The sequence below is a fragment of the Urocampus carinirostris genome, chromosome 8 (assembly GCF_059441175.1).
Source record: "Urocampus carinirostris isolate Australia breed hairy pipefish chromosome 8, RoL_Ucar_1.0, whole genome shotgun sequence".
Classification (NCBI taxonomy): Eukaryota; Metazoa; Chordata; class Actinopteri; order Syngnathiformes; family Syngnathidae; genus Urocampus; species Urocampus carinirostris.
In genome coordinates this window covers 31,667,488-31,811,666 of record NC_142356.1, presented here as the reverse complement: position 1 = coordinate 31,811,666, position 144,179 = coordinate 31,667,488, and the positions used below count along the sequence as shown (strand labels likewise).

Here is a 144,179-nt window from a genome sequence, read left to right as displayed (position 1 = left end):
AGAACAACACAGAGTTCCTCCGGCACGAACTCAACAGGACAAGGCATAACAGACTAAAACAGGACAAGGCATAACAGACTAAAACAGGACAAGGCATAACAGACCGGGATTGTGTATAAGAGTAATGAACCCGCAACGGCAGAGCCCACAATGCAGCCTTAAATACAGACCCACAATTAGTGGAACTGCTTTCAGCTGTTGCCCAGAGGGCGGGGCAGACTGGTCACCAAGGCGACCGTGACAGAGCCCCCCTCTTAAGGGACAGCTCCCGAGGTCCCAAAAAAGAAAAAATTACAACCTCACACCCCGGAATGTTGACGCTCGCGATTGGGGCAACCCCGCTCCCTCCTCCGAACACGCAGGAACGGGGAGAGGCAGGCGCCATCTGCGTCGGGCGGATCGGAATCGGCGCTCGGCAGGGAGGGGGTCTGGTGGGCAAACTGGCCAGGGGATAACAGACAGGCAGAACCGACGAGAACAGGACAGGCAAAATCAGGGCAGGTAAACAGGACAGGCAAAATCAGAACAGACAAGACATGAGAGAGTCAAAATCAGAACCGGCAAAACAGGAGCAGCTGAGTCGGACTGGCACGCAGGCAGCGGAGTCGGACTGGCACGCAGGCAGCGGAGTCGGACTGGCACGCAGGCAGCGGAGTCGGACTGGCACGCAGGCAGCGGAGTCGGACTGGCAGGCAGCGGAGTCGGACTGGCAGGCAGGGGAGTCGGACTGGCAGGCAGGGGAGTCGGACTGGCACGCAGGGGAGTCGGACTGGCACGCAGCGGAGTCGGACTGGCACGCAGGGGAGTCGGACTGGCACGCAGGGGAGCCGAAATAGCAGGCAATCGGCACGGGAGTCGGGCAGGCAGGCAGGCATCAGAGTCGGAGTCGGCCCGACGGGCAGCGGAGTCGGAGTCGGCCCGACGGGCAGCGGAGTCGGAGTCGGCCCGACGGGCAGCGGAGTCGGAGTCGGCCCGACGGGCAGCGGAGTCGGAGTCGGACTTGCACGCAGGGGAGAGGGATTAGCAGGCAATCGGCACGGGAGTCGGGCTGGCAGGCATGAGAGTCGAACAGGCAGGCGTCAATTCTTCCCGGGACCCCATTCGAGGCACAGCAAGGGCCACGACGGGCGGGGCCGTGGTTCGAACGGGCAGGGAAGGCCAACTCAGTAGGCGCCTGCCGAACTGCGCTCTCCAGCTCTCCCAAAGTCGCGCTGGGATCGTTCGCTGAGTTCTATTGTTGGCGGGTTCATTCAGGCATAACAGACTAAAACAGGACAAGGCATAACAGACCGGGATTGTGTATAAGAGTAATGAACCCGCAACGGCAGAGCCCACAATGCAGCCTTAAATACAGACCCACAATTAGTGGAACTGCTTTCAGCTGTTGCCCAGAGGGCGGGGCAGACTGGTCACCAAGGCGACCGTGACAATCTTATGTTATAAAACTATTGTAAAAGGGTTTGGCGCTGCTCATTGGTAAGTTTTAAGCCACTGGGAATGATTTCAGTATAATAAATCCCCTTTAGAAGGCAGGAATGGCTTTGATGAGATCTTTGACCGCACATCGAGGAAGCCCCCACATCCTATGTCTGTCGAATGAGTGTGTGTAGGCGGCCCAATTTAGCAAGTAGGCGTAGCGAAGCAGTATGGAGATATATAATGAGATATGGGCCAATATTAATAGGCAGTTGACTTCTAATACCTTATTCTTTCGGGGAAAAAAAATGAAAAAGTCCGGTCAACATCGTCTGGTCAGAGAGGGATGACCATTTGTGTACATCAGCAGGGATGTGATTGGCATGGTTGCTGAAATCCTGAAACATTGGGCGCTGAAGAGTTCTTGCAAAGGTCAATCATTGTTTATGAACAATTCCAGTGTTTTTGCAATAAAATGTTCCCAACAGAGTGCCGTTGTGTTTATCAAAAGCATTCTTGAGCACCGAAGTGAAAGTTCCCCTTAAGATGCATCCTTTAATAAAAAGCACGTTTTCTTAGAAACAAGTATTTTCAAGAAACTTAGCAATGTACAATTGTTTTTTTTCTGAAATATGGTAAAATATATTTACGGTGGGCCTTCAAAAATGAGTCAAAATGGCAAATATAGTCTGGCAGCGGCTGTCCTAATTTTAGAAAAACGTCTGGCATTGAAAGAGTGAATAAAGTATGTGAACCTTCGGTCAATTAGCTTCTTACTTTATTTTGAAATCAAGTGATTAAAAGTGCATTTGCTAATCCACCACTAACTGAATTTTCAAATTCATTTTTTAGGTATAGCGAAGAAACAAGTGGTTTAATCATTCTCCTCAGTTGTATTTGCATATTTCGTACGTGAGATGGTATAAGTCACCCAAAAATTACCCTTGGTCTCACCCCGTCTACTGAGCCCCAGCATTAAAAAAATCCTTCATTCCTCTTTGCCATGAGTTGCCCTTCATGAAAAAATATGTTAAACCCCTGTTCTCTCGTTTTCGCTTACTGGCTTTCAACCTGTACCTCCCCGAGAGTCCTTAGTCATGTTCTAGGCATACTTCCTCTCCTCAGTTCACTAACATCTCCTATTAAACATTTATTGCACTCTTGTGATCGCAAAGTTTGCAAAAGATTCCTCAGGCCACCTACAATAATACTGCTTTCACTTTTAGACCTGTATCTGAGGAGTGGGGAGTGTGCACAGAATAACAAGCAGAAAAAAAGACAAAACATAGCAGAACTTCCTATCACATCCTCTAAATGTAAACCACACATCAGCTTCACCAAAGAAAGCAATCTACCAGACATGAAACAGGCAGGGCCTAGTTTAGTATGATGCATATTGTGGAGCAGACCTACACTTCAACATGGCTGCCGGAGGATCAATAAAGCAATCTCAACAATGACATCAGTGCACTTACTTTGAATGAGTGAAGCTTGTGAATTATGATCGACATCAGCAATCAGCAAGGCTTGCATTTTTCAAAATTTGATTTGTGGAATAATGACATCATGGATTAAGCAATGTACACGGGATGATTTGTCACAAGTTGGTTACAGAGGAGATGTTTTAATATATTCATGAATAATTTACTTTGAAATCCTCTATACTTCCACAGCACAAAATCTGTGTGATTAATGTTGATTAAGAAAACGTATCAGGGGATACCACTGGTGGGGTATCAGGGTCTGCAAGGCCTTCTCTACAGGCCTAGAAAATATCAGATGCATGTGATATTCATCATATTGTGTCCATTGATTCTTATTAAGATATTCCAAATTGTCTTTCAGTTTCCTTTAATTGCTTTCCCCCTGGTTAAACTTCCTCCAGCAATCAACCAATCACATGTCAGCTACTACTTGATGCCAGGGTCACAAATCTACCTGGATTCCTTCAGAACTGTGCAGGCCCAGAGGCATTACATAAGCTGTTCGTTTTGCTAATCAGATTTTGAGTTGATCAGGGCCCATTCGGAAGCAAAACGAAACATCTTGAGTTTCACAAACTATGATTGGCTAAGGGGGCGGAAATTGAAGTATCACAACGAAAAAGTGAAGAAAATAATCCCTGTCAAAATCATTTTGATTAGTCAATCGATTGTTTGTTCAAATAATTTTTTGAACCACCCAAATTTGCTACATGTCTATTCACAGCTTCCAAATTATAAAAAGATGTTTTGATCTAAAATTGATTTGGCTGTCACTAAAAACATATCACAAGATTTAAAACTGGAAGCTTGTGATACTTGTGACACCTACTAGCAACCTTTTATCCCAACTCAGTTTGCAATGACACATGCACTTCATTTACCAACAGAAGAGTTGCATTATCAAAAACATTTCAAAGGTGTTGGTTTTGCTACCATTTTTTTAACTCTTGATTTAGTTATGGGAAGAGTGTCAATGTCATAATTTGATTTATTAGGATGTAAACATTTTGTCAAGCAGAAGGTTTTCAGTGTCGGGCAAAACCCTGGTGCATAGATAACATGATTAGCCCTGACTAGAATAACCTTAAATCTCCTTCTCAGCATAGTCAACTGACATCTTTGTCAAAAAAATACATGGGATTAACTTTGAAGGTGATGACATCCCACCAAAAAGGTCAGTCTACTTTGTGTGAGGGGACATTTTAGGTGGAGCTATAAACCAAATCCTTCGGGGAAAATGGGGGAAAAAATAGAACAGGTTGATTTACTGGAGGATAAATGACAGGTGAGTGATGAACAACAATCTGGGTAATCACATTACTGATGTTCACATTAAGTCAGAATACGCAAAGAGGTGCTTATCTCTCAATCGTCTTTTATCTGTCATCCATCCTCTTTGCTATTCTCTCAGTTTGCAGGATCAATGCTAGTTAATTCCACATGACCATTCTTCTCAGATCTCAGAAAAAGTGGTGCATCAATTATTCAGGCCAGGCTGGAGAGGAAAGCTCATGGAGTTGCCCGATAATTCGGTGACCTTCTGTTTCGGCAAAAGTCAGCAGTAAGTCAGCTAGTTGGTCTTGTGTACTTTCTGGGTAACAGGAGACCTACGTGTCTTAGCATCCCTAAGCCTAAATTGTAAGGAGATTTAAAGCATCCATACCACATGCAAAAGTGAAACCATGCAGGGTATTTATTGATGCCAGGGCACTAAGTGGTCATTGATGTCTCAGGGAATATTATCAAGGCAAATACATTCACAATTTAAATGTATATGAAAAGTCTCCTTTGTGTTATAATTGTGGAAGCGCATTGTTTATTTAGAGAGATCATGCATTTTCGTTTTATATGCAAGGGTGCACAAAAGTTGTTTGTGGGTGTGCTAAAAATCTTTAGTCGCACACCAGATTTGATTGTGTCACAGAAAATTTGCATAGCAAGCATATTGCAGCACGGTCAGCCCGAATGCAGATGAAAATTTTATATAGAGCCAGTCACCGCACAGATTGCTTCAAATTAAAGATTCTAATGTTTATGTGAAGTATCAGCATGGACGACCACTGAAGCTGGGACCCTCGATCAAATGCCACAACAGTTTGACTGTAAAAACCTGGATTCACAATTTCAGTCAGTGCAATTATATTTTTGTTAAGGTTTGGATGGACCAATCAGACAAAGGAGGTCATAAAGTGCCAGTATGCGATGTAGAATTGTAGCAAAAAAGAAATCTATACACAAATTAAATACATCTATTACTACACCTTTAACAACTATACCATATATTAGTGTCTGTCTTAGAAACAACTAATTTCCAGTATACTGTAACATGTTTGACATATCACAGCTTGACACCTTCTAAGTATATTATTCAACATACTAATTATTTAATATATACAAAAACAAACGAAAAATACAATAACGGGAGTAAAATATGTACTGTATTGTGCACTTCTTCATACCATTTACATTGAATACATTTATTATCATGAAAAAATATATGTTTTTATGATATATGATAAAATGATTATTTTTGGTATCTACAGTGTTTTTTCTGCTGTGTTGTCTCAGTGTGAGGAAAAAACAGACATTAGAGCGATAATAGCTAAAAGCTCAGAAGTAGAGAAATATAATTGGAGCCTCCTTGGCTTATCAAGTGTGAGAAGAGTGAGTATGTTTAGTGTGTTTTGTTCTAATGCCTTTGTGTTTTGATAGACATTTACAAATATAATCACATTTTAACATAGCACATTCCCTTGCAATCGTGATTACTTTTGTTATTCAAACATTCCACAATATGTCTTAATGATGTTTGTTAATGCTGTTGGTTGTGATCAATGTGATATCACTTATTAAGATCTATTCTTTAATGGAACATATGATGCAAGCCGGGGACGAACATTAAATAATTTTTAAGATGTAGTGGCTAAAAATGGATGTTTTCGAGATTAATGTTATTAAACCACAAACATCTACACATTTAGCTCCGTTGTAAGTTATATTGACATGCATAGAGTATTTAGCTAACGTTTGCAAGACAAAGTATTGTCTTTGTTATCATTATTTTAACATCCGAGAAACTAACATCTCCATGATAATGAATTAAACATGACACAGGGAGAAGCTACTGAGTGTGTACTTCTGCGGCATTGTTGTAGCATTTATGTAAGGTTTAAATGCAGTTGGCTAATTAATTAATTAATTCTCAGATATATTTCAAACAAATTCTCATCAGACCACAGCTCACTTTTACACTTTGCACTAAACTTTTCAAAAATTTGACTAGGGGCCTTAACCTATCCAATTTTTCCCATTTGCATTTACAAATGATTGCACATAGAGCAATCCAAATGTTAAAATTGTTTTTATATTTGTTTTTAAATAAATTTGTTTCATATTGGTTTTAAAATGCTCACAATTTAAAAAAAATAAACACCTTTATTCATATTTAGTTTTCAGTATTTCTGTAATATGTTTGTAATATTTATGTTGTATTACTCGAGTAGCTTGCATTTTTGTAGTATTTATGGAGGAAATTTTTTTGTATTATTTCTGAAGTAGTATTTTTGTAATATTACTGTAGCTGTATTTTTGTAATATCATACTATTGATAAGGTGAGAAGCTTGGTCATCCTGGAGGGACTCAGTGTAGAGCTGCTGCTCCTCCGCATTGGGAGGAGCCAGTTGAGGTGGCTCGGGCATCTGATAAGGATGCCTCCTGGATGCCATCCTTTGAATGTGTTCCCGGCAAGTATCACTGACTGGACTGGAGGCCCTGAGGACAACCCAGGACACGCTGGAGAGACTATGTTTCTAGGCTCTGGATCCCATCCGATGAGCTAGATGAAGTGGCTGGGGATAGGGAGGTCAGGGCTTCCCTGCTGAGGCTGCTACCCCTGTGACCTGACCCCGGAAAAGCGGAAAAACATGGATGGATGGGTGGATGGATCGACGGATGGATGACATTGTAGTTGTATTTTGTAGTATTTCTGTCGTAATATTTTGTGGTATCACTATAGTTATTTTCCTGTTGTAGTATTTCTATAGTGGTATGTCTGCAGTAGTATTTTAGTGTAATTTCTATAGTTTTATTTTCGTTTCACAATCATATGCAAAAAAAAAACATTAAGTCCCTGTTTTTATGCACAACTTTTGATCATTGGTTTTGTAGTAATTTTGTCGTTTTCTGTAGTACTAATGAGGCCAAGCTGTCCTAATAGTTGCTTTGTGTATCTTCCACAAAAATGCTACAGGAGATATATATACGTAGTCATATTTTTACCATTTTCATTCGGTGGGCTGGATTAAAAAGGCCCGACAGGCTGCATGTGGCCAGTGAGCCGTAGTTTCCTCACTCTTGAGCTAGAGTTTTCTTTTGCATTTGTAGACATGTGAAATGTTCCACATATATTTTTCTCAAATATGTCGGTATTTTAAGTGGTACCTCCTAAAGGTTAGATATGTAAGGGGCAGGCAGCGTGTGTTTATTGATGTTTCACTCATGTGCAGACATTTCTTTACATTTTTTCAAACCTTCTTAAAGTGATGGATTATTTTCACAATTGTTCATAATGTATTGAACTAAAAAGCCTCTCTAGATAGCACCTTTTAAAACCATTTATGACACTCACCTGTTTCCAGTTAACCTTTTCGTATGTGGAATGTTCAACACAAGTATTTATTTTACCATTTAGTGCATTCCTCAACCCTCCCAGTTTTTGAGTCCCGCTGCCCCAACAATGTTTCGACTGGGTGATCTGTTGAATCAAACTGAGAGAATACGATAACAATTACATTAAAAAAAAAATGAAATACTTGGAATATGTACTAATTGCAAAGTTACCCAAGCAGAATTTTGTATCTATATAAGTGTCTTTTCTAATTTTACTTAAAATACTTATTTTAATCATTATCATCAATTGAAATTATGCTTAATATTGAAAAATATATACCTGCCAGTGGAAAGAAAATAATTTCAATGTAACCCTCTTTAATCTATTCACCCAAAGTCTTGTCTCTGTAATCCAGCCAGTTAATTTAGCGTTTCACAACAAGTACTGTACTCCTTAATCGATGCTTCAGTTTAAAAAATATTAAGATTGATTGATTGATTGATTAATGGACGAATGGATGGATGGATGGATGGATGGATGGATGGATGGATGGATGGATGGATGGATGGATGGATGGACGGATGGATGGATGGATGGATGGATGGATGGACGGACGGACGGACGGACGGACGGATGGGCGGATGGATGGATGGATGGATTGTTTGATTAAATTTGAGTGAGACACTGTCTTATGTTAGTGGGAAAACAATTAAGCAAATGTATATCCATATCAGATACGTAGGTTCATTTTACGTATTGCTTTTTAATTGGATTTAATTGTTGTTTTTTTTCTTATTATTCTTATATTTTGTCTGATATGATAAGTAGTTGATAATTCTACTACTTTGAAACATTTTTTTATATTTTATTACTAGAAATAATTTTACAACAGAATAAAACCACAAAGAAATACTTGAATTGTGTGAACCAAGTCCAGTGATTTTGCATTGATGCTAATTTTTAAAATAAAAACCTTTTAGGTTAATTCTAAAATTCTTTGTGGTACAGACTATGTTATTTGCAGTTGAAAGTGAAGTTTTGTTTGTATGACCATTGACTAGAAATATTTCACTCACCTAATTTAATTTAGGATGAAATCAAGCTAATGCTGCATGACATCACAGAAACCAAGACCTGTGACTTGAATGACAGATAGATGTTTATGTTCATACCCCAGGAAAATGAAAAAGACAAAACCAGAATACTGTGCGTAATCACATTATCCCGCTCTCAGCAGAAGCACGGTCATTCTTCATTTGATCATATGATAGTTAGACTGTCAGCCCTTAACTCTAACTCAACAAAATGTGACACATACACAAACCTACAAGCTGCTGGTGACTTTGGGATGGCCGCACAGTTTGTTTGATTGCTGGGATTCCAGTTCTTTATCTTGACAATTATTCCTCACTGTTGTTTGTTATCTTGACTATTATGCACCGTTTACATCATTGTCACTAATGGCCAATAATGTTGCTGTTCTTTGATAACCACACCCTTTAGGGTGGATGTTTTTTGTAACCTAGAAGATTTAATCAAATTAAAGGGCTCAAGAGAGGGCTTCTAAAACTGATTTCATACAGTTCTCCTACCGAGTTGTTCATTCATTGATGTCTTCTTATTCTCTCCTTAAGGCCCGGTCACACAGCCTTTCACGGGCGTATTGCAGCTGAATCACGGCCAGAAGTTTCTGCCCGTGAAGCAGACGCGGTGGAAAATGTGCAGAATTGGCTAAAACCGCTGTTTACCCGTGGTATGCCCGCGAAACAGTTGCCGGCGACTGTTCCGCGTCCTTATCGCGGGTAACCGCGGCTGCATCGCGTTTGACCGTGCTTACACGCAGTACACACGCTAATGCACGTGATAACACCGCGATACAGGCGCAGAACAAACGTGCTATGACCGTGCTCCACCCGCGATTACCCGCTAAAATTTCGCGTCCTACCCGCGTGTAACCACGTCTTGGCCGTGGCCGTAGCACTTCCTAGCACGTTCGTACCGCGTCTTTACCTCGTGTGTATCACGTGTGCCGCCCGCGGTTACCCGTGGTCTAAAGTTTTGAGCAGCGCAAAACTTTTTCGCGCGGCCAACCGCGTGTGAATTTCTTACCGCGTGTAAAGCACTGCTGTATCTCGTCTGTATCGCGATCTCAAAGCGTCCAACAGCGTCTGCTTCACGGGCAGAAATTTCTGGCCGTGATTCAGCCTCGATACGCCCGTGAAAGGCTGTGTGACCGGGCCTTTATTCTGAATGTCTACTAAACAATAAACTCATTAATAAAAAAAGAATAGTTTATCCTCAGAATGGTTACATCAGTTCAAAATTTGATTAGATCATGACAAAAAACGATCAAAACCAAACTATTCATTTGGTAGGTACTGAAAAATGTAAATTCACAGTCAATCATAAATTTCATATTAAAAAATAAATAAAATACATCTCATTGAGTTGGATACAGGCTGCCACGTGGCTTCAGTTCCACTTGATTAAACAGTCAATTCTACAAGAGTCAACTTTTTGACGTTAAACTATTTTTTCATTTTAATCCAAAAATATGTCATCAAACAATATTTGCAGTCCTCTGATTTCAAAACTAGTTGCTCACTTCCTTCTTGCGCTTTTGAATTATAATATGCTGACCATACATTCATAGCATCCCTTCAAAAGAAGTGATAACAACTTTTGTTTGGGGAAATGTAGATATCTGAAAACATTTGTACCTGGCTACAACTATATGCTGGAGGATTTTTTTGGTGTTAGTTACAAAAGATATATTTAATTGGTAGAAATACTTTCCCATGAAATGGCGTTCACAAAAAGAAATATCATTTTTGCTTAAGGCAGTGCTCCTCAAACATTTTCTGTCTTGGCCTCTGTAGGAATAAGAACATTTCTATCGCCTGCCAAGTGATACTGCTACTGCTCCCTAGTGAAGGGAAGGTGCAGTTTCACTTTATTCTAGGACAGTTAAAAAATATATATATATTTTACAAAGGTCAAATAGTCCCCCTTGAAAGAGCCTCACGCCCGCCCAGGGGGGCCTACCCCACTATCTGAGAAGTACTGGCTTAATGGACACTCTGTAATATTCAGCCATTAGAAGTTGTGGTATTATGTAGTGCAACGGCAAATGAGAGCTACAAAGCATAGGGAAGATTACAAACTTTGGAGAATGAAAGTGTCCTGACCACACAATCATTCTCATTTTTAAACCCAGCCTTTTCCAATGTTTTTTGGGGGGGTGACGGTGGTAGCTTAGGATCAAGTTGGCGGACAATCATGTCAGCTCCCTCTAGGTGAGCCTCATGTTATGTTAAATAAATCCAAATTTATGTTTGTACCCCAAGAAAATGACAAAGATAAAACCAGCAAACTGTGCCTAATAACATCCCCCCCACCCCATTTTTCTGCAGAAGCACGTCGATTCCTCATCCTATCATATGATAGACTGTCATCCCTCAACTTCACCTCAACTAAACGTGACACGCACACAAACACGCTTGCTGCTGGTGACTTTGGGACGGACGGACAGTTTGTTTCCCTGAAGCCCAGTCATGCCCCCGCTAAATGACAGCTACGTCTAAACTTCCAGTTAATTACCTGGCCTCGCGAGCTAATTTCCTCTCAGCTCACTGAGCCATTCCCCGATGGCACTGTCGAAAAAGGACAAAGACCCTTCTCCACTCCACTGAGTTTGCGTGTCTACTGCATGACTGGGGTTACTGTGGAACAGTTGTCACATACCTCAGGGGGTTGTGCTACACTGATGCTAGTACACAGAAAGCCGGTCACTTGCTACTTCGCATAGTTTCTGTCTCACAATATTTGGATGCATCATTCCGTTCTTAATCAGTTCATGAATTATGAATGGATTGTTAATTTTCAATTTCATTCCTTGACCACAAGTGTCAGTGATATGCACAGATAGATCCCAGCGAGCGCTGAAGCACTTGCCCTTATTCCATTGTTTAGTTCTTTTAAATAGCTATTTTTGTAGTTTGTTTGAAACAGCAGTAGCACAAATAATACAAAATACCATTAGTATTATATTGTGTATGTAAAATTAAAAAAAAAAAACGGTAATGCCCTTTTTGCACAAGGTTAATGGTTTCACTGGTGAAAATTTAAATAAAATGTCAGATTTTGGGTTGGACTATGAAAAATATCCTTATGCAAGACGCTCTTATGAATTGTACATCACAGTTCAGAGGTGCCGGATTTAATTCAAGGTACTGGCCTCCTGTACGGAGTTTGCATGTTTTCCCCACGCCCATGTGGATTTTCTCTGGGCACTCCGGTTTTCCTCCCATATTTCAAGACCATGTGTGGAAGCTTGATTGATGATTCCAAATTGTTCCTAGGGATGACCAGTGTAAGAAGACAAACCCTCATAATCTGACACTGAAAACCTCCTGGACTTTAAGTAGCATGCAAGTTGGATATATGAAACTTGGAAGTTCAGACAGCGGTAGAAGTTTATAGTTTAGCAGACACTCAAAATAAGGAGATCATACATCAATTGATTTTACATAGGGAAAAGTAGAGGACTGTATCAAACCCTCAGATAAGAAACTAAAACCTGTTCTAAGAGGTCGTCCTACCGCTCCCTCCGTTTTCTGCACCGCTTATCCTCATTAGGGTTTGCAGGGGTGCTGGAGCCCTTCCCAGTCATCATCAGGCAGTCGGTAGGGGACACCCTGAACTGGTGGCCAACCAGTCACACACTCATTCATACTTAGGGACAATTTGGACCCACCAATCGACCTGCCATGTCTTTGCATATCTTTGGAATGTGGAACAAAACCGGAGTGCCCGGAGTAAAACTATGCAGGGACGCGGGAAACATGCAAACTTCACACAGGGAGGCTGGTAACTGGATTCGCACCTAGGACTTCTGAAGTGAGGGGCTTACGCGCTACTCACTCGGCTGCTGTGCCGCAATAAAAGACTATGTCCCACCAAAACTATTTTTTACAATGCACTGTGAGAATTGCTTACACAAAATCGCATTTGTTTTTTACCCGCGCAGTACTTAGTATGTAGCACACAGCAAAGAAGCACCGTAACGCAGACCAACGTGACAGGAAAGGACAATAAGGTGACAAAGATCTTGATCTAAAATGACAATGATCTGCATCTGAAGTAGTTAACCAAATGTCTAAAAATGTACTCCTTTGCAAACTGCTGCTTTAATGACTTACGGACAAGGTTGTTGAGGTTAATTCATCTCAGGTGTGATTATAAATTCAAATGCCACGATAGCAGTTAAAAGTAACATTTAAAAAGACAACCACCTTGACAAGCTGATTTCTCTTTTTTTATACATTTAGAGTAGTAGGCATTGAATTGAAACCTAAAAATGACTCTGGAGATGTTTTAAATGAAGGCCTATACTCTAAAATGCAACATCATGTGCCTGAAAAAGCCAATCTTGACAATGTCACACCATTGTTGGCATCATAAACAGAAAGGCGGACATAATGGCTGCCCTAATGAGGCTTTCTGCTAATAATACCATTCGAGTTTCAGCAACCAAATGCTTCACAAAATCCTTTCATGCGAACAGCTGCGACAAACATTTGGGTTTCTCCATGAGTCGCGGAGGATGTGACATGCCATGGTTTATCTGAGAGCGCTCGCCATCCAACAAGTGAAAAGGAAGTGGCCAGAGTCGAGTGGGACAGAAAAAGAAAACAAGTGAAAAAGGCAGAGAGATGCACGGGAAGGGTTGAAGGAGGAGGGAGCCAGTAATCCACTCAAATACATATTCAAACCTCTTTCCTTGGCTCAGCTTGCCAATCAGTGCAGCATCCTCCAGAAATAGCGTTTGTAATCATTTTTCCAACCTCAATCAAACAGCTGTTTTTTAAACTGCAAACCAATCACGGAGTAGAAGACAGAAAAAGAACTCTGAGGAGAAATGCTGAAAGCTCCTACCAAAACAAAACTTTATTTCACAATGTATTACTAATACTACAACTACCATCATCTTCCTGAGAGAATCTTTTCGGAAGCTCTCGAGACACATAAAAGTTCAGTCAGTATCTGGGGATATCATCACTTACGTCCATTTTGATGGTGATATTGCCGGTTTGGCAGGAAACGAGAAGCAACTCAGAGATCTGGTCAATCGCCAGGACAAAGCTTCAACTTAGTATAGGAAGTCAATCAGCGTAGAAAAAACAAAGGTAAGGACCAACAATCCCTAAAGTATCACCACAACATCTTGGAGGTGTCATATCACAAAAAGGGGTCAGAACAGCAAATCATAGCCAGGATAGCACAAGCCACCACCACACTTGCCAGACCTAAACCCATCTTGAGGGACAACAACATAGCAGTGAACTCAAAGAACAGAGCACTGATTACTTCCAATATTCTTCTACGGTTGCGAGACATGGAAGGATCAAAAGAAAACTGTTTATCAGGTAGGTACTGGAAATTTAAATTTACACTCAAACACGAATTTAATATTAAACCAGAAAACATATTTTACTCACCACACGATGTATTGTCGCTTGCCAGAGTAATGCAATCATTAAATACAATATATCTATTCTTTTAAGGGTATGATAAAACAAAATGAATGCAATTAAAGCAATAAAATTACATCACTGTATTTACAGTCTTCTGATTGCTAACCTTTGCGCCTGGTTAAAACAGATACAGCGGAGCAATTACAAAAAGGTATTGTTGTTGTCGCTAAAAACACTACATTTTCGTCACAGAAGAAATAAAGAAGCAAAGGCTATTTACTCCTTTTAACTCCCTCTTAAAAAATAAAACCTTTATCAAGTTCAATTTATCATTTTTACTACTTCCTTTTCTCTTCTTGAGCTTAATGACTGTGTGATTTATGTTGTGTTGTGTTGTGTTAGGCTATGCTATTTCATGTTGTTTAAAGGGACACTGTGTCGTATTTGACCATTAGATGCAACTGTATTGTGTTTTGCTACTGAAAACAAGAGCTGCAAAGCACAAGAAAGATTACAAACTATGAAAATCTTTGCCTAGCCTTACAGTTTTTTTTTCTAGTGTTAGGGTTAGTACCAAGATGGCAGACAATAATGTCAGCTCTCTCTGAACTTGTCTCATGTAATACAAAATTAATATATATTTCTTGAAGTACAATAATTACAAAAAATACATATTTATGAAAGTTAATTTGTTTTTGCTTATTATTTAAACAAATATTGTTGTTTTTAATGAATGAAGTTTAATTGGACCACAAACAGGCGCTAAATAACCAACAATGTCCCTTTAAAGCACATTGCGGTCTTTAGTTGTTTAAATTATTTCTGGATCTATACTTGTTTTCTGTTATAACATCCTTCTTTAGTAATTCTTAAATCCCCTAAAACCTTATTAATAGTCTCTTGTGTACAGAAAAGAAAGTAGGATTATCCCTAATGTTTACAGAGCAAAAGTAGTATTTTTATTGATTTAGAGGCAGTTCCCTTTTATTCGCTGGGAAGAAACTAAAAAGAAAATAAATAATATGTGTGATAATCCTCCCGGAAGATGCAGCAATAGAGCAGAGGTCAGCATGTTGTTTTTGTCAGGAATTTAAAAGGCTTAAACTTGTGCACTGCTGACTGCCGCATGAACATGAGACTTTGATTTGACAACAACAACACCGCTTTCGGTGGAAGCCATCTCATAAATGCCAGCACGCACACACAAGTTCATAAAAATTGAAATAATACTGTGCAAAGAGCTTATGGGATAATCCCAGAAAGTGGAATTTACTACAACGTCACAGGAATTAAATTCTTTCTTCATCCTCCCCTAAAAAAGAACATGCAAAGATGGGTCAGAGGATGACATATAAAGATATAGACATTAAAAAGATTGGCCCCTCTAAAGACCTTTCAAAAAAGTAACGTAATATTTCATGTAGAAGTATTCATTTTTCCTAGTATGTTTGCCTCACATTTCTCCAAAAGAAAAACAGCAATGGATCTCAAAGAGGACGGCGCTCTAAGGGGTATTTGAGATTTATAAAAATAATAAAGAAATAAATAAATGAAAATAATTTGCTCGATATAAGGATTATTTATATTAGTAACAGCTTTTAAGATTTATTTTCAAGTAAAATAGAATTATTGTCTTAAGTATTTATTTTCATTTTACGAGGAAAAAAAAATCGTAGATCAAAAAAATTGAATATCAGATTGTAGTTCCCTTATTTTACTAAGAAAAACAAGTTATATACAGTAAAAAAACTAAGTATCATTTTTCTTTTTTTTCAACGAAATAGGTAAAAACATACTATAATAACTATAATCGAGTATTATTTTACTTTTTTGTTTCTCGTGGTTATAGAAAAATGAGAAAAGATATATCGTATTTTAAGGCACACCTGAAACCCCCAAATCTGCCAGAAAATTGAAACTGTGCCTTATATATATATATATATATATATATATATATATATATATATATATATATATATATATATATATATATATATATATATATATATATATATATATATATTTTATTATTATTATTTTTTTTTTAATTTATTTTGCAGCAAATGTTTTAATGATTCTTTAACACTAAGAAATGCTAAATAATGCACAATAATAATAATAATGCAAAAATTTAAATCAACAATTTGGAGAAGATTTGGGGGCGCAAGATTTCTTTCTTAATTACTTTTTTTTGCAGTTACTACATCAAATATCCTCAGTGAATGCGTGGTTGGTGGGGTAAGGTACGTCGATGAGAGAACACTTTTCTGAGAGTACATCAAAAAAAAGTTGAAGAGCACAGCTCTCGTGTTATTCAGTCTTCATTGATTTTACGAGTTTTTTAGTCAGAGCTAAATGTGAAGATAAGATTAAAACCATTGTAGTGTTCTGCTGTGTTTTGTCAAGTGGTGACAGAGCTTTCCCAGAAGGCTAGTACCCTGTCTAGATAAGCCACGGCAGTGACTGACAAAAAGCCATAATACAATATGACTTTATCACAACTCATCCACTGTAATGACTAACTCATGCTAGCAGGCTTAATGAAGTCCATATGGACCTGGATAAACACTATTCGCAGCACATGTTCCTCCCACAATTACATTCACAAGTTTGCCGCTTGGCGAATCAGTGTGTGCAATCCAGTGAGTGCACTTAACAAGTAATATGGCAACGTCCTTTGTAAACATATTATTTGTAGAATGATATCCTGCATTATATGGCATTCAAGAGTGCGTTTCTGCCACAACCCAAAACAAAAAAAAACATAGCAATAAACCAAATGAAAAGTTGTTTTTCTTTACAATAATCCGCTGCAATCCAAAGAGATTGCAAAATGACAAGTGGAAAAATGTTTTCAACCCTATTGGACAATCATCTCTGAAGCAAAATGGATGCAAGATCATATGAATGTTTTCGTATTATTACATTAAGGGACTCAAGGTAAAAATATTCGTAAATATTAACGAATTAGAGCAGGCATTCGAAACATACCGGCTTGGGGCCAGTTGCAGCCTGTCGGACGATTTAAACATGATGATTTTTGAGTTTGTCAAAAGAAAGCGAGTCTTCAGGTCATTTCTTTTAAAAGTTATAATCTGTGTTACACAAGTACGGGCCTCTAGTGGGTAGTGTTGAGTTTGTATGGCGTGGTGAGTTAGTTCGGATGTAAAATTGCATTCTCTCAACTGTTAAAATAAAGCAGTTAACCCATTCAAATCCAAACATGAAAACATGTTTCCCCCAATGTTTGTGAATAAATGTGTTGTGTTAAGAAAAAAATACCTTGCGATTATAATATGTAGGGTAGGTTACTAATGTAGGCTGAATGATAAAGCATGTTTTCTAAAAACAAAGCTGAGAATTTGGAGTTGACATTCTTTTACTGATCCAGCCCGTCTGAGAACCGAAATCCTGGATCCGGCCCCAATGCCAGACTGACTTTGACATCCCTAAAATAGATGATTCAAAAGATAAATTTGAGGAAAAGGTAAGTTTGAAGCTATACTTCCTATCCGAGAAATCTACAGGACTCCAGTAGCGCAAACGGAAAAGAAGATAGGACTGGTGAAAGGAAACAGATTATCACAGATCAATTATGTCTATGTTCAGCATACACAGAGAAAAATTACATTGTATAATGCTTAGGGGGACAGTTTATTTATTTATCTGCTGTGCAAAGACAAACACACATTTCACCTTTAGACAACCTTTCGTGTCTGCCAGCTCTATGCCACTCAGCACCTTTCCCCCCCGGTCTTAAAATATGATTATCATCCACTGTGGGGTGCCGAAATGTTGGGCTATTTTTGATATTCAGACCACAGTTGGATACTTTGCGTGTTTGTGTTTTCTTTGCTTGTAACTTTAGGCCTCATTCACAAATAAGGAAGGGTCGTGCCTTGAGTCACGAAAAGTTTTAAGTGTCAAGGTGTGGCCATTTTGCTGCTTGTGTCCAATATTGCAGTAAACATATGCTGACAAAAAATCGGGGCTCTGCTGTTTTAGGGTTTGATTGTATACGTCAGGTGCCATTTTTTTATGTGGCAAAAATACTGCTACTTGAGCATGTCCAAAAACTGAGTTAGACTACATTTTAGGGTACAGAATTATTCAAGGGGTTAAATTCTCCCAGAAATTTAAAGGTGCTGTCCGGAATTTGGACATGTTCTACTTGCCGACTACATCTTCTGGTTCAAGTCATTCTTGCATTCTCTGTCAAGCTCCTTGTGTGCATTTCGGAGTATGTGCATTTGCTCGTATAAACTCTTTTTTCATCTTTTATAGTGTTGACTTTTGGATTGTATTTAAAACAGGCCTTTTCTTACTTTCAGCATTTTCATGCTACACCAATAAGAAAACGTGAGGACGAACACAAACTGACTCTCCACACTCCTCCCCCTTTCCTGCTACTAAATGTGTTGCGCGACCCAAAAATAGTTGCTAAAAGATAAAAGCAGATAAGCCCGGTGGAAAAGAAATATATAAATGCTCATTGAATTTAGTTGGGCGTTGTTAAGACATACTTAATTGAGAAAATGTTTACTACTTTTGACTTTATAAAGACCAGGTTCATACTCCTTTTTCATGGCCAAATTCAAGCACTTTTTAAGGTCTTTTAAAGCCCATTTACAGTTTCTACAGTACCATCAAAAGAAGATATCCGGTGTGAAAAACGTATTTTTGCAGCTCAACATATATCTCACAATTGTGATTTTTAATATTGCGTGTGCATATCAAAACAGAACAGAAATGACAGAACAGTAATATGTAGCTTACATTTTCAGTTAAGGGAAGTTCTTCCCGTTACAACGTACCACTGGGAAACGATACCTTAATTTTTTTTCGTGGCCCGTAATACATGTGCATAGTTGATAGGAAACTTTTGCACGCAAACACATTTCATAGTGCCTTTTTAGGTGTATCAACCCGCAGGGGGCGATGACGCTTCTTAGAACAATGCCATACAAACTAAATAAGCTGCTGCTAACCCCTTGCCACCCCCTGGTGGCGCCACTGTGCACGAAGCCTGAAGAACACCTCAAATAATAGTAATAATAATAATAATAATTTCCTTTGTATTGTCATTCTTTGTAACAAATGATGCACCCCAACCTCAAATTAAATTCCCAAAAAAGTCAGTATAGCATTAACCTAAATCATAGTTGTCCAACCATTACCCTTACAATAACTGACAAATTCAGAAACTAGAAGAAAACCACCTTTACTTTTTTATCCATTATTTAAATGTTTTTTTTCAATGTTGGTTTAGATATATTTTTTAAAGCTTTCCCCATAGGACTCCTAAATTGTCATATGTTGTACTAATCCAGACACCGCATTTTGTCTCTGTAGAATGTTTTAATCAATATCGATCATTTTTTCATCTTTGGGGGCGGACATAACAAAAGTTGGTGGCGAAGAACGATGACATCAATATTGCCCCGAGCTCAGCTAACAAACCAACAATAACTCTGCTTCAGAAAGCATGTGAGCTGTGATTGGTTGCTAGCCTATTCCTCAAGACATGTTTATACTAGGGGTGTATTACAAGGTATATCGATAGGAAATTGTTTCGCTAAACGTCACAAATGATTAGAACAACCTGGATGAATGCCTTTTAGCTTTTTTTTTATTTCAGAGACAGCCACAGGAGAGCACTCTAAACATACATTACAGTATTATGCTGACTGAGACTTTGCATTACCGTTCTGTGCATACTCTGAAGTCGTTTTTTGGTTTCAGGAATGAGGACCAGTAGCTCAGGAGGTAGAGCGATCGTTTTAGGATTAAGGGATCCCAGTTTGAATCCCGGCTTGTCCGTGTTACTTGCCGAAGTGTCCTTGGGTAAGACACTGAACCCCCAATACCCCCAATAAGCAGGTTAGCGCCTTACATGGCTGCACAGATCACGGCCGCTATTGGGAAATGTGAAGCACAATGTAAAGCGCTTTGGGAAGTCAATGACTTGAAAAGCGCTATATAAATGCAGATCATTTCAAGATCATTTCATTTCACTTTAATTTCAAAATTTTAAGTATCATATTTTTCCAAGTGACAATTGTTTTACTCTTACAGCACTGCAAACTTGTTCGTGACTTACTGTTTTTCTACTTTGAACAAATGATTAGAACAACCTGGATGAATGCCTTTTAGCTCTGTTTCAATTTCAGAGACAGCCACAGGAGAGCACTCTAAACATACATTACAGTATTATGCTGACTGAGACTTTGCATTGTCGTGCTGTGCATACTCTGAAGTCGTTTTTTGGTTTCAGGAATGAGGACCAAGCAAAAAAAAAGGGACTGTACAGACTGTAACCATTGTTGCCACATGTTAGTTCTTATATTTAATTCATGATCCGATAAAGAATGTGTCTTATTAGTGGTACATGAAAGGGATGATGTGGAACTTAAAAATGTTTTTGTCCTGTATTAGTATTTTGACTGAGTGCGGCTTAATTGTCCTGAAATGCGAAATTTCTGGGAAATACAGTCGTAAATGTGTATGAATAGATATTTTAAACAACTTTATTAGTTTATATAAAACTTTTAGGTGTAAATAAACACTGCGGCCCACTGAAATATGTTCGCTAGGCTACAAATGATGAATTGTCTTTATTTTCATTGAAAACACTTCATAGTAAATACATAAAAAGAGAAAATAAGATTAAAGACTGTCATGATAGTCAAAAATATTTACAACATAGTGATTAGAGTCTGTCTTGAGTTGTGATAATAGTGCAATGAAAAATTGTGCAATAAAATTCAGCAGCAAACCAATTTCTTTCAATGCAACTATCAAGATATATATATTTTTGTCAGGACCGAAACAGGTTTAGGACCCAAATGCGTGACGTTTTTCACAGAAGCCTTTTATTTCACGGGGAATGGCGAGTCATGGCTGTTGGGCAGCAGTCTGGCGTGGAATTAAAGGAACGCAGAGGCCGACGAGATCAATACCAATTGCCCGAGTAGATATCGCACAGATGGGGTCGATAAGGGACAGGACGGGACAGACAGGATTGATTATGAAACAGGATATAGAAATTAAACAGGACAAAATAGACGGGAATGAAAGCTGGAGAGAATAATAAACAGGACAAAAATAGACGGAAACAAAACCGATATAAAACAGGACAAAAATAAAGGGGAACAATACCGGACAGGAAATACCAACAGGAAACAGGACCGAGTCAAAACCCAGGTCTTGCGGGGCAGAGGTTCATTGACGGGCTGACAAAGGAAGAGTGAGAGCACTGAGCTTAAATAGACGGAAAGCCAATCTGTAAACGAGCTGCAGCTTGTGCCACACGGGTGGGGCCAATTGGGCACCATGGCAACTGTGACAATTTTTCACAGTTTATTCATTGTTTAAGGCAGTGATTGCTCTGGGGAAGAAGCTGTCATAAAGCCTTTGAGTCCTTGTTTTAAGGGACCTGTAGCGCCTACCAGGGGAAAACAGTTCAAAGAGGTGGTGCCCAAAGTGAGAAAAGTCACCTCAAATACCCCTCTAGACTTTAGGCTACGCAACCCCGGAGCTCAACTCTGATAAAATAATTGTCAGGTTTCAAAATAAACTGACAGAACTGTTTCTAATAAACTTTTTCGCAGGATAAAAAACACAATAGCATCATTTTTATAAGGAAGAATTTCAAGTTGTAGGTGTTTCCATTCAAGAATGATTCACTCTCGTCTTACAAAAAGAATAATAACGCAGGGTTTAGCAGCTGAGAAGAAGATAAAGATGAGAATGCACAATAGAAGATGGCCACTAATAGGAAGGCAGCCATGAAGAATATAGAAAAGCGAGAAAACACAACAGCAGACCTTGCGTACACAGTGAAAGATGACAACAGTTTTGGGTGAATTTTCAACTAAGCTTTTGAGAAGAGTTCTTTATCAACGCGTCTCAAAACCCAACTCATGAAAGCCTACGAGTTTTTTGCGATATTTAGTTCAAGAGATATGTCTGAATTCGGTTAGTTTCTACCAGTTTGTTTTTACGCAACTCGTATTTGGCATAAATATGAGGCTCATGGAAACGCACATGTAATTTTATAACAAAGATTCCTCTGCATGCATGTAAACTTACCATTCATCCCGTTGTAGATGCTACGATGATGCGGTGATAGCTCATCTCCACCTGACCTCCTCTGCGTGTCTCTAATCGGGCTGCCAAACTTGCCATGGTCAGGACTCAGACTGTACTGGTGTCTGTGAGTCTCCGGACTGCCTCCTTGGACTATACAACTTTTCTCCACATGCTCATTAGTACCTAGATGCACATGGCGGGCCTCAGGGCTCTCGCAGCCAGTACTGCTGATGCTGCTCCTGTGGTGCCTCTGATACAGGTCACCGCTGCCCCCCTGGCCTAGGTAGTGCTGCCTCTGGCCTAAAAGAAGGTCAGAGCCATAGTGCTTTGGATGCTGTTCTGGACTACTTCGCCCAACGTTCCTCCCATATTTCTCTGGGCTCAAGCCTCGCATTACCCGGCAGTGGTCAGGCACGGATATGGAACCGCAACGTGGTCGACAGTGTTGAGGGAGAGTGTACGGGTACTCCAGACTGGTGCTCCGGTTGCGCCCAGCAGGGTGGTCAGGGCTAGAGACCTCCCTGTCAGACATTCCTCCTATTGCACTAATGCTACTACATCTAGGTTTATGCGCCAGCTCAGGACTCGCTTTGTCCGCGGGAATTCCGTGACTGCCCACTCCCATGGCTGTGTGAAGTTGTTTCTGCTGATGGTGATCGGAGCTGTCAGCACTCCCCGCACTAGAGGTACTGCTCCCATCTCCGACATCTCTCATTAGGAGGCCCTGCCCAGGAACCAGCAGCAAACTGTTCTGGCTGTCTATGGAGCTTCGGGACCCTACACCCATTCCAACGCTCCCACCGTTTCCTCCACCTCCGCCTACTGTTCCTTTGTCGTCATCCAGGAGGACACAAAGCTCTTTCAGTTCCAAGTTCTCACGGATGACATCCTCCTGCCGAAGCTCCAACTCCTTGAGTTTTTGTAGATAAAGGGTCACTTCTTTGCGCATTATGCTGGAGCTGTAACGGCCCAGTCGCTGCCACTCCCTGGACACGCGTTTTCCTTTTTGACGGTCGTCATCCAGGAAGCAGCACAAGTCTCGCAGTTCACGGTTGTCCTCCTGCAGCTTCTGATTGATATCCTGGAAGAGAGAAATAGAAACATGAGCTGAAGGTAGCTTCATCGACGTGACCTTTCGGCCCAAGGACCGGCAGCATTGTTAATGCGAATCAGAGCCGAGAGACCTTTATTATGTTTTGATGCAATTTTTTTCCGCAATGTCCAAGTCGATCGCTACATTGCTTTTCGATTTAACTTCATAGTATTACTCTTCTATACACAGTGACAAAATACAATAATTTATGCAGTAAAAAACATTTTTGTTTTTCATCTTACTATGTTTGATAGTTACATGGCATTGAGGGTAATAACAAATTACAGTAACCTGCCTTATAACATTGCAGTTAAATACTGCAAAACTAACAGCAACAGACATGTCACGTACGTTGCAAGTAAATGCAGTAAAAACTGACATATTTTAAACATAAGAATTCCGAGAGAGGAAAAAGAAATGGTGAAACATGGGAAGCTAACTTAGCCTTAAGTTGATTAACATACTGCCTCATCTTAATGTCACATTTTGACCAACTAGTAGGCAAAATTAGAATGCAGTTATCCGCCCGCAATAGGAAATAGCATGTGATTTTAAATCAGAAATTGAGATCAGCATGACAATTGACGGCTTAATGTGACATCCTCACGTTCCGGAGTATTTCACTTGTGTTCTTCTGTTCCAGCTTTCCAATGTGAGTTTTGCATGTTGTGGATTTTCCATGAGTACTTTAAGTTTTAAAAAATGTGAACTTTAGGTTCAAAATGTCCCTACAGTCAATTTACACAGTTTTATCGTATAACCTAAATGATTTTATTTTATCAGGAGCAGTGCGTCATTATATTTATATTTTTGTCTGGGAATTTTCTGAAGTGTTCGATTTTTCAAAAGATGCAAATTTGGGGAGTTCATTAAAAAGTGACTCTTTGGGTTTTGTTTTTGTTTTTTTTTTCAAATAAAATGTCTCACTTTGGGGGTGGGTTACTTTGTAAAATAGGACCTCAATTTAGATACCTATTTTAAACAAACATCAGAATATTTTTTTTTTTTTTTAAAAAGCAAAATATTTTCTTGGATTGTGTTGTCTGAAATTACACATTCCCCTATTGGAGAACCATTGCTCTATTAAATCAAAGCTACTCATAAAAATATATTTTATTCATGCTATTAGATTATACACTGCATATTAACCACTGCATGCAACCATATTAACCCAAAACTCTCTTTTCTTTACATCTCCGCCTAACTATAAACCACAGGTGTCAAACTGGCGGCCCGCGGGCCAGATCAGGCCCGCTAAGGGATTGAATCCGGCCCGCGAGACAACACTCAAAGAAGCACAAGAGAAAAACGAGCTGCAGGTTGAAATATGTCAACTTGATGTTGCCAAAGCCAGGCGCCTTGAACAAAGACACTGTACTTGTTTTTCCTTTTCTCACTCTCTCTCTCTCTCTCTCTCTCTCTCTCTCTCTCTCTCTCTCTCTCTCTCTTTTCCACCCATTTTCTCCCACTCTCTGTCTCTGTCTCTTTCTCGCTCTGTGTCTCTCTTTTTCTATTCCTTTGTTGCTCTTTGTTTCCTGTCATTCTATTTTTCTCTCTCTCTTTCTTTCTCACTTTGTCTTTTTCTTTCTCTCTCTCTGTCTCTGTCTGTCTCTGTCTCTCTGACTCTCTCCTGTCTTTCTATTTCTCTTTGGATTGCTTTCTTCCTCTCCCTTTCTTTTCCCCCTCTCTCACGACTTTTTATCATTTGTTTCTTACGCTCTCTCCCTCTCTCTCTTTTTCTTTCTTTGTCCCGCCCTCACTCCCTTTCCCTCCCTCTTTCTCTTATTTCTTTCTCTCTCTTTTTCTTTCTCTTTAACCTACTAGTCCGGCCCCCGACAGAATATTTGTTCTATCGTGTGGCCCGCGAGTTAAAATGAGTTCGACACCCCTGCTATAAACAGTCACACCATAAAGAGTACATCATAATTCTTTATCGATGCCTAACCCCCTGGTAAACATATAAGATGGGGAAAACTATACCCTAAATATAACATCCTCACTTGTGCCAAAGATCTCCCCCTTCATTCCTCTTTGTGCAACAATTTCATTCGCCCCATCTGTCCTTTGCTGCCCTTTCGCTCTCTTGCATCCCTATAGCCTCCAGTACTTTCCATTGTAATTAGGTAGCTTGGGTGGGTGTGGAGGTGACAAAGTCTCCCAGAAAGGCAAACGATTCTCATGTGAAGCTTCACCAGGCTTTCGATGTGCTATAATTGTAAACAAGTGTGCTACTTGTTGTATAAGTAAGAGCCAAATACCAGAGTTTGTTGGTAAAAAGCAAAACTCGCTCTAGAAACCTTTTGTAGAACACTATATCTTTAATTACCACAATAAACATCAGTTTTCTATTTTATTTTTAACAGTCATGGGACAACTGGAATTACATTTTCTCCCTCTATTTACACACAAGGTCAATTAGCAGTGTTGAAAGAACCGCATGACTGTTTTGGAATGTAGAAGGATGTTACATTGGCAACACGAGAAAACATGAAAAGAAAATGAAAACTCCACTCAAAGAGATTTGTAACCCTGATCCTTGGACTGTGAGGCTGAATGAATAAACCACCGTGTTATTCTTGTTTAAATAGAAAACGTTGAAGCTATACTGTTACAGTTTAATGTACAATGACCAGTGTTGGGAGTAACGTGTTACAAAAGAACAACTTCCTGTAACTCAATTAATTTTCGCAGTAACCAATACTGTAAAGCGTTATTAAATACAATTTTGTAACTCCACAGTCGTTACAACATGTTACTCAGCAGGTTTTTGATGTATTCTATTTTTGGAAGGTTTGTACTTTCCTCATGAAGAAACTGACACTCTTGAATCCACCAGCAACACAATGCTACATATGAGACATGAGAAGGTGGAACCTGTTTATATTTACCTACAAAATACAGCTAAATAAAGTTACAGCGGCGCAGTCTCAAACACAGAGAACAAGAATGCATAATTTCTCCGAACTGATATTCCTCCTACCGCATATGCTCACATCTGAGCCTTACATACAACTGTAAAATAAAAGCTGAAATCAGGGGGTCGGTATATATGTGCATATTTAGTAGCGAATGGTAGGTAGTGTATTGGGGTGGGACATGGCTTATGCAGGAACAACAAAATCAATGGGGCAAACGTGAGTATAGAATTTAAGGTAAAAGAATGATGAATTCACATCTTTTTGTTTCCAAAATTATTTTTGCAATGCATCATGCCTGGAGAAATACAGGAAATGTCTTGGACGTTACCCAGATTTTGAGATGGAAATCTTGAGCGGTTTGACGTATGGGTAGGGGGATCAATTCTAATATTGATCTTATCGATACTGAGCTAGTACTGCTATTTAAGTCAAGTCAAATCATGTTTATTTGTATAGCCCTTAATCTAAAGAGTCTCAAAGGGCTGCACAGACCAGATTATTGCAAACCACAGACCATTATTACACCATCGCCTGATCTACAAACCTACATGAGGGCAAGGAAAAACTCATAAACCTCAACATTGATATTGCTTGCCCGTTACAACTTTCACTATGATAATGTTGTTGATGGGTCGTAGAGACTGTGTACATTGTAACGTTAAAATTTGATTTAATTGTGTTTACACTTTATTTGCACTTTTCGCTTCATTTTCAAAATTGTATATAATGGAAGGTATTATAGTTCTCATGTATATTTGTGTTTTCGTAATCTTGCTGCTTTATTTCTGTTTGACGCTCTTGCCTTTTGTTCTGAGACAGTTGTAATAGAAATATGTATATATTTTTATACTGGTAAAGTGTTCATTGATGATAGTTAAAAAACAGCAGAACATATTTACTGTCTAAAATCTTTGTGCTGTATCATAATTATTTACTAATTCCTGGTGGGGTCAGTTATGTAATGATCATGACATTTTTTAGCAGAATTCATTGGTATTGGATCTGTATCAACTTGGATAGGATCAATACTAAAAATTATCTTATCAACCACCCCTAGACAAAACAAAAAATGGACATGGAGTGTCTCGGCAAAGTGTTCGCTTGCAAACTCTCAAGATTACAAAAGAAATATGAAGGCTTCACCACTTTTCCATGCAGGTTGGTGTACACATTTTCTTCCTTTTTTTATGTGGCTATTTTAAGCTGTTTTGACTTCAACGCGAGAATATCCTGTAATTTCGAACTAGATAGTTACTTTCAGAGTAACACGCCACTTTTGGGTGTCAGGGGTGTAAAGGAGACACTTTTTAAATGAAGTAACTAGTGACTGTTACTACTATTTTTCAGTAACTCGTCCAAAACTGTTCACCCAAAAGCTGCATTTACAACTATTAATTATATAAATACGAAAATCAAACGGTCAGTTTATGTGTGTATATGTCGTTGTGTGTCTCCAGTAGCAAATGGTAGGCAGCGTGTGGGGAGGGACGTGGTTTATACAGGAACAACAAAATCAATGGAGCCAACGTAAGTACAAAATTTATAGTTAAAGTGTCCTGAATTTTGGTATTTTTATTTGTAAAATTATTTTTGCAATACAACATGCTCGGAAAGTAAAGAAAACGTCTAGGACAGTACTCAGCAGTGGAAGAGGCAACCTTCGAGTGGTTTGAAGCCCATAGACAAAATGGATTTGGAGTGTCTTGGCTACGGATTTACTTTTTAAATGAGGTAATTAGTAACTGTAACTTGTTACTTTTTTCAGTAGCGCGCCCAACACTGACTAATACAGCCAAAGATACGACTTTGCTGAATTAAATGCATGTATAGTGACCACCTGGACCACAAAAGGCCCAGCAATTTGAACTTCATGGTAACCTCGTGCCTGACAGCTCATCTAGCCCACTCCTGTGCGTGCACAACTCAGGTGCGCTCCAAAGCGTCATGATCTCATCCCCCCCTCATGAAGCGCTCGCCCCCTCACCTTCAGCCCCCTGATCTCGTTCAAATGCAACTGTAAGCTGCGATTGACCTCTCGGATGAGATTTCCGTGGTCCAGAATCACGCTCATCTTGTCGGCCTCGGAGCGTCTCAAACGTCTCACTAGGTCATCCTTGTTCCACTTGAGAAGGTCCTCATCGGACAAGCCCGAGACGTCGTCCGCCGGACTGTCGGTTTTTGCTATTGAAAGCTGAACCTGAGGCTGGGGCGGCGGAGTCGCTTTCTCCATTGGCGCGAGGGTGGAAAATACTCAAGGGGGTGTCTGGTCGTCTCCGATCGCATCCGTTCTTCTGACTGGATCGTGGGTAGAGGTTATCGTGGAAATATCCTTGGCATAGTTTTAAGCCGCCCCCTTTGCTCTCGTCTGAAGCTCAACGCGCTGTGCAGGCGCAACAGCTGAAGATGCCGGCTTGAGTGAAGGGAGGATGTCACTGCAACATCCCCGCGCGGTCGAGGGAAGCTCGTAATGCCGGAAACCGCTCTTCCGTTTTGCTTTGTTTCCCCCAACAGTTCGTGAAAACCTGAGAAATTGTCGGTGAGGTTTCAGTGTTACGTTTGGTTTGCTCACACAATGAGAGCTGATGGGGAGTGGGGAGTCCGTGGGCAAGGTCTCTCTCTCTCTCTCTCTCTCTCTCTCTCTCTCTCTCTCTCTCTCTCTCTCTCTCTCTCTCTCTCTCTCTCTATTCTTGGCTGCTTGGGTGACAATCATCAAATTTGAGGAGTAGTAGCAGCGCCATCTAGCGCCTTTTACCGGATTAGTGATAGATAGATAGATAGATAGATAGATAGATAGATAGATAGATAGATAGATAGATAGATAGATAGATAGATAGATAGATAGATAGATAGATAGATAGATAGATAGATAGATAGATAGATAGATAGATAGATAGATAGATAGATAGATAGATAGATAGATAGATAGATAGATAGATAGATAGATAGATAGATAGATAGATAGATAGATAGATAGATAGATAGATAGATAGATAACTTGAAAACTTCAAGATATAGTTAAACATAAATTGCGTTTATTAGTATAGTACTACATACAGTAATATTTATTGCAATAGTTGTTTTTCTTCAAAGCATACACGCATTGATATCAAAGTCAAGGATTGTGGGCCGGATATGGCTCGCGAGAAAGTTTTCTACAGCCCCTAAGATGATGTTGACTCATTGTTTTATCATACACCAGAAATCTTTTCTTTTTCTTTTCTTTTTCTTTTTTACTATATATAGAGAAAGCGTTGCGTTGGTAAAGTGATGTTTTCACTTGATTTTATTGTATTTTAATCAAATTGTATTTAGAAAAAACATTTCAGTTTATTCTATGATGTAAAATTGCTATTACTATTTTTTTAGTAATTTAAACCCACTTTTGCTAAAGTAGAAATTATAGACTACTGCAAAATAAATGCTTCTTTCACTTAATGTTTGTGTTATGGGGAATTTTGGGAGAATCTTCTTTTGTCCTCCCTTGAAAATGTCTAGATGACTGACAGAGCCATAAGAAAATGTTGCTCTATTCAAGTGATCATATTGAAATGTATTTGTAAGGTTTTCAATAGGTTCAATCAGGTTCACTAGAGTCTAAATGCGTCCTCTGGCTGTGTAGGCATTTTTTATATTTGTCCCTCTATTCATTTGACTTTCACGGATCCAAGGGGAATTTATGATTTCAAGGTCCAATATGCTCACTGAATATTTAAAAGCCATTGTGCCACCTGATAAAGGTATTCATTTATGTAATGATTTAGATGATGACCTTAAAATGTCCCTAATATATATTAATTTACATAATAATATACAGTACTAGTTTTATTTGCATGCTAAGGAAAATTAATCTCTCAAAGGTTTCTGTAAATGCGAGATGTTTTAGGTGTTGCTAGCGGTATAGTTACTGGCCTAAAATGTCTTTCTATTTTGTTTTCGTTGGGTGGAGTTTTGTTTTCTCATTTTAATTTGAATGTCTGACCTACAACTTAGAATACCTAGAAATGGGGTAGGCACTTAAAATGTTCTGCTACAGCCTACTCCCTTTGGGCGAGTGATTATGTGTTACATCATCGTGTTGTACAGGCGGTTAAGTTCAAACATTTTGTGGTTTCCTTTTGTTAATTATCGGTTGATGTTGTCTTTGTACTGTTGCCAAAAATACCACGAACTAACAATGACTATTGTAGATGACAGGGGACGTTTGATCTTGTTTATTTCAACTAACATTCATTGAAAATGTTTTCTCAATGTAACATGAGATTAAACTCAGATATCGCTGACAAATCAAACACTACAAATTCCGACTGAAAAGTAGAACTCGAAAGCACTGTCACGTCGACTTTACCCAACTTCCTGTTCACGCCTTTTCTGTGTGCGTCACTGTTATCACAGCCAATCAGAATCCCCAATCTTTGGAGTAACACGTCACTTAACTGCGAGGACAAGCCGGCTGGTGGAGCGAACACTGGTTGTCGCTGTTCTCTCCTGTTGCTTGTCCCACTGTCTTTTTTTTCTAAATGTATTTTTTGTTTTAACAGAATACACAAAATATTATTACGGACCCTGACATTGATATTTCAGGTAAGAATGTTTGTGTTTTCATTGAAGAGTCAACGTAAAGTGAATTCGAGCGATTGTCTAAAATGCTACTCTCTGGTTAGCTATAGCATTCACACCGTGCTGTGTACTAAATGATAGTTTCCGTGTTTTATTAGAAAAAAAAAAACAATTGCATACATTTTTTCCGATGCTGTTTTTGTATTCGTGTTACCAAGTTGTATTCAAAACGTACAATAAAGCTTTGGGTTTATGTAATGGCATCGGTCGTTAATAGTGAATGAACCTCGTATCGTGTAGACAGAACATTACTTCTCAATTGAACTACAACACTGTATTACTTTAAGATTAATGTAAGCAGGACTGGATTACAAACACTTTTTTTCCATCATTTTCTTGCCACACCGATACTGCGAAATATCAAAAACATTATGCAACACGCATAGACATTTAATTTGCACTGATTCTTACAATGTAATCATCCATCCATTATCTGCACCACTTATCCTCAGTAGGGTCACGGGGTTGCTGGAGCCTATCCCAGCTATCTTCAAGCAGTGGTCAGGGGACACCCTGAACTGGTTGCCAGGGCACACAGGGACATACAACTCATTCGCTCATTCACACCTTGTGACAATTCGGACCGGCCAATTAAACTGAAATGCATGTTTTTGGAATGTGGGAGGAAACCCACCCAAGCACGGGGAGAATATGCAAACTCCACACAGGAGGTTTGATCTCATGACCTCAGAATTGCGCCGCACACGCACTAACCACTGCGACGCCGTGCTGCCCTCAATGTAATCAACGTAATCAATTTTATTTCGCGTGGTTCAACACGGTGAAATAATCAGGATTAAAGATATTTTAGACGCATTTTTATATGAATCTAAATAATGTTATTTTATTCACCCACATGTAAAAGAAAATGAATAGATTTCATACATATTTTATTTTTTAGTTCACTGAGAACTTAATTCCTCCCCACACACTCACCACATTTCAACTACAAAACCACTGTGTTCGCGGAGATACTGTTACAACACAAGAAGAATAAACAATATTCGTTTGCTAAAGGTGTTTATTGCTTAATAATTCACCCACAGATTGTGGTGGAAAACATTACTTCAACGTTTCGCAGACGACATAACTTGCTGATCAGGTTTCTGTGTGGAGCCAACAAAAATTAAAATGTAATCCAAACACTCTTTTCTGGTTGATTTAGGAATATAGGAACTCAGAAGCACATTTTCTGTTAGTGTGACTAAGTCATATTGAAATCTGTTTTATCTCTTCCGAAGCTTGCTGATGGCTACCTACCAGGAATTCATCCAACAGAATGAGGATAGGGACGGGGTTAGATTCAGTTGGAATCTATGGCCCTCCAGCCGGCTAGAAGCAACCAGGCTGGTTGTGCCTGTCTCGTGCCTCTTCACACCACTCAAGGAGAGGCCTGACTTGCCCCCAGTCCAATATGAGCCCGTCCTGTGCAGTCGAACCAACTGCAAGGCAGTGCTCAACCCTCTGTGGTGAGTTACACTTGCAAAAAGTGGATGCTAATTGTTTCATGATTTCAAATACTGTACTACCTTACTAAAGTATTGTTTTTTTAACACTTTAAACATTATGACCCAAACCTAGATTCTGACCACACACTGCTTTGAATTTGATAATACTTAAATGAGCTGATTGCTAAATTGACATCATTTCTAATAGCTGGGGTTGATGTTTTCGAGTGTTCAGAAACACACATTTGACTCAACAAAAAAGTTTTCATAAGTATGTGCAATACAACTCCTTTTAAAATGACAACCCTATTCCGCTACCTGCAGCACTATACTCTTGCTTTGAGAAACCGCCAGTCTACTAGTGATCCCAAGAGCCAACTGCTTGATTCTGTCTGTGAAACTGATATTGACATGTTACACTGTTTTTCAACATGAAGACAGCAGTCTTTTTGCGCCTGTGTCTTTTCTGGCATGTCAGAGTAGTCTGTAGTCTCTAAAGGTCTTTGAGACCTGTTGTGATTAGGGCTATACAAACATGACTTGACTTTACTTGAGTGTACTGGTACTTTGAAACAAGACCTAGACCTGTCTCAGAGCTTGTGTCCATACTCTTTTATTTCTTCTTTTCATCTTTTTGTTAAATTTTGAATTGTTCAATTAATATTTACCTCAGTCAATTCCATTACACAGTAAAACTTAATGTACATTATTCATTTCAAACTCAACAATTCATACCTTTTGTAAAGAATTGCAATCGACATGCAGTTTGTGTAGCTCTTTATTTGGGCACAGCACAAAAACAACATAATCAACCACTAATGAACAAACAAAACAAAATAACATATTTGCCCAAAAACACTTTTCCAATAAAATGTTATAATACTTAAACAATGTGGCAAAGTGATGTGATTGTACATTGCAAACCTTTCTTGGTCATTGTGTTTTTGTGTGTATTTTGCCCCAGTGTGCTTTTTGAGGCACAGTAAATAAGACATTTAGTTTTCACTAATGGGTCACACAATTACTCGATGACCAAATTGCCCCAATACAGCATCGCTTATTGTTCCCTTTTATTTACTGTGAACGCAAACATATATTTTTTATCCCTCCCAGTCAAGTTGACTTCCGAGCTAAGATCTGGGCCTGCAACTTCTGCTTCCAGAGAAACCCAGTCAGTTCCGATTATCCGATAACGTTTCTAAACGTACTTTGGAGTAGTTCTGTTTATGTACTCCCTTGTTTGTTTGCAGTTCCCTCCTTCTTATGCAGGAATATCTGAAGCAAACCAACCAGCTGAACTCATGCCCCAGTTTTCCACCATTGAGTACATCGTACAGGTACATACAGTACGTTTGTACTCTGACCTACGGCTGGACCGAGGCATAGTTAAATGCGTCCTTTAGGAATAAAATTCTGTAAGTTATCATACATTACAGCACACTAAATGTACTGTAATTTTGTCTGGTTTGCAGCGTGGACCATCAGCCCCACTGATCTTCCTCTATGTAGTTGACACGTGCTTAGAGGAAGAGGACCTTCAGGCTTTGAAGGAGTCCTTACAAATGTCCCTCAGTCTTCTGCCTCCCAATGCTTTGGTGGGCCTCATCACTTTCGGACGCATGGTTCAAGTTCATGAGCTTAGTTGTGAGTTCATCTCCAAGAGTTATGTCTTCAGGGGCACCAAGGATCTCACTTCAAAACAGATACAGGTGGGTGAAGTAAGAAAGTAATGAATTTAAATGTTAATTTCAAGATCTCTGAGACGTTTCAATTATTGTATTTGGTGATTCTGCATTGTATTTGGTCTAATTGAACATCTTTTAACGGTTATGTAAGGTTAAGGTGTTACAAAGGTGTTATCATTTGTTAAATTATTCATAAATCCTTGCTCTGGATCAGCCTACCCTAGTTGTTATCAATTTGGCTTCAAGGCAAACCACTAAAGCATCTCCAGGTGTATTCATAATCACACTAATGAATCGCTACAATTTTGCTACATCTCTACTATGTTTTAGAAAAGCCCATGTTTGTGATTGAGGTCCGTCATGATTGTCATAGTTTTACCGATCATTGCCATGCAGGTATTGTTATATCAAGCAAACTGTAGTCTTGTATAATGATATGCTTCTACACACATTACTAAATCAGCGTTTTCTATTAAATGTCCCTGTTTGATATGAAAAAAGCAACCCCAAAAAACTAGAAATAAGATTTTATGAATATAGATAAATGATTTTGAGTGTTGAAATATACTTTTGAGTTTGAAAAGAAAGCTTACATAGGTGGAGGTTGCGATACAATATGGTGGATGTTTGGGTTGATACCCTTTGCAAACTAACTGAATAGCATTTAGAATAGTAGGGATTTCTATACTCCTTCGTCACAAAAGTGTAGTTTTCAAAGTAGGAACATTTCCTAATCAAGTGCTGGTGTTGGGCGCAGCCTCTAATTATCAGATAACCTTTTACAAAGGTGCGCCGCAAGTAATTGAAAGACAATTATCTGTTACGTCTTCTTCCAAATGCCGTTGGCATGGATATAAAAACAGATGACAATAAACTAAAAATGGTTTATTTTAACGACCGGTGACCCCTCCCCATCTAACAGAATTCCTGAAAGTCATTAGTAACATGCTCAGAAATAGAACTTTAAACCGACTGATGCAACTACAAAATGTATTTACCATTAATACTAAAATTTCAGACATTTCTTTCTTTTTCTGTATTTCTCCAGGAGATGTTGGGTTTAACCAAGCCCGCTGCAGCAGGACAGCCTGGACGCCCTCCCGCTCATCAAGACCTTGCAACATCTTGCAGGTAAGTAGAAACACTCCTTGTGCTGCATTTTGATGCTTTTTTCTTTAAGTTTAACTTAATTACAACTTATGTCTGTCTCTTTTAGGTTTCTTCAGCCTGTGCGTAAAGTTGATATGAACCTGACTGATTTACTGGGGGAGCTTCAGCGAGACCCTTGGCCCGTTCCTCAGGGTAAAAGGCCTCTTCGTTCCACTGGGGTGGCCCTCTCTGTAGCTGTTGGTCTTCTGGAGGTATAACATCTTAAATGTCAAATGCATTTTTTTGCGCAACGAAATAACATCTTTTCATACAAAGACAATTTTATTGAAAAAGAATACAAATTTTGCCAATGGGGTAAGATTTGATTTCTTCTGCGTGACAAGAAAAATGCAGTGCATGCAAAATGTATTAAAAAACAAACATTAGTCATAATCTTCCGAAAAATATTTTGCTATATAAATACATTATGGGAATATTGACACCTGGTGTCTGTTAAAGAATTAGCAAAAGAACAAACATTTACCAGGTTATAATGTGCCATTATTCTTACGGATAATAGTTATAATCAAATTGCAACATGGAAATTGCTTATTTAGGTGTTGCTTACTGTCTCATCTCATCTCATTAGCCGTACCGCTTATCCTCATTAGGGTCGCGGGGGGGCTGGAGCCCATCCCAGCCATCTCCGGGCAGTGGGCAGGGGACACCCTGAACCGGTTGCCAGCCAATTGCAGGGCACACGGGGACTGACAACTCACTCGCTCATTCACACCTAGGGACAATTTGGACCGGCCAATTCACCTAAAATGCTTGTTTTTGGAACGTGGGAGGAAACCGGAGTGCCCGGAGGAAACCCACGCAAGCACGGGGAGAACATACAAACTCCGCACAGGAAGTCTGGAGCTGGATTTGAACCCACGCAGGAGGTTCCCATGACATGAACTGTGCCGCACAAGCGCTAACCACTGTGCCGCCGTGCTGCACTGTTGCTTACTGTATTAGCAGTAATTTAAAAAAGATGGCCACGTACACTGAACTTTAGCCTGTAGTGATTCTTCCACATGTTGCTACTGCTTACAATCATTTACGTTCTGCAGAACCTTTATCTTGTGCATAAAGAGTACATGTAATACTCTAGTTCAAAGGCCAGTGCTGTTTGTCTTCTGTCTTTTCCCCTTAACCGTCATTCTCCCCTGATCTGCATCATTATGTAATATAAGTTTAACCAACCACTCTGCTTTTGCAGAGCTCAGAGGCCTGATAAGATTAAATCCGTTTTTGTCAGTGAATAGAGACTGTCCGGAGGAATCTTAGACTAGCACCTGGGAGGCAGCAAGACAAAAAAAGTGTTAGACCTTTTATTCACTTAGATGAACCCTGATTTAAGTATGCAAATGCATGTTTCCACATGTTTGTATTTTTGGGGCTGAATTGGCTTAAACCCCTTTCCTGAAGAACTTTTCTGTAAACATCCATTCTTTCACATCAACTAGACTATTTTCCTCCAACAGCACTCCTCCATTGGTTAATTTCAAAGCCTGTGGTAATTTATACTTGTGTTAAGAGCTGATGCTCACTGTTAAATATTATCTTATTTAAGTATATTGTCATGCTTGAGTCTTGCGTCTAATAATATAATCATATTTTAGGGCACATTCCCCAATACGGGTGCTCGCGTGATGCTTTTCATCGGTGGGCCCCCTACTCAAGGCCCTGGAATGGTGGTGGGAGATGAGTTGAAAACCCCCATCCGCTCTTGGCATGACATTCAGAAGGATAATGCTCGCTATTTGAAGAAGGCCACAAAGGTGAGCATATACAAGGAAAATAACGTTCTCGAGTGATGCCTCTTTTTGTATTAAAAACAGTATTTGATTCTTTCCTTTAAATGTTTTCACATGCAGTACTACGAAGCTTTAGCCAACCGATCAGCAGTAAACGGCCACAGTATTGACATCTATGCCTGTGCTTTGGATCAGACTGGGCTGCTGGAAATGAAGTGTTTATCTAATCTTACTGGGTACGTCAGCACAAGACACACTTGCGGGCGTGGGGTTGTTTGAGTGTGACGTTTGCAGTATCAAGCAAACTTACTGGAATTCTATATTTTATTATTTAATTCATTTGCAGCCTAAGCCACATTAGGTAGGTAGTTAAAACTTGTATTGTCTTCCTTGAAAAATTCACTTAAAACAAGGAAAAACAGTCTCGGAGACATTTTTTTCCAAGGGCCATCACCACCCTAAACAAGTGCGCAGAACTAAAACCGTGGAATGCCACGTCTAATTCTGTTGCACAAAATGTTTCACTGTTATCATTCAGAATAAAGACTATTCAATTTAGTTATATAGGGCTTTAAATTGGCGGTCATTATCTTTACAATTTGCACTCAATATAGCGAAAATTATTCGTTATGGTGAAATTTAAAACTTTTTTTCCCAATTCTTTAGGCAAGTGACTGTCCAGGAAGTCATTTCCTATTTTTCGGCAGTAATATAGATTTCCAACAGTTATTTATATAACACCTTTTTATACTTAAGATGAAATAGGAAAAAAATCCTTAAAAGCTCAACATGGATCTTGACACGAATTCCGTATACTTGATGAAATGAAAATGAAATGATCTGCATTTATATAGCGCTTTTCAAGTCAATGACTTCCCAAAGCGCTTTACATTGTGCTTCACATTTCCCAATAGCGGCCGTGATCTGTGCAGCCATGTAAGGCGCTAACCTGCTTATTGGGGGTATTGGGGGTTCAGTGTCTTACCCAAGGACACTTCGGCATGTAACACAGACAAGCCGGAATTCGAACTGGGATCCCTTAATCCTAAAACGATCGCTCTACCTCCTGAGCTACTGCCGCCCCAAATGTTTTGGTCTTAGGGCCCATTTTTGATGAGCCTTTTCATGTGTGATTTCTGATATGATTGTAGAATACAGCAATGATAAACAACTGTATACTGTATCTCCACAACATGTACTTTTTACTTAACATAAACAGGGATCAGAATTTTCCGCGGATCCGCGGATTTCCGCTGTTTTTGAACCCCAAAGGCATTCCGACTTTTTCACTTTTTCTCTTGCGTAGCAAACAAATTCAAAATCCGACTGTCTCACTCTTTCCTTTATTGCTCTGGCGCACCCTGGCGGCCGTTAGAAAAATTGGCCGCATTGTCGCACAAGCTGCAGGGACTGAACTGCATTTGAACTTATCTTGCAGTATTTAGTACTGGTTTATTCCTGGACGCTGGCTATTTCAGCTGAAAATGAAAATCTCCATTCTGATCCCTGCATAAACTAAACTATTGTCAGTTTTGCCATATTTTAGCAATCTTAGCAATACCGTAGGAAAATGGAAAAACGAAGAGAATATTAAACATGCATTTACGAATGAGCTGAAATATATATTTTAATAACAATGTAATTGCTTTCAAACATGAATTCCAAAACTAGAATCAAATACTTTGAAACGATCTGAAAATCTAGAAGCCAATTTTATTTTACAATTTCTCAAATGTCCTTGACATACAAAAAAAACAAATTCAATGTCTCACTTTCCCATGTGCAGAAAACAACTAACAACAGTAAAGGGCAAATGCACAGAACAGTCATGACTTAAAATAAAACAATAAAAGTGTCTTTTCAGCTTATACTGAAGTAAAAACAACTGACATACAAGACACGACAAACAATAAAATGTTCAAAGCAGCAGCAAACAGTGACGGTGATATAAATAACGGTAAAACTGTACTAGGTCAAACAAAATAGGTTAAAAAATAAATACAATCAGTGCAGAGGCTTCCTGTTGTAGTCCGTGCAACTGCCCCACACACAGCGTTGCAGCTGGAAAGGATGCTTTCGATGGTTTTTCGATAGAATTCGGTCAGGATGGGGGATGTAGCCCCCGCTTGCTTGAGTTTGTGTAGGTATTAGAGGTGCTGTTGTGCTTTCTTGGTTAATGATGTGGTGTTGGTGGTCCAGGATAGGTCTTCACTGATGTGCACCTCTAAAAATCTGGTGCTGCTCACCTTTTCTACTGCAGCGCCATCGATGGTTAGTGGCCAGCAGGTTTGGCCTTTCTGGAAAGAGAGTATAACTGCCATGGTCTTGCTGACAAATAACAAGAGGTTAATGTCTTTACACCACATGGTCAGAAGCCGACCTCTTTCTTTTAGTGTCTCATTGCCCATTGTGATGAGCCCCGCTAGTGTTGTATCGTCCGCAGACTTCACAAAGTGTTTGCAGCTGTAGGTTGGTGTGCAGTCATGTGTCAGCAGGGTGAGGCACAGAGAACTGAGGAGACAGCCCTGTGGTGCACCTGGGTTTGAGACCTTCTATTTGAATTTTGGGTCATAAATACTATATAATTTTTTTTCACAAATTGGCTTGCATTGCTGGTCCTATCATGATTAATCTACATGTGCAACAAGTGAAAATGGGATTTGTTTCTGCTCTTTTCTCAGGGGACACATAGTGATGGGAGACTCCTTCAATACTTCGTTGTTCAAGCAAACCTTCCAAAGAGTTTTCAACAAGGACTACAACGGTGACTTCCGTATGGCCTTTGGAGGCGTCATGGAAGTCAAGGTAAATCGTTGATCACACTCACAATGTTGAAGTGAATCATAATATTGATGTTTTGGTCTTAGGGTCCATTTTTAAGATTGTATATCACAAAGTTTATCCAAATGGGTCTTTGTGTTTGTGCAGACTTCACGGGAACTGAAGGTTTGTGGGGCCATAGGACCTTGCGTTTCGCTCAACTCAAAGGGCTCTTGTGTATCGGAGAATGTAAGGCATTGTTTTCTGGCCATGTAAATTGCCTGCTTGTTGTCATTCTGAACAGTTGGATGTTATGTGCAGGAGATGGGCATCGGTGGCACAAGCCAGTGGAAAGTGTGCAGTCTCAGTCCGTCCACCACATTGGGTGTTTATTTTGAAGTGGTCAATCAGGTACGACAAATGTGTCAGCCTCCGACTCAGAATGTTATTTCTTCTTTTTTTTCTGAATACGTGCAGTAAATCATTACATTCAGATTTGACTTGTGTGATTTATGTGCCCAGCACAATGCACCAGTCCCGCAGGGTGGCAGAGGAGCAGTCCAGTTTGTCACCCAGTACCAGCACTCCAATACTCAGAGAAGGATTCGTGTCACCACCATTGCCAGGAAGTAGGTCATCTTTTTTGGCTGAGCCATCGTGGTAATATTCTTCAATGTAGGTCGTTATGCTCTTTCCTTGTAAAAAAAAAAAAACGCCTAATTGCAATATGCTTTTGCGTCATGGCATCAGTAATTACCATTTAAAAAAAATCAAACCGATACCATAATAATTAGTCATAATGGTTTCTTGAAAAACATTAATTGGAAGGAATGTTAATTAGCCCAGCCTCACCTACACCATCTCTTTGTTCTGCGGCTCCTGCAATGTCTTATTGCAATTGGTGTCCTCCTCCCTAGCTGGGCTGACGCACAGTCCCAAATTCAGCACATCGAGTCCTTATTCGATCAAGAAGCAGCCGCGGTGCTCATGGCCCGGCTGGGTGTCTTCCGTGCAGAGTCTGAGGAGGGGCCTGATGTGTTGCGCTGGCTCGACAGGCAGCTCATTCGGCTGGTGAGCGACACACATTGCCATTGTGAAATCACGACACAATCTGAAACGTCCCTGAAACATGTGCTTCATATTTTCACATATATTGTCTTTACAGTGCCAAAAATTCGGTCAGTTTAATAAAGATGATCCCGCATCTTTCAAGCTGTCAGAATCGCTCTCACTTTACCCTCAGGTGGGTTACAATTTACACACGCTTGCAAAAACCTAATGTGATTCCTTAAAAATGTTATGATATTCATAAAAATGGCATACTTTTTGAGTCACAAACCGCATTTGGTTAAAATAATTGACAGAGAAGCCAGGCCAGGAAGAAAAAATTCTTAATCGATGCCTCACATTCGATTCATTAGGAATAAAGCTCATGTAGGCCTATCCTGTTTCCCTCGTATGCTTTTAATGATAAACATGAAGATATTTACAGTTCTATGTTAATTAATTTCATAAAATTGGTTTTGAAACACTCAGAATAAAAGAAAAGTAATATATAATACACTTCTTTGAAGTACTAAATTTGATAATATGCATTTAAAAAAACTAATTTTTTTCCACAACGTCTGATAAATATTTTGATGAAATACATCCTAAAAAAAAGAATGAGAGCTTCAACGGTCACTGGGAACAATATTGGGTCTAAAATAATTGTTTTTTTATTAGTATTTTTACCATTTTTGTTGGGCACTGGAAACTACAGGTTTACTGAGTACATGACAGTTCATGTGATCTTTATCTCAATTTGAAGTGTGAAGTTTTAATTTTGACTTCCTACTGGCACGTTTCACAAATTTATGACATCAAAGTTATGGGTTTTGATTTTTTTTATTCGTCACAGTAACTAAAAAAATAACACCTTGCCCATATACCTTGTCGTACTAACATACGCTTGCTTAAAAATATTGGGCCATGGTTTAAGTGTTCCTTTTGTAGCAATTTACATGGCCTTTTGTTAATTTGATAATTGGAAAATGATTGAGTCATAAACAATTACATGAAAAGTGATGTGAAATGTATTTTTGGCCAATAATATATCACGCAGCTTTAACAATGAGTCTTTTGTTTTGGTCTTTTGCAGTTTATGTTCCACCTGCGGCGTTCGCCCTTCCTGCAAGTATTTAACAACAGCCCAGATGAGTCATCTTATTACAGGCACCACTTTGTCAGGCAGGACCTGACGCAGTCGCTCATCATGATCCAGCCCATCCTTTACTCGTACTCCTTTTATGGCCCACCAGAGGTCAGCCTTTCACATTTTATACTCTCTAATTGTTGTGCTCTATGTACATTATATGTTATTCCTCAAAATAAATTAATGACAAAATATAACTGATGCTTGTTCTCCCCCCAGCCTGTACTGTTGGACAGCAGCAGTATCCTTCCAGATAGAATCTTGCTAATGGACACTTTCTTCCAGCTTGTTATCTACCATGGCGAGGTATTACATTTTGTCAGTTGTTTGTGGTAAGTGAAGACATCGTCTTCAATGACATGTTCTCCCCAGACCATAGCTCAGTGGCGAAAGGCAGGATACCAGGAAATGGCCGAATATGAAAACTTCAAGCAGCTACTACAGGCGCCTTTGGATGACGCGCAGGAGATCCTGCAGACACGCTTCCCTATGCCACGTTATGTCGATACAGAGCACGGAGGTTCACAGGCCCGCTTTTTGCTCTCAAAAGTCAACCCTTCACAGACTCACAACAACCTCTACGCCTGGGGACAGGTAACGTTTTTGTAAACATTTAATCCAGGGGTCTCAAACTCAATTTATTCAGGGGGTCTGCTGGAGTTGTTTTTTGCGCAAAGTGTGACCACATCGCAAACAACATTTTCACTATTCTCAAATAACTTTTTTTTGCACAAGATAATATCTAAGATAACTGTATGAAAAGTTAACAAGTAAATAATAATTGAAATGGTCAGAAGTTGCTCTCCCTCCTCGTGTCCCGTTTGGCTACTAATACCCTGGATCAGACGTGTCTAAACGTTTCAGAATGCTGGTCAGATTTGGTAAACCGAACGTGTGGGTGCCGATTATTCAGCCTGGCATTCTTTGAACAGTCTTTAATAAATTCACCTTCCATGATATGTATGCAGTGCTTGGCGATCAGCGTCGCAACCTCGTAGCCCGCCTTTGTAGCCTTTCATTTGACTCTCTTGGTCTTTTGAAAAAGTGCTGCTGTGTCGTTGAAACAGATTCCAGCTGCTTCCTTGTCAGTGTACGTTTCCAGTTAGCTTATTGTGGTCAGCATGATTCGTCCTGCAGTGCCTCTTGATATTAGTCTTTTAAAACAGCCACGGTCTCTTGGCAAATTAGGCAAACAAAGTTGTTTCGGATTTTGATAAGCAAAATTCTCAAATTTCCACTTGTCCTGGAAGCGGCGGCCCTCACAGTCAACTTTTTTTTTTTTTTTTTTTTTTTAAATTTACCCTCCGATACGGGGTAGGCGAAAGTTCTCACAGAAAGCCATGGGCAAAGTGGCCAAAGGGCTAGTGCTATCATCTGGTGAAATTTGTGAAAAAAAAATGTGTACATTTATTTTATACCGCGCTCAACATTACTGGCGGGCCACATATTATTAATGTTATGAGAGAGGACATGGCCATTTAAAGATTTGATCATGGACCATACTTCGCCCACGGACCAACCTTTTGACATCAGCTTTAGATGATAAAAAATAATCACAATGCAATTTTGCAAATCAAAGAATTCACGTGCCGATTGAGTGGGCTTAACAATTTCAAAAGGGCTTACAAAAACTAATCTGTGATATTTAGTTCATTAAAAAAAATCGGGGATTAAAGTCCTTAATGAGATTGGATATACTGAATGAGTGGTGAACGAAGGGTCATTTGACATCGTTTCATCATCATCTTTCTGTGTGCAATCACAGGAAACTGGAGCGCCGATCCTCACCGATGATGTCAGCCTGCAGGTCTTCATGGACCACTTGAAAAAACTGGCTGTGTCCAGTTCTGCGTAAACCTGACAAAAAGAAGAAAAAACAATTAACCGTCTCCACATTCCAGTTCAGATGTCCTCATCCATTAGGAGGGTATGCCTCCACATGTTCAAAATTTCATTTTTGGCACACTGTGACCTTTCCCAATCACTATTTCTCTATTATATTTGGTAGGAGCATAGACAAGCAAAGTGATTTAAATAGTATTGTCGGTCCTCACTATCTATCACTGTGTCTTTTCGGGCTCACAAAGTGCAACATAATCGAATACATGTGTCTTTGTTTGGTCTGGAACTAAAAATAATATCCAAGTAATTGTCCTAAATAAATTATAATGTATGTACATATTACCGTGCCTCATAGAAATGAGCAGACTGATTGCACTTAAGTATTTTAAGGGTGAAAAGTGCACAGCTTGAACGTTTTCCAAGAAAATTCCATCCAAACAGATTATTGTTGCAAGGAATTGAAGTTCATCACTGTGGTTTGGATTTATTTGGAACTTTGTCTTCCTGAGCCCATTCAGCCCATCCTGCTTACCATCTGGTATTTTTTAGCCAATTGGTGCACAGACATCTTTGTAATCAAACTCCCATTTAGTTAAGATCAGACTGTTAGATTTTGGATGTGTCTGCTTCCTTAATTTGATCCGTATAAAGCTGTTTGCTTTTGAGCTGCGTGTCCTCAATGAACTGTACATGAACTGTAAAGGAAATGTTATGTATAGACAGAGAATTGTAATAGGTGGTGGCGGGTTGTTCACGACACTTTCGCATACGATTTAATATAGCTGATGTATCTAATCATGTCTAGTAAGTTATTGCGCATGTTTGATTGTCATTGCCAGGAAACTTCTCCGATTCTGCATTTGTAAGCATATTTTTATTCAGAACACAAAGATGTAAACCTCTCATGAAGCACAATAAAACCTTTAGTCAGAACCTTATTGAGCTCTTGAATGGAGAATAGCAGTTCTTGGGTTTGTTTGTTTGTTTACCGTAGCTAATACTCCTTGCACGATTAAGTCTGTTTAAATAAGTTGGAATATTGTGAGGAGGTTCTTGATTTTATATAATTCATTTTATTTTAAAATGTCATTCTATATTTGATGCAAATCAACTAAAATAGTGCAAGTTCTTTATTGTTTTGAAAGGGTATTGTGTGTTATTTAACGCTTTATAGCGGTAAAAACAAAATTAAAAAAAAAAACAATATTCATTTAAATTATGGAAAATAAATTAACTATCATTGAAACTCTGAGTTCAAACCCTCCTATAAAACTGAAACACTGTCTTCAAGACGAGGAACAGGGAGAAATCCTTTTACAGCATGGCCAAGTCGGCCCTCAATAGAGGTATCGGGTATGCCAAGTTGGCCTACAAGGGAAATATGTCGAACATTTTACTGAAATTGACTCAGGGAAAATGTGGCAAGTAATAAACTGCATCACAAACTCCAGCAGCATAAACCAGGTGGCTGCCAGGACTGAAGCCTCGCTGGCAGAGGAACTTAACCTCTTCTTTGTCAGTTTGGAGGCAGGCCGAGCCCCTGCTGTAGCACCAACTCCACTACCATTACACTTCAGGAGGATAGGATGAGACATGTCCTAACCACAGTAAACCCTCGGCAGGCCCCAATAGAATGCATGCTAAGTTACTCTTGACTGGAGTATTCTCAAAAATCTTTAACCCGACCATAGCACAAGGCAACATTCCTACATGCTTCAAAACCTCCGCAAATTACAATCATCCCCATTTACAAAAAGCAGCGGACAGGCTCAGTGATTACAGGTGCTTCGGGAGACTAGTCTCCCAACACAATGCCTGCCTGCCACCTAATCTAGACTACCGCTAGTTTGGCTACACCTCAAATAAGTCAGCAGAGGACGCCATCATCACCATAGCCCTCCAGTCCACACTGAGCCACGCGGAGCACCGAGGAAGCTACGTGCGGCTGCTCTTCTTGGAATCGGGTTTGGCTTTATCAACATCATCCCAGGTATCCTTGTGAAAAAGCTGCTGTGCTTTTCTACATCCATGTGTCACTGGATAAAGGACTTCCTAACAAATCGTCCAAAATCCTTTAAGCTAGGAAATCACTGTTTCTCTACCATCACACTCAGCACCATTCCTTTGTATAGCATCATTGCCCTTTTTAGGGTCCCGTCAGCAACATGTCAATCCAGACCAACACACTGTCATTTCCTTTTCCAACCTACTTGCGAGGGGACTTATCTACCTTAAATGGACGCATACATCCCCTCCAACACACAACAAACTGATAAGTAAAATATTGCAAGACCCTTAAGCTTGAGAAAATGAGAAGCTCAAATTATCTTAGGAATTCCCCACAGACCTTCCAAAAAACCTGGCAACCCTTTCTATCACACATAGATACCTTGCAGTTTGAGATAGATGATCAATAGTTCTGAGGTGCTCCTCTACCCCTTTGGTTGTTTTTCTTATTTTATAATTGATATACATGTATGTGCAGTGTGTGCATGTTTGGATGTTTATGTATACATACACTATACATAGTGCTTCATTTATTGTTTTGTTTTATTTTTTAATTTAAGGTCCTCTTTTTCATGGACGATGTGAATGTGTGTTGTGCAGGAGGGAAAATGTCATACTTGCATATCGTTTTTTCAATCAAGACCCCTACGTTTACTTTCTCCTTCAATTTTCTGTACCACCAGTACAGAGAAAATGTAAATAAAAATATTTGAATGGCATCAAGTTCGCTGGTGACACAACCGGGGTCGGACTCATCTCAGGGGAAGATAAGTCGGACTACAATGGTGAGGTCAAAAAACTAACAGTGTGGTGTTCAGTGAACACCCTCGGAGTGAACACCTCAAAAATGAAGGAGATAATACTGGACTTGAGGAAGGGAAGGGCAGAGCAGAACCAGCCCCACTTCACGTCAGCAGGGACAGCGATTCCTGGGTGTGCAGATCTCCGAGAACCTCTGATGGTTCGGCCAACACCACGGTGATGATGAACAGCGGCCAGCAGTGACTCCACTTCCTGAAGGAGAATGCTGCCGGTGAAATTCTACAGCGCCATCATTAGACAACATCCTAGCGTACTCCATCACAGTGTGTCGCGCAAGATGCTCTACAGCAAGCAGGAAAGTGAAGGATTTTAAAAACGTTCTAAAAGATCAGTTGCCCTCTTCTCAGTCTGGAGGACATTGCCAACCCTCGAACCTCTGCAGAGCTAAATGCATACTGAAGGACTCCGCACAGCCCAGCAACCTTTTCGAACGATGATTATTGGGCCGAAGGCCCGAACAAACAGACTGAGGGATAGCTTCTTCCCCAGAGCTATCAACAGGTTAAACCGGTTTTGGAACACAGTATCCCAGTTGTGCATATTTTTTTATTTTAGATGTGAATACGTTTATATCAGAGGTGAATACTTTTATATTTTTCTATTTATTATATTTTATACTTTGCCAACTGGAGTGCAACCCTATTTTCGTTGTAGCAACACAATGATAATAAAGTTGATTCTTACATGACCCTAACCTAGAGGAAGCGGTCTGATTGTACCCCATCTTGATGCTGAGGTAACCCATAAAACGAAAAACCATGTGAAAAGCTGGGGGGAAAACAGAAGAAAAATTGTGCTCATTGGTCACTTTAAGTTTCCGCTGTTGGGATTCCTCCTTGTGCGTGTAGCACTCGTTTTCGGTTGCACGACAATCCAGCAATATCGTAGTTTTCCTCCACGTAATTATTAAAAACTTATTAATAGTAAAATGTCACTCAAATTGTTTTATAAAAACATTTGTAAAAGAAGTAAGACACTTGAATCCACCTCACCATCAGATCATCCCCCTATTTACAGTGATCAATGGCTGAGAACCTTGCGGTTGATGTTGTAAAACCAGGTCAGACATAAAAGACTAACTCAAAACTTTTAACAACTCATAAATAAATAAAAAAAATCGGAATCCATCATGAGACACATGGGAATGCAGTGACTGCAATAGCTGCAGGCTTGCTATGTTCTTTTTGGGAAGTCCTGAGAGCAAGTATTTACAATAATGTAAACAAGAGGAAATACAATGCATTAACATCTCTGTGTTTGCCTGAGAGAGAAAAGGAGTGTAGCTCTATTCTTTAAAGGCTAAAAAACGAAATTAGTTATGTTTCTGATATATAGAATAAAACTGAGCTCAGAGTCAGAAATTCATCCATACCAGTGACGTCACGTGTGAGGCACAGTCAGTTACAAATATATGAACCTATATCTTATTAATCATTCGATTGGCGGAGCAGGAAAGCAATGTATAAACTCCATTACAGGAAAAAAAAGTTTTTTGTTTTTTTTTGGGTCTCACCTGTCACGTATATCTAAAGTCTATGCACTGCTCCATTTGCATAGAACTATTAACAGGTATCAATAGGTAAATTCTCCATTATGAAAAAAAACGTTTATTGAATAAGGCAAACATTACTGAATGGCTTGACTTGTTGTTGTTAGACTTGTTGCTATTACTATCAATTGTTGTATTGTTTGGGGCTGAGATGTGCGCCAGAATCCTATGTCTCACTATCGCTCTCTGCCCTGAGGCAAGAGAATTGCGTGCCTCACTGTGCATCTGCAGACACACAGCATAGAAATAGGTTACATAGTAATTGTGTTCATATTTATAAAGAGTAAATGCAAAACGTGTGAAGTTAAATGAAAACTTTACCACTTAATAAAATTGACCATTTAATGTTTTAATTCTATATTTCCATGATGACAGGTGAAGCAGTGGCTCACATGCCTCCCCTGACTGCACATCACTAGACCAACCCAAAAGATGGGTGTCCCCTCAAAAAAATTACAGAATTATCCTGGTTTCAATTATTTGATTATATTGCTTTGTTTTTAGATAGTATTTTACTGTTTAATTGTTTTGTTTTTTAAGATGTTGAAAAAATACTGGTAGTAAATCTGATTCTTAGGACATATGACTTTGGAAGGAGGTCTGATTCATAGTTTTCACTTTTGACCGCTAAATTTATTTTTGGGTGTGTTTTTCGTGTAACAGACAGACACAGACCGATAAATAGACCGATACTGTGTAAAATCAGAATCCCTAGTCTCACTATCGCCCCCTGCCATGAGGCAGCAGAGTTGTGTGCCTCACTCTGCGACCTATACGTTTTCCCTGTATTTTATGTTTTTGATCATTTTAAATTTTGTATCCCGTTCAGCAATTTTTGTAGGGGAACATTTTTTTCTACAGATACATTTTAATAAGTCTGTTTCTGTTGGACTGATTTTGGCTTGACCATTTCGGCTCTAATCTTGATGGTCTCGATCACTGGTAGATGAAATCGTCATCAAAATTGTGGCGGATGATGGAGGTTCTCTATGTGAGTCAGATCAGGTGGCTTCTCCCTCTATAGGTAACCATGGAAACCAGTAGTATTTGTTTCATGTGGGGGAAAAACCCCTTCCCCAGAAACCAGCCTGGAGAGGGATCAGCGCCACCAGGGTGTACTTGCCCAAGACACACCACAGGAAGTGGTGCCCTGATGTTAAGGGGCACTTGTAAATGTTATAATTAATGAAGCATTTATTTGGTAAATACAATAAACATGTTTACCCAAATTATCTTTGTCTTTGTTCTACATGGTGAGTCTTGCTGTGGGAAAGTCGGTGCTGCATTGTGTTCGTTAGGTTTATTCGTACTTAATAAGGGAAATTGCAATTGTTTATCAGGGGAGCTGTTAGCTAAGGTGACAGGTATGTACTTGCATTGATAATATTTTCAATATAATGTGAAGATTCTGCCATTTTGAAAAATAAAATACCTAAATTGTCTGGTTCAATAAGAAAGGACTTTTACACTATATAAATATAATCATTTCATATCTTTTAAATTTTTCATTACTGTGATGAACGGTGAGGCAATGCCACACGTGCCTCCCCTGACAGCATGTAACTAATCTGTACTTACCAATCGATGTGGAAGAGAGAAATACAATCAGTTAAAAGGTATAAAACTCTTGTCAGGACCTTACTTTCATGTTCATACTCTTTCTCTATCTTCCTCTCTTCCTCTCCTTCCCCCCTCTCTCTCTCTTTTAAACTAAACTCTCTCGACCTTACCTTATTTGGCCACTTACTTCCGGGTTATATTTTTCTCCTCACAGCTGTGGTCACTTATATAGATATTTCCACGTTTTACCCCCTTCAGAACTTGTCTTCTTCCCTTTATTTGCACCCTGTCCCTTTGGTTACTCACTACTTTGATGTCTTCCTCGTAGCGTCCCATAATGACAGCTGCCGCTGGTGTTCTACATGCGGTTGCCTCATTCCCTGACTTCCTGTGCACCGAACCCTGCTCGGATAAAAGACCAGTTTACTGTGCTAATCTGTGTTTCGGAACGGTGGTTCCACACCTCCCAGAGTAAGTTCCTGACGAATATAGATCACCAGAATTTTGGGACAGATCAGCCAATCAGAAATATGACAATCATGAAGCATAGGTAAAGCTGAAATGATTATCTGAACCTCAGAAGTATGTTTCAAAAAGCTTTCCGCAGCGACACGTCCCGTAAAATGCTTGTCTTGCTCTCATTTGTTGCGTCGTGTCCGTCCGCATGCCACTGTAATCATAAAAGCACTAACACATCATCTACTGTCACTGTAAGCTGATTTGCGAGCAGCCAGACAGTATGATTTCGAGGATCAGTGAAACGGCAGATTATCAAGACTAATCCTCAACGGCTATCTGTTTAGCGGAAAATTCTACTCTTAGCAGCTTTGAGGTTGGGTTGCCACTGAAATACAAAATGAAGTGAAGTCTGTGAAAAGCTTAGATTTTGTTGTAATATAGAAACGTGTCACTCCATGGTTGAATTTTTTTTTTTTTTAATTCATAATATTTTTATTATTTTAGGGATTTATACATTGCCTAGAGAAAGTATTGCTCCAGTCCCCAACATTTCACATCACAAAGTCTCAACATCAAAATGGAGTGCGCATAAGTTAAGACTTGTCAATCCTTCTAAACTTTCAGTCCAAACAAGGAGAAAACTTATCACAGAAGCAACCAAGAAGCCCCTAATCACATTGGATGACCTGCAGCCATTCACAGCTTGGGTGGGACGATCTGTGCATAAAACAACTGTTAATCGTCCTCTGCATAACTCTGCCCTTAATGGAAGAGTGGCAACAAGAAATCTCTTTCTCAAAGAATATTATAAAAAGGCCTGTTTGGTGTCTGCAAGAATCTACATGGGAGACACAAATAACATGTGCAGATGAGACAAAAATCAAATGTTTTGGGCTGAATGCAATGCGTTATGTTTGGCGTAATAATAACATTGCCTATCACCCTGAAAACACCATCTCCACTGTCAATCATGGTGGTGGCAGCATCATGCTCTGGAAATGTTTCAGATTACATTTTTCAACATGTAACTAATATCTGTGACGGATTACATTTTTGAAACAACCCTCCTAATCCAGGCAATATGTCAAAAAATCTTGGGGGGGGCAATATTTTTGCAAGGCACAGTATTTTTTGTAACTTAATTAGACGTAAATAATAGGGGTGGGCGATACCGGGAAATCTTGTATCGATCCGATCCGGATAAATACATGCTTGTATTGATTGATACCGATCCAATATTCATACTTTTTACTTGATCATTGAATCATTGATCTTCCTCCCCTGAGTTAATTTACTATTAGGATAACCACAGCACAACATATTTTCCAACTTTAACGGCATAAGAAAATGTGGTCTTTGCACTTTTGAATCATACAGTTCTGTACTTCATGTGTGCTGAGAATATTCTTGAAAAAAAACCTCGATGGGACTGCACAGCAAATGTTTTACCTGTCATGACCCGCCCTCCTAATATAAAAGGAATTGTCAGCCATTTTGGTCTTTGCACTTACAAACAAACACGTGGAAAGAGAAAAAGCGTTTCATTTTCCTTCTCAAATGTCTAAATCCATGTATACTCGCAGTGTTGGGAAAAACGGCGTTCTAAATAAAACTGTGTGTTTTTTTTTCGCTAACGGGTCAATCAAACGAAGACTTTTTTCCACCGTTACCGTTACTGATGGTCAAAAGTGTCTGGATACGTTGTTCTGATGTGTCTCTCTGGCAGGGAATGATTGAGTTAATTTGCTTCAGTCAAACTCTCAAAGCTTCCAAAAAGGGGAAATGTCCCTCAAATGTTGTGGCTTCTGAAAATGGTAGCTTTTGCGCGCCGTACGTCATATTGAGAACGAGGGAAATTAAAGTGAAGTTTGATCAGATTAGACATTTACAGTATTTGCAGTTGCACAAACTATAAACAATTATTGACACACTATAAAATGATATATTACGCGCACACATACACACTCATCCATCCATTATCTGCACCGCTTATCCTCAGTAGGGTCACGGGGTTGCTGGAGCCCATCCCAGGTATCTTCGGGTATTGGGCAGGGGACACCCTGAACTGGTTGCCAGCCAGTCACAGGGCACACAGGGACAGACATTTCACTCGCTCATTCCCACCTAGGGACAACTAGGACCGGGCAATTAACCTGACATGCATGTTTTTGGAATGTGGGAGGAAACCGGCGTGCCCGGAGGAAACCCCCGCAAGCACGGAGAGAACATGCAAACTCCACGCAGGAGGTGCGATCTCATGACCTCAGAACTGTGCCGCACACGCGCTAACCACTGCGCCACCGTGCTGCCCTCATACACACATTTATTTTATTTATTTATTATATTTTCATTTTTGTATTGGTTCATTTTTTCTGTCTGTCTGTCTGTTTTTCTGTCCGTTTGTGAGTTTTGATATTGATCCTCCTGCCAATTTGTGTATTTCTTTAAAGGGACAGTGTGTAATATTTGACCCTAGATTTGTCACTGTATTGTGTAGTGCAAGCAGAAACGAGTAAGAAGATTACAAATTTTGCAGACTACAGGTAAGATCTTTGGCCCTGACCCAAACCCGGTTGAAATTTCAGCCGGGTTTGTGCATAAATTGTTAATCACTAAGTCGGGCCCAACCGTGTTTTTCTCTTACTGTTTTATTTTATTTGTTTTTTGTAGATTGTTTCTACAGCATACACTTACTTTTACTCAACTAATTATTTGAATGACTACTTTTTACTTCTACTTGAGTGATATTATTCTGAAGTAACAGTACTTTTACTTGAGTGACACACTTCGACACCTCTGCGCCACGCGTACTTCGGCGCCAAAGTGCACACTTGATTTGAGGGACCAAGGCCTGAAGTAAACCCGAAGCAGCACCTTGGCGCTACATTTTGGTGCCGTGCGTACTTCAGCAAAAGGAGGCACTTTGGCGTTTAAATAGAGCTTCGGGCCCGGTCTCTCAATTTAAGTTAATTGGTCTGGTTCGGGCTAGTTCTGTTTTTATTGTCGCAGGCCAGGCCGGGTCGGCCTGGATTTTTGCGCCCGATCCAACTCAAAGTGACCACACAGCAGTATCTTTTGCCCAGCTTTTTGCACGGAAGTGAAAAAAGAAAGGAAAAAAAAAGGGCAAGAAAAATAAAAGAGGAAAAAATGAACAAAAGCAACAACAACAAAAGAAAAAAGAAAAGAAAACAAACAAAAGAAAAAGGTAAAAATAAATGAATCAATGAACAAGGAAAAAAATAAGAAAAGCAGAAAAAAATGGGCTGAAAAAACGGGGTAAAAAGTCAGGTTGGGGTCCCTTGGCAGCAAAATGTCCGACAAACATGTCAGCTCCCTAGGTAATCCCTATCTTATGTCAAGTCAATGCAAATTTCTCAATCTATGAGAATCAGAAAAGTGCAGTTTTATATGATAGTTGATGTATTTTTGCTTATTATCACATTCAGTAATTCTTTATACCACGGAAAGGCACTGAATAATACACACTGTTCCTTTTAAAATGTTCAAACACTCAGAAAGCATATGGGCGGCACGGCGGATGGGTGGTTAGCGCACAGCCCCACGGAGAAGAGGTTCAGGGTTAAAGTCCAGCTACTGCAGCCACGTGTCTCCCCGTGTCTGTGTGGGTTTCCTCCGGGTACTCCGGTTTCCTCCCACATAATTGTCTGGTTCAAATTGTCACTATGTGTGGATGAGCAAGTGAGTTGTCTGTCTTGGTGGAGTTAAAGAGCCTGCAACTGGCTGGCAGTTCAGCAGTGCAGATAATGGATGAATGGATGGATGGATAGCATATGTCAGCCACCTCTGTCCCATGTGAAAGAATATTCTCATAAGCTGAAGAGGTCATCGTAAAACCAGATGCTGCTGATATGATTTTGTTTTTCAATAAAAATGTGTAAAACACCCCCCCAACATTGGGATTTTGACAGGTTGAGAAAGTTAGATTTAAATTATTAAAATACCTTTATATTGTTTACTGCTGATTGTTCTTTTATTATTGAATAATATGTGCAATAAATATTACAAGGTTCTACAACACAAGTACCTCTCTGTTCTTCGCAATTTTACTGTGCTCAGTCAAGTCAAGTCATGTTTATTTGTATAGCCCTTAATCACAACGAGTCTCAAAGGGCTGCAGATCACAGATTATTGCAAACTGCGGACTATTATTACACCATCCCCTGATCTCAAACTTACATGAGGGCAAGGAAAAACTCAAAAACCTCAACATGAGGTCAATAAAGAAACCTTGAGAAGGGACCGCAGGATGACCAGGCTGCAAAGAATGTTGCAATAACAAATAAAACAAGGATTTTCTAGCCAATTTTCCAATTTCTCCAGTAAAATTAAAATAATAAAACCAGTGTAAAGCTTGTATTTTCATTGGACAATGCCATACAAACTTATGCCAGCTGCCATTAGTCACAAGGAAATTGAATGGCAAAACAAAGCCACCAGAAAGCTGTGCCAGCATCATTTTTAGGCAGACTTGTTGAGAAACGTGGCAACAATTTCAAACACTACAATTTAAAATTCAAGCACTTTCCACTGACCAAAGTCTTCAAGCACCCACAAAAACCATATTCTGTTCAGTGAGGGCGGTAAGCAGACTTAATATACTGCCTGAAATTAAAATGATGCATTAAATTGGAGTAATTCTAAAATTACAATACTAGTAAAAATGTCAAAATCTTTTGACATACAACAAATTATTTTTAAAGTAACGGAAATAATTATTTTTCCCTGTTAACTAAATAATTTTACCATAGAGTAAATTAGTTTGTCATGATTACTCATTTCACTCACCTGTGCCCGCTCGTTTGGCGCCAGCTGCTGCTGGTTACCTGATTGGTTCCCCATCCTACTTAAGCTCAGTCATTTCACTCACCTGTTGTCAGTCCATCAGCGAACCTCTGTTTACACAAGGCAAGCATTTTGACTCTGACTCCTGTCGGTCCCATTTTGTCACCCGTTTTCCACTCGTGTGTTACTAATTTCCCCATTCGTCTCCGGCTACGACCCGTTTTTTGACCCCAACCACGTTCTGATCTCCCGTCCTGGCTAACGACCTGTTTTTTGACCCCGACCAAGTTCTGATCTCCCTTCCCGGCCAACGAGCTGTTTTTCCGTCTAACTACGCTACGATCTCCTGCTCCGGAAGGTCCATTTCCGCATTCAGAACACGTTCTGATCCCGTGAGCGGTTTGTTTCCCGCGTCCAGCGAGCACCGGATCGCTGGCGATGCGTTTCCTCTATATTCCAATAAATTTGTGAGTAACGGTACGCATCTGGATCCTACTTCTGTTCTGGTCTTGACACAGTTACTTTTTGGAAGAAGAAGTGAGTAACTATAACTAATGTATGTTCGTAAGGTATTCAATGCACCCCAAAAACTAGCAATGCTAAATCTTTTTACAACATGGATCCTTGTAAAAAAACAGTAAAAGCTCTGTTTTCCTAGCCAGAGCAATGCAGCACCATATGGAATTTGGGACCCTTTTTTACATGAACATGAGATGATCCCTACCAGGGGCAATAATCACATTTCTCTCTTTTTCTGTGTTCTTAATCTGTTTGTTCCTGCTGGGACACGGATGCATGCAAAGACAGCAGCTGTGCTGACAGTAAGTGTAGCAAAAGAGCATTACAATGTCTTTCTGACCACTTTTTTTTTCCTTTAGTGATCATTCATGATGCTCAAGTCCATGTGACCCGCGGGCTTAGGCAAAGCTGTCAGGGAATGTGTGTGGTTGACTGTTTACTGTCAAATCTTAACGGATAAGTTCTCCTACGTCCGCTTGATGAATTACATAAGAATTCTATATGGAGCGTGTCCCAGCATATGGATTACCAATGGCGTGCTGTCGTTTCAGGAAATTAAATATGGTTATCAATAGATTCAGAGGCAGGATGATAAGCGTTTTATAGTGGTACTGTCCAAATCGGTATGGTTGTATTGTATATACTAGTCCATGGCAGGGGAACTCAAAGTCTCTCTAGTGACGTACCTTTGTGAAATGTATTCTCTAGTTAAGTAACCAACACAAAGCATTTTGGCAGGTTTTGGGATGTTAGAAACGAAATAAATAAAAACGTGAACTAATATATTAAAAAGACATGACTTAAATGTTATGTTCACATTTAATCAAGTTTTCAAGACCAAAACAGGAGGAGGACCCAGATGCATAACGTTACTCACAAGTTTATTGAGGTATAGAGGAAAAAAACAGCGCCAGCGTTCAGGTGCTCGCTGGACGAGGGAAGAAAGCCGCTCACGGGTTTTGGAGCGTGTTCGGAATGCGGAAGTGGATCTTCTGGAGTGGGAGATCGTAGCGTGGTCAAATGGGAAAAATGGGTCGTTAGCTGGAACGGGAGATCAGAATGTGGTCGGGGACAAAAAATGCGTCGTTAGTCGGGACGGGAAATCAGAAGGTGGTCGGGGTCAAAAAACGAATCGTAGCCGGGTAGAAACGGGGAAATCAGGAATAGACGAGTGGGATACGGGTGAGAAAACGGGACTGACGGGAGTCAGAGTCAAAATGCTTGCCTTATACAAACAGAGGTTCGCTTACGGACTGACAGAGGCCGAGTGACAGCACTGAGCTTAAATAGGACGGGGAACCAATCAGGTAACCGGTAGCAGCTGGCGCCAAACGAGCGGGCACAGGTGAGTGTAATGAGTAATCATGACACAAATTTTGTTGCTTGACACTGAAAGGGTGATTCGTGGATTTATTTTTATTTTTAATTATTATTTTAATTAAAAATTGAGTTACGAATAGCAAAGGTTTCTAGGTTGACTGATAATTATTTTACTTTACTTTTATTTTCTCATGTTTGTAAAAATTATCATAATTATTATTGGTTAATGCACCTTTATGGTGCAAGCCGGACACTTCGTCAGTGACTCCTTTTTTGGAGCTTAGTCAGACACCCTCGCCCAGGCGACCCAGCCAAGAGTGACCAATCCCCCTACTTGTGTCCAGGAAGCGGACTACGCCACGCCTTTCAGCTGCTGCCATGATGTTCTTGATGGCTCTTCGCCTATGCAGTCTACAAACACAAAGAAGGCCGAGGACACGGTATAAGAACCTGCTTGAAAAGCCCCTGTAGCCCACTTCAATAGGCTCGTAGCAGGCCTTCCACCCATTCCTCTGGCATTCAGCCACAAGATCAACTTCTTCTTCTGCGCTTCATCCATCCAGTCCTCCCAGGGGACTCAGTTCATTTTCCATATTATTGTAATAAAATAATGCTCAGATAAGAATAATTATTGACCATATGAGATAAAGTCAGTCTTTTTAAGGTACTATTTCTCTCATTAATAATACACTAGAATAAAAAATTGAAATAAAAAAAAGTCACATCATTTTGGGAGTGAATGGGTGTTTTACTGATTTTATTGTTATTGATTAAATTATTATTTTTAGAAAAGAATAGAAGTCTGGAATGACTGATAATTCTTTCATTTTACGGATTATTTGTATTGTGCTGGTAAAGAGTATATGTTGTTTTCCAGAGGTTTTTTTTTTTTTACAAAAGATCGCTCATATTAAAATAACCATCAAAAATTTCTGATTTTGTTGGTCATTTTGGCAGTACTTCTCTTATTTAAAAAAAGATTTAATCGTATCTTGATATTTTATATAAATATATGTACCTACATACATATGTACCTACATACAAACATACAACTAGATCTCTCTGTCTCTCTGTGTCAAATTAATACATAAATCAACTTCAGAAAAAACCAGCCCAACCATGCCCCACTTTTCATCAACAACAAGGCTGTGGAGGTTGTCAGCAGCATCAAGTTCCTAGGGGTGCACATCACAAACAAACTCACCTGGTCCGTGAACACTGCATCACTGGTTAAGAGGGCACAGCAGCGCCTGTACTTACTGCGGAGGATGAGGAGAGCCCACCTGCCCCCACCCTCCCTCATCACATTCTACAGGGGCACCATAGAGAGTATCCTGACCAGCTGTATCTCTGTGTGGTGTGGAGGCTGCAGCGCTACCGACTGGGGTAGTGTGAGGAGGGTGACGAGGACAGCAGAGAAAATCATCGGGACTTCTCTTCCCTCCATTCAGGACATTGGCCAGAAGCGCTGCCTATCCCAAGCTAAGAACATTATCAGGGACCCCTCTCACCCGCATCATGGACTGTTCACTCTGCTAGCCTCTGGGAAGAGGTACTGCAGTGTGCGGTGCAGGACCACCAGGTTCCACAATAGTCTTGTCCCCCTGGCCATTAGACTGTTAAATGGTCACTCAAACACATAGTAAATCTAAACTGCTGCTAATCTGTACATCTGTGGGTTTTGTTTGACTTTTTGCACTACTGGCAGTTCTTTATAGCTAGCCACTCCTTGCACGTCTGTTTCTCTGCACTATTGTACTTACAGCGTTATTGTTACAGTGTTATTGTTCTGTTTACCTGACTTGTTTACCTGACTGCCCATTTTGCACATCTGGTTAGCTACTCCTCTTGCCCTATTTGCGCTACTGTAAAATACCATACATAGCCATAATTATTTAGTATATTATTAGCACTCAATACTACAACTCAATACAACATTGTATTTATATCTGTACATTTAAGGAAACTGTGCGGGTCAAGGAAACTGTGCGGGTCAGATGTATCGACATTTCGTTCTGTATACATGTGTACTAAAATGACAATAAAGTAGATCTGAATCTGAATTTGCCAAAATATGGTCATTCTCCTTGGTACCCAATAAGCAACATATATGTAACCCTTTTCTTGAACTGGTGGATATTTTGACTTTGTTCCAGGTCCTCATTGATATTGTTCTATAGTTTTACACCAATTATAGATATACAGAGACTTCCTGTGCGAAGTTTGTATGTTCTCCCCGTGCTTGCGTGGGTTTCCTCCGGGCACTCCGGTTTCCTCCCACATTCCAAAAACATGCATTTCAGGTGAATTGGCCAGTCCAAATTGTCCCTAGGTGTGAATGAGCGAGTGAGTTGTCTGTCCCCGTGTGCCCTGCGATTGGCTGGCAACCAGTTCAGGGTGTCCCCTGCCCACTGCACGATGATTGCTGGGATGGGCTCCAGCACCCCCGCGACCCTACTGAGGATAAGCGGTACAGCTAATGAGATGAGATGAGAAACTTTTCAATGTTACATCTTACATTTAAGATTTTGAACGGTGTGTTTTTTTCCTTGATAGAAGCACAATTTGGGTCCACATGACTATTTTCACTAATCATGTTTCTTATATACTCCCTGCACATATTTCGATGGTGTTTGGGAAAACGATAGATCAGAAAGACAACACCATTAGCACTTGTAAACTTGCACATTGCACAAAACAACACAACGCAACTTGTGAATCGGTCCTTTTTGATATTTTGGCATATGTCAGCTAATCGTAGCAGAAGCGTAATTTGTTCTAAATTGAGGGTGTGTTTGTTTTTTTGTCGGTCTTTTTCACGTTTGTGTGTGCCCGGTAAAAGCCTTAATGGGTGAAAACAGCCCATTTTTGTGCAAAAGCACACCCAAATTCAACCGAAGCACCCCCAGAATTTTTAAAAGCATTTGTAAAACTCACTTTTTTCTTTAATAAAGGACCAGATAGGCTTAAATATGATAAAAAAAATGCTAGACAATTAAAATCAAAAAGTAAAAATGTGAACAACGCATTTGATAACATTTCTGAAATAAGAATAATGCCATAGCCTGAGTCCTAAATCAACAAATAACTTGTCTTCCTTTTGCAATTACCTAATATCGTTGAGGCTAATTTTGACCTTTCTATGTAAGTAATGCAAGGTGTAAGCAGAGTTATTTTGTAAAAATGTCACAAAATCCTGCAAACAAGGATACTGATGGCGTTGGGCAGGCAGAAATGTGCTGTGTGCATAGCTCCGCCCACACCTACCGCTCACCCAATACAATTCCTCTGTGTGCCTGGGTGGGGTCTGTTGACAATTTTTCTGTGGGTTTTTATCATTATGTGTCTCAATAGTGAAGTAAATTGTTTAAAGACTTTTCAAATAAAGAGCTATTTAGAGATTCACAACCAAAACGGGATTTGTTGGTGTTACACCTTGACTGTAACCTGTAGTGTTTAATATGCGGTATATATCCTTGACTGGACCTTAGCTCTCTATTAACAATGCGCACACTACACCTGATTCCATATTACATGGTTGTGTCATGCCAAGGATGAAACCTACAAAGGCATAATTTTATCTCTGAGCCATATGCATCATGAAAAGAGCCATACAGTGGCACCTCTACTTAAATAATTCTGGAAGTCTCTTCATAACCTGAAAACTTGATACGTAAAGACGTATTCTGAATGTTAATGCGGTAATCCGTTCCAAGCCCCGCAAAAGTACAGTATGATATTTTTTAATAAATTATAAAAGGGCATCAGAACATGAAACAAGTACATGTTAAATGTGATCACTGCACCACAAACCTAAAACGAGAGGCACTTGATGTAAAAAAGAAAAGAATAAAGGAATAATAAGAAATATTAGTTTACCATTTCCCTCGCATTTCTCAAATAACTGATCCAATGATGTCTGCTTTTGCTGGCTTTTTTCCAGGTGATTAATTTCCACACATTTCAAGATGTAATTAAATTTTGCTAAAATTTGCTAAAATGTCTTGTCTCTAATTTGGGCCGATCGACTGATAGCTGTGTCCTTCTCCCCGCCATCTCACGGTAACAACTCCTCCTCCTCATCTCCGAACTCTGAAATGTGACGGTGACACTAAGAGCATGCTGGGATACACGCCCGTTTGTTAACATTCGGCAAACTCTGGGAGCGGCTAACAGCAGCACGTCTGGTACTGTATTTTTGATGTCATAACTAGAGTCAATCTTTGTATAGCTTACAGGCAACACGCTAACAGTTAGCTGAAGCTTTGGCGAGGGTTGTGTCCCAAAAAGCCTTCCGATGGTCAAAACCTGCCAAAAAGCAACATTTATCCATTTCCCTGCCCTCATGTAGGTTTTAGATCAGGGGATGGTCTAATGATAGCCTGTGGCCTGTACAGCCCTTTGAGACTTCTTGTGATTAGGGGTTTTCAAATTAACATGACTTGACATCAATTGACTTAATAAGATATTTTGCCGCAAGTAATATGGACTCGATAGCAACAAACATAATCCTTTAATTTATCTTACCTGATATGAGGGAGTGCTGCAAACCCAAGCATTTTTGATGAGTGCCTTGGTCTAATCGTTTTGCTTTAATGGATTAAACCACAACTCTCTTTTTTTTTTCTTTTTTCAGGAGTGTCCGATGGGATCCTGTAAAACTTTACGATCATGAACGTTTTTTCCTTCGATTCTTGCACACAAACACATGATATGACGAAATCTTAACACCAAACTAGCAGGAACGAAAGCTTGTTATTATTTTGCCTCCAGCTTCGATTGTGAAATCACACCATTGAAAGATTTTATACATCTTACTATAAAGGATTTTATACAAGTTGCATTTATTGAATGCAATGAATATTTTTCACAGAGAATGCTGAAGTTCAATGACAAGTCACGCCGTTCCGAATGCAGATGTTTTGTTTAGTTCTGTTGATAACAGGACTCTGGCGGAGAAAGCCAGACGCAGGAGGCCAGGCACTGATTTAATAATCGCTCGGGGTCCAGACATCGAGGTGGAGTCCACGTGGGGAGTCTCTGGCCAGTCCATGGAAGGAGCCGGCACGCCAGCTTGGGAGAGACGTGGGTCAAGAGAAGAACTTCAGGAGATCGGAGAAGATCGGGGAACGAGAGGGAGAACGAGAGAAAAGGCTCGACAATAATTCGGCTAATTCCATGGAATTCACTTAGTTAAATACTTTAAGAAAATAAATCTGCCCCTGTGTGGAAATGCCGGTCTCTTGTCCGTCCATTCACAAAAAGAAACGAGCATGCATTGTTAGGTGGTGTTTGGTAAATGGAGTCAGATAACTAATTAGAAACAATTTGGTAAAGGGGACATTTATTTTATTTAATTCCTAACACCATGAAAGAGTTTATAGAACTTATAATTTCCTGAGATAATGACAATACATACAAATGTTTCCATATGATTTTAATACAAATGCTTGTTTTTAGGCACAATTCATTTTTGTTGACTTCCCTTCGAAAAGAACACAACCAAAGAAATGAACATTTGGGACACTGGGGCGTTTTGTGACGTCATATCGAGGAGGGAGGGCAAACCCCCTCATGACGCAGGCTGGCGCGCGCGCCATAAGAAAATCCCCCCCTGGAATCAAGCAGGATCCAAATCCTTTGACAACGTGACTTCCGAGCAACACTAACTGGTGTCAAATCCTGGGGACAGAAATATTCTGGCAGAAGAAGTGACTCCTTGGCGACTCTGCTGCGCGTCCTTCGCACCTTAATGGCTACTTTGGGAAATAGCGCAACTCTGAATGCGTCTGGGCTGGAATATATCCACTTTTGCATCTCTTGCTCATGATCTGAAGATGAAGATGAAGACAACTCGCAGATGCAGGACTCTTCTGTCGCTGAGCTTGAACTTCTTTGCCTTGTTCTTCTCCATCACGGCTTTCATTACCACCTACTGGTGCGTGGGAACGCAGAGGGTCCCCAAGCCCAAGTGCAGCAAATTGCGGACCCACCAATGCATCGACTACGGTGTCAACGAGACCGACCCTAACAAAGTGGTCTACAGCTGGGAAACCGGAGACGACCGCTTCCTTTTCCGACAGTTCCACACCGGGATCTGGTTCTCCTGTGAGGAGAACATCCACGATGAAAGTAAGATCTTCAGGTGTGTGCGTGGGGTTCAAAATTATTTCGATTGTCAATCACAAGAGACAAATCGCTTTAACTGCAGTCTGCAGTAGATTGATATGATCAAAAGACAAAGACTGCGCTTTTATAGGCGAGATGCTTTAGTTTGTTTGAAAGTTTTGTTTTTCAAAGTTCCATTTTGGATAAAGAACCTATGTCAAAATCAATGTTTTTGCATGGCCCCTTAGATGATCCTAACTCATTATTGTGTTGTACACAAGGAATTGTGTATTAGTTTACTGTATTATTCACTCTTTTTAATTGCATTTCAATACAATTATATTTAGAATAATTTTGTTGAGTAAACATCCATAAATGAAAAACATAGTCAAACAAATTACAGACGTGTTGCAATCTGTGGTCTCTTGATTGGTATCAGGGAAAGGCAGGTAACGAAACCAGGTACAGTATTGGTGTCAGTGTTGATACCAGCCAGCTAAGATCTGCTGTCATGCCATCAGTGTGGCTGAGTCTCTTTCATGTTCCTTTCCTCACATAGTTAGTCTGTGCCTTGCCATAATTCTATTCATGTTATTTTAACCATGTAGTGTGTCTGTGTTGTTGAGTGGTTGTATTCCTCTTTAGCACTTTGAGTTGAAAATCATTGTCTGAAAAGTTCTATACAAATTGATTATTTGATATGAATGATACAAATCGCTATTACAATATTTTTTTTAATTCTTTGAAGCAGATTCAAACCGCCTTTGCTAAAATGCACGACTGACGATGACTGAATAATACCAAGTTTTTCATTTAATATTCATGTTATGAGGCTTTTTTTTAAAGGAAATTCATCTTTTGTGCTTTAAGATTACTGACAGAGCCAAAAGAAAACACTGCTGTATTCATTTGATCATGTTGGAATATACTTGAAAGGTTTTCAGTTGGTCCAATTAGGTTCACTAAACCAGGAGTCTCGAATGAGGTGCCCTAAGACCACTTGAGTAGCGCGCAGTCTGGTTCTGAAAATATGTCAATGTTTATTGTGATTTTCTAGGATTATTGATTTCTAACTGGCATGATGTTTAGTTGTTAACTGAGCCTTTTTTAACCTCTAGTAATTACAATCTGGTAATAACATGCTAATAACATAGTAAAAACATAGTAATAGCACCGTACTTTCAGAATGCATACAGGACTAGTAACCCTTCACCATAATGAGTAATAAAAGAGTGGCTATGAGCTTTAAAATGGTTGACAACCCCTGCACCAAACTATATGCACCATTTTGAAACAAATATCAAAATCCAATCAGTCCAGCCCCGAGCCTGTAGCCCAAATTTATTTTTCGGTCCATTTGACTTTGAAACACCTGGAATAGAGTCTCATAAATTTGGTGCTTGGAAAAAAATCAAATGAACAAGTAAAAGATCAGAATCTTTCTTATCAATTCATCATTCACGTAAATCCAGCCAAAGGGGTCAGCAACTTGTGACTATAGAGCCGCATGTGGCTCTTGTGCGCTGCGCTGGTAGCTCCCTGGGTTTTTTTTTTCTGAAAAGGTTTAAAAATGAAAAAAGATGGGAGAGTGAAATTGATATTTCGTAATGCTTTTTTCCTGTAGGGAGACAAACATTACACAAACGTTCTCAACCTTTTTCACATCTTCAAAACTATTTTTGAGTAAATATCAAATGGCGAATCGTATATTTTGAACCCCCTTTTTATTTTTAAATTGGATAACATAAGGCTTTTAATTTTTGGCTGCTTCAGATATACTGGTTTTTGGGTCTGTTATGCTCTTTCAGAGTTTTGGGTTAGGTCCTAACCTTATAAGACCAAAACAATTATGTCAAATTATTATGTTAATTAATGATGTATTAATTGGAATATAGTATCACATTTGTACCAGTGTGGTAATCACTATTTTGGGGTAATTATTTAGGTCCCGGAAATTACCAACACAACAAAAGAAATTAGCTAACGGTAACAACTGATAGCTAATAGACTGACACAAGACAATGAATTCACCATGAATACATTGAGAGGATAGATTTCCACCTCGAACAGGTATTGGGAATATGTTTAAACGTTGAAATAAATGTTTGTGTGGTGAAGTTCATTTTTTTATTGTAATTTAAATTTTGATTAATTTTAGTTTTGGTCCAGATCGCCCAGCCCTACCTACCTACCTACAATCAATCAATCAATCAATTAATCAATCAGTCCCTCCTGCCTGTCTGTTCATCAATCCATCCAACTTGGTTATTTTTTTGACAGGTATTTGGACAAACTATTTTTTTGGTCTTGATTTAAAAAAAAAAAAGAGCAAGAACAATTATATGACTGCTACCACTACTTTTACCACTATTAATTAATTAATTAATTAATTAATTCATTCATTCATTTATTCACAATAATAATAACAATGCATCATAATCATAAAACACTTTTTTGGACAATATTTGTTCTCGTGTCCATTTTCTCACAAATTGAATTAATTTGTACAAAGGAAGCGGCGCATCTGAGTGGTTAGCGCGTCCACGGCACAGTTCTGAGGTCATGGGATCGAATACAGTTACCAATAATTCCTTTGTAGAGTTTGCATGTTCTCACCATGCTTGCATGGTTTCCTCCGGGCACTCCGGTTTCCTCCCACATTCCAAAAACATGCATGTCAGGTTAATTGGCCAGTCCAAATTGTCCCTATGTGTGAATGAATGAGTAGGTTGTCTGTCTCTGTGTGCCCTGCAAACGGCTGTCAACCAGCTCAGGATGTATCCTGCCCTCTGCCCGAAGACAGCTGGGATGGGCTCCAGCACCCTCCGCGACCCTACTGAGGATAAGCGGTGCAGATAATGGATGGTTGGATGATTGTATAAAGTAAATGCAATTTCAGTAAATCAATAAACAATCATTTAGGCCCAATCTTAATATTCGCACTAGTTTCCCAATCTTTCATTCCTATCAGTGCTTTTAATTTCAATGAGTACTGCTCTTGATAGTCTTCTTTGTCTTCACAATGACCACGGCTCCTTCCTCTGTGCTTCTCCCTGTTTTGCAGCGCCCTCTGTAGGAATTACCGTTCCATAACACAACACATTTAATTGGTTCATTCCCACCCACAACTGTGTCCAACTGGTAGGTAATGCCGAGGGGGCATGACTAGGAAGAAACTAGGGCGCTTCCGACTTGATTTTGTTAACCGGGGCTTGTGCACCTCACCCATTCACCTCACTTTATGCTTTTCTGTGAGTTGGAACTTGTTACCCTCACCATGAACAGGCTTTGCTAAGGTAAGGAGTAAAATTGAGGGGAATGGGTGAGTACTTGGATTTTGTCCGTCTTGTGGCTTGTGTGGGAACACCTCTGGATCCCCATTGCCATCGCAACCTCACCCCGAATAATTCAAAGAAAATGGATGGTTGGATGTTTTGCTGCGTTAAAGCACCATAATTCCTAAAGGAGGCGTTTTGAGACAGGGAAAAGTTTAGAGGCTGGAGTGAGCGGTGGTTGCAGCGAAGATGAGGAAGAATACATAACAGTGAAGTACTTCTCTTGTGGCATGCTCAATTCTTTTGCAACACTACACCTTGTTGTTGTCTCAGTTCCAAACTTACTGATTCAATTTGAATGAAATCAGAAAAATAAAAAAAGTTACGTCAGAATTAGTATGGCTTAAAATTGTGTTTTGGTTAGCAGCAAGTACGTTGCCATTCTGTGGAGGAATCAATCCTTTTCCCTCACCAAAGAAGTGGAAAGGGGGGTACGGAAAATAAATGAAATGAAATGATCTGCATTTATATAGCGCTTTTCAAGTCAAGACTTCCCAAAGCGCTTTACATTGTGCTTCACATTTCCCAATAGCGGCCGTGCAGCCATGTAAGGCGCTAACCTGCTTATTGGGGGTATTAGGGGCTCAGTGTCTTACCCAAGGACACTTCGACATATAACACGGAGGAGCCGGGATTCGAACTGCGATCTCTTGATCCCAAGACGAGCGCTCTACTAAGACACAGAGGGTAGGTAAAAGGGGAAGTAATAAGATTGGGCCTTCTAGTGGATCGAGTGACAATAGTTCTATGTTGACTGGTTGCAAATTTTTCCATCCAATGAAAGATTTGTTACAGCCAAAAATATAGAAGAATACACATCATATCTCATAAATGTATTCTGGTCGAACTAAAAAAAAATAAAGGAAAAAGCGCGATATCACTGATAAATGGATTTTGAAACCCAATATATTGCTCACTCAAATAAAGTTGTTACAAAAACACTTTTACCAAAGCTAGTAGTTACAGAAGAAGGCACAGATGAGTATAAAGCAAATGTGTGTATTTCGAGGTCATGACAAGCAAGGACAAATCCGCCCTCTGGCCAGATTACTCCTCTACAGCATCTCAATATGGAATAGCAGACTGAGCCCGGTTTGCGTTTTTTGCTCATGGCACATGTGACATGAGTCGACACCATCTCATCAAGTGGCCGTACGAGGGGTCATGGGGGACAGCTTGCGTTAATAAGGATTATGTAATGGCAGCCTTGATGAGTTTTTCCTCAAAACAGCTGTTGCCAGCCTCCGTCTACCTGATTAAAGTATTTCTTTCCGATTACCCTGACAACAAATTTAACTTAAATTATATGAGGCTGTTATTTAGTTGGACTGTGTGCCATTGGAATGCATATTTCAATTTATATACTAATATTTCAAAGATATTTTCCCTGTGATGTAATTTTGAAAGAACCTATTATTGGTTAATAGGTAATGGAATGTTTCTGTGTGGCTCTAGGTGAGAGATGCCGCAGCTTCATTGATTTGGCTCCTGCGTCAGAGAAAGGTGAGTATTTCATGACTAAATGAAATTATTACAGGCAAAACTATTATACTCTGAAGAGGACGATCCATCCCTAAAATGAGAGTAATGCAATTTTGCGTTCGTCTACGAGCTGCGGTTGGGGCTTCGGTTGGTCCCCCAAAAAATGACGTGTATAAAGCGTGGACCAGTTCCGTAAATAGCTCACAAGTAATGGGTCTTAAGGATTTTCTACGACATTTACAAATGTAAATCGCACAAAACCTAAAAATGTTTTGTATTGGTAGTTTCTGTTTTCTTAAGCCTTTCAATTATGAAGGATGATAAAGAGCAAAAACTTGGGATTTTTATTGAAAAAAATATTATGACCATTGTGAGGGACAGAACAAGGATGTATGGTTTCACAAAAGTACAGTCAAAATGGCTGACTATATTTTATACTAGAAAGGTGGGTCATGGAACCAAATTTTATGGGTAGTGTAAAACACTTACTTACTTACTTCACACCATCCCTTTGATTTTAGTCCCTGCCTTCTCCAATTCTTGTTATCGATTGACAAGGAAAAAAAAAAATATTGTAAATATATACTTATTCTGATCAGGTTGCTTTTGGATGCTAGCTCCAGATGCTGCCTTCTAAAAAAGTAGTAGCGGAATCTGAAATAGGCTTCTTGCATATAAGCGCCAAAAAAGCAGATCTGGGATTAAAACACATAAATCTGATGCTGTTATTCAAAGACGATATTGGGCCGATTGCTGATGGGGAAATTTCTATCTACAAGTGATGAAAGTTAGATTAATTTACCGTCTCTTCCTTGAAGAGGACGTCAACTAAAATAAGCTACTAGTTTAAACATGATATCGTATTTGTCAAGAACCCATCGGGTTGGTGCGGGAGCAAAGTGCAGAAACACTGATTAGTACACCAAACGGTAGTCGTTTATTTGGGCAGGGTTCGGTACAAAGCAAGTCAGGTAGCGAGGTCCAAGATGCTGGGTTTCAGTAAACCCAAACAGCGAAGGCGACCGTCCAAGAGTTCGTCAAGTGGTACTTATGATCCGGAAGGGCAGGCAAGGGTTAGGTACACTGGAATTACAAAAACTTAGATAAGAGTGCCTGGAATGTGACATAGAAGACAACAAACTAGCACAGACCCATGGAAGCAGTGCTTAAATAGTGACAAGGGAGAGTTCTGGAAGGAGGGAAATCATGACAAGTTACCTCTGCTGTAAGGAGAAAATTGAACCAGGAAGTGAGTTACCGAATAAGGTAAGGTCAAAAGAGAGAGTAAGAGATGGAGAGAATGATAGTGAGGGAACCTACACAGAAACTATAAGCTGAGTGCAGTAATCAATAGTGTTTGTGTTATATCAATTAATCCGCGGTTTTGCACAATTCCCCAATGCTTAATATTTATAAAAAATCATTTTGTGTTTGTCAGGGATGCTGTGGCTCTCGCTGGTCTCCGAGATGTTGTACATAGTGCTTCTAGTAGTGGGCTTCAGCCTCATGTGCATGGAGCTCGTCCACTCCAGCAACGTCATAGACGGACTCAAGCTCAATGCGTTTGCTGCCGTCTTTACTGTACTTTCAGGTGGGCACTTTTTCGTCGCCACTAACTCAACTTGGATCTATATATCTTAAGTTGTGACTCGTGTAGTTGGAACTTTCGTTTGCCTAATGGTTTTGACCAAATTCGTACAAATTGTTTGAAACCTCCTCCATTTGTTTGCAGGCCTCCTGGGCATGGTGGCTCATGTGATGTACACGCAGGTCTTCCAAGTCACCGTCAGTCTCGGACCTCCCGATTGGAGGCCTTATAACTGGGACTATGGCTGGTCCTTCTGGTATGACTCCGCATCCTCAAGTATTATTTAGCGCCTCCTAGTGCTTAAAAAAAAAACTTCACGCATAAAAAAAAAACCCAATATTGATTTCATTGATAAGATAAATACATAAACTATTATGTCTGTGTGTCTACGTCTGCATCCCTTAACCACTATGAGTTTTAGGGGCACCATTTCCTGTGGTGTGTGTTGGGCAATTACAGAATAACATAACCTTACATAAAGGAAGCTGATATTACTTGCCTCTACCAATACTTCCAAAAAACAAAAACTTGCAAAAACCAGTACAAAGAAAAAGAGAAGAAAAATAGTGCAGTTTGGTTACTATGAGTTTTCTTAGTTGATATCCTTCTTTGTGACTTTTAGTACTCGTTTTCAGTTTCACTACCAATACAACATCGAGTTGTCAAATAATTATCACTGTCCATTTACAAATAGCTTGAAAACTATGCAGAACGTAAAATGCTCAAAAGGCCTTTACAATTTGAACTGTCGAAAGATAACATACAGTGTTACGTGTACATACGAGAACGTGCTTGTATCTACAATTTTTTGATATCTCGAACAAATTTTCCCAATGAGAAATAACTAAAAACCAATTAATTCATTCCCTTCCTCCAATAACCATCCAAGTTAACCCTAAATAGCTATAAAACACATCTTCCTGTTTAAACAAAACATTTAAATAGAAATTGAAAATAAAAATGAAGTAAAAGGATAAATAAGATGATAATAAAATGACTTTAAAGCCCCGCGCCGAAGGAGCGTCGGTGTCATCAGCTGGGTTTAGGTTCTGAGGGTGACGCAGATCGTTCAATCTAATACCATGCTCTTATTAAAATAAAATGTTTTGGGGTATTTCTTGTTCATATCTGCAGCATTAGATAATTAGATATAAGAGCAGTACCTTCTTTATTGATGAATTCATAATGAATGATTTGGATTCATATCTATATTTATTTTTGTTATTTTTTTCATATAGGTTTTACATTTATCTGGCTATTAATTTATGTGTATATATTATTTATGTTTTTTTATTTCTATTTATACACATTGTATTATTTTTTAATTGTATTTTTTTTATTTGTATTTTTTATTATGTGTTTGTATTTTATATCTTTGTTTTTTTTCTTATTTAAGCTTTGTATGTTACAAAACTGAAGTAAACAAAACTACCAATAAAGGAGTATATTTATACGTTTCTCATTTTGCACCTGTGGTCGGTCCCCAACTTGCAGCCTATGGGCCGAGTGCAGCCCACGGGATGATAGTTTGAGGCCCCCTGACTCAATATGTAAGTTGAATACACATGTAAAATGCAAAATATGGATTGATTTATTACCATTTGATTAATGTTTCTTTTCAAATTTTATTGCTTATTTTGAGTAGAACATTTTCAAAATGTATTTGATAACTAGAATGTTTTATCAAAGCTTTTTGGGAGAGAAAAGAACAACAAAAAACAACGGCAGCCCCCAACTAAACTGAGACCCCTGTTTAATTTTTTGTAACGTATTTCACTCCATTCTTTTTTTCAAAGTTGCAGAAAAATGATCTGCTGAAAAAAACAAGCTTTTTAAAAAAATTGGGAATATGCAGTGATTTAGAACACAATCATAAAATATCATACAGCCACTTCAAATAGTCTTTTAGCTTAAGTCTCACCTCTCCCCAGCATCGCTGTCACTAATGAAAAAAAGAAGAAAAAAACCCAAAGCTCTCATGTTATGCAGGATTAGGCTTTGGTGCCAAAGCCCTGATCTAGGCGCGATCGGGATTGCATAAGCGGATGATATTTCACGCCTACAATATGGGCCGTGTGTGAAAAATTCATCCGGTAGCCTGAACAATTCTTGACCTTTTAGGCACGTCGGAGCAACTTGAGCGATCAGGACATGAGACTATGATTTGATTTTATGACCTGGCACACGAGGCGCTTTAAATGGGGGATTGAAAGAGATTGCCACTAATCCAGGCAAACACACTGTGAATATATTGGGAGGGGAATGAATATCAAAATGTGATTTGGATAAAGCCCTTGCCACTTTTTCCACAGTAAGTGAAATGTAGCTAACTTTAGATCTGTGTGTGTCCTAACATACTAGCATGGCCTGGGCGTCCTTCACCTGCTGCATGGGAGCATCGGTCACCACGCTCAATTCCTACACGAAGACTGTCATTGAGTTCAGGCACAAGCGAAAGACATTTGAGCAGAGCATTCGTGAGGAACACGCCAGGGAGGCTTTTGAATATTTCCGAGAACCGTCCGTGCACTCCATTTCCAAGTCCGTGCAGGTTTACTCCAGCCAGAGCCTGAAAAGTGGCAGGAAAACACCCATCCCTGCAGACTCTTTGGACCTGACGGACATTCAAGGCTCGCTGGGGGAGGAGCAGTGCTGAGAAGGACAGGACGGCTTCATTTAAAGCTTTGGCGAGCACATATGAAAGCTGCCTTAATTAAATCCAGTCCATGGAGGTGGGAGATGGTGATGATCCAAACCAGCAGAGAGGAAAAACACCAACAATATATTCCAATAATTCCAGTGAAGGTCACAGATGCTTCTAGCCTTACTGAACATTCAATAATCATCAAGTTTAATCACTGTCCAACCATAAAGATATTTTCAATTTCAAAGCCAACACTTGCTTGCAGCTCAGCTTGTGCCTACAGACAAAAAATTGTGCTGTTTGAAGTCATGTGGATTGGAAGTGTGTGTTCATTCTTTTATACAGCGGTGTCAAAGACAAACGAATCAAAGGGCCAAATAAAAACATTAAGCTACACACCGAGAGCTGAACTTATTGAATGTTGAAAAAAAATTAAATGACGCATATAGTCTTGTGAGCCTGATTGAACTTAATGAAAAGCTAACATATTTATTCCAATGTGATCAGACGAATAAAGCATTATTTTCTTATGGCTGTGTCAGTTATCATTTCCAAGAGGCACAAAAGACAAATGTCCTTAATATAAAAATCCCCTTTTAAAGTACATTAAGTGAAAGAAGCCAGTATTATTCGGGCATCATCGGTTGCTGATATTTTATCAAAAGTGGGCAACAATCACTTCAAAGAAAATAACATACACAACGATCCCTGCTGTATGATTCCATGATGAATCAAGATCATCTCAAAGGGCAAAGAAAACTTTTTCGAGGGACAGATGTTGCCTGTGAGCCCCGACTTTGACATATGTGAATTAGATATTTGACAATTTTCATATTAATCGGTAAAAAAAGCATGTTATGTCATAGACCTGATGAAAATTTCATAGTTGGTTTTACCATTTCTGGTAAATGTCTTCTGATAGTTGAAAAAATATCTTATTTCAAAGATACAGTGGATTGCAAAACTATTTGGCCCCCTTGAAATTTGTGCTTTTGCCACATTTCACACTTCTAACATAAAGATATAAAACTAATTTCTTGTGAAGCATCAACAATAAGTGGAACACAATCATGAATTGGAACACACTTTATTGGATATTTGGAACTTTTTTAACAAGTAACTAAAAAGTCGGTGTGCAAAATTATTCAGCCCCTTCACTTTCAGTGCAGCAACACACCAGGCAGGTCCGAGATACTGTTGTGGAGATGTTTAAGGCTGGATTTGATACAAAAAGATTTCCCAAGCTTTAAACATCCCAAAGAGCACGGTGCAAGCAATAATATTGAAATGGAAGGAGTATCAGACCACTGCAAATCTACCAAGATCGGGCCGTCCCCCTAAACTTTCAGCTCATACATGGAGAAAACTGATCAGAGATGCAGCCAAAGAGGTCCATGATCACTCTGGATGAACTGCAGAGGTCTACAGCTGAGGTGGGAGAAAAACTATCCAATAAAGTGTGCCACTTTATGATTGTGTCCCACTTATCTATTAGTCACAAGAAATTAGTTTCATATCTTTATGTTTTAAGTCTGAAATGTGGCCAAAGGTCACAAAGTTCAAGGGGGGCAAATAGTTTTGCAAGCCACTGTATGTCTCAACTAATACTCAACAAATATTTACAAGATTTGAACATATCAAATAAACTAGTCAGTTAAAGTCTCAATTTTATGGATCATCAAATAGAAGAGTAAATATAAGACAAAGCTAACCTACAGTATGTTTACTTAATATACCGTATTTTCCGCACTATAAGGCGCACCGGGATATAGGGCGCACCCCGAAAAAATAGTTTTTGGTCCTATTTTTGACATACATAAGATGCACCGGATTATAAAGCGCTACAATGGGAACGTGGACAAAACAGTCAGATAGTTCAGTCCAACTTATTACCCCCTTAACATTCCGAAAGCTTGCAAAGACGCAAATACGTGTCGAGAAGACGTGCGGATGCGGTGTCCGTAAGATGTCACTCAAATGCATCGTTCCATCATTCGGAAGGTTAAAGTCTTGGGATTCAAGAAATGATAACCATTCCTTAGTATCTATTTTCTTTTTCGCTCGCAACTTTACTGTGCATATGACAATAAACACTTGGAATTAAGTTTAATTTAACAATAGTCACTCCATTCCATCCATTATCTGCACCGCTTATCACAGAAACATCGAGTTCAGTCTGAAACAAGATACAGGGACAATATAAAACCCGGAATAGCTCACCGAAGTCATTGTGTTCATAATAATGTGCAGGCAATGTCCTCTTATATCCGTGAGGGTAGTAAATCCAGGAGAATACAATATTTAACACAATAACACTCAATACTACAACTCAATACAACATTTTATTTATATCTGTACATTCAAGGAAACTGCGGGTCAGATGTATCGACATTTCGTTCTGTATACACGTGTACTAGAATGACAATAAAGTAGATCTGAATCTGAAAATCTGAATCTGAAATATTTACTAATACAGAATAGAAAAAAATGCTTTCTCTATGCCGTCAGCCAAATGCCGTCAGCCACATGCTATACGCATTCATCTTTTTCGGCCAATTGCAGGCTTTGTTTCGCCGTTTAAGCCAAAGGCAGCCTGTAAATGATAAAAAGGATCCGCCCCTTGACCTCCGAATAACTTTAGCCAATAGTGATCGATTCAACTGATGAATGACACATCTTTTTCGGCCAATTGCAGGCTTTGTTTTCCGTTTAAGCCAATGGCAGCCTGTAAATGATAAAAAGGATCCACCTCTTGACCTCCGAATAACTTTAGCTAATAGTGATCGATTCAAATGATGATTGACACATTGGTCAGCCAATGAAACGCCGGTAAATAAATCCCAGCATCCACCGCGTACTACTTGGCGTTCGGGGGAAAATCTAGTCGGCGGCTGCAAGTTAGTTGGAAAACTTTGCAACTTTAAAATTGATCCATAAATAAGGCGCACTGTATTATAAGGCGCATGGTCAGCTTTTGAAAAAAAATAAAGGCTTTTAGGTGCGCCTTATAGTGCGGAAAATACGGTAGCTGTTTTTTATCATTTAATTTAATAGGGAAAACATTAAAAACCAACAGAGCCTATTTCTTTGTTAAATCTTGACTTGACTGTTGCTAAAAATCTAATTCACACACAGTTAAGCGTGATCGGCTCAAGATTTGTTCAGTCAACAATTCAGATTTAAAGATAATACTGTCAAAATGAAGTAATCCAAAAATTGCTAAACAGAGAAGAAACAAATGCAACTTAAAAGTACAGTGTGGTGGGAAGACAAGAAATATGTTTTGCAAACATACAATAAACAAAGAGTTGATGGGCTACATGATTGTATTTATACACTGTGTTGCTTAAAATTAAAATAATGTGAATGCCCCATTCTGAAATAAATTCCATACTGAAAGCAACAATCTAATAGTTCCTTTTCAATTCATTTGGAACATTCAACAGTTCAGTTTTAATAACCGTCATCAAACTCATTCTGGGCTTGTTGCCGGGCTAACATTGCCTGTATGAGTGCACTGGAGCCGGCAGGAGGTCGACTGTGAAGGTCCCGATGAAGATCCTCATCTCTTACTGCTCTTTGCCTTGCTTGCATGACTTGCATCATCACATTTGAAATTGAAGATGGAAAACCACCAGTTTCTGCTGCTGTTTCATCTGCTTGATTTCGTTTTGCTTGCCTTGACTGAAAAGCTATGGATCTTTCATGTGGGTTTTCAGGATATTCCATTGGACTGAAGTAGTATGCTTCTTTTTGGTTATTGTCGGCCACTTGGGACAATGACGACTGGTGAGTTGGGTAATATTCTTCATTATAGTCAGGTCTTTGATGATTAATCGTAAATGCAGCCTCAGGATCGGCAATATCTAAGGGAAGCGGCTTTCCAGTGGGAAAGCGCCACTCCTCTTGTTCAAGTTGTGTAGTCTGAAAAGTAGTGGTCAAGTGTGGTTGACTAACCATTGAACTGTCATCCAAACAGCGTTTGGATTGCTAGAGCGAAAAAAACCCAGACACAATAGTTTATGTAACCGCACAATCAGTTAAAAAAAATAAATAAATAAATAAAAAATAATAAAATAAAATAAAACAAAAATCGCACCAGTACCTTCGTTTGATTTTTCTGTTTGTGCTTCTTCTTTAAATGAGCTTTCTGGAGGTTTTGTAGTTTCTCCAATAAGAAGGATTTGTCTTTCCCCTCCTGGTGAGAAAGACAAAATAGTTTAAGTACTAAATAAAAATTTGGTGAGATCGATTTTGAGACCTGTTTGTTTTGAAAAAAAATCTGGTATAATGTTTTGGTCATTGCGTTTTTTTCTCATGAAGTCATAATTTCCCAGGGTTATTTGTTCAGCTTGCATTTATGGTGCATTCCAGGAAAGAGTAAAATCTAACTTTACGACAAGATTCCAGGAAGTGAGAATGAGAATACCCGTTTAAATTATAATATTCAAGAGGAAGTAGGGGCAAAAACTCTAACTATACCGACTGCCTTTTATCTCTTGAAAACGGTGACCCCTATAAAGAGATATACAAAATTGATGTAATTTTAAACAGCTATTTATTTATTTTTTCCTTTTCTTACTTTAATGGGGTTTATTCAAACTGTTAAGTGAATAAGCCATTTGTGTTGTTTTCATTTCCCTCTAACGTTTGAGGTCAGAATGTAACAACCGAAGTGTGATGATTCTATTCCACCATCCTTAAAGCCCAGTGTGTAATATTTGACCACTACATGGCACTGTGTTGTCAGGTTTCACGACAAATATTTTTTTTATCTAAAGATTTTAAATTGGTACGATAGTTCATGTATTTTTATCTGGTATTCATCTCAATGTTTTTATTTTTACTGAATGAACGTTTTTGTATCACTAGGAGGCACTAAATATTCCACACTGATCCCTTTAAATGCACTGTGATTCTCTGCTTTCTTTCAGTACTCATGTTGTTTTGGGTGCTTTTAACCTTTTGTCTATTTAGTATTCTTAATGATTATTTCGCGCGAGGAATAAAAAATATGTTTTTGACTGGCTTCTTGTGTCCCTGCATCTGGGTCCTAAACTACAGTGGTCCTTAAATAGGGGTATGTGGAGTTTAGTGAAGGCACTACTTAATGTGATTTAAAGTAATATGACAACAAAGGGTCATTTAGTACAAGGCAAACAAAATAAAACCTTAACTTGTGCTAAGTGTAATTACAAAACTTAAAATGTTTTTAATTTGATCTGAAACAATGTTTATGTGAAAAAAAACAACACTTAATGTTAGATCACATTAGTCCAAGGAGTGACGGACGGACGGCCAGACAGATCAATGTAGAAGAGAAGTAAGTAGAATCATAGGTAAGGGGGTAGGTAGGGAGGTAGATAGATACATTTCAAGCACAGCTCAAATCTAGAAAGGCAAACATATTTTGAGATAACATTTAATTTGCGCTGTTGTGGGTGTGACCACAGTAAACTTGATTCATATTCTGTAAAAATGACTTTCTCATTTCCTTTACGATAAACACGAGGGAGGAAAAAAGTCCTTGACATGGCGGAAAGCAGATCTTGATTTGCTAGAGTCCACCCAGAAGGTCGGCCACGTAAAGTCAGTTTACGAGGAACCTTGAGCAGACCATGTAAAGCAACGTGAGACGTGATAAGCGCCCTGACATCAACAAAAATAAATAATAAATTAATTAATTAAAATACAAACAGATTCATATAGAATATCCCTTAGCCCAAAAGACTGGCCAAATATTTGGCAGGGAGTAAATACACATGAAAAGAAAGCAAAAGAAAAACATTGGTAATCCCACTCACATTAACAATTTGCTGTCTCAGTCGACGAATAAGGTGTTTGCGGCCCTGAGAGACTTGCCAAAACAGATAGATGATGATTCTGAGGAGGAAAAAAATAACTCTGATAAAACTATTCATATTTGTTACCAGGACTCATAGAATCAATCTATTTTGATGATTCGAGCTGAAATTTAAGCTTTAAAATCTATGAACCAAGAAATATGAAATAGAGATAAGTTGTTTGTGTTAAAATGACAATATGATGTTTCCAATTCATGATTTGGGGTTTTAAAACCAACAGCATTATAGAACAAGTAAAATACACATGATGCAAGTGCTAAACACTTACATGACTATCAGAGTGCCGAGGAAGTATACAACTTCGCTTCTGATTACATTTTCATAAATCCAGATGGCCCCTTGGGATCCAGGGATGTCTTCTATCCCATCAATCCAGATTGCGACAACACTGAAGGTGTTGTTTAGACCTTGGAAAGGGCCACACTGCTGAGAGGGAGTTAGCCTACAGGCAATACAAACAACAATTGATTTAAGTATTACGGTCTGTAATTAGGTATTCAGCAAGACTCTAATGTTTCCTTAAAAGTATTTTCACAGTCATTGTTTTTTTTTTCAATTAGGCACACAACGTGAAGTGATCCTCTCCGTAATTATACAAATATATTGCCAAATATTCCAAGCGCTGGGGGACCTGATAAAAAATGATCTCAAAATTGACAGATTTGGGTCACATCCTCTCGAGGTGTGACGTCAGGGGAAGAAAACAAGACCCTCAACAATGGCAACATATGATCAAACTCCAAAACAGACAGTGATTGTCGCGAAGAGGGATTGTATACCGCTAATTTTTGCTTGAAGCAATTGGAACTTTTCTGTGTCTGTCACTGGGGGCTTTGAGACTGTTGTCTGAGTTGCGTTCTTCGACCCCGAAAATCCGCATGAAGTAAGTTTACCTGCTGCTGTAACGGCGTGCGTTCCTTGTATGCCTTCACCTCCTTTTAGGCAGGTGATTGTGGCTTTTTGTTTGTGTTTTTCACCGCGTGTGATGCGATTGCTAAAATTTTCCCCAGCTAGCTCCCCGTTAGCGACGGGGCTGCCGAAGGCTTCCCTGTTTAGTTTGCTCCTGGTTTAGCCAGTTAGTCAGTTAGTGCCGTTTTCCCTTAGTTATTACCGGCTGGCTTTGCGTTAATTACCGTAGCTGTTTCCACTTTTCGTTGTTGGTTGGCGGTTAGCCTGGCTGCTCACTGCATGTTTTTTGGCTGGCAAGTCCCACATTTTCCCCACACAGGGCTCCGACTCCCTTTTGTTGATCGGTCCCAGTTGACCCCCATTGGCGGCTGTCTGTGCGTCATTTTTGCCAGTTTGCCCCTTTCTGGCTGCTCGCCCGTTCTTGTACCATCAGTGCATCCACCTGAGACAACTCCTAGGCATTCTCTACATAATTTACCGAAATCTTTGCTTAAAACACTCGTAACTTCTCTGATAAATTAGCAAGTAAAACGATGTGGCGATCTGCTTGCTAGAGTGCTGGTGTTCCTCCGTTGGCGTCACAGCTCAGAATGACAAAGACAAGACATGCCGTCTTCAAAATGCATTATCTCTGAAAATAATTGGAATATACCTATGAAATACATATATATGTTATGCAAAAACATGTACTATTTCCTTGCGTTTTGCATTTGGGGATACCTTTAAAGCCCCTGTGTCTAATATTTGAACACTAGATGGAATTTTAGCACACCATTGCAGCAAGATACCAGACAATCATGGCTGTGACTTATAGGTAGGGTTTCCACTATGTAAAAAAATGCAAATTTCCAGATGTGCTGTATGATTTTTTTATCAAAATTACCATTGGTATGAAAGTTCGTGTACATTTGCCAAATACTCGAATCGATGTTTTTTTCCTGAATTAAAGTTTGTTATATCACTAGAAGAAACTTAATATTACTCACTGTCCCTTTAAGTATGTTGAAAGGCTAAAATGTAAATGGGTCGTACCTCCATGCAGTGTATGCAACCATTGACAGGGCTCCCACAAAGAAAGGGAAAAAGAGAAGTGCCGTGAAGATAGTCTGCATCTGAGCTGCTCTGCCTGTGCGCCGTGGAGGCTGACAGTTGTGAGTCAGGCTGACCTGAGAAAAAATGTGTACTGCATATTGTGCATTCTATAATGATGCCAACACTCTAATTTCATTTTCCCCAACACGATATTCAATATGTTGAATAGCGTTTCAAAGGGCATTGACATTATGCGCATAAAAGATTCAGAAATGTTGCAAGCAAGCCGGGTCCAATTACTGATCCTCCTGGGTTTATTTATTAAGTGCCATTAGTTGACTTGGGAAAGCAATGGAAACTACGTAAAGCAAAAAGTGTAGGATTTAAAGGACCACATTTGGCCTTGTTTCTGTAACATTGGAGCGCATATTTACCTTTTTTATGAAAAACAGCACGAAAAACTTGACAATCTGAATAGCAGGCAGCAACGGTGAGAAGTAGATCCCGATCCTACACGAGCAAGGGAAAAAAAATAGCTTTTTATAAAATCCTAAAGTCAAATTGTCAAATTGATTTGAAATCAATTACTAAACAGGTAAACTGGTTCACCAAACTAGAGTCTGAGCATAGATGATTTCAAGAACATTTCTGGCCACATCAAACTCTGGCACGCCGAGACGTGGCAGGAATTTGGTTCCGATCAGACTGTAGGAAATCACAGTAATAGATCAATGTCCCATCCTAAGTGAATTGTCTGCATATCTAACACCAAATAACTTACTTGCTAAGAAATTCTCCAAAGAAGGATCCCAACAAAAGAAAGAAAAAGTCAAAAACGACCAAACGGTACAAAGCCTGCCCAACCAAGGACTCCCAACACTGTGGCGAAACCATCATAGAAGTAAAGAAAGGTGTTATGCCTTAAAGGGTTTTTTGCTCGACATACCGAAAACTTCTGAGCCACCACATTCATCCAGTAGTAGCATAAGACTCCCAGAATAAACATCTTGAGTAAAACATTCCTGGAAATAGGAGACAAATATTTGAAATACAACCAATACAGCTACAGTACACGACCCAATATTTCTTGATCCCAGATTTACAAAGGAGACCCATGAAAGTTTACTACCATGTTCTCAATCTTTGATTTGTTTCACTGTTTCTGTCTTTAACATTTCAAATATACTTCTAAATCAGTTTCTGTATTTGATTTAATTGGTGTACCTCAAAGGCAGGTAAAAAAATGCATATATCAAATATGCCCATTTTTGGTTAGATATTTGACATTGTACATGGCAAACCTGTTTAAACACGTCAGGTTACATTAATGTGTGCTCTGTGATATTTTGTAAAATCAAGTATAAGGGCCAGGATACAAGAGAGTTGACTTGGTAAAAATGTTTCGGCGGTAAAAGGTATTTTAATAAATTTATTATTGATTTTACTTTCTTTGTTACCATTTATAGTGTTCTTTCGTTATTTAAAACTCATTTTCCCTCACGAAAAGAAAACAAATTTTAGGTATTATTTTACTACTAGTATATTTTCATTTTTTGTAGTAAAATTGGAAAATAACTTTAAATGATTCGTTTTTTTTATCAGAAACAAGTGTAAAAATGAATCATATACGTTGATATATTACATCATTTCATTCAAGGGTTACACTTATATCTCTTATTGATCTAGTAAAATAAGGAATACATGTCACGAGGTGGAACCGGACCAGAACGGAGGCAGGAGGTAGGAAGGGAGAACTCAATTGCGTTGGCAATCATAACTTTTATTTAACATAATAAAAGTCGTCCAAAACTCCAGGACAAAACAGAACAAAAACATTCTGTCACTCAGAATGGGCAAGTACAGGTTTCCTCCGACTCAAACTAAACAGGACAGGGCATAACAGAACGGAAAAGGTGTAATGAGCCAACACCCGCAATACCCACAACCCAACCTTAAGTAGCACACATGCAAATTAGCTGATCTACTGCAGCCGTGCCCAGGGAGCGGAGCCAGCCGACCATGCTGGCCATGACAATACATAAAGACTATCTGACATTTAAGCAAATGTGTAAAAGCTTTGCTTGGGTTTCTTCCTCTTTTGGTTTCTGGACAAGTTCCAAAAATATATATGCAGGTGTATACAGTAAGGCCTCTAAATTGCATATGCATAAATGTGAGACATTGGTTGTACAAGTGCTGTGATTGAGAGGAAATCAATCCATTCTCTGGCCTAAAATTGGCCTTAAACGGCATAAGCTCACTCACCATCACCCTGTAAGAAAAAAAATGCATCGTCATGTTTAGGAACTGAAATCCATACCTGAGCAACAGAGTGTATATCTGTCTGCGTTGACTGGAGTATTGCTCAAACTTGTTGAAAAGAGAGTAGAAGAGCGGGACCACGAGGTTCATCAGAGAGACCACAAAAGGGACAAGGAGAGTCTGAGCTTCTTGATACAGTGACCATTTTGAGACATCAGTTGTGCTCTGCAAAGACGGAGGGTACGCAAGTTTTTGTACAGTATAGTTCTCATTTTTGTTTGGTTTGAGGCATGCTGATATGGTTTTACAGTACTACGTAGAAATGCAACTGCTGGTGTGCTATAAACTGACAAGAAAAGTACTTAAATAAGTAGCATCCCCTAACATTGGCATAACCATCATATAGTTTGTGCTACGGGCTTGCTAGTCTTTAAATCATTTGCCTTGGGTACCTGCTGTTCATGCTGGCAAAGATAATAGATGCTGGCAGCACAACCAACAGCCAAACTGGTAGATAGAATCCAGCAGCACAGATGAATCGCAAATTGCTTGAGCTTTACAGTGAAAGTGATATGATCTCTTTGGGCCTTCTCTGACATGGACTCCTGGAAAGTAAAAGAATATGTGTGTTGTGTTTTATTTCTCGTAGGTCTAACATTTTTTTCGGTTCTGTGAGAAACTTGCAGGGTTGGGTAGGGTTACTTTAATTTGATTACTTTCAATTACTTTTTGATTACTCCAATACCAAATTTGCTAATAAAAGACAATAGAAAATATGAATACAATTACTAAATTTTGTGCAGGCTTGGGGAGTAACGGAATACATGGAACGCCAAAAATGATGTTGGCAAGCTGTTTGGATTTTCATTTTGTTTCTGTCGCATTTTATGTTAGTTTTGCCGGAGATCAAAGAGATCAAAGCCAGGAGAGAAAGCTTACCACATGTTGTGAGTCATAATTGTATTCATATTTAGTTTCTTTTGTCTTTTATTGGCATATTTGGTATTGGAGTAATCCAAAAGTAATTGAAAGTAATCAAGTTAAAGTAACCCTACCCAACCCTGGAAACATGGCAGATTAACATCACATATTTCACTCTAAAACACCAACATTTTAAATGAGTCTAAGAGGAAACAATGCTCTGTCAATATTGGTGCGTGGGCCACAGATTTTTAAAGGACAGCAAAAATACCACAAATATGATCGCATCATCATCACCATCATCATAAACAACATACTAGATATTAGCATCACCAGCTACAACAAGATGGAATTAAACATTTAAATGAAATAACTTCAAACATCTGCCACACAGCTTTAATCCTTACTTTCATATCAACATAGTTTGGTCTCAGGTTTGTATTTAAGACTAACACAGAATTGTTCATCGGTATAGCTTTGGACATTGTTGGGCGGAAAAATAAGTTGGAAGTGTTTTTAACTTTGTTTAAAAGACAGTTTTAACAGTTAAAGCTTTAAAGCACAAGTCATCCAAAAAGATTCCCTAAGAACATTATATCATATGGGAAACCACTCGTCTAAGAATGTCATTTCGTATTTGTGGACATTGGGTACATGTACATGCAGGCAATATCCCAATTAGGATTAGAATAGGTTATGTACATGCACACAGTATGTCGTTAACGGTCTAAATCCTGCAAATAGTCCGATTGAAGGTGTTTAGTTTATTGAAGGACCATAAAACTTTGGGATGTATTGGGTTGGGTTATCATTTGGGTTGATCTTCACTTAAAGCTTTAAAGGAGAAATAGCTTTAGGTTTTAAGCTTCATCTTAATAGAGCATAGGTATTAAGTACGTAAATGTTAATGGTCTGCATTTATATAGTGCATTTCAAGTCAATGAAGACCTCCCAAAGCGCTTTACAATGTGTTTCACACTTTTCCCTTTTACACACTATCTAACCGATAGCAGTTATAGCCATGCAAGGCAACTACCTGCTATTGGGGGCATTAGGGATTCAGTGTCTTGACCAAGGAATTGAACCTTCAACGTTTTGATCCCAAGACGAGCGCTCTCCCTCCTGAGCTAATGCCGCCCCGAGCTTGTAGTACCTGGTATTTCCAGGCGCTCTCCCATCCGAGTACCCACCAGACCCGACACTGATTAGCTTCCGAGATCAGGCAAGTTCAGGGTAGTATGGCCGTAAGCAATAACATCTTACCTTTGACATTATGGAATGCCTTTTCTTATGAAAATAAAACAAATATTTTGGTGGAAATTGTTGAAAATGTTCATACTGTGAGACATGTCTCCTTTAACCTTTGACAGCTGGAGTATTAGAATGTCCTTATACTGTGAGGTTTTTTCGAGTTGTCACCTTTAGTTGTACTCTGAGGTTGTTTTTCCGTTGTCTCACAGCTCTTTCGCTGACGATGCTAAAATCCCAGCTGCACAAAAGCTGCCATGCACTGTTAGAAACTTGATCGGCGAGCATGTAGTTGGTCTTGAAGGAGCTTGCCATACTGTATAGGAACAGGGTCACAATATTTATATAGAAGTATGAGTTGTAAACTTTCACATGTGACTCGACTAACCTTGCAATTAATGCAATGCCGCACAACACGATATAAATGGCAATTGTGAAAAAGTAGGCAAGCTGCATATTGTATTCCACAAGGGTTTCCTTGCTGTAACTGCCGTAGTACATGACAGTGTAGTTGAAGTAACCCTGGTGAAGTTGGAAAATGTGAATACTCCATAGATCACAAGACTATTATTACATGAATGTAAAAGTTCAATGACAACTCAACCATTGATAGCTATAAATACCAAACACATTTAAAATAAGCTAGCATTTAATCATCAATGAAGTGGGTTTGAAATAAAATCCAATAAAAGTGTCTTTTTATGAATTTACACTTACAGCTCCAGTAAGTATTTCTAGTCCTCTGAAGCTGACATTTGAAGGTATATTGGGGGAGAGATCATAAACCAGCAGTGGGATTGTGATGAAGCCAAAGTTAACCAGGAAGGAAAAGACGTTGAACATGAGCAACCACTTGAGGAACTGAAAGTAGGTGAGCACGCTGGTGCCAAACTTGCCACCAATCTCTTTCATGATTCCTTGCCACAGTTCCAAGGACTGCCGAGCAGAACGGATACTGTAGCCACACCTGCGCAATACCTAGAAAAACAGATTATGCAATGCACATAATTAAAAACTGAGTTTTCAGTGAGAAGAGATTCATTATGTTACCATTTTATGCAGAAACTCACCAGAAATATTCTTTCTGAACAGTCTGCAAAACAAGTGAACCGATGAGACCGAGACTCGAATGCAAGAACCTCACTCCTGTAAATTGTATTGACAACATTATTTGGGGTGACTTTTAATCTACTTTGACAAACTTATAACTACAGGCATACACATGCATACATTTTAAAACATTCTTTATTCTGACCAGATCAAAAGTCAGATAAAGATGTTTGGCAAAAGAAAAGTAATGTAAACATGGCACCAAGTTGAGAACCACAACAATTGACTAACACACACTGATAATCATTGGTAACTTGCTTCACGATCTATGGATATTCCATGCCATACTTCTTCCAAATGATATGAATACAGACACTTAACACCTATGCCCATATCAGGTACTAATACTGCTAGTACATAAAATTCCCTTACCTCTATAATAAAACAAAGCTATTTTTTAAGTAAAACTTTTAAATCCATACATGTTGTTTTGCCTTACATTACATTTACCGGTATTTAACGGTTAATCACTATGTCTCTAATTAGCAGTCATTGAATAAACTTAAGGGGTCAATTTATACTAGTATTGAACTGATACAGTTAGAGGTATGAGTAGTCAAGCCAAGTCAAGTTTCATTTATTTGTATAGCCATTAAACTTGCCAATACCTAACATAAACTCCATGTGTCATGGTCTGCCTGTATACGTATATATCATTTATGGTTCTCCACCCGCTTGAATGATTAACAAAGTTACAAGAACGCCAATGCTGACATGATTAATGGTACATACAGCACGCAGTATATCCATGCGAAGATGATCCACACTTGGTTTGGTTATTGCATGGAAAACAGTTTTTAAAAAGTTAGAGTGCCTCTCATTAAAATCTCATTCACAAGGGGCTGGAAAGAGAAACAAATACGCTTGAGTCTTTGCAGAATGTCCGTGTGTGCGTGCGCGCTTATAAGAAAATGAAAGCACACCCTCTTTGATGGACCAGAATAAATTCCACAATTGATCCTCAGTTTCTTTGAGGGATTGCCTTGTCGGGAGGTTAGTAAAAGAACTTCATATTGGTGGACACGCTAGGCAATTAAGATTATGTGTTGTGATTGCACTTTTGCAATGCCAAGAGTCAGATTAACATCCCAAAGACAAAATCCCTTCAGAACAAACTGTCCGCTGTTGGGAAAAAAACAGGCTTTTCATGAGTATGAGCCTTTTAGTTACCTTATATATTTTTTCTCTGCAAAGCTCATCGCTAGATCCCGTATGGCCTTAATTCTGTCTCTGGTTGACATGGCAACAAGTTCTTTGACCAGACTCTTCTCCTCTGTCACACATGAATGGACATTTTTGTTTTGTTTTACTGTTTCTTGTTTAAAATTCCAAAAATAGGAGTGATTGACCACTTTTATAACTGTACCTGGGTCTTACCGTTTTCCATTTCATTTTTGATAGCTTCTTCTGTGAATGTTAAATGATCAAAATCATTGCCAGGCAGCATGTTCTTCCTTAATCCGACTCCCCTCCATCTCATTGTCATTGTGCCTGAAATTTTGAAAAATGTAGTAAAAGTCTTTTGAAATAAAGTTAAATAATCAAATGATACGCTGTTTAAAATGTTTGAGTTTAGATGGCGGTACCGTTAATGGAGATAAGATGCCACATTTTCAAAAAAATTATTTGACAACTACCTGCCGATGTAGAAGGAAGTCTGATTGGTGGCAAATGAGGGTACTGAGAGTCACTTTCCATTTGTTTAGGTCTGTGATCTGCATTAAAATAAGTCAGATGGCATAAACCACTGTAGATACAATAGACAAAATCTAAACCCACTCACTGAAGCCATGTTGGAATACAGAGATATCAGGGTGTCTTGATCGGAGTTCCATTGGAATATTCTCAGTTCTCCTAAAGTTGTCCTCTTGCCAGACCCCCGATGGAACTCTAATTGCATTATCACTACTGGTTGTTTGACCAAATTTTGAGTTATACGGGTCATTTCTATCTTTCCACCAATCCTGTTTTTCCAAGACATAGGGGTTTGTGTGATGTGTTTTTTTAGAAGACCTTAAACGACAGAAAATAAACAAAGGATACTATGAAACGTTTTCACTCAGAAGGTTGTGCTATACGATTCTTTTTTTTTTTTTGGCGTACGTATTACATCACAAATAAATGGCAATCCAAAAGGAAAGAATATTAAGATAAAGAAAGGTTGACCAACTCGTTCCTTAAGAGCCACATGTCCTGCATGTTTTGGGAGTTTGTCTTCCCCAACTCAGGTGATGGAAATTTAAAGCTTGTTAGCAAGCGGTGTGGGAGCTTGATAATGACCCAGGTGATTGGACTCACCTGTAATTGAGCAGAGAAACTCCAAAAACATGCAGGTCATGCGGCTCTTGAGGACCGGGTTGCCCACCCTGAAAGGAATGATTTGTGTTTTACATTAGAAAACAGAGAGCACCTATCAATTTCCAGAGTCTCGCTGTCATGGTAGGCAGGGTTGAGAAGACCTCCATTGATGTGATTGGACATGAGTATCTTCAAACTGGCGATCTTTTACACTCAATCAGAGCTTCAATCCTTTTAAAATAAACCAATGAATTCTGATTAAAAACTTTGGTTAGTGGGTAGTTGCTTATGAGGATGCATGCAAACAAATCATAAGTTTAATGTGACAGTCACAGAATGAAAGAGGATGTCATTTCATCTGCTCATCATTAATTTATAGGTTACGGTTCCCAAACAAGACAGTTTCCCTGAGAGATCAGCAGTGTAGTCATCATGTATACTAGTTGGTAATGTAGTAAAAAATAAGGGCAACGTACATTTGTTAAACTTCAAAACTCTATATAAAGAATCTAAGATATAAAAATAAAATACGACAGTTTGGTTGAATTTCATACGTACTGAATCATATGGCAATAAATAGGCTACCTTTAAAGATCTGCTTACCTGGTGATTGTCTGCAAATACAACAAATCCAGTAAAATTAAAACCTGGTTTGAAAAAACAAAACAAAACAAAGGAAAAACAAAGGATCAAGCAGCTTACGCTAATCAGACCAAAACTTGAGACCTGTGTGTCCAATAACAACCATCACAAAATGTGAGCAACCAGGAAGTGTATCATGAATTCACAAAGGTAAAAGTCCACCGCCTATGAATAGAGCAGGTGGCTCTCGGGTGGATAGTGTCTATTAGGAACATTCCAAGGCATCATTTGTTTAACATCCTTATTATGGCTGTCAGGCGCAATTTGGATGCAGACATGCACAATGTTGCTCTTTACACACCTACTCTTCTTGTCGACTGAAAAATAGTCTGTGTAACATAGTATACTAATCTGTGAAGCCCTTAGAGACTTATTGTGATTAAGGGCTATACAAATAAAAATGACTTGACTTGACTTGACTTGACATGTATAATTTTTTTTTTAAAAGAACGAAAATAAAAATCTTGTTTAAATTTAAAATGTGCACTCATTCCAGACTCCTTTGGTTTTAGCCACAAAAATATTTTACAGGGTCAAAAAAAAACCTATTACATATTCTTTTGAGGGTTTTTTATAATTAGGAAAATATAACAAGGATAAACGTTATCAACTGTGTTCTAAAATGATATGTGTCACACAAAGCGATGTTTCTAGTGATAAGAGAAATTAGATTTGTAAAGCTTAAAGGAACAGTGGGCATCATTTAGAGCCTCCTACTGTTAAAATAAACTTCAATTCATTTATATATATATATCTATAGGGTCGAGGGGGTGCTGGAGCCCATCCCAGCAATCATCGGGCTGTGGGCAGGGGACACCCTGAACTGGTTGCCAGCCAATCGCAGGGCACACAGGGACAGACAACTCGCTCGCTCATTCACACCTAGGGACAATTTGGACCGGCCAATCCACCTGAAATGCATGTCTTTGGAACGAGGGAGGAAACCGGAGTGCCCGGAGGAAACCCACGCAAGCACGGGGAGAACATACAAACTCCGCACAGTAAGTCCGGTAGCTGGATTTGAACCCACACAGGAGGTTCCCAAGACCTTAGAACTGTGCCGCACATGCGCTAACCACTGTGCCGCCGTGCTGCAATATATATCTCATCTCATCTCATTAGCCGTACCGCTTATCCTCATTAGGGTCGCGGGGGGGCTGGAGCCCATCCCAGCCATCTCCGGGCAGTGGGCAGGGGACACCCTGAACTGGTTGCCAGCCAATCGCAGGGCACACAGGGACAGACAACTCATTCGCTCATTCACACCTAGGGACAATTTGGACCGGCCAATTCACCTGAAATGCATGTTTTTGGAACGTGGGAGGAAACCGGAGTGCCCGGAGGAAACCCACGCAGGCACGGGGAGAACATACAAACTCCGCACAGGAAGTCTGGAGCTGGATTTGAACCCACGACAGGTTCCCATGACATGAACTGTGCCGCACAAGCGCTAACCACTGCGCCGCCGTGCTGCCCTGCAATATATATATATATATATATATATATATATATATATATATATATATATATATTCCAAAAATAGGAGTGATTGACCACTTTTATAACTGTTCCTGGGTCTTTATATATATATATATATATATATATATATATATATATATATATATATACATATATACCCCGCAACCCTACTGAGGATAAGCGGTGTAGCTAATGAGATGAGATGTACGTGTCCCACCAAAGATCCACATTCACGCTGGACTGGATGATGAGGTTTTTATTATTACAGTTTCTGCAAATGGATGAGTCACAACATTAGCTTTTTCTGCTGGCTTTGATCTCTTTGATCTCTACAAGGGGAATTCATAATTTAGTAAAACAGAAACAAAACGAAAATAAACCTAAACAGCTTGACAATATCAATCACATTACTATGCATGGTGAGAGATTTGTCAGCTGGGGTTATAATGTTTAAAATGAACTTCTTTTGTGGAGCACCAAAAGATATGTCTTACCTTTGTAGTTCTCTCTGGTAAGACTATCAACAAACCCCGCCTCCTGGTCACATGTTAGAAGCCAAAACCAAACCCCACCCCATACCAGCAGATGGCACTGTTGGACTCATCATTGCAGGACATTTACCAAAAACTATACACATATTTCAGCAGGAATTTCAATAAAACAAAAGTTATTATTACACCCGTTACATATATATATGTGTGTGTATATATATATGATTTACATAAAAAGCAAAAATACATGAACTATCTTATATACAGTGAAGAAATCAAGTATTTGAACACCCTGCTATTTTGCTATTTTTCCTACTTAAAAATCATGGAGGGGTCTGAAATTTCATGGTAGGTGCATGTTTACTGTGAGAGAGATAAACTAAGAAGAAAAATCCAAAAATCACATTGCATAATATTTTTAACGATTTATTTGTGTGATACAGCTTCAAAAAAGTGCTTGAACACCTGAGAAAATGAATGTTAATATTTCGTACAGTAGCTTTTGTTTGCCATTACAGAGGTCAAACGTTTCTTTTAGTCTTTCACCAGGTTTGCACACACTGCAGGAGGGATTTTGGCCCACTCCTCCACACAAATATACTCTAGATCAGTCAGGTTTCTGGGCTGTCGCTTAGAAATAGAATAGAAAAGAATACACCTTTATTGTCATTGTTACAACATGGGATATATTGTGACAACGAAATTGGACGTGGCACTCCAGGTCCACATTTTACAGTGAGGATAAGGAAAACAAAGAGGTAAAGGAACAAAGAAGATGTTTGTACTGTCCTTGTTGCATAGGCTTTGTATTCCTCTGGAGGGGGGGGGGGGTGTATGAGGGGGTGAAGTACAGACAGAGATGGCCGGAACCAACTAGATGTTTGATCTTACTGTACACACAGTGTCGGAACTCCCTCCAAAGATTTTCGACTGGGTTCAGGTCTGGAGACTGGCTGGGCCATGCTAGAACCTTAATGTGCTGCTTACGGAGCAACTCCTTAGTTTTCCTGGCTGTGTGCTTCAGGTCGTTGTCGTGTTGGAAGACCCAGCCACATCGCATCTTTAATGCTTTGACTGAGTGAAGGAGTTTTTTTCCCTTACAATACACGGCCCCCAGTCTTCTCTTTAATGCAGTGCACTCGTTCTATCCCATGTGTAGAAAAACACCCCCATGCTTCACAGTAGGGATGGTGTTCTTCAGATTGTACTCTTCATTCTTCTTCCTCCAAACACGCTTAGTGGAATTATTACCAAAACGTTCTATTTTTGTCTCATCCGACCGCAAAACTTTCTCCCATGACTGCTCTGTATCATCCAAATGGTCATATGCAAACTTAAGACAGGCCTTGACATGTGCTGGTTTAAGCAGGGGGACCTTCCGTGCTATGCATGATTTCAAATCATGACGCTTAACCTTGGAAACGGTGGTCCTAGCTCTTTTCAGGTCATTGACCAAATCCTGTCGTGTAGTTACGGCTGATTCCTCACCTTTCTTAGAAACATTGAGACCCCACGAGTCGATATTTTACATGGGGCTCCACTCCAATTGAGATTGACCGTCATTAGCTCAGGACGTTGAGCGCTAGTATTAGGAGGTCGCAGGTTCGACTCCCGGCAAGACACTGAATCCCTTAAGCCCCTGATAGCAAGTAATTGCCTTGCATGGCTGACGCTGCTATTGGTTAGTTAGTGTGTAAAAGGGAAAAGTGTGAAGCACATAGTAAAGCGCTTTGGGAGGTCTTCATTGACCATTTACATTTATCAAGTCCATGCCCCAGAGACTGCAAGCTGTCATAAAAGCCAAAGGTGGTGCAACTTAGTACTAATATTATGTTTTAATTGTTATTTCTATGTCCGCTTTTCATGATTCTATTTTTTTTCCCTCAGAATTGAGTGATTCCGTATTTTTTCCCCTGTGCTTGATCTATAAAAGTAGCATACACTGACCACCACAAGGTTTTTTTTAATCATTTTAGTGTTTCTGGATGCCAAAGAGTACACTTTTAAAAAACTTTATTATCTTTGTCATGCTTTTTATTAGAGTTTGTTCCCCAAAATAAAATGTACTGAGTGAGTACTTGTCCAAGACCGATGATTCCTTACTTTTTGCTAGAGGTTGTAATAAGCAACACTAGATGTACTGAAAGTGGGGAGAGAACTAAATATCACAGCCAAAATTGTTTTTGTTTGGTAAATAAAATAAAATTGGTTACACAAATTATCATTGTTTTTATACGATGGTCTGTCTTGCTATGAGTACATACCTGTCAACCTGTACGGTTTTGCCGTACAAAGTACGTTTATTATGCACTTTAAGACGTGTACGACGTATGAGAAAATCTGTACGGGAAAATGCAAATTTGTCAATTATGGGTACCATCACAAAACGGCAAATCAATCAAGTCAAACGTGTTCGCCGCGGAAGCCTCTATCTCGGTATCGTTTTTTTCGTTGCAAACGAAGCGAGCGGTTTGATGTAGTGAAAGGAAAGGAAGTCCGTCTCTTTTTAGAGAACCGGCTTTTTCGGCTCAACTCATTAAAGAGAGCCGGCTCTCAAACGGCTCACTTGCTTTGATGCATTATATTACTAATTATTATGTTGTATAAAGAATTAAAGAAAAAAAGGAAGTATAAAATGAGAAAATGAAAAAAGACAGGTTTGTGGTTATCCCTTTAATCAGTACATTACCAACAATAATTTAATGCAGAAAATGAATTCATAATTTGAATAAGAAAATGTATTATTCTACTTAATTATATTTGCATGTATTTTTTCATTCTACAGTGAACGTTCAAGCTACTTCATTTTTGAACTTTTTAAAATAATAAACCTCATTCATGTCGAGCAACTCAGTATTTCACAACAAAATGTTAATGAACAATATATATGATATAACTAAACACATGTACAATGTAACATGTTAAACTACATAAATAAACACGTTTGAAAAAAAATATAGTGTAAGATGATTTTGTATTTTGTAAGGGAAAATACGACAGTTTGTAAGGGCATGGAGCCGTGGAGGTTGACAGGTATGTGAGTAAATAGCTACCGCGTTTATAGATTTACTCGATTACCACTGAATAAGAAAATCTCGTTCAGAATTGTGGGGAATGTAGTTCACAATGTTTTGACTGCCTGATTGATAGTACGTTTTATGCAGTTGCTTCCGTGTGTTCTAAAAATATATTTGTTATATGTTCTGAATCAACTGAGTAAAGTCGTATAAATAAAGGAAGTGCACATTGAAATGAAACAAACCGCTGAAAAGACAAACCGCTGAAAAATACAAAGTGGGAGTGGTCGAAAGCTCAGGAAGTTGTCGCCGCTCCTGGAAGTTTCCAACCTAACAACAGAAGAGTCAACAACTTGACCCCATTTGTGGCTATCGGCGTTTTTGTAATGTGTTTAAAAAAAAACTATTGAATACATACTTATCTAACAGCATTGGACAAAGTACGTGATGGATACAGATTCGGGTATGCACTTTTTCTATCTGCCTTACCTGTCGCCCTCGTCACGCCAGTTTAGTAAACTCTTCTGCTAACCAGCTAATGCTATATCGACTTGAGATGAGAGAACTGTAATTTAATTAAAACGCTATTAATGGTCTCTGGATAGCTTTGTTAACATTCTAACTTGGATGCAGTTTTGTTTGTATTCGCGTAGGGTAAATGTTACCCGTTTGTGTCTGTTTATACTAAACTGTAGTTACTTGAATTTGATTATTATTGGCCAAAACGGTGACTCTCAAACTATTTCAACTATATTTTTAGCCCGTAAAATATTTTGTTTTAGCTAACTATTTCTAATCATTGCTCGATTTTTATTAAAACGTTATTAAATGTGTTATTCCCAAGCCATTACCACCCTTAACTCCCATCTACAGCACAACTGCTACTTTGAATATTCATAGATTTATTATCATAATTACATTGTTTTTTTTTAATGTTTTTATCCTTTTGAACATTTTTACGATTATAATCTGTTTTCATTCATTCCTACTTGCGCTGATATTGCACTCACATTCACACTTTTAAAGTTTTTTTGTGCAAATTATCGACATGGGGAGGTTAAAACGAATAACGTTTAAGTCAAGTCAAGTCAAGTCATTTTTATTTGTATAGCCCTAAATCACGAAGAGTCTCAAAGGGCTTCACAGATTGTTACACTATATTACACAAACTATTTTCAACTGACAAGAGGAGTAGGTTATTCGTATGCAATGGAGTAGAAGTGAGTTTTAAGTTTAGATTTAAACATTTCCACTGAGGTTGCAGATCGAATCTCAGGGGGAAGAGCATTCCACAGCACCGGTGCCCGGATGGAGAACGCTCTCGAACCAGCTGAAGACTTCTTTGCTCTCGGGATCACCAGAAGACCAGCACTCTCAGATCGTAGGCTTCGGACCGGGACATAGGGGCAAATCAGATCTGAAAGATAAGAGGGAGCAAGTCCATGTATGATTTTGTACAATACTAAGAGAACTTTGAAGTCACATCTTTGGCTAACTGGGAGCCAATGCAGGTTAGCCAAAATCGGTGTTATGTGATCGTACTTTTTTGTCCTAGTTAAAAGCCTCGCTGCGGCATTTTGTACTAGCTGAAGAGACTTGATTCTGGACTTCGGGAGACCGGAGAGTAGTGCATTGCAGTAATCGAGACGGGAGGTAACAAATGCATGAATTATTGTTTCCGCAACCAGTGCGGGCAGACTCCAAAATTCAGCGACAAAATGTCACAAAGTACTGTTAAAATATCGATTTAAGTCCGATAAATGTTCAAAGGTTTTGTGGTCTTCACGGGAAGCTGACTCAAGACCTCATCTTTTCTGTTAAGCTATGGACTCATCATCATCAGGCAGATCCATGCAGCCGGACCCCCCACCTCAGAGATTATCCCCTACACTCACCATGCCGTCCCCAGCGACGTCCTCCCAGCCTACCCTTCGCCCTTTTACCCGCTCCTCTTCGCTCCCTGCTAGGAGTCCTTCACAGCTGGGAAGAGCTCAGCTGAATGCTACCTCCTCGCCCACAGCTGGAACGTCAGCCACGTCTCCTATCACCAATGAAGCCGAGGAGCCAGAGGAGGAGCTCACCTTGGAGGAAGTGGCTGAGAAAGCAAAGTCAGGTGACGCTAGAGCGCAGACCAAGATGGGTCGGTTCTTCTTGGCTCTGGCCCGAGAACGAGACGAGGAATTGAACCACTGCACGGCGGTCACCTGGCTGGTCCAGGCCGCCAAACAGGGACGGAAGGATGCCGTTAAGCTGCTGCAGCAATGCTTGGCCTTCAGACAAGGCATCACTCTGGAGAACTACGAGGAAGTGAAGAAGCTGTGCACAGAGACCCGTTTCGAGAGGGGAGTCCGGAAAGCCGCTCTGCTCATGTACTGGAAGTTAAACCCAGAGAGGAAGAGGTCGGTGGCTGTTTCGGAGATGTTGGAAAACGTGGAGCACGTCCATGCAGATCGAGATAAGACGGTCTCTCACGGCCCAGTAAACAGCTCTGCTAAGAAGCAAAGAAGAGTTCTGCAGACGATGGTGACCAGCGAGGCGATATCCCATGTGGGGATGGACGAATTCGTGGAGATGACCAAGAAGTACGCTCAGGGTATCGCCCCGCCCCCCGTCATGGCGGCCGCGTCGGGCAGCGACGAAGACGACGATGACGACGGAGTGAAGAACCCGGACGAGCTTCCCCTTCACCAGAAGCTGCTGAAGTTCCCGCTCCACGCTCTCCTGGAGATCAAGGAGCACCTCATCGAGTGGGCCTCAAAAGCGGGCATGCAGTGGCTTAGCGCCTTAATTCCCACGCATCACGTCAACGCGCTGGTCTTCTTCTTCATCATCTCCAACCTCACCATCGACTTCTTTATCTTCCTCATCCCGTTGCTGGTGTTCTACCTCTCCTTCTTCGCCATGATCATTTGCACGCTGCGCGTCTTCCAGAATTCCAAAGCTTGGGAGAACTTCCGGGCCTTAACGGACCTGTTGGCCCACTTCGAGCCAGGTCTGGATCTGGAGCAAGCGGAGACCAATTTTGGATGGACACATTTGGAGCCCTATTTATACTTCTTGCTGTCGGTGATCCTGGTGGTCTTCTCCTTCCCGGTGGCCGACAAGTCTTGGATCCCGTGTTCGGAGCTGGCGGCGGTGGCCCTCTTCTTCACCGTCACCGCCTTCCTCAGCCTGCACGCATCCGCCCGAATCTTTGCACGCCAGGCGCTGCTGACGGAGCTTCTGTCGGGGGCCTGCTCCCTCGCCCACCTCCTCCCCGATTGGCTGTGGCCCCTGCAACTCCTCGGAAGGACGTTTTTGAGGGTGCCACTGGGTGACGCGGTGGCGCTGAACGTGGGGATCCCCTGTGCCCTTTACGCCCACCTGGTCTACCTTCTGTTCCGCATGGCCCAAATGAGAGGTTTCAAAGGGACGTATATGTGCCTGGTGCCGTATTTGGTGTGCTTCACCTGGTGCGAGCTCTCCCTGGTGTTCCTCCACAACGCCTCGGCTATCGGGCTCATCCGAACCATTGAACGGATATTGTTTGTTTGTTCATTGTTTAAAGCGTTTCAATACAATTACCCAATTTTAGGCTTTAATAATATGACCTGATTTATTTGTGTTTGTTTAAATTAAACATCGAAATTCTTTAAGCTTGAGACAAATGACCCAATTCTTTTTCCTTGATTTAAAAAAATGGTTTAAAACAAATCGACCATTCTTTATTTAAAAAAAACCCAACATGATTTTGTTTTAGTGTGTGTGCAAATGTGTGTACGATAAAATAGTGCTTTTGTTTTCAATTGTTTACAACATTTTCCGATCAGAAATACTAAGACAGAACATAAATTAAATTGGCACCTCTGGACCAGGGGTCTCCAACGTGTTGCTCGCGAGCATCAAGTAGCTCCCGAAGGACAAGTGAGTAGCCAATGGACCGGTTATGAAAAATAGCTCACTAGTGCTTGGTCATTGTGATTTTCTAGAAAAATAATTTATTTTTAGTGGTTCACTGAGTCATTTTAATTCCACTTTCAATGATTAATATGGAAATAACATTGTAACAACATAGTTAAGTGAAACAGCCATACTTGTTTACTGCCATAACACCCAGAAAACGCCCGGTTTCGGGAAGCTAAGCAGAGTTAGCCAGGTTAGTACTCCTATAGGAGACTGCCTGGGAATACCAGTTGCTGTAAATAACTCTTTTGGCGCATGCTCTGCTGCGACAGCTCTGACTGTACCTCTTGGTACAGTCGGTGAAGACCCATTTCTCGAAGGAGACCAAATAATTTGAATTGAATTAACATACCTTTTAAGTATGCACATTAAACCGGTAGCCATTTTTGCTGATTAGTGCTAAAAGGTAGCTCTCCGCTTAAAAAGGATTGGAGACCCCAGCTCTAGACGCTAATCGGATTCCTTCTGGAACACAGTACAGTATTTTAAGTAGCGTTTATCCAAGCAGGACCATTCCATTCCTGGATCATAACTGTAAAATGACATATTTGGTGCATATTAAATGTCCCGAGAAGTAAGTGCAGTAGTGTGTTTCATTGCCATTGTTGTACAGTCTATTGTTTTAGCAACCACTTTTTTGTTATTACCAATTAATCAGCACATTTGCTATTGAATGTGATTTTTTTTTTTAGAACATCAATCACTAAGCTTGTTTTATTTTTCAACCTTTTGCAGTGTTCTACACCGATCGAAGTGGAAAGGTCACCAGTAACCCCCTACTTGACCAGCTCCCCAGCTATCAGTCCTTGCTCTATCGCAGGAAGCCATCCAATACAACCACCAAGAGAAGGAGCAGTTCTCGAGCTCCTATTGGCTCCTCCAGCAGCGGAAAGTGGACTCTGAGTAGGCATGATGAGAAACAGAAGAGCCCTGCGGAGCAGAGATCGATTCGGGAGCTTCCCCAGACCATGGCTGAGAAACGCAGAGACAAGTGAGGACCATTAACCTGCACCTCTCTAGCTGTTATTATGTGCTGATGCAGGCTTAGTAACCCTGATGTGTTTGGCCTCGCTTGATGTTAGAGCGCTACGCCTGCAAGAGGATGCCGAACTCAGCAGTTGGAGACAGTGGAGGGAAAGCACAACTAGGTATCTCCGCAGGTTGCAAGATGGTGCGCATGAGTGGCTGACTGCCCTGCAGCTATGGAGGGGTGACATCCACCTCATAGAAGGTAAGGTAGGTCATCGATTTATTCCTCCAGATATCTCCAAACATTGTTCTTCCTCTTCTTTTCCGTAGGCATGTTTGGCACCGGGATCCTTTCTTACTTTTCCTTTCTCCGCTTCCTCGTTACGCTCAACCTGATCATTTTCACCCTCATGTTCAGCTTTGTCCTGTTGCCCATCATCATCGCCCCCCATGCATGGGGGAACATCACCTACAACCAGGATGATGGTCAGAATTGTTATTATGGTTATGTCTGCTTAAGGATTTTATACATCTCATCTTGTTTGATAACAGGTAGTGATTGCAGCGTTTATCCAAGCAGCACTCGCCGAGGTCTTGTCGTTTTTCATGAGCACATCACAGATTTATTGTCTGGGGGAGTAAGTACTTTTACTATTCTTTAGTAAAAAAAATATAAAGAACAATGAATTAAATAAGAAAACATGAACAAATACATGAGAAATGTAATATAAAAAAAACAAATATACGTCTAATTTTAAATGTATAAATAAGTGCAAATTTACAGGCTGTCCCAAAAATGTATACTGGCACACATTTTAGCAGCTGATTACACGACCATTTATTCTTTTTTTACAGACTGAATCTATTGAACTGAGTGATGGCAACCAGACTAGACAAAAGGAAAGAAAATTTATTTTAAAATGCTACTGGAAGTATGAAAACGCAAATAATCCCTGAAAAATTAACATGGTGGTTGACTGAAACATGTGGATTCTCAGGTCCTTAGTAGGTGCAATTGTGTCTGTTAATCGAACCATTTATTTTGAATGTGGCTTCATCACTCCACACAATCTTTGCTGGAAACGGTGCATCTTTGTTAGATTAATTTAAGTACCAATCACAATACAGTACTCTTTGGTCTGGAGCATGGAATAACTGCTCAAATTGTATTTTTTGGGGGGATCTCGTGTAAACGAATAGTACTTTAAGTAGCATCATATATAAAATTGTAATAAATATCAATCCATCATTTAAAACATGTTGCTCTCACATTCTACTTTTAATGCACCAGTTGGCATGAAATGTTTTTAAAACAAGGGTACAGTCATAAGAATGTCTTGGGTTGGACTATTGGCAAATGGCTGGTAAACAGTCAGTTAACTCATTCAGTGCCATAACGTATAAATATGTTTTAGAAGCATTTTTCCCGAGTGCCAAAACGTAAAAATATGTTTTTTTTAATTAATTTGAAAAAACTGAAAAGGGATTCGGCACTGCTGATCACTAAGTATCAAGCCTCTGGGAATTATTATTTATGATGACTTATATTTGATACAAATTGTATTTGCCTCGATTGTTAAAAAAAACTTTTTTCTTTGTTGTTGTATTTTTACATTCATTTTTTTTAAAATGGTTCTTTTATTTCCTTGCATATTCTCATATTTGTTTTTAATATCTGACTTTTATTTTGAAGTTATTATTTTCGGTTTTATTTCATAATGTGTTTTTTTTTTTTTTACTTATGCCTGTTTTGGTCCTCTATACAAAATACGCTTTATTACTTATAATCAATGTTCCCTCTAATTTTCCACGCGTCTGAGCGTTCACACAAAGTCGGTGAGCAACGCTTGAAACAACAGTGAGCAACCATAATCCCAAGTGTGGCAAGATAATTAATTATCAAACATGTCCAAAACTTGACATCAAGTTACATTTTACTGAGTTTCCGGCAATGCAAAATTATTTTTCTCTTTTGAATGAATTGACTCATGTACTATTGCAAAGGTTGTACAGCCTACAAACGTCGTTTGTTCTTACAATTCTTTCACAAGATATCAATTTCTTTTTATTTCCTGATATATTTTGTCGCATAATATTAACATTTTTGGGGGCTTATTTAGTCGGTTGTAAGTAAGAACTGTACTTAATCACATTTTTTAGTAGAAGTACAATGTTGGCAACAAGATTCACTTGATATAATTGGAAATTATTTGAATGCAACACAAACGTTTTCTTTTTTTTCCGTGTTTTTTTCTACTTTTTTGTTACTTTTTTCTTTTTGTTCTCTATTTACTTTTTTCCTACATTTCTTTATTTTCTTTTTTTCTGGCTTTTTTTCTATTTTTTTCCTTTTTTTCTCTTCCTTTTGTTTCTTTTTTTCTCAGCTTTTCACTACTTTTTCATTTTCTTTTTTTTCTTTTTTGTTCTATTCCCCCCTTCCTTTAAGTCATGTTGTGCATAATTCTACATAATATTTGGTCATGTTGGGATTAAAGAAGCAAAAACAACCTGAAGAGCCGTTTAGGACCCGAAAGAGCCGGTTCCTTTTAGTAAGCCGAGCCAAAGAAGCCAGTTCTCTACTAACTTTACTCAACTTCTTTCTACTTCGACTCGACTTCAAAATACCGCATTTAGGACACAACGTCGGGGGAAACCGTGTATTTTTACCTTCATGCACTGCAACTTTGACTTAAATCGCTTCTTAATTAGTAATTTTGAGCCCTCATTTTTGTGCGCTGGCTAGATTTTCTTGTGCGCTGTGAATGTGCGAGCAGTGCGCAATTGCGCACGTGCGCAGCTTAGAGGGAACACTGCTTATAATGCTTATTTGATTTTTATTCATACTCTTATATTTGTTTTTAACATCTGACTTCTATTTTGAGGTTTTTATTTTAAGGTTTATCTTTAATGTGTTTATTGTTTTTAGTTATGCCTGTTTTGGTCCTCTGTACAAAATATGCTGTTTTGTAAGGTATTCATTTAATCTTTGTGTTTTTCCTGTAGGGTTTTCTTGAGCAAACTTATCTTTTTTATGGCTACTACAAAGTCACACAAATCCACTTCCCCAGGATTACTTATAATTTGCCGCTCGCCTACCTGCTGGTCACTGTAGCGTACCTCTTCCTCAGTCTTATCTGGATTGTTAAAAGGTGATACACGACTCATGTGCATTATAGAGAGGAATCAAATGCTGTTGACTGGAGCGGTCTTCGTTTTTCCAGGTCTGCAACCGGTTTTAAACGTAACCTGGTTCAAGATGAAGACCGATTCCAGAGTTTTTGCAACAAGATTTTTGCAGGTTGGGACTTCTGCATCACCAATGGGAATGCGGCAAAGCTCAAAAGGAGTAGTTTGCTTTATGAGCTCAGGGTAATTTTGTCATATTGATTTTAATATATTTTATCTTCTAGTTAAGGGGTGGGCAAACCTTTTGAGTATTGGTCTGCATATAGTTGGTCGAGTGGCGGGGGCAAAAAGGAAAAAAAAAAGATTGATTTGATGTTCTTAATCCGATATCTGGGCTATGAATTAGGAAAAGGTATTCAATTTTTCACATACGTATTTATCAATACAAACACATTCATTCATTCATCCATCCATTATCTGCACCGCTTATCCTCTGTAGTGTCGCGGGGGTGCCGGAGCCCATACCAGCTGTCCTCAGGCAGTGGGCAGGGGACACCCTAAACTGGTTGCCAGACTGTCGCAGGGTACATATATACATATAATATTTATTCATTTTTTTCAATTTTTTTAAATAGACATTTTAACAGGATTTTGAAACACTTTTATTAAACTAAAGTAATACAATGTGCCCATTTTTAAAAGCATTTTGTGTATTTTTTTCTCAACATGCATATAGCATTTAAAAAAAATGAAATAGACGTTTCATCAAATTGGTTTCCGAAACACTTGTACAAAATCAAAGTAATGTATTATGCGATGTATTACGCATTAAATTTGATGTGCATTAAAAAAATAAAAATGCAAAAGTGTTATTGTATGGTAATTGATAAATATCTTTCAATAAAGTCAATAAATATATTTATTTGTATAACCCATAATCACAAACAGTCTCAGAAGGCTATATGAGGAAAAAAATGCAAGGGGAAAAAAAAAACATTTGAATGTTGGCGCAGTAAACATAAATGCTTTTTTTTTAATTTTTTTTTTATTTTTTTTTTTATGAACAGGGACCCAAACATACATTGGGGCACAAGAGTGGCACCAAAACATTTTTTGTCATACTTTTTTAAAGTCTTGGTTTGTCAGCTTAGTTTCAAAACAGCCTTTCAGTGGCCCGCGGGCCATTGTTTGCCCACCTTTTTTTCAAATAGTTGGATCAATCGATCAACCTTATTTATTATGTGATGATTTAAAAAAATCCACGGGGGAAGTGTTTGACAGACCAAAAAGCAATAAAATGCTGTAAGACTGAAAACTCCTCATAATTTATATAGAAATAACAAATAAAATACTGGTTTCCATTCTGAATTTTATGAATGCCTTTACCCTTTTTCTCTATAGACTGATTTGGAGGAAGAAAGGATCAAACAGAAAATAGCAGATCGGACCCGCAAAGAGAAATGTCGCATTTATCTGATTCGCTTCATCCTCAACTTGTTTGTCATTTGCGTCTTAGCCGGTTGCTTCTACAGCATTTATGTTGCCACCATTTTCTCTCAGGAAGCACAGATGAAAGAGATTAAGGTAGCCACTGGTTCCCTCACGCTTTCCATAATTGCTGTTTGGTTATAAAACCACCCTGTGTTGTTGTTATTTTCTTGTTTTCAGGAAAATTTCATCGTGGATCTCATTCATGAATATCTACCGTCAATTGTTATCACTTTGGCCAACTTCATCACTCCTCTCCTATTCTCCGTCATCATTAAGTTTGAAGACTATTCGCCTGCCTTTGAGATTCGTTTTACTCTCATAAGGTGCAAATGATATCCTATAGTTACTGAAAAATTTTCATAGCAATGATAATGATTTTTAATTACGGTATATGATTTAATTAATTTTATACCACTCAGACTTACTACATTTTCCTAAGACGGTTGAAAATTCAAATAAAAATACTTCACTGTAAACTCCGGACTACAACTGCTACCTTTTTAAACACTGAGGTTTCAACTACGGTAAATCATTTTGCCCAGCAACAAGCAAATGTAACTTGGTCCATTACTGCTGCAACTACCATTGACACAGCACCAAAAACACGTCTTTTGCAATCTGGCACTCTTTTCCACAGTATGGTTGCCCTGGCGCTGTCATCTAGAAATATATGATTCACATTTTACGCGACACAGCCGTTATTGTGCTTGTCATTGTAATCTCTTCTCTATTCTTTATCTTGAATGGTCACATGATCTAAAAACATGTGACATTAAGCTGAAAACAGCTTCAGGTTTGCAGTGGCACAGCCTGCAGTCAAAGGCGTCGACGCAAAATTCCACACTCTGTTTGCGCCAGGCTTAAGCCTGCTGCTCAATCCAGTGAGGCTTGTACAAAGGCAAAATTGTGTTTCGTGCTTAAATTTAAGCACGCGGCTTTTAAGCAGATCCACCCTGTAGTCCGGAATTAGGTTTTATTTTAAGACTTGCTAATTGCATTTGTGGCATGCTTGTCAAGTGGTTCATTTTCCTAATTTCTTGTTCTTAAAATACGCAGGTGTGTTTTCATGCGACTGACCAGCGTTGGAGTTTTGCTCTTCTCTCTATGGTCTCAGATCACAAAATGTAAAAAGGAGCCATGCGTCTGTGGCTACAACCATTTGCTCTACTCAGTAAGTTGCTTAATCCTACGATGTTTCTGTGAGGGGCGCTGTTGTTACTGTGCTTTATATATTGAATGCTGTTTCCGTGCAGTGTTGGGAAACACGTGTTGGTCAGGAAATGTACAAGCTCACCATCTTCGATTTCATAATCATTGTGGCTGTTACCATCTTTGTGGAGTTTCCTCGGAAGTAGGTGCAAATCAGGATCTGTACTATTTTCTCATGTATGGAACAATATACAATAACATTGTATATGATATTCTCCATCTTGCCGTCTTAAACAATCCTTATTAAATTTGTGTATATGAAAGTTTAGGATCTTGGCGGTTAGAAAGGGAAGAAAGGTCAATATTGTCATTATACAAAATGCAACAAAATTGAAGTGCCTATCTTATCAGTGTCAAAAAGTAGTTAAATAGTAGCTAACTAACAGGACGCTAGCATCTGGTATTTTCGAATCGAGCCAGGTCCCTGCGATGATCAAAATACAATCGTCCCGAATATAGCTCCAGGTGTCTCAATGATAGAAGACTAAGTATGCACGAAACAAGGCGCACGCCATATGTAAGCAAAACTTGACCGGAGAATGTGTGGACTTTCGCAAGAGCTGTGTCTCTTACGTATTTATAAAATCTGGAGAAACAGGAAAGTTCGACCCAACGGCAGATTGATGAAACAAAAGAAAGTATCTGAAATTGCTAAGTTTGTGCTCTGTTGGGGGCCTCGGACTCGGTCACCTGCTCCCAATGGTGGTGGCTCGTACCTGTCCCCAAACCCTTCTGAGCCACCTTATTCCAGACCTGGCCGCGGCCGGGTTGGGGGTCAGTCTCCGCTCGGTGCAAGTGCGGTCTGGCCTCTCTTGCATACCAGATCTCAGCCGCTGGTTTTGCAATAAAGCAGGACGGGGCTTTAAATGATTTGTTTTTAATTTAAATGAGATGTCAGGTCATCCTTTTCATGGGTAATGAATATGGTGTTGGTAGGATACAGACTCGGCATGGGTGGCTTGTGAAAGATGGGTTTTTTCTCCCAATGATGCCTCAGTCCTTTCTACGGAGCACCCGCTGGTGATCACCATTTCTTTGCGCTCTCCTGACTTTCCTCAGAGTACAATTTAATTGATGAATATATTTTCAATGTAAAGAGCCTCTAAAAGCTAGCTGTCGCTTAGCAGTTTGTTTTAGTGGCAACCTTGACTTGTGCGCCCTCCCCGCTTTTTGACTGACAACATACACGAGCCTATCACAGTCACGGCTCCCCAATACAGACACATTTGACCTTCCCCGTGATAGCATTTGTTGTCTTCTGAACACAATGGACAATGCGTTGTTATCAATCACAATAAAGACAGTTCAATTCCAAATCTGCAAAGCAATGACCGAGCTATAACCAAATCACCAGGTAGCGAGGGCTTGATCATTATACCTCTCCTTATGGGATGAGTTGTGTCTTCTTTGTGTTGATGATATAGTTTATGTTAACTTTTCTAAAATTCTGTTCTTTATTTGCTTAGGCTGATTGTCAAGTACTGTGATTGTGGTCTTGCTAAGTGGTGGGGCCAGCAGGAGTTTGCCATCCCTCAGAATGTTCTTGAGATTGTCTACGGCCAGACTATCTGCTGGATCGGTGCATTCCACTGCCCCATGCTGCCCGCCATCTGCACCATCAAGTACTTTTTCATCTTTTACATCAAAAAGGTAATGTATTCTACTTCACTACTGCACTATGTTTACTGCTCACCTTGCACAATGTCTGACCATTTCTTTTTTCTGCACTATGATGACTATGTTTGCACCAATGCATATGATAACTATTTTTTTGCACTATGATGACTTCTGCACTAAATGCAATATTGCACACCCCTTACGATACCAACGGTATCACGATAACAACTGTATGTAACATCCCACATGCCGACATTTCTTGTGTAAATACCATGTAAATTATAACTATAGCCTTATCCCCCTTGTTTTATAATCTTATCTTCTCTGTTCCTTTATCTTCTTGGCTCATACCTCACTGTTAATGTGTAAAACTGGAGTGTCATGCCCAATTTCGTTGTCACAATATGTTAACCCATTTTGTAACAATGACAATAAAGGTATATTCTATTCTATTCAAAAAAATAACATACCGTATTTTCTCGACCATAAGGCTCACATCACGGTCTCAGATTTCCTTGAAATTGTGCGGGGCGCCCTGTGTGTGATTTTAAGCGGCAGACGTAGCTGAGGACATCATTAGGATGTGTGGAAAGTATGGGCGTCACCGCTAAAGAGTGGGGTGTAGGCATGCATATAAGGCTATGTCACTCTGTAGAGCTTAATGCTCAATTCTGATTTTTGGGTGAACTCTGATGTTTTTGTGAGATTAGTTAAATTTCTAACTAAATTATATGACCTCTATGCGTCTCCTGTATGAACACGACAAGTCTCCAACATCTGCAGAAGTGGACGTGTGACATCACACGCAATGCGTCCATTGTTTGGGGAGGTACTTATGAATGCTAACTCCATAGCGTATGTAGCAATTTGAAAGTTATTGTTCTACCAGAGGCTGAACAGAGTTGTGTCCCCCAAATATTAAATCCAAAACCTCACTCTCCCTCCATTAAGTTTTGTCCGCCATGATGTGTTGCTTTCTACGCTAAGCAAAAGAACTTGGAAACCGAGCAGCCATGAGAGAATTAAAGAATAATGAATTAATGGTTTGCAAGTGGAGAAAGCTAAAAAAAAATCTGACCAATTTTTATCCATGTGTTTTACTTTGTAATCAATACTAACACGAACCACTACCAAACTCAGTTTTTCTCCCTCTGTACTTTGAAATACACAATACACACTTGTATGCTTGTCTTTGTTGTTGTAAGACGGCTGCAGGAATGGGAAGCCACGCCTTATGATGCAATGCGCCCTGTGTATAAGTTAAATACAGAAATAGAACCAGCTATGGAGATTGCACCTTTTAACATGGTGCGCCCTATGGTCTACCTTTTTATGCCGTGTTAATCACATTTCATTGTTTACCAGGTGTCACTGATGAAAAATTGCCGCCCTGCCACGCGTCCATTCAGGGCCTCAAGTTCAAACTTTTTCTTTCTGGGTGTGCTACTGATCGGCTTGAGCTTGGCCTGCGTCCCAGTTATTGTTAGTGTGGGACAGTAAGTTACTGTTTGCATGTTTGGTCAAAAACATTTGATGATCTATCTAACCATCTTTGTACATGTAGAATCAACTGCTCCCAGGCATGTGGCCCATTTGTGAACTACACCACCTCCTGGGAGGTTCTGCCAACTGCCATTTCTCAGCTACCCGATTGGGTTCAAACTCTCCTCTTCACCATTTCTTCAGAAGCATTTGCTGTGTCTTTCTTTGTTGTTACCTGGTATGTACATAATTGAATAGAAATTGTCACTTGATATATTACGAAGCACTTAAGCAATATATGTCATAAGATCTTGATTCATTTTTGTATCGTATACCAAAAATCATTGCCTTTTTTCACTACAATAGTCCCTCATTTTTCGTAGGAGTTGCGTTCAAAAGAGGACCCGCAATAGTCAAAACCCACGAAGTAGAAACCTTTTTTAAAATTATATTAAAATTATTTATCAATTAAGAACAAACCCAATTTAAAGGCTCAAGTATTTATTTTACTTTATAAATGTATTTATTTATTTGTTTTACAAATAACGTCTTTACTGAATTTTTTTTATTTTAATAATAATCTTGCCGTTTTATCGTACAACTATATGGATTAAGGAGCCAATCCACTTTCCTTCAGATTATACTTGCTGCTATCATGTGGAATTTAGGAAACACTGCATTTACCTTCCGGTTCTGTCCTACAAAAAAACATCTATTTTTCCATTATCAAACAAAAAGCGCCAGGAAGCCACTAGGGAGTGCCAAAGACCTGCTTGTGGCTCCATAGCAATTTTAGGGAGTAGAGAAACCGGAGTCCCTAAAGGGAACCCACGCAGGCACGGGAAGAATATGCACAAAAAAGCCTGCAGTACCTAGACTTAACCCTGAACCTTCACAGCGTGGGGCTGCGCGCTAACCAACCACCACCGTGCCGCCGTATTGTATTTCAATCCAATCAAAAATATATAAGTTTAGTGAATCACGGAAATTTGCCATTATTGTTATTAAATTTAGCCCACTTTTGCTTAAATAGAAAATACGGGCTACTGATGGTGCCTGAATATTAACAGCTGGCGTTGCTACGGCCCATTCTAGGATCGACCTCAATTTAAATATAATGGGAAAAATGAATGCAAATTATACACTGCAAAAAAACTAATATTTTAAATAGTTGGCACATATTTAGCTTTAGCATTTAGCTGTTAGAGTAAGCATCTTTATTGCAATTGCTTTAGGGTCAGTAGCTAAATTTAGTACAACATTAGCATCTAGCTTTGCTTGAAGAGCTGATGTCAGAGATGCCAGCACTTAAATTAGCAACAAGTATTAAAAAAAACACTGGCATCTAACATTGCTCAAATAAAACATTGGACATTTTCAAATGAATGCACTGCGAAGAAGTCATATTTTTCTTATGTTAAATATTAATTCTTTCTCAGATTTTTGGCTGTTGTCAGCCTGAACTGAGCACATATATGGCTTCAGTGGCTGTTAGCTTTAGTGTTATCTAGCTTTGCTAGCTGTGACAAGCACTATATTAGCAAATAATGCTGCTCCTTTCATTTTCCACAATCAGTCCAGCCCATGACTTGTTACATTTTTGATTTAGGCATTTGTTCACTTGACTTTGACACCCCTGACTTAAGCTATTTGTTTGTTTTTTTCTGTAGTTTGGCCATGTTTTACGTGATCGCGCTAGCTGGAGCACATAAGAGGGTGATCAAACAACTTAGGGAGCAACTGGTCATGGTGGGTATGGAGACATTTGTTTAAAACAGCCTTCCTTGTTCTAATGACTCTGTTGTTCTGTTTTAAGTTTCTGTCATTTATTTAATAATACTGCAGTGTTGTGTGTTTTACATTGTTGCAAATTAAATAAGAAGACCCTCATTACATAACTACAGATTACAACTGCAGGTGGTGCTCATTCAGGAACAGAAACAAAAAGCATCTTTGTAAATTTATTTTTGATGTTTAGGCTTTCAGCTCTTGCTAATGCTAACATTAACCTAATTTTGCGTAATGGGCTGAATACATAAATACTTAAAAATATTGTCAAAACCCTGACTGAAACTCGAACTGTTTTGGCCAGGAGGGTCGAGACAAGCATTTCCTGATCCAGAAATTGTGCCAGGCTCAGAAGGTAGCCGCTATCACATCGCCTGGATCGAGAAGTTTGAGGCGGTCCAGCAGAGGTAGCCCAAGTTACCACACAAGCTTCTCAAACAATTTTCCAGAACGGTTGTTCCTGGCACATTCACCTCCAGACTCTTCCACGCATGTTTGAGGCAAGATTTAGTTGTTTGGAGGAATGATACAACACTACACTGGACACGCAGCAAGATGCAGTTCTATGGAACCAGACAGTTTTTTACCGTATTTATTCCTATATATACCCTACCCCTAAATTTTGCTTGGAAATCTGTATAAAACTTTGTTTCACTTTTAAACTTTGCGGTTGGATGCAATGGGAATCTAACCCGGGTCATATCGGTGGGCGATACAAATTCTAACCACTTGTATGTATGACCTACAAAAAGGAAGTTGATTGTATCTCATCATCACACCTTTTTATTTACAGTTCAATTGACAAACGCTAATCTCGTGCGTTTTTGTCATTGTAACATGTGATGTGCACAAATTTACATGCGTATCTCTTACACTGACTAGCGATAGTCTGATAATGAGATACAGCCCAATGCCTTGTAGTCTGTCATCTACAACTCTGGGTCCAGTGGTTTGAGTTGGGAGGTTTGCGATGATACAGTAAAATCTCTGGTGTAATGCGTACCCAAATGTGAGATCTTTTTTAGGTTAAAAACTATGTGCGCTGTACACTGATAAATACTCCATATATTTTGTACTGTAACTTCTTTTTTTTTTTCTTGATAGCAAAAAAAATATGTGTGTTTTAATATGCCCTTCATCTCTTCCTTCTGAGAAGGACTTCACTACAACAAGCATCAGTTCTTTATAGGCATAAACTCTATGGTGCACTTTATATGAATTAATATTACTATGTATTTGGATGACACTATTTTTTTTCACTGTGGTAATGTGTGTAAAGATGTCGTTAACACTACTGTCAGGCTGTTCTGTTTCAAAATGTTGACATATATTTTTACATTCTTTAGTGTTGCGGCTGTAAAGTTAAAAAAATAAACCTTAAATATCCCCAAAACTGAATTGAACTGTCTTTATTGTCATTGATATAAACGTTGTGAAACATTGTATGCAACAGGATTAGACATAGCGCTCTAGGGTCAAATATGTTATAAAGACTTTGAAGAGAAAAGGGATAATATAGTATCAGGATTGATAGGCAAAAAAAAATACAACGTAGTACTTAAAAAAACTGCCCTAAAATATAAAAATAATAATGCAATGAAAAAGAATAGTGCATTGTAACAAAAGTGCAATGCTGTATGCCAGAATTCTTTTCACTGTTGGTGTGTAGGACACCAGCAACTTCAAACAAAGGTTCCTCCTCCTGATAACTGTCAGGAAGTAGAGTTGCTGCTGGGCCTTCTCCACCACAGCCCTGGTGCTGGCACACCAGTACAACTCGTCAGAGATGTGCAGACCCAGGAGTTTGAAGGACTGGATTCTCTCCACAGAGGTTGTCTTCTATACCGGGGTTTTTAACGTGGTTCCTGCAGACATTTTCTGAAAATAGCTCACTTGTGGTTGATCGTGATGTTTGTGGTGATAGCCCTTTATCACAAGAAGTCTCAAAGGGCTGTACAAAGCACAACAACTACAACAAAATAACTAGTAAAATATAACAGAAAAGACGGGGAACATAAATATGTTAAGCAAAATATGGAAAAAGTAAATGTGTAACTTGGTTTACACAGAATCCAAATGCTAAATATGATTATATAAATGATATTATTGTAATGTGAAGTTCATACTCAGGTAAAAAAAACCTATTTGGAGCTAGATAGCTAGCCAAACAAAAAGATAAAATGTTAGCTAGATAGCATGCAAAAAATGTAAAAAGCTTGGTAGATCAATTGATAAATAGCTAAAAATGTACATAGATAGCTAGCTACAAAGCATAAAAAGTAGCCCAGATAGCTCGCAAAAAAATGCACATTTTTTGCTCATTCGCTTTATGAAACCCACTTACTGGGTTAATGTTTTTTTGTACCACTAGGAGGCAGTAAATATTACACACGGTCCCTTTAAAGACTAACACTGCTCCAAATTTGACACTTTAAGCACTCAAACATGCAGTTCGCCGAGTCTCAACGTCACACCACCTTTCTTTGAACTACACCCTGGAACAGGGGTGTCAAACTCATTTTAACTCAGAGGCCACACGATGGAACAAACATTCTGTCAGGGGCCGGACTCGTAGATTAAAAGAAAGAAAGAGATAAGAGAAAGAGGGAGGGAAAAGGAGAGAGGGTGGGACAAAGAAAGAAAAAGAGAAAGGGAGAGAGCATGAGAAACAAAAGATAAAAAGTCGTGAGAGAGGGGGAAAAGAAAGTGAGAGGAAGAAAAAAATCCAAAAAGAAATAGAAAAGAAAGCACGAAGGGTATGAAGAGAGAAAGAGAAAAGGAAAAAAGGAAGTTAAAGCAAAAGAGGTTAAAAGACACAGAGAGAGAAAGAGACAAAGAGCAACAAAGGAAGAGAAAAGGAGAGAGGGAAAAAGAGAGAAATAAATACAAATACATTGTCTTTGTGAGAGGCTTTGGCAACATCAAGTTGACATATTTCAACCTGCAGCCCGTTTTTCTCTTGCGCTTCTCTGGGTGTTGTCTTGCGGGCCGGATTCAATCCCTTAGCGGGCCTGACATGGCCCGCGGGCCGCCTGTTTTACACCTGTGCCCTGGAAACTCACAACCTGACCACAGTCATTACTTTTTTTTTTTTGCGCTGAATTCTAACCCATACTGGATTAATGCTTTGTCCAGGCGTTTGACCTGATCTCTGAGTTTCTGTTCTTGTTCGTGTCCTGCCAATCATCAGTGGGCATGTTTACAGCCTGTGGTTTCAGTGTGTTCAAAACATTGAAGGTCTCAGTTTCAAAAAGGTTGGTGAACCCTGTTCCAAATAGTATCGGCGAGTTGGAAGGCGTTCTCTTGAGCTTCCACGCCAGCAGATGGCGCCTTTTTTCACCGATTTCCACTCACACTTTGATAGCGAGTCAGCTGGTACGGAACCGGAAGCAGCGTGACGTTCTGCGGTTCGACTGTGAAGCAGCCGGTCAAAAATGTTGAGAATAACAATTCGAGCCGATTTAAGTACTATCTGGGTTTTGTTCTGGATCACATATTCTCAATTTCTGACTGTGTCCTCTGATGAGATAGTGGTTGCATGTGGGGGCTTCGTCAAGTCCGACGTTGAGATCAATTATTCATTGATCGAGGTGAGTGAAAATGTCACAAACCCATCTCGCCGCTTGTTAGCGTTCTACAATTTTATACCCCAGACAGTTGTGTTTGTAAATCTGCATTCAGCATTTAAAAAATGAGTGGAACGTGGAGCACATGGCATTAGGGTAGTCTGAAGAGCTAATCCCGGCCGGATCATTCACAGACACTACTAGATAAGCTGTTGGGTTCATTAGTAACATTAATTCTTTCTTACTTCCCTGCTAATTTTTCACACGTCTGTACAACATATCGATTAAGTATGTTTTGTGCTTACTGTTTTCGACAGATTAAACTGTACACTAAACAAGGCTCCTTGAAATATCACACCGATTGTGCTCCAAATAATGGCTACTTTACGATTCCTTTATATGACAAGGTAGGAGTAGTTTGCACAATTTGCAATGATCAGTATGGTGGTGATTATTGTAACGTGTTTGTTTTGCTTTCTCAAGGGTGATTTTGTTTTGAAGATTGAACCGCCCCTTGGGTGGAGTTTCGGTGAGTTCTGTTTTCATGCAATGTGTGTAAATGTTTGGAAGACCTATTCAATAATAATTATGTATTTATTTTGGCCAGAGCCCACAAGTGTAGAACTCCATGTAGATGGTGTCACAGACATATGTAAAAAAGAAGAGGACATCAATTTTGTCTTCACTGGTTTTTCAATATCAGGAACGGTGAGATTTTAGTTATTTGTCCACTCAATTATCATTTGTTAATTGCAACGATCATATTGGGATCATATTCAATTTATGATTTACAAAACAATGGTTTACTTTTACAATTTTTCATCCATATCTTTTACAGGTTTTGAGTAAAGGACATCTCCTTGGACCATCTGGAGTAGAAGTTAAACTTAACAGAGCTGGAACAGATGACAAGCTCCAGACAGTCATGACCCTGCCCGGGGGAGCGTACGTGATCTCACTATTTCTGATTAGTCTTCTGTTTTTTACAATAGAGATTCATTTCTTTATTTGCCTCATACTGAGGTTTTTTTTAGGTTTTGTTTGCCCACGTGTAGGTTTCAGATCAGGGGGTGTTGTAATGGTGTTCTGTGCAGATATTCGAGATATTTTTAGTTATTTATGGGCTATACAAATAAACGTGACTTGACTTCCGTTATTTCGGAAGTACAATATTTAAATGTTTGGTTTCATAATGAAAGTATATTACCATGATAACATTTCAATTTAAACCAAATATACATAATGTAAGGGATGCACAGAAAGGAACATGTTGTACCAAAAATGTGAAACGCATAGTCGTAATGAAATGTATGCAATGTTAAATCACAAACAAGTGTATGCATCTTTCTAATTATTCATTTTAATCATTATTGGTGAGCCATATTGTGCTTGATATTAAAGACTATCCGCTGACATCATTCTTTAAATTGAAAAATTGGCTTTTATTGCCACACAAGAGTTTTCACAAAATCAACATCTATTTTATCTTTTTTTACACCATTGATCCTGATCTGTTCAAATCACTGCTGTCTTTGCTATTTTTATAACGCAGGTATAACTTTCACAAAGTGCTGCCTGGAACATATGAAATCATTGCTTCACATCCTACCTGGATTCTGGAGAAGGTAATTACACTTGAGTATGAATTTATTTTCTCAAGCTTTAAGAAAGTGGGCTTTTCTCAGTTTTCTTACAGTCCACCCATAAAGAAACTGAAGTACAAAGTCAGAACAATTTGTGTTTCAGATCAAAAAGATGAAAACAAGACAAAAAGCATCACCTGTGTATCATGATCTTTTCATAAAGTATTGAATTTTGGTTTAAATGGACTCCGTAAGATGTCGTTTTCATTTACAATTCATTAAAAAAAAACAGTTTCCATACATATCAGTGAGAAAGATACCTCTCGATCCGTCAATTCATTTTTAACAAGTGCCACATGCATGTAATGGCTACCCTCAAAGGGCTTCATGTAAATAAATGTAATTGAATGATAAGTCAAAAATTGTAACTAACTACTGTTTAATATGAAATACCACATTACATTACATTAGCGTTGAGTAAACTGTTGCGACACATAAACGATATATAATTTATTCCTCAATTCCACTCATTGATATAGAGTCACTGCTATGTTGTGGATTTGAGCTGTCACTTTGCGGTAATTCTGGTAAACAGGCATTGTGGGAAATGTAGTTTTTGGTCAAAGCACTCTACTAATTTATTTTAAGATGCTCACACAATTTAAGCTCTCGCGTGCTACATCAAATGTTGTGGCAGGTCACATTTTGTCCTCAGGTCATGAGTTGGATATCATGCATTACATATTTACATGTATACCTGTATAATTAAAGCTCATTTGCAATTGCTAGGACACATTTAGTATTCAAAACAAGAAGTTGCAGTTCATCTAATCAACCTCAGGTGGCCTAACCTACTGTATACAATTTATGGCCACAGGAAATTTGTTGTAAAACCTATGATTCAGGGATATCCTTGATTACGTTGATCATTTTAGTAACTCTTGAATAAGTACAGTATTCCTCCCCCCTAGAAAACCTTTAGGACTTTATTTGTGTGGTCAGTTAGGGCAGAGTAAGCTTTTATATTGACCTGAAGTGGGAACTCATGACTTGTACGTTTGAAAGTATCCAATTTGAACGTTTTATCTCGTTTTCTTTTTCTGCAGTTATATTTTAACCAACCTAACTTGATGATGAGTAAAAAAATATATCATTTGACAATTGGATCTTCCATTCAACAATGCAACTTGTGTTGTCTTGCTGTAGAGCTCGACAACAGTGCACATTTCCAATTCTAACGCACCGGCCGCCGACCATCTGGTGGTTGGAGGCTACGACGTCTCTGGTGAGGTCCGCAGTGACGGCGAGCCCATGAGGGATGTCACCTTCCTGCTTTACTCGGGCAACGTCAAAAAAGAGGTAAACGATTGATTCTGCTTACGTGATGAATAAAAAAAACTTATTGGAATGGTGTTTATGGGGATTTTTCTAGAATGTGAAAGGCTGCAACTTTTCCCCGGTGGAAGGTGCAGATTTTGGGGGCAGCACCCTAATCTATTTGTGTAGTGCCGTCTCAGGGGAGGATGGTACCTTTACCTTCCCCTCACTATCTAGTGGGGAGTACACCGTGGTAAGCGTTCTATAATCCTGGGATTAAATATAGTATTCATAAATTTAACTGATCATGAAATCCTATCCTCAGGTGCCGTTTTACAGAGGAGAAAGGATCACTTTTGATGTTGCCCCTTCCAGAATGAATTTTTTGGTGGAGCACAACAGTTTGACCCTTGAGGTACAAAAATATCTTCCAATATTTTCTATGGAAGGGTGGAAACAACTGCCAAGGTTTTTAAAACGGAGCGCCAAACAAAAATGTTAAAAACGATAATGTATATAAAATGGTAAAAATTTGTCTACTCCACTCTTGTCCCTTGTTTTAAATATTTAATTTTTAAATCAAATTTCATGCAAAAAACCCTTTCGATCTACCCGATGGCATATCCAATGCATATTGTCAAATTTTGCTTACAAAACGATATAACATTGTACTTTACTTAAATTATCAGTGTTTCGAAACCAATTTGATTTAATTGTCTACAATAGTCATATGAAAATTGAAGTATAACATGTACTTGTCTATGGGCTTCCTGTAAATGTATTCATAAATGCATGTTGCTACTGCTAGTCAAAAAATACTGTACACTAATTATATATAATATATAAAATATATATATTTTTTTAAATCTTATTTTGATAATGGAAAAAGTGTAAAGAGGCAAAAAAAGAACAATAAAATGTCTAAAATGGAGATACGTCTTAGGCCCCTATAAGATTTTTTTTCCCCTCATGTATTTTGGGCCTTCTTCCAAATTTCTAAACCCAAAACGACAAAAATTGCCCTACCTCTGTAGGGTTATGCAGTATGGCCCAAAAAAATAAAGTCCCAAATTCAACAGTCACAAATTTAACCGTCCGAAAGTATGAATGTATTGGTTAACTAAACAGCACACTTTTTATAAGAATAGTTTCATTATATAATAATAATAATAATAATAATAATAATTTCATTTGTATTGTCATTCTTTGTAACAATGTACACAGAACGAAATGTCGATACACCTGACCCGTTGTAGCGAGCATAACTATACATCTTGTACACAATGTTAATCCAAAACTCCTGATTTTAAACTGGCTTATTTTGCAAACCCAACACTATGCCTAACTTGTTTATATGGCACAATTTACTGCTTAGTAACTATTATTGACAAATTAGAAACACCTTTTCGTATTTGTAATTAACCCCTTAAATTCCTACACTGTGTATCCGTATTAAGCACATTTTCAAATTGACAATTTTTAAATTTGAAATCTACTGCCAAGCTCTAAATTGAGGTCAACATTCAATGGTCGATTCAGCTAATATTGTCCGTTATTTCTCCTGATCATGTCCAGCCAATATTTCGTGTCATGGGTTTTTCTGTGACTGGCCGGGTCCTTAACAGTGTTGATGGTGAAGGTGTAGTTAATGCCGCAGTCTCCATCAATAATCAGATTAAAGGTAAGCCAATAAAATGGCGCCAAGCTTTATTGTGTTTTTTGTGCTATTTTTTTTCAGTTGCTCTCTATGCTTTTTATCCCTCCTTGTAGTTGTCAGCAAGGAAGATGGTTCTTATAGGCTGGAGAACATGACAGCTGGTACTTACACCATCCGGGTCCACAAGGATCTCATGTTCTTCGAGCCAGTAACAGTGAAAATTGCCCCCAACACGCCGCAACTCCCTGATATCATCACAGCCGGGTACGTTTGGTTGGATTGGAAAAAGTGAACTGGACAGGCTTTAAGATGCTTGACAGGGCATACCTTGTTTTTTACTCTGTATTTACAGGTGAGTGGAGAGAAAGACTGATATAACCTTTTAGACCAATTCATACCATTTATTTTTTTGTCCCCTATCCAGAGGGACCCTTTACAGAAATAATTAAAAAATCGCTTTAGTAAAAGTAAACATATTTTTCTAATGTCATGTTTATGAGAGTTTACTTCTTGAGATATGGTTTATATGTGTGCGTTTTTCTTATGCAGGTTCAGTGTTTGTGGACAGATCTCTATCAGCCGACTGCCCGAAGGCATGAAGCAAGGTCGCTACAAGGTCACCTTGACACACAGAGGCCAAGAAAAGACCTCTGGTCGGATGACTGACTCGGACACCCAGGGAGCGTTCTGCTTCCAGGCGAAACCTGGAGAATACAGTGTTCATGTATGACAGTAGGAGCTTTTAAACGCAATTTTGCACATATTCTCATACTTGTAGTTTTAGCTGGGAATCTGTTGGGTGTTTGACCTTACTTCTTTGAACAAAACACACAAAGGACAAGCGACATAAATTTTATCTCATGAAGAGATGCCATTACCAGAAATTTTGAGTATTATCCGACCAGCTTCTTTATTACAAACAGTTCAGTCACAGAATTGGGGTTGGGAAAGCTAACATTTCAAGGGGACGCAATCGAAAAAAAATCAGGAACATCAGAAGACTCCGGCATGTCACCTCTAGGACAATGCAGCTTGTCTCCTCAGACCCAGGTCTGGCAAGTTTCCCCCAACATAAGTTTTTAAGGCAAGAAAAATACATTATTCAACTGTTAGGTCCCAGCAATGTTTAATATTTGTGGCGAATGCATAACGAATTTACAATAATACTATCAGAAGCCCTTTCTTCCCTCCACTCTTTTGAGGGCATTTTCACAATCCTCCCGCCGTCTTCTGGCTTTTGTCAAATTGCAGTCTCAGTCAGCTCAATCATGATGCGCGTGCAATTACGTGTATTTTTTTAAGACGTTCAAATAACTCATTTTTCTCTGTGGTTTTGGGTTGGCCATTAGACTCTACTTGAAGTAGGACTTTTCTAACTTTCCGCATTTTCACGCTACTCTAACAAATAGAAACACTATAAAACCATGGGGGGACGAGCATGATGTCATTCTCCAGCAAGATGGACTTTAGCTGACAGGTCCTCCTTTTCGCCCCAATATTGTTCTCTGAGACCAGGGCACATAGCAAGACGCTGTTTGACTTTGAGACACAAAGGCTCACCGAAATTCAAACCTGAAAAAGAAATGTTGGCATTTGTGAGCACCTTACGTGTGTTAGTGTGTGTTTTCCAACTTCACTCATGCATGGTTGCTAACTTGAAATATGGAAAATATGACTGCTGTATGGCTCAACTTTTTCTTCACCACAATCAATTAATAGCCTGATGCACAGAAGTCGCTGCAATGATTCATAAGTCGATTTCTGGCTGCGCCATTACCTCACTCATACACAAAACTTCAAGATAATTGAACTTTTAACACTCCCGATATGATTTTATTTCCGACCTTGAAAGCATTTTTAGCATTACTACACACTGAAACTTCAGTGCAACAATTTCTTATAAATTTCCCAGTTTCACGGAGTGAGGAACTTTGTTTTTTAGACATACATGTATATATGCTAATAATTACCCTGTGTTTTTTTTTAGGTGTCTCTTCCAGAGGTGGATGTGAAGGCAGGCCTTGCTGTTCAGCCTCAGGCTCTGGAGTTTTCAGTAGTTGACCAGCCCATCACAGACCTGCTTTTTACCCAATTCATGGCCTCTGTGTCCGGAAAGGTTTACTGTTTGGGTAAAGGCAGTTTACTGAAACTCTTTTCTTTTGTTATTTTAGTATGTGTAAAACCCCCACCAAATTATACCTTTGTTTGACTTTAGCATCTTGTGATGACCTGTCAGTGACACTCCAGCCAGTAAGCCGCCAGGGAGAAAGAAGGACGCTGCCTTTGACAGGCAACAGTGATACCCTTAGCTTCTCTTTTGACAATGTCCTTCCTGGGAAGTATAAAGGTATTTTCATCCTAAAGTTGGAAAATGTTATTTGTAGGTTAATAACTTAATATCAAATGGCATGTAGTATGTGGCAGGATACTTAATGAATAAATTGCATGATAGTCTGGGACTTTTGTAATCTTTTATTTATATAAATGAGAAATGAAGCAAGTTAAACTGAGATGCCTTACAAAGTACCAATATTTTTTTGACATTTCTTAGCAAGCATCTCTCACGAGGAGTGGTGTTGGAAACATAAATCCATGGAAGTCGAGATTGTTGACTCTGACGTCTTGGGGGTTGAATTCCGACAGATAGGTTACATCCTACGCTGCTCCCTCTCCCACGCTATCACTTTGGTCAGTATATATGTTTGAAAAAATATTCTGAGTTCAAGATTTTTTTTTTTTTTTTTTTAATTTGTTGTTTGTTCCTGTGCAGGAGTTTTTCCAGGATGGCAGCAAACCTGAGAATGTAGGCATCTATAATCTCTCCAAGGGAGTCAACCGTTTTTGTCTTTCCAAACCTGGTTAGTTTCATTTTTGTCAACACAACTAAAGAAAATATATTGCATATCTACAAAAAAAGAAAACTTTATCATTGATGTGACATCCCCCTTTGAGATTAATCTCTGAAAAATGTCTGATCCAGGTGTGTACAAAGTCACCCCTCGCTCCTGCCATCAGTTTGAGCAAGATTTTTATATCTATGATACGTAAGTACTACCAAGATTCTGTTTACATAAGTCCATTATTGTCAACTTTGATTGTGCCTTTTCTATACAGCTCAGCACCAAGCATCCTGACTCTTACTGCTGTGCGCCATCACTTGACAGGGGTCATCACCACAGACAAAATCCTTGATGTCACAGTCACCATCAAGTATGATTTTTTTCCATCATTGCTTGTATGGATGTGGGTTTTGTTCAATATATATTTTTCATATAAGCGGATTCGACAACTGATTCAATCAGGACCACATTAGCCGCTGCAGTACCGGGGGTGGTGCTGTCTATTTTTTCATTTGCTCAGAATTTGCCCCCACCCTTTTTTTAATTAACTTGCAACATGATCATATATTTGTGCTGTCATTTCACATTATTAAAGCTTAACAGTTATTTAAAGTAATTTGGTCTTTGCCACGAAATTATCTTCGAGTAAATTGGTCGCCCTTGTCGAGCCCTGTACATGGTAGTACATTAATACTCGATTTTAAGAGCTAGTGTACTGAGTATAATTACAACGCATAGACACACATAAAAAATAAAATAAAAAATGATTCATATTTATATGTTACAATATTTTGGAAAGTGGTTGGCATGGTTGAATGAATTACTATAAATTCTGGACTACAGAATGCACCTGATTAAAAGCTGCATGCGCAAAATTCGGAACAAATCTCAATTTTATCTGCCGCATCAGACACGATTTTTTATAGAGATTCCAAGTATTTATGTATCACGATTTATGTCACACTACTGAGTATATGATAATACCACTTTAATTAATATTGATTGCTGTGCTGGTTGATTGAAATTGATACCTGCGACAGAGTCCGCCAAGGAGTGTCTTAATCGCAGCATAATGTGTTACTTTTCCTCGCTGATTTTGATCCATAGAGACAGTGGGAATATTTACCCATTCTTGTGTGTCGCAAATTAGATGCTGAAGCATTTGGCTACTGTAGGTAGTCAGTTACTCACCCTGTTTACCCGTGCGTCATTGAATTTGTTCACTTTGACATTCAGAGCATTTGGCAGAAATTACAATGCTTTTTTTATCAGTGAGATTCCTTGGTCCGCACCAGTTCTAAGCCAGCTGCTCGGTGCCAGCTAAGGCAAACTGCCGGGGACGCACCGCCGGGACTGTGTGTTTTAATAGCCACCTTCAACTGTTTTCCACTTATCAGGTCATCCATTGAGAGTGAGCCGGCGCTGGTTCTTGGGCCTTTGCGAAGCCTGGAGGAGCAGTGGCAGGAGCAGCAGTTGCAGGAGATACAGTTGCGACGCCAAGAACGAGAACGACGAGCTGCTGAAGAGGATGGAACTGCTAAGGACGACAGTCCTCCCATCCAAGAAAAGGCTGACGAACTGACGGGCCCTTTCCACTACGAGTTCTCCTACTGGGCTAGGTTGTTTGAATTATTGTTCTTGTATAGTTCACTTGTCTCATTGACAATGGTGTCACCTCAAAAATACTGACTCTAACCATAATCTGTTGCATAACTCAGTTATTAGCTACATATATCAAAATAGTGCTTTACATTGTTGTAGACAAAATATTCATTACTTTTCTCAAATGCTGTATTGATTTTTTTGGGGGGTATTACTTTCCCTTTTTTGCAGGGCTGGAGAGAAAATTACAGTAACTCCCTCCTCTAAAGAGCTGCTCTTCTACCCCCCTGAATTGGAGGCCACTATCACAGGAGGTAGGGTTCTTGGAAATCCTCTTCAAACATCCACCTCCAATTTAAAGTTCTATTGTAAACTTGAAGGAAATATGTTCAGTATTTTTATAATTTGTTGCACAATTTATGTGTACTGTCTAAAATCAACAAATTATTCATTCCAACCACCAAGTGCAATTCTATAAGAATAAAATTCATAATTCAGCACATCATGTTAAAAGTCTTTAAAGGTGCTAAACAATTCAAGAGAGCACGTGCACCTTTTACAAAATGTCCAACAGAAACACAGCATGGTGGAGTTAGTGGGCTATATTTCTATTCCATGTTCTTTGAAACTTAAAAGTGATGATGAAACACCTTAAGACAAAAATGTAATATTGTGTGTAGTGGAAGTTCCATTTGACAAAGATTTTTAAGGTAGTGTTAGATAGATACTTTGTTCATCCCCGAAGGGAAATTCACATTTCCAGCAGCATCCCTGAGCTGAGAACAATCGAGAACAATCGAAAATAACACGGGAGCTGCTGGAGTGGCCACCATTCGTGACGGCGCCGGAAGAAAAGATTCAATTTGAATCATGTACAAACAAACAAACAATTGAATCATGTACAAACAAACAAACAAACAAAATATTCATGTTTCAATAAGTGGAGTGTTAATAAAATGGGGGGGAAATAATTTCTGATACTGAATAATGATAGTTGTCCCTGCATATGTAGTTCCAATACTATGAGTTTTCCAGTTATGTCCTTTTTTATTTTAACCTTGTTAATCATTTAGTCTTAATCAATGCATCTTGGGGTTATTTATATAAATGGAGTTTAATCATTTACTTCATGTTATAGTCACCTGACTCTTTGATATATCAATTAATTCCGTTTTTTTCAGTCACTACAGTGGTTCTCATGGAGTTTTGAGTCAGAGGTCTTTGAGTTTAATAAGTACTAGTCAGACACAGTCTGGACAAAGGAAACTGGGATTTAGGGAATAAAATTATGACTCACAACACGTGGTAAGCTTTCTATCCTGGCTTTGATCTCTTTGATCTCCGGCAAAACTAACATAATATGCGACAGAAACAAAATGAAAATAAATCCAAACAGCTTGCCAACATCATTTTTGCCGTTCCATGTATTCCGTTACTCCCCAAGCCTGCCCAAAATTTAGTAATTTTATCCATATTAAGTTTCTTTTGTCTTTTATTAGCATATTTGGTATTGGAGTAATTCAAAAGTAATTGAAAGTAATCAAGTTAAAGTAACCCTACCCAACCCTGCATATAAATCATAGCCTCGTTCTGTATTCCCATGCCCAGGATATTCAGTTTTTTTCCTCTTATTATTATTTTTTAATTGTAATAAAAACCTCACTCGGAATGCTCATCCATTGCTTGTTTTAACCTGTCTCGTCTCACAACCCTGACATTTATCCAAACCCGCGGAGGAAGAAAAAGTCTGCCCTTTTTTAGTAGTAAAATAGTTGTTAAATGATGGAAGGTATATTTTTTTATAGTCAGAGTTTGTGTATTCCACCATAGTTTGAAAAGATCTTGAACCACAAAATAATTGGTCTAGAAAGCACGGTGGCCATGAACTAGCCTTGAGTGCCTGTTGATGCGCAGCACACGGTTAATTAATCTCTTGTGCTGCAGAATCCTGTCCTGGTCGCATGGTGGATATCACAGGCCGCGCAGGGCTATTCTTAGAGGGGAAAGTATCCCCAGAACTGCAAGGTGTGGAGATCTCCATCAGTGAAAGAGGATCCGCTGCAACACTCATCACTGTGGCCACAAATGAAAATGGAGCTTACAGGTGCAAAAATAACCACAACAAATACATTATTTAAATGTTAAATTTTTGGATGAAAAATGTAAAAAAAATATCTCAAGATTAACTTACATCATGTTAAAATACAGTATATGTTAAAACTTGCCTTCTAAGATCAACTGCACTTAAATAGAATAGAATAGAATTTACTTTTATTGTCATTCTTTTTAACCATGCACACAGAACGAAATGTCGATACACCTGACCCGTACAGTTAAACTGTAGCGAGCCGATGCAGCCGAACAGGGCGCCGCCATTTACCTATGTTAAAGCCCCAACATGTAATATTTGACCAACTATATGGCGTTGTATTGTCTAATGCGAAAGAAAACCAGTGCCAAATGCAGCAAGATGCCAGACTTCTAGGTAGGGATTTCACTAAGTAAAATAAATACAAATTCTTTTTTTATTTTATTCAAAATAGCATTGGTTTGACAGTTCATGTAATTTGTCTAATTCAAATCCTTTTTTTTTAATGAAAAGTCTTTTTTTTTAACCACTATCAGGCACTAAATATTACATATTGCCCCTTCAAGAGAATGCAAGTGGAGTTCCCCTATCCTTTTTTACTTGGTTGTCTTATCATATGTGTGATTCATTGACAACGTTCCCTACTTCGTCAAGTTGACATTTGTTTGAAATGATTCTTTTTAGATATATTGCACATACTCGTTTTTCCTTATCTTATAAGCTGCAGCGACTTAAGTGATCTGTTCAAAAGACTGTCCTCATTTGAAGCTCAATGTGTGATTTTTTTTGTTTTTGTTTTTCATGATACTTTTTATGAATTCACATTATGTGACAGTTAACTAGCATGCAGAGAGCATTCGAAGCTTTGATAGTGGACGTTAGCATTTGTTTCTTCCCCATAACATGTCAGATTTCATAAATTGGATAGAATTGTCTACATTGTCATTGATTAAATAATGTTGTGTTTGCCATTTATTTAAACTAAGTAGCGTACGTTGTTTACAACAAAATGAGAAGTGGCACTCCAGGATAAACATGCAATAAAAGACATCACTAAAAAAGTAAAATAAAAACAAATTATATTAGGATTAGGATGAGCAATATTTACAAGGTAGAATTTGTAACTTAGTTATAAACCAGCCATAATGCTTTGGCAGCAACGATGACATCTATCTGACTCAGATATTGCTTCATACTTTCTTTATTCTTAACTTTTCCAAATGAATTTTTTCATTGGAAAAAGTGAACCATATAAAAGTAGTATTGAGTTTTATGTTAAAATTGAAATTTTAAACGTGTTACTCTTACATGACTTGATTGGAAAATTAACTTCATTTTCTCACCAAATGCGATTTCACTCTAAAAAGAAAAGATTTGCTCATGGCCATGTTGTTTCCTCACATCTTGGCAGTGTGGGTCCACTCCACAGCAACAGAGAGTATGACATCAGTGCCAGTAAAGAGGGTTTTGTCCTTAGTCAAGTGGAAGGAACCAGAGGAGATTTCAAGGCTTTTGCTCTAGCCGGTATCACCTTCAAGGTATATTTGTATTATTGTATTAGATTTCAGTTTACATGTGTACCCTTTCTATTTTTATTTTCCCTCATTCTTTTCATATGTTAATATGTGTAACTTGTAGAACTTGGCGAAATGGACAAAATAAAATTGTGTATGCCAATGTGGATCATTTTATACATCTGTATAGACATATTCTCTGACAAATTCCTCCTCAGATTAAATACATTTGATGTCAATGTTATGTGATCTTGTTACCAATGATTTATACAGAACACACAACTGTATGTGAAAAGTAACAAATCATTTTTTGAAAGCATTAGTTTTAGATGCAAACAGATAGGATTTATTGCTGTCAACCAAGCATACAGTTATAAATATATTAATATGTTCACTCTTTGCTTCTCTTTTGCAGATACAATCAGAAGACGGGCAACCATTGTCCGGGGTCCTTTTGTCTCTAAGCGGCGGACAATTTCGTTCAAACCTGTTAACTCAAGACTCAGGCTTTCTCACATTTAATAACCTGGTAGGGGAACACATTTTACCAATCAATCAGAATCTGGCATACACTGTTTAATTAGTCTCATTTAGTTGCAAATCACACTCGTCATACACTGCATCTGAGTTTGCCTGTGGAATAAGAATGACCTGAAAACATTGTTCATCCTCTGCAGAGTCCAGGTAAATACTATTTCAAGCCCATGATGAAAGAATTTCGCTTTGAGCCGACATCACAGATGATTGCTGTGGAAGAAGGTCAAATCCTAAATATCGATATAACTGGGATTAAAACTGCCTATAGGTACTGCTAATCATTTCCATCTCAACTATAACAGCTTATATGAAGCTGATTCCGGAAAGAAGCCTTATGATCTTTTTTTTGTACTTTTGTCCACAGCTGTTATGGAGCGGTGCAATCTTTGAGCGGTGATGCGGAGCGGGATGTTGCTGTGGAAGCAGTGGGACAAGGAGACTGTAGCATCTACAGTGAGGACACTGTCACTGATGAGGAAGGTCGCTTCAGACTAAGGGGTCTGCTGGTACGGATAGAGATGAAATGGTTCCAAATTGGCAATATCCAACTTTAAACCTTATTCTAGAAAGTCACTGTTACACCACATCCTTTTTTTTTCTTCTGAATATGAGTTGAAATGGCGAGAGGTGTTTTGCCTCTTCTAGCTGCGAGTCACACATCGTTCTTTCCACCATGTGTCACTTAATGAGCCATTTTGGAAGTTGTTTTGTTGAACATATCAGATTTTCGGTCAATTATTTGCAATTTTTCTACAGCCGGGTTGCCATTACCTAATTCAGCTGAAGGCTGAAGGTAACGACCACATTGAGAGAGCCCTACCACAGCAAAGAGCCATAACGGTAGGTTGCAAAATCAGCATTTACTTTTTAATTTGAGTTTTATTTTTCACCTTGATCACGCCAACAATACCCACCAAGTTTGCTTCAGGTTTTGTACTTACGTCATATTACACACATAAGTTTCAATTAGTCACAGAAACTGTCAAGTAAACCATCTTTTCATTGTACAGGTTGCTATGTTCCACTTCTGTCTGGTTATTTTTACATGAGACCTAGTTGGAGTAACAATGTTACAATTTGAACATTCCTCAAAACTTCTTTCAATCTAGTTCCAGAAAGCAAAGTCAATCTTAATTGGTTGAAACCGAAGTGCGCACACTTTTACTGCGTGTGTACTTTTTACAGAATAAGAGTCAAAATTATTAATCTGCTACAGAAGATACAAGTAATTATTTTCAAATGTATTGAGGGATTTTTGTTAATCCACACATGACTCAAAAAACTGATTTAAAATGAAGATTCAAGGGCAGTGTGGCATTAAAACATACTAATTTTGTGTGTGGAACGCCGGTTACATAAATCAAATACGTATACGGTAGATCACAATCAACACAATGAGCACTCTTGCAGTATACATTGTTATGCGCTCTGACTTTTCAACGAGGACCTCCCACCTCGAGTGTCATTTTAGTGATATTTCCCTAGTCAGTTGAAGAGCTCCTACTTACCACTTTTCTGGAATGCAACATAGGAATATATGCAGTGACATATTTCAGTATTCTAACTCTTTGCTGATGCAGCTGCTATTGAGGCTTGTGTTGCTTGCCAAATTGGCTAGTATTAATGACAGTTTGTATCATTATCAATTAGCATCCCACTATCTAGCATTATGTTAGCTTTTAGACAATACCATTGGAGTTATCCATAATCATTACCCTCCGACCTAGAACATAACTAGCAGTTAGTGTTGCGCACACGAGCATCATGGCCAATCGTATTAGCAGTTAGCGTTGCCGACATGGACTCTAGCATTACCATCTAACATTGCAGTAGATGGTAATGCTGAAATGTGAAATGTCAATTAACTTAAAATGATACCTAGTAGCTTGCTTATTATCAACTAACATGTCACTTCAAATTCGAAAAGTTCTCTCAATACTTTGCTGCTTCATTTCGAACAGAGTTGCCGCCCAGTCAATTGATGCTTCTTTTCTAATCAGTAATTTTCACAATGTCGTTCACAGCAAACACTCCTGTCAAAGGAAAACTGTTGTCCCCCCCCCTGACATAGTTGTTAGTGTGGGAACATGGAGTGTCACGTATCTCCAGGCTCCACTCTGAACACAAAAACAAAAGCATAGATAATCCTATTTCAAGTTGGAAACCTCTCACTCTGTAATTTGTCCCCTTCTGAGACGTGCAGCCCCTCTAATCTCCCTCGCAAGAGTGAAAAAGCTTTAATTCTCGTTAAGTCTCGGATATTCTCTCTCAACGTGCGACTGGCTTGCAGTTTTATCTCGAGTTGGGGTCCAAGGCGGATCTGCACATTATGCTCCATGTCCATTTATTCAGGTCAGCAGCAGTGACATCGAAGGAGTCAATATCATCGCCTTCAGACAAATTAATCAGTTTGACCTGAGTGGGAACGTCGTTACATCACCAGAACATCTAGCGACTTTATCTGTAAGCGCTCTTGAGATTTTCTTCTTTTTTTTAATCAAATGTCTGACATGTGACAATATTTACTTATTTTCCTGTTCCCCTTCCAAAACTTAGGTGAAACTTTACAGGAGCGACAACTTGGACAACCCTCTCCACAGCGTTTCATTGAGCCAGTCACTCTTCTTCCATTTTCCACCACTAGACCGGGATGGAGAGGTACTTATATGTAGCGTGTTTCAGAGGCAATAATCGGTTGACGAATTAACTTGTACATGCAAAATTAATGTTTGCACTAAGTGATATATACAATTTATCTTGCCTTTTGTAGCACAACAGCAGTTTTTATATATTCTTTGTCAACAAAATGGCAGACAAAACCCGTGATCAACCTCATAATCTAAAGTGTGGCAACACCTCAATTTAATCATGACTTTTACGCGGCAGGTTTCTGTATATTTTAATCAAGACACACACACACACTTGAATATTCATATGAATTTCCATCCATCTATTATCTGTACCACTTATCCTCAGTAGGGTCACGGGCGTTCCAGCTATCCTCGGGCAGTAGGCAGGGGACACCCTGACCTGGTTGCCAGCCAGCTGCAGGGCACACAGAGACCGACACCTCACTCGTTCATTGACACCTACTGACAATTTGGACCGGCCAATTAACCTGACATGCATGTTTTTGGAATGTGGGAGTAAACTGGATGCCTGGAAGAAACTTGTGCAAGCACAGGGAGAACATGGGAGTACATGCACAACTTCGCTCAAGAAGGCTGGTTTTGCAGCTTCATAGGAATTTGTTCACTATAAATCTAAAGTCACGAAGTCCTCATCTGACTGTGCCGTCTGGCATCCAAGTGAAAACTGATCAGCTACCTCTGCAAGGGGTGCAGCAACAGCAGGCCCAGTGGAACTACTGCTCTCAACTATTCCACTATTGTTTTTATTTTAAAATGTTTTAACTGTTTTTCTTATGTGTTGTGCTGCTTCTCCAGGGCTATATTCTGATGTTGTACTCAACGCTGTCCCGTACGCAGTATGAATTTACTCTACCTCAAGTCTCTTTTACTTCCACTGGCTACCACAAACATGTCACCCTTCCCTTCAACCCAATTGTAAGCCAAATATGATAGTCCCCCTTCAATATAGTGGTTCTAATTTTGTGTATTTGCTGCAGCGCAAAGTTCCTGACCAGGATGTTGCCCAGGGCTCCTACATTGCTCTACCCCTCACTTTACTTCTTCTGTTAGCCGCATACAACCATGAAAAGGTATCACCTGTAGGGGACCAGCCACATGTGTATCTTTACTCTGTCCCATTTTGTATTGCAGGTCATCCCACTCCTCCTGCAGGGGATGAATCAAATTCAAGGTGTAAGAAGCATGACCCAGGCCAGCGCCGAGCCGGCTGCTGTGGTGGACGAAGCCAAACGGCAAGTCAAGAGGCAGAAAGCTCGACGGACATGAGACGAAAAAATTTTTTTTTTAGTCAACTTGCACTCACTGCTTGTCGAGTCAATTCTGAGTGCAGTAAATCTTCATCCTTTAGTTGTAAAGTTTTTGGAGTGACTGAGCCTTATATGTTTTATGTAGGAAAATACCAGAAAGAAACCACTTCACCCTTATTGGTTATTTAAGTTCCCTGCAAGGATTGTTGTCTTTTCATTCTAATTGTTAGTGATCAAATAATGTGTGTGTGTAATACCGGCCCTCTTTAAACCATGAGATTCATTGCCATGTAAAAACAAATATTTTTTATGTTTTCTACCAACATTATGATCAGCAACTTTCTTTCATTAGCGTGTTGGCTACCATATTTATTGTATTTTTTGTTTCACCACAATCCTCTATTCTTTTTGTATGAAATCCACAAAATTACAGACAGTTTTGAGGCTTCATTAAGCGGACTTGTTGTAGTTCATGATTTTGGTAAAATTTTTCTTCCCCAAATTAGCATATTAGTGGCCAAGCTGACCTAGGTAGTGTTGTCACATGTACAACAGCCCCATACCTTTTTAAAGAAAACCAAATCCATGGCATGTGTTTTTCTTTAGATTAAACTAAATACATGTTAGGAAAACAAAAACGGGGTAGGGTATGGAAACAGAATAACAATTGAATGTTTGGATACGCTTCTATGCTTTGGAAAACAATATACTGCATTCTCCTTACTTTATTGCCCACCTAAAAAACGTAAATTGGCCAGAAATTTGAAATTGCACCTTGTACACTGCAGGAGGATACAATTGGAAATGTATACAGTGTGCGTTTCTACACAGTTATTCATTGGCCCAAATCGCAATACATCATATGCAATGTGATTCGAACCCAGGTCGTAGCAGTGAGTGCGCCTACACTTAACAAGTAGACCACCAGTGGTACAAATGACACCCAAAATGGCATTGGAGATTGTCTTATTACCACACTATTTGTTCTCATAGTGCCAGAAACACTGGTTTGCATATTGCATTCTGATAGGTTGAACAGTCTGTCAACGTTTTTACCTGTTCATAAAAAATGTTGTGAAAATCCAGAAAACGACATCAACAAAAACTATACTAGCGTTTTAACGTATGTATACATACTAAACTGAGAGGTTATTGACACAAAGGAAGAAATTGAGAGACTGTTATACCTATCTAGAATGCACTACACAAATCTGTGTTTCTGGCAGTATGAGTAAAATTTTGTAAGATAATCCCTAATACCTTTTTGTATAGTGGTAAAGTGACAGCGCCCTCCGGGTTCGATTCCCGTTGCAAACAATGATATGCGATTTTGAAAAGAAATACAGTACTTATAGACTGGTAAATCATTGCACTAATAAACACGTTTGCTCTCACGGTAGTCTCAATTTAATGCGCCTTGGAGTCCGGTCAACCTTATGTTTAAGAAACAAATGACAAGATTATTATTTGGCTCTGCGCTATATCGGAAAATACGGTATGGTGTTTCGTAGAATGTGTTAAGAAACAAAAATACTTTTTTTTTTTTAATCCTTTGGGGCGACCATTTTGAGAATTGTTGAGATAAGATGGCATTTGGACTGATTGCAAGCGATCGCAGTTCACCTGATTTATGACCTGGGCTTTAAATTTGTCGATTGCTGAATTCTGAAATATCTTTGTCAAAATCCCTCATACACTAACTTTAAACAAACACAACAAAAGATGGATAAAAACAGGGGTATATTCCTTTTATCTTCTACAAACACAAAATGACACTTTTAGAATAGTCCTTGCAACATCATTTTTTAAGGGAATCCTTTGGTTGACCTTGGCTTTAAATTGCATATAGCTGCTGATTTTTCACCCACCTTAAATTTGAATTTGATTTAGAGATATTTCATTTGCGGGGGTTGGATCATTCCCCCAAAATGAAGATTTTGGTAAAGGAGTGTGACATTTTTTAACACATGTGATGATGGTGCTGATTTATAGTGGAACTGAGATTTTAATTTATTAAAAGGACTGATTAAATGTGACTTTTCTGTTTTTGTGCGCAAGTTGCTTGATTAATTAACACGGAATTATTCATGGGAGTGGGCATACATTTGAATAAAACGTTTTCAGTTTTTATGTTTATTACCTGTGCAATCGTGTCTATCCCATCTCCTCCCAAATGTTTTTATGCTGATGGTAAGTCAATGAGAGAGCCTACCCACTTGAAGTGGCTTGATTATTATACATAGTGGCCTCCAGAGGGCAGTGTAATCCTACACAGTGGTGAGTCCATTTTAAAAAGCAACTTGACACTCAACAACATTTATTCATGTATCCAAGAAAAAGTTCTTTAGAGTTCGGCTATAACTGACTGTGCAAATAATTTAAAAAGTAGAAATATAGAGGACAAAGCTGCTTGACACTTAGGGACCAAGGCTTCAAAAATAAGGAAGCATTCACACTTGGGCCTGCCGTACCCTGCTGTTAAAAATTTGGATTTTAGGGGTAGTGTGACCAAGTGACTAGCAGTGAGCTCCGTGTCTGATGTGGCACAATTAGATTCACAAATAAATGAACCTGCATTTCATACCAAATAGCATGGAAGCAGTATATGAACTATAGCATAGAAATAAGATTTTATTGTAATGAATGAAGTCTTTGCTGCTCCCATTGAACAAAAGCATCAATAGATGCAACGGGGAAAAATTACTGGATTACCTGACTTGCTGTAACTTGCTAATACTATCACTAATTGTATTGTTTGAGAATAAGGTGTGCGTTGAATCAGAATCCTTGGGCTCACTATTGCCCTCTGCCATGAGGCAACAGAAATTCATGCCTCTTTCTACATTTGCCCATAAATGTAACGTTACCTACTGTTTCTTTTAAATAAAAGTCTCGAAAATATAAATGATCTTCCGTTATGAAAAAATGTCAGGTTCAAGAGAAAAAAAAATACTGGATGTCTTGACTTGCTGTTAATACCATCATTAATTTTATTTTTTGGGCATGAGGAGTGCCACAAATTAGAATTCTTGGCCTCTCCCATGAGGCAAGAGAATCGTATGCCTCACTCTGCATCTTCAGACACTCAGCTCAATAATGCATTACATCACGGGCCTAACGAGCCCGTTTTAGGGGGTGCTCAAGCACTCCTAAATTCAACCCAAGCAGCCCCAGAAAAGTCATGTTTTTTATTTAGCCCTTAATCACAACGAGGCTCAGAGGGCTGCATAGACCACAGAATATTGCAAACACAGACTATTATTACACTATCCCTTGATCTGAAACCTACACGAAGGCAAGGAAAGACTCAAAAACCTCAACATGAGGAAAATGAAGAAACCTTGAGAATTTTTGTTTTTGACTTTTAAAATTTTGTATCTAGCGTTTTTATCCCAATTAAGCATATCCTGTCCTTTATTAAGGAAAAGTTTTTTAAATGCTAATATTTACGGGAGTGGTTAAATACCCCCCAAAACGGGATGGTTACGCCCTTGGTCCAGGGTAAAGACTATAAAAAGAAAAAAAAGATGAAAGACTATCAGGGTAAGAGGCAGAATAATATATTTAGAATGTAACAATTACTCAGCTGATCACAGGAAGAAAGCAAAAATATTGAGCAATGGCTTTTTTCCCCAAAGATAATTTTGTTCTTGCAAAGATAAAATTGGGCAATATCCTGTGGCACACAAGTGTTCCCCAGCACAATGGTTGAAAAAAACACACTGATCTGTAACATTTCATTTTACAATAATTTAATCATTGTCTGAAATAACGTCTGCCAGGACGCCCGGGGCGTGCATCTTTTACGTAGGACGTACAACTTACAAAACGTCTCCGCCCGGGTGGGCGACAACTTTTTCAAGTATAAGAAAAAAAAGAAAAACGAAACAATTTTTTCCCAAATCAAATGTTTGCTTTATTCCGATTTCGAAATCTTCGTTCGGTTTGTAAATTTCCGAATTTCGGTTGGTTTGGCAATTTGCATTCTCTGTAGCGATCAGAAGCCTACATCGAATAACTTCGTGCTTCCGGACTTTCCCGAGCGTTATAAGGTCGCTCATTTGCATATCATTTAGACGCACAGAGAACACTAGAAAAATTGAGAAGTGGTTAGGAATCAAGCCAAAACGTCAGCCCTAGAAGAGACATTCAAAAGAAGCTAACAAAATGTATGACTCTACAAATCGAAAACGTACATTAAAAGCATCGTGGAAAGAGGAGTTCACGTGGATTGTAGCAGACGACGCAACGCAAACATTGCATGAATGAAGATGAATTAATACAAGTACATACTGATGGCAGATGGAAAACAGCGATGTCATATACATGCAATGAATGTTATAAGAAGATTTATAATAAACGTAATTTTAAAGTGTTGTTCTGTTATATATTCTGATTATCAATCCTTAATACTCTGCAATAATGGCTTTTTTGCGATTAGTCGTCTTATTGTGTTTCAAGTTGTGAAAAATGGGGCAGGCAACTTTTCAGAGTTGTCTGCCCTGGTATCTGGTAACTTTCAGACACTGACTTAATCCACGGAATCAAAACCTACAGCTAAAAACCCAGATCCGTTTTTGTTAAAATTCATTTAGTGGCAAATGAGGAAACTGGATTTGTCAATGTAAAATTTGATAGCATTGTAAAACTCTTTTCCTTAAAAAATGGACGGTATAGGCAAAATTTTAGCCGCTAAAATATGATGAAAAACACTACATTCTTTTCTTTCTTTCATTTTTAAGTAAAACAAAAAGAAATGATAAACAATGCAGCGTCTGAAATATTCCACTGCCTTTAATAGTTCATTCCAGTTGATTCCAAGCACACATTGGAGTATTTCTGCAATAGTATTTTTGTAGTATTTTCTAAAATAGAATTCTTGTTGGAAGGATGTATTACTGTAGTTCTGTTTTTGTTGTATTTTTTTTGTAGTATATATATATATATATATATATATATATATATATATATATATATATATATATATATATATATATACATATGCAGTTATATCCTTGTCGTGTTTCTATAGTAAAATCTTGTAAAATCTTTGTAGTATTAATTGAGTTCAAGTCAAGTCAAGTCACATTTATTTATATAGCCCTTAATCACAAAAATGTCTCAAAGGACTGCACAGGATTACAATTACACAATTACCTGATCTTAAACCAGCATGCGGGCAAGGAACAACTCAAAACCCTCAGTGTGAGGAGAAAAGAGAAACCTTGAGAAAGGACCTCACATGTGGTAATCCCCCTTCCAGGATTGACCAGGGTGAATTACAATTAGCATTACTGTACACATAATCGTAAACATTAGGTAAGATGTTGAAAATGTCCGGAAAGTGCATGACATCAACGACGCCCCCAGCCTGCAAACCAGTCCAGAAAGTCTATGACGGTCACGACGCTGCCTCCCATCTCTGCAGGCCAGACGCTGGTCCGCTGACCCATCCCGAGTCATCCTTCTCCTTTGTATCAGCCAGGCAGGCGTCGGAAAAAGACAGGACAAAACAGAATATGAGGTGGGCATCAATCATACGCTTTGGAATAGAAGTGTGTCTTAAGCCTTGATTTAAAAACTTCCGTTGAGGTTGCAGATCTTATCTCCAGAGGCAGGGCATTCCATAACACCGGGGCCCGGATGGAGAACGCTCTCGAGCCTGCAGACTTCTTGGCTCTCGGAGTCACAAGTAGACCGGCATTTTCCGAGCGCATACTCCGTGCAGGAACATAGGGGGAAATCAAATCAGAGAGATAAGAAGGTGCAAGCCCATGCAAACTTTTATATTTTAATAAGAGAACCTTAAAGTCACATCTTAAGTGGACTGGGAGCCAGTTCAAGTTGGCCAATACAGGAGTAATATGCTCAAACTTTTTGGTCTTAGTCAAAAGTCTAGCTGCCGCATTCTGAACCAGCTGCAAACTTTTAATGCTAGACATCGGGAGACCAGAAAGCAATACATTACAGTAATCAAGCCGAGAAGTAATAAACGCATGAATTAAAACCTCTGCATCTGATTGGGACAGCATCGAACGAATCTTCGCAATATTACGGAGGTGGTAGAAAGCTATTCTAGTAATATTTTTCACGTGTAACTGAAACGACAGATTAGGATCAAATATAACACCTAGATTTTTGACCAAGTCACTATGGGTGAAATTACATTTGTCTAGGTTCAGGGTAATGTTTGAAAACAACTGACGACAGTAAGCTGGACCAATAATCAACATTTCAGTTTTTTCTGGGTTAAGGCGTAAAAAATTAGGTGACATCCATCTTTGAATCTCAGTAAGGCAAGCCTCCAGATTTCTACAACTTAAATGTCCAGTTTTTTCCAGCGGCATATACAGTTGAGTGTCATCTGCATAGCAATGGAAACTAATATTATACTTGCGGATAATGTCACCAAGCGGGATCATATAAATGCTAAAAAGAAGGGGGCCAAGTACAGAGCCTTGAGGAACACCACAGGGGACATTAGATTGTTTAGAGGTCAGATTGCCATAGTTAACACATTGCATCCTGTCTGACAGGTAGGACCTAAACCACGAGAGTACAGTTCCTGAGATACCAATGCGTTCTAGACGAACCAATAATATGTTGTGGTCGACAGTATCAAAAGCAGCGCTGAGATCCAGCAGCAGTAACATTGATGAGGCACCGGAATCTATTGTTAAAAGGAGATCATTGGTTACTTTAGCCAGGGCTGTCTCAGTAGAGTGATTTGCCCTGAATGCTGACTGGACAGTTTCAAAGAGGTTATTTTCTGACATGAAGTCATTTAGCTGCTGTGCAACGACCCTTTCAAGTAATTTTGCAAAAAATTGCAGATTTGACACTGGCCTATAATTACCTAGGATTTCCGGGTCAAGGTTAGGTCGCTTAAGCGTGGGTTTAATAACGGCAGACTTGAAGGCTACAGGAACAATACCCGAGGATAGCGATATATTAATAATATTTAAAACTGATGGTCCTAAGATCCCCAAAAGATCCTTCACCAGTGAAGCTGAAAACGGATCAAGCAGGCACGTAGTTTGTTTGGCCCTACTGACCATCTGTGTTAGATTATCAAGGGACAAATCATTGAAACTGGAGAATGTTTCAGAACAACCGCCGACATGGTCCATACCTAACACCTCCACATCTTTGATATAGAAGGAGGATACAGAGCGTTATTTTAAAATTTCATTCCTGATAAGTTGAATCTTTTTATTAAAAAATTCCATAATGTCGTTAGCAGAATAAGTGCAACCATTTGGGTTAAGTTGTTGTCTGGTAAGTTTCGCCACTGTGTCAAACAGAAATTTTGGATTATTCTTATGTTTAACAATAATCTTTGAGAAAAACGAAGCTTTAGTTGAGGCAAGAGCAACTTTATATTTCAGCTAGCTGTCACACCAGGCCAGTCGGAAAACCTCCAGCTTAGTAGTGCGCCATTTTCGTTGAATTTTTCTGCGAATGATTAGCACAGCGGCACAGTGGTTAGCGCGTGTGCGGCACAGTTCTGAGATCTTGAGATTAAACCTTCGTGTGAGGAGTTTGCATGTTCTCCCCGTGCTTGTGTGGGTTTCCTCCGGGCACTCCGGTTTCCTCCAACGTTCCAAAAACATGCATGTTAGGTTAATTGGCCCGTTCAAATTGTCCCTAGGTGTGATTGAGCGAGTCAGTTGTCTGTCTCTCTGTGACCTGCGATTGGCTGGCAACCAGTTCAGGGTTTCCCATGCCCACTGTTCGAAGATAGCTGGGATTGGCACCAGCACCCCCGAGACCCTACTGATGATAAGCGGTACAGATAATGGACGGATGGATGGATATACAAATGGTCTTCTTGTGAGTTAGCACAGGGAAATACATATATTTCTTATAATAATAATAATCAAAGCATTTTCAATTACTTGAAACAGCTTATATTTTTCATTTTATAATCCTATCACGACAGGTGAGGCTGGGCCCTACCTGCCTCTCCTGGCTTCTCGTCATAGGTTCTGGTTGAGAGTGGACTGGAAGGATTTGGGGGAGGTGGCAAAGTCAGGTTTTAGCATGGTACAGAAAAAATGGCTCTGGTGTGAGTTAATATCACAAGGCTGGATGCATTACTCAGCCAGACAGTATCTGACTAATATATTGTACTGAATGGTCATAATACTGCACCAAACACCCGTGTCGAATGAAATACGACAGAAGTGTGGCATCAACATTCATATGTAATGTTTATCTCCTCAGTCACAGGAGGGGAAAATAATCACTTCTGCAACTTACCCACTGCATTCAGAAACATTTCCAATAGCACAGCGTCATTCTTTGCGTCTGCATTTTTAAAAAGACCGATTTTGAATAGTATACCAAAAATAGATCAGCCTTCTCTTGTTAACAAACAGTTGGCTCTCACTCGGGTAATGAGAACCGCTAGGGAATAGCAACGATTTTAAAGAGGATGTTGCTCAATTGTGTAATAATGCAGAGAGAAAACGTATCGAAATGGATGCCTTATTGCTTACAAAGGCCCATGCATTATGATAATGCATCTGCAGGGAAATGGGGTTAAAAATGAATACACCTTTCTCATTGAGGTATTTTTTATGTGAAATTCTGTCAGTGAGTAAAAGCTTTAGTTTGGCAGTAACCATCCGTACAGTTTAAGATCAGGATTATGTTAATTCAAGCAGGTTTTTTATCTGTTGTTCTTCACAGTTTTTAAATGTAGTAGTTTGAACGGCTGTCTCCCTGCAAATACAAACCGGCAACAAACATTCCACGAGATCAAGCATACACACAGTAACACACACCAATGCAGTGTTTTCAAATTTGCCGTGAGACTTCTCTAGTGTGCCCCAGGACATTGTTCAATTTCATTTTTGCAAAAAAGCTTACCTGCTTTTAGTATCTCAGCTTTCCTTCAGTCAAGTTAGTTCAAGTCACATTTATTTGTATAGCCCTTCATCACAAAAATGTCTGCACAGGAGTGCAATTACACCATCACCTGATCTTAAAGCAACATGCAGGCAAAGAAGAACTCAAAACCTCAGGATAAGGAAAAAATAACCTTGAAGGGGCCTCACAAGTAATAATCCCCCTTCCAGGATGACCAGCGTGCAATACATATAGCATTGGGTAACAGTACACAAAACATAGTGAACATCATTAAAAGAGAACAATATGTTGAAATTTGTCCACAAAGTGCATGACAGCAATGACGCAGCTTACCATCTCTGACGGCTGGTCGATGCAGGCGTTGACATGCTTCAGGTCCAGACCCTGGTTCGCTGACTCATCTCAAATCGTCAATCCCGCTCGTATTCTCACCAGCCAGGCAGTCGGAAAAAGACAGGAGAGGAAAAATATGAGGTGGGCATCAATCATAAACAATGTAATACAAGTGGGTCTTAAGTCTAGATTTAAAAACGTCCACTGAGGTTGCAGATCTTGTCTCCGGACGCAGAGCATTCCACAGTACTGGGGCCTGGATGGAGAACGCTCTCGAGTCTGCAGACTTCTTCTTGGCTCTCTGAGTCACAAGTTGACCCACATTTTCCCAGCTGAAGCTTCGTGCGGGAACATAGGAGTAAACCAAATCTGAGAGATAAGAGGGCGCAAGTCCATGCAAACATTTGTGATTAGCTGGATAACTATAAAATTTATCCTCATTAGAAGGTGGCAGCAGGGTACGTTTTTTTAAAAAAATGTACTAATTATATGCCCATGAGGTATCAAAGTATATTTATTAACTTTGATGTAGCTGTTTAAGATTGCAATGCAATAACGAATAAGAGTAAAAATCTTGCTTTTAATTTTTAGAATTGTAATTGTTTCACCAAAAAGTGTTGTAATGAAAACCCTTTGTTTCACAGGCGGATCAATTTTGCCCTTTTTAAGTATTTTGTTATTTTTCTTGAATAAATGGTAAAAATTAAGTAAAACAAACAAAAACAAAAAATGATAATTTCATAGTTTATTACAGCGGTTCTCAACTGGTTTTATATTCCAGCCCACTGTCCCACACTACAAACCGCGACCAAAATACAAAAAATGTTTAAACCAGAGATAGTAGAATATATTCAGTTTTTTTAGCTAAATAACTAGCAAAACCAAAACAAATTCAAGTCACATTGTGTATTATTTAGCAATTTTAAGGGGTTAAAAAAGAAACTTAATTTATCACAAAAAGCCAAGGTAAACAAAAAATGAACTTTGACCTTTTGAGCTATTCAACGCATTTAATCAATTATAGAGGCCATTAAAAAGGTCATGTAATTTTACTTGAATTCGTAGCGTTTCAAAAGAAATTTCATGTATTGGATTGAGACACTGTATCGGAAAATTCTTAAAATTCCATCAATTTCTATTTTTTCTTCTGGCCCAGTTGCCAAATTTCCGAACCCAATGTGACCCACAAGTCAAAACATTTTGCTCACCCTTGGTTCAAGCTAATGATAAGTTTGTTTTGTCTATTGGAAGCTAGTTCATTATTTTTACTATCGTACCTCTCACTGTTGACCCTTATTTCGACTATCATTGTCACTATTGTCTATTCATTTTGCTGTTCTTTGTTTTCTCCACAACCTCCAAGGCGGAACTGTTTTTTGGGACTTGGGAGATTTATTAAAAACAAAGGGCTTTTACAACAGGCGTGAATGTTTGCATCTGGAAGATTTTTTGTACAGTCCTTCCATTTTCTCTTTGAAAATTCAGAATTCGTTTATGTCTTCTCCACTAATAAGTTACATATATTCACACAAGAAATATTACGTGTTAGGTAAGTAATGAGGTCTAAAAGCAACGGATTGCTTTCTGATATGCCACCATCTGTGCATCTCTCTAGTTTCCAGAGTTTCCTATTTTTTCGAAGGTTCGCTCTGTGATCTCGATGATTTTAAAATATACTCTCTAGTCATGTTTACGCACAGAGAGGCAGCACCAAATGATGACGAAAAGGCCAGAAAGGGGAAGAGGGATGGAATATTCATGCGGGATGATGACATGATGGGCAGCGGAACGACTGCCGCGTAATATAATATACTGGAGGCTTTTGCAAGCACTCCAATACAAGTGTACGGAGACGTGACCCAGGCAGACTCTCGGTGCCAGTTCATATCAGTGTGTCATGTCACCCTTTTGTGGAACCCGATGCCCATTTACTGTACGCCATGTGTGATTATAATGGAGGTGGCTGCGCCCTGTCAAATGGAATGGGGAGCTATCATCAAGGGGTTCAATGGAATATGTGTTTGGTTTCTGTTCTTTTTTTAGGAAAGGCACATTCACTACTTTTACAGCTTTCTTTTCCAACCATACTTTAATTTTGCAAACAAATGCAGTGCAGCTGCAGCTTAGGTACAACAGTAAGCTTTATTCTTAGAATTGATTTGATTCGGCATCAAAGAAAACAAAACATACACACACACACACACACTTATATACATATAGGGTTATGCATCCATATTAGCTAAATAGAGGAAGATGCTTTCTATTGCTGACAAAGTTGGACCTGTCCTCCTGCTAAACCTGCTCAGGAGCCACATGCAATGCAGGTCTTTGGCACTCCCTAGTGGCTTCCTGGCAGTTTTTCAAAAACATTCGATTTCTATTGGACAAAACCAGAAGAAAAATACAGTTATAGTGGCCACATGATAGCGGCAAAGTAAAATGAAGTGGATAGGGTCCTTAATACTTAAAGTTTTGTAATAAAACAGTCAAATTAAATTTAATTTGACAGTATGGAAGTTATTTGTTAAGGAAATACTTGCACTTGTAATTTGGGTTTGTTTTTAAATAATATATAAACAACCCCAAAAATCAATGCCCCACATTAACCACAATGACAGAGTACATACAGTGCAACCAAAAGAGACATGACAAACAAAAGAGATCAAAAGAGAAATAGTGAGCGAGGGGGACAGAAAGAGAGAGAAAGAAAGAAATCCAAAGAGAAATTGAAGGCGAAAAAGAGAAAAGGAGAGAAAAGAGGAGAGAAAGATAGAAGAGGAAAGCAAGAGAGAGAAAGAGATGGAGAGAGAGAGAGAGAGAGCGAGAGAGAGAGAGAGAGAGAGGGGGCGAGAGAAAGGAAAAAAGTAATAGAGAACAAAAGAAGGTAAAAAGACACAGAGAGAGAGGAAGAGACGGAGTAACAAATAAAGAAAAAATAGAGAGACAGAGAGAATGAAAGAGAGAGAGACAGAGAGACAGAGAGAGAGAGACAGAGAGAGTGTGAGAGAAAGGAATAGAGAGAGAGAGAGAAAGAAATACAACTACAACGTCTTTGTGAGAGGCACCTGGCTTTGGCAACATCAAGGGGACATATTTCAACCTGCAGCTTGTTTTTCTCTCTCCCTTAGCGTTGTCTCGCGGGCCGAATTCAATCCCTTAGCTGGCCTGATCTGGCCCCCGGGCCGCCTGTTTGACAACCCTGATGTAGTAGTGACATATGCACCTTATCATTATCTATATGTTGTAATGTACGTATTTACTTCATCTAAATGTATCCATTTAATTAGTCTTTATACAGTCTCTACATTGTTCTATGTGGTGCTCTGATTCACTGTTGGGCGGAAACCCTTGAGTCTAAACAAAGAACCTGCAGGATTCAGTATGAGCACAGAACGGAGGTGAAGCTCACAGAATTTTGTTTCCTTTTGTCATAGCGCACTTGTGAAACAATCACACAATTATTCTGTATTCACCAGCCCAGAATATTCTTTATTGTATTATTTTCTATTGTAATACAAACCTCTAACTGCTCACTTCGGCGCTTGTTCTTTCCCATCTTTTCTTGAAATTTTAGATGTTGATGCAAACACCTGGAAAAAGAAAAAGTCTGTCCTCTTTCAGGCTTTTAAACTCGGACTTGGAGACTTATCTTTTCGGGCATAAGCCTGCTCCCAATTCAGTTTTCTGCAACCTTTAGGCTTAAATGATTTTTGTATTGACACTACTGTGATAAAAAGTAGAATACTGATGGACTCTACAGGACTCACTTCGTCCGTATAGGTCTGGTATTATCTTACAGTTCTTCTCACCGCGCTCGCTGCTCAGCTCTTAGTTCCGATTCACCGCCGCCGGAGTCTACACTATCATCTGCACCGGAGCTTGACAAAAAGCGGGAGGAGGAGTGAAACGTGGTGAGCGGACCAAAACACAACCGTGTCTGGGTCGGGAAAATACCGGGAAAAAAATCAATCATTCCGAGTGGGAGAAGTCTTTGGGCAAAGTCATTCCCGGGGAGGAGCAAGCATTCGGAGCACGGTTGGGAACCCTGAGAAAAAAGGTCTCCAAGCAGGAGGTCATCAGGATGCGCTTTGAATTTTAACATAATCTGCTGTTGCCAAATCAAGATTAGTCAATCCATAAACTCAGTGAAACATTTTTTTTGACTGAGCTATACTGTAAGTATTTTGGATGGTAAGGGTGGGCAAACGATCCAAATATCATTATTAAGCAAGTACTTGGATCAGATTAATACTATTGTCCTGGGAATTGATACTTTGCTCCTTCACCAATGTTCTAAAAGAGCCACTTCTCAGCGAGTGTTTTTTTGTTTACACTATTTATGACTGTTTTTCCAAAAATTGTGCAATTTAAAGTATACTTTCATGGTTATATAGTATTTTGTTCTGAAACAGTTTTAGTAGTTTTTCCAAGACTGTTTACATTTGCATTGTAGCTGTAAATGTCACAGTTGCCATGGCGCCCAATTGGCCCCGCCAGCTGCAGCTCATTGACAGATTGGCTTTCCGTCTATTTAAGCTCTCATTCTTCCTTTGTCAGTCCGTCAACAAACCTCTGTCCCGCAAGACGTGGGATTTGACTCGGTCCTGTTTCCTGTTGGTATTTCCTGTCCGGTATTGTTCCCATTTATTTTGTCCTGTTTAATATCGGTTTCCAGTTTTGTTCCCGTGTAGTTTGTCCTGTTTCATTTCGATATCCTGTTTTGATATCAATCCTGTCTGTCCCGTCCTGTCCGTTATCAACCCCAGCTGTCGGATATCTGCTCGGGCAATTGGTTTTGATCTCGCCGGCCTCTAGCTTCCTATCATTCCACGCCAGACTGCTGCCTAACATGCATGACTCCCCATTTCCCGTAAAATAAAAGGATTGTGTGAGAAACGTCACACGATTGGGTCCTGATCCTGTTCCGGTTCCTGACAGTAAAGCCCCAAACATGTCATTTAGAGTAAAAACCTAGTGGTGGAAGCTTTTTTATTTATGTTTTTGTATTCTAATTTTGACCCTCTGATTTTGCCGTAACAAAAAATACTTGGCACACCAACAATACTCACGGCAGCTTTTACTTATTTTCTTGTCTTATTTACTACTTCAATACATCATTAAATAATTTCATACTTTAAAGCTGTATTAATTGCTTTAGTTATACAGTACTCTTGTGCTCATTTCACATATTTATAAAGTACAATAATCCCTTGCTGTGTCAAGGTTTCCTTATCACCATTTCGCTTCTTCAAGGATTCACATCGTGCTTTTTGTGTATTGCATCCTGATTGGCTAAACAGTCGCCCCACCCCGTTTCTTCTTGTCGGCCTGCGCGTTATTGACGTTGCAGTCGGAGTTCTACACATACATAAAGCAGCTTGACAAAATAACATAATGTAGGCGCAAATCTTTTTCAGTTTCAAGTTTTTCCAAAAGCTTTGAAAGCAGGAAAAGGGAGAGGAAGATGCTTTCTATCGCCAACAAAAGTGGACTTTTCGAACAACTGATTAAACTTACTCTGGAGCCGCAAGTGACTCCTTCGTGCTTCCTGGTGGCTCCCTGGCGCTTTTTCAAAAATGTTTTCTGATGGAAAAATGTATGGTTTTTGTAGGACAGAACCAGAAAGTAAATGCAGTCTTCCATAACGCCCACATATTGGCGGCAAAGTATCACGTGAAGTAAAGTGGATTGTGTCCTTAGTCAATACAGTTGTGCACTAAAACAGTAAGATTATTTTTAAAATTATAA

General features: G+C 39.2%; 6 protein-coding genes, 1 long non-coding RNA gene and 1 pseudogene across 9 annotated transcripts in view; 5 read left to right on the top strand and 3 right to left on the bottom strand.

Annotated features, from left to right (window-relative positions):
• ccdc85al (coiled-coil domain containing 85A, like) overlaps positions 1-28,648 on the bottom strand; it is a 44,856-nt gene extending 16,208 nt beyond the window's left edge. The window contains exons 1-2 of the mRNA XM_088342393.1: positions 28,073-28,648; positions 22,078-23,158 (exon numbers count right to left, since the gene is read on the bottom strand). Coding sequence (XP_088198519.1) covers positions 22,078-23,158; positions 28,073-28,318 — 1,327 coding nt within the window. The 5' untranslated portion in view covers positions 28,319-28,648. The remainder of the gene's footprint in view (positions 1-22,077; positions 23,159-28,072) is intronic.
• A 1,854-nt stretch (positions 28,649-30,502) lies between these two features.
• On the top strand, positions 30,503-44,466 carry sec23b (SEC23 homolog B, coat complex II component). The gene is made up of 19 exons (XM_088342392.1): positions 30,503-30,669; positions 31,947-32,174; positions 33,267-33,324; positions 33,404-33,490; positions 33,626-33,862; positions 34,887-34,969; positions 35,055-35,199; positions 36,598-36,756; positions 36,853-36,968; positions 39,414-39,537; positions 39,661-39,741; positions 39,814-39,903; positions 40,015-40,121; positions 40,410-40,563; positions 40,658-40,735; positions 41,633-41,794; positions 41,906-41,992; positions 42,059-42,280; positions 43,452-44,466. The coding sequence occupies exons 2-19, from the start codon at positions 31,954-31,956 to the stop codon at positions 43,539-43,541; spliced, it is 2,301 nt and encodes a 766-aa protein (XP_088198518.1). The 5' UTR covers positions 30,503-30,669; positions 31,947-31,953; the 3' UTR covers positions 43,542-44,466.
• Positions 38,426-40,799, bottom strand: LOC148361645 (uncharacterized). The gene is made up of 2 exons (XR_015851144.1): positions 40,345-40,799; positions 38,426-40,187 (listed from the first exon to the last, which is right to left on the bottom strand). It is a non-coding gene; the product is annotated as an uncharacterized LOC148361645 (long non-coding RNA).
• Positions 44,467-62,211: 17,745 nt separating the features above from the next.
• LOC148361643 (germ cell-specific gene 1-like protein) lies at positions 62,212-72,254 on the top strand. Its single transcript, XM_088342390.1, has 5 exons — positions 62,212-62,699; positions 67,466-67,513; positions 68,931-69,083; positions 69,225-69,336; positions 71,442-72,254. The coding sequence occupies exons 1-5, from the start codon at positions 62,351-62,353 to the stop codon at positions 71,734-71,736; spliced, it is 957 nt and encodes a 318-aa protein (XP_088198516.1). The 5' UTR covers positions 62,212-62,350; the 3' UTR covers positions 71,737-72,254.
• A 1,847-nt stretch (positions 72,255-74,101) lies between these two features.
• tmc5 (transmembrane channel like 5) lies at positions 74,102-88,108 on the bottom strand. Of its 2 annotated transcripts, XM_088342386.1 has the most exons (21): positions 87,972-88,108; positions 87,481-87,599; positions 86,854-87,083; positions 86,708-86,785; positions 86,448-86,561; positions 86,241-86,343; positions 85,031-85,106; positions 84,678-84,938; positions 84,349-84,482; positions 84,132-84,276; positions 82,244-82,396; positions 81,850-82,016; positions 80,476-80,551; positions 80,311-80,408; positions 80,139-80,234; positions 79,964-80,039; positions 79,530-79,663; positions 77,857-78,030; positions 77,529-77,607; positions 75,830-75,922; positions 74,102-75,714 (listed from the first exon to the last, which is right to left on the bottom strand). In XM_088342386.1, the coding sequence occupies exons 2-21, from the start codon at positions 87,549-87,551 to the stop codon at positions 75,178-75,180; spliced, it is 2,895 nt and encodes a 964-aa protein (XP_088198512.1). In that variant the 5' UTR covers positions 87,552-87,599; positions 87,972-88,108; the 3' UTR covers positions 74,102-75,177. The 2 variants fall into 2 exon arrangements, with proteins under 2 accessions (XP_088198512.1, XP_088198513.1); XM_088342387.1 differs by lacking the exons at positions 80,139-80,234; positions 80,311-80,408; positions 80,476-80,551.
• On the top strand, positions 87,399-110,003 carry tmc7 (transmembrane channel like 7). 2 transcript variants are annotated; one of them, XM_088342389.1, is made up of 16 exons: positions 87,399-87,509; positions 97,675-97,930; positions 98,022-98,170; positions 98,239-98,394; positions 98,461-98,546; positions 100,912-101,057; positions 101,130-101,277; positions 102,436-102,618; positions 102,703-102,848; positions 103,582-103,696; positions 103,779-103,876; positions 105,201-105,384; positions 106,717-106,847; positions 106,916-107,071; positions 108,504-108,582; positions 108,926-110,003. In XM_088342389.1, exons 2-16 carry the CDS (start codon positions 97,908-97,910, stop codon positions 109,118-109,120), a joined length of 1,995 nt encoding a protein of 664 aa, XP_088198515.1. In that variant the 5' UTR covers positions 87,399-87,509; positions 97,675-97,907; the 3' UTR covers positions 109,121-110,003. The 2 variants fall into 2 exon arrangements, with proteins under 2 accessions (XP_088198515.1, XP_088198514.1); XM_088342388.1 differs by lacking the exon at positions 87,399-87,509 and adding an exon at positions 93,296-93,460.
• LOC148361641 (wolframin pseudogene) lies at positions 94,685-97,646 on the top strand (annotated as a pseudogene).
• Positions 110,004-111,985: 1,982 nt separating the features above from the next.
• Positions 111,986-131,260, top strand: nomo (nodal modulator). Its single transcript, XM_088342385.1, has 31 exons — positions 111,986-112,211; positions 112,505-112,594; positions 112,671-112,716; positions 112,795-112,895; positions 113,026-113,132; positions 113,740-113,812; positions 114,977-115,129; positions 115,203-115,340; positions 115,413-115,502; positions 116,663-116,768; positions 116,858-117,008; positions 117,294-117,468; positions 118,732-118,873; positions 118,960-119,091; positions 119,296-119,432; positions 119,515-119,602; positions 119,725-119,788; positions 119,859-119,954; positions 120,982-121,203; positions 121,418-121,500; positions 123,131-123,290; positions 124,687-124,813; positions 125,205-125,318; positions 125,467-125,594; positions 125,691-125,832; positions 126,083-126,166; positions 127,679-127,789; positions 127,883-127,984; positions 128,773-128,892; positions 128,955-129,047; positions 129,109-131,260. The coding sequence occupies exons 1-31, from the start codon at positions 112,056-112,058 to the stop codon at positions 129,241-129,243; spliced, it is 3,666 nt and encodes a 1,221-aa protein (XP_088198511.1). The 5' UTR covers positions 111,986-112,055; the 3' UTR covers positions 129,244-131,260.
• Positions 131,261-144,179: the final 12,919 nt, after the last annotated feature.

Coding starts and splice junctions, on each gene's coding strand:
- sec23b (XM_088342392.1), top strand. CDS start 31,954: ATGGCTACCTACCAGGAATTCATCCAACAGAATGAGGATAGGGACGGG. Junction 39,538..39,660: donor GAGGCGTCATGGAAGTCAAG/GTAAATCGTTGA, acceptor GTGTTTGTGCAG/ACTTCACGGGAACTGAAGGT. Junction 40,122..40,409: donor GTCACCACCATTGCCAGGAA/GTAGGTCATCTT, acceptor CCTCCTCCCTAG/CTGGGCTGACGCACAGTCCC.
- LOC148361643 (XM_088342390.1), top strand. CDS start 62,351: ATGCGTCTGGGCTGGAATATATCCACTTTTGCATCTCTTGCTCATGAT. Junction 67,514..68,930: donor GGCTCCTGCGTCAGAGAAAG/GTGAGTATTTCA, acceptor TGTGTTTGTCAG/GGATGCTGTGGCTCTCGCTG. Junction 69,337..71,441: donor GACTATGGCTGGTCCTTCTG/GTATGACTCCGC, acceptor CTAACATACTAG/CATGGCCTGGGCGTCCTTCA.
- tmc5 (XM_088342386.1), bottom strand. CDS start 87,551: ATGTCCAATCACATCAATGGAGGTCTTCTCAACCCTGCCTACCATGAC. Junction 77,608..77,856: donor CTCGGCACTCTGATAGTCAT/GTAAGTGTTTAG, acceptor TTTCCTCCTCAG/AATCATCATCTATCTGTTTT. Junction 75,923..77,528: donor TGAGACAGCAAATTGTTAAT/GTGAGTGGGATT, acceptor CTTTCTCACCAG/GAGGGGAAAGACAAATCCTT.
- tmc7 (XM_088342388.1), top strand. Junction 98,547..100,911: donor CAGATTTATTGTCTGGGGGA/GTAAGTACTTTT, acceptor TTTTTCCTGTAG/GGTTTTCTTGAGCAAACTTA. Junction 106,848..106,915: donor GTTATTGTTAGTGTGGGACA/GTAAGTTACTGT, acceptor TTGTACATGTAG/AATCAACTGCTCCCAGGCAT.
- nomo (XM_088342385.1), top strand. CDS start 112,056: ATGTTGAGAATAACAATTCGAGCCGATTTAAGTACTATCTGGGTTTTG. Junction 115,341..115,412: donor CTAGTGGGGAGTACACCGTG/GTAAGCGTTCTA, acceptor TCCTATCCTCAG/GTGCCGTTTTACAGAGGAGA. Junction 126,167..127,678: donor CACAGCAAAGAGCCATAACG/GTAGGTTGCAAA, acceptor CCATTTATTCAG/GTCAGCAGCAGTGACATCGA.